Here is a 144,179-nt window from a genome sequence, read left to right as displayed (position 1 = left end):
ACCTCATAAATTATTAATCATCAGAACTTCTCCATGCTACACCCCTCATGTCCCAGATCGAAATTTCTTGGTCAACGTCTCCTCCACCACCTCTGAAAAACTCTTCGCGGAGTCTGCCACTCTACGACTAAAAACACCTTCAGGCTCCTCAGAACAAACAGAAAAAGGAGAACAACTTCAGTCGCCTTCCGAAAATACATCCAACCGGGGGGAATCAGGTGAAGACACATCTTCGTACTCCCGAACTCTTTTTTCGGTACTGCAGCCCTCTCCTGCATCCATCATCGCGGCCTCTACAAACCTACCTCCCGCCTGCCCGGGTTCCTGCTCTATCCGGCCAATATCTGGCAACTCCGCGGCACCGAGTGGAGGATCCTGGATTACCTCCAACAGTGACACTTCCTGTTGGGGCGTGGTATCCATTCCAGGATCCATAACGGCACTTTGTACCACACCCATAGCCACCTTAACAACCGCATCCTCCGACACCACAGCAACCACAGGCTGATCCTCCGGCGGCGGTTTGACAGCCGCTCCGGACGCAAGAGATATTTGCTCCACCAATCTATCCACGTGCGCCGACCGCTCCGCCTCTATCCTCCTCTCCTCCTCCTCCTGCCTTTCAGCAGCCTTCTTGCGCTGCTCTCTAAGCACGGGGCATGACCATGCCCCATGTCCCACATCTCCACAAATATCACATTTTCTAGGATTAGGACATTCAGAGGCTATATGCCCCTTCTGCTTGCAGTTGCGGCAGAACTTCTGGTCTTCGGCGCAGTGCTCCCCAGTATGCCCAAACTTAAAACATTTGCGACAAAATGTAGGACAATTGGGGTAAAAAAGGTACCCCTGATTCCCCCCGATAGAAAAATTCTGCGGAGGATGTACCATCCCTCCGTATCCCTTTTCATCGGGTTTTAAAGTTACCCAAAACCTCCTCCTACCATTATACACTCCGAAAGGGTTCTTCACATATTCAGGTTCTCCTACCTTCGACGCGTAACGGCTGAGAAAAGCCCCGATAGCATCATCCGGAACAAATGGGTTGAACATATGCACAGTTATACACACCTTCCGGACTGCCATTGAAGGACGAAATACAATACCACGTAGTAATGGGTGCTCCGCTTGGGTCAGACTCCGCTCCATCAGATGTCGCGCTCCCCAGATAGACTTGAAGGTGACGTCAAAAAAACCGCGGTATCCAAAGTCCTGAAGACAAAAGATCTCCCCACGAGGCATCTGTAGAAGACCTTCCACAATTTGCATCTGCACCTCCTCCAACGAAATCCTCCTCCGACGTTCTTCGTCCTCGATGCAGATCCGTACCGTATTAGGAAAGTTCGGTACCGCCATCTCCACGATCACAACTCGTTCCCAATGCCAGCTCTGTCGGGACCCCCAATAGCAGCACCCGGCTTAAGACCCCACTTAAGGGGCCGATGCCGGGAGGCCGAGGGCCGAACTCTGCTGACACTAGGACCTCTTGACCAGACCGCCTGTACAAAGTACACTTGGTCTTAGCCAAAAGGCCGAGAAGCGATCCGAGCCACAGCAGGAAGATCCATAGACTTCAATACAAAGGCCCTGACCGAAGGGCAGGGCAGGTTCATAAAGGCAGGGTAATCCAGATAACAAGGCCCAGCTGGATGTATGGACTAGGGCTCAACCCAGGTAACGAGGCACACCTGATCCCAGTAATTGAGTTCTGAGTGCTCCAGAGGGCGGAGGGTGGCCACTAGTGGTAGCAGAGTTCTATACAACAGGTATGAAAAAGCAATGGTTCAGGCAGTGAAAAAGTGGTTCCTGACAGAAGCATACCATCTTAGCTGCTAGAACCTCCTTGTCATTGATACAACCACCATACTACCTTATGTTTGTCGCCCCATTCTCTCAAGATTCTAAGCTTGCGAGCAGGACTCTCTCCACCTAATGTATTGGTTTGTCTTAGTCTGTCAATTCTCGTCTTGTCATACCCCTTGAATATATGTATTGTATTAAGCGCTGCGTAAATTGTTGGCGCTATATAAATAAAAGAAAATAATAATTTTAAGAATAATAAAGTAGGGTGATAGGCCTCCACTTCTTTAATTTATCACTGATCTATCACTCTGTAAACAGCACTTGCATCACCTGAAGACATACAACCCCTATATTTGCAGGTATACATGAATAATGTATGGAAATATGTCATAGCAGGTACACATCAAAAGAATAACACACAAACCCAGTTTTGCTGGTATAGATCAATTGAAAAATCACATGTTAACTCAGCAATGAAGGTATAGATCAAATAAACAGAATCAGACATACAAATCCTGAATGTGCAGGTATACAATAATAATTTATGGAAACATATCATAGCAGATACATATCAACAGAATAACACACAAACCCAACTTTGCAGGTATAAATCAATTGGAAATCACATAAAAACTCAGGATTAAAAGGTATAGATATAAAAAAAACTAAATTACAGACATAGATCACAGGTTGCACACCCCAAAAGCCAGCTCTGGCATCCACATAGAATTTGACCAGCACCCAGATTACACACACAAATTACAGCCCAACCTGAGCCAATTTTGTCCCCAAACAGCCCAGCATAAAACATCTTTGTCCACAAACAACCCACCCTTTCCCATAAACACCCTGCATGTGCCATCTTTGCCTTCCCCAAATCACTTAAACACCCATGATACACACAAACACTTATACAGTCACTCACATTTACACAATCATTCATTCTCTCATTCACACCAATCATTTAGACATATGTATTAATGCACTCACAAATCATTCAAGCAATTCATCCACACATTCTTTATTTATTTTAACCCCTTAATGACAAAGCCCATACATGTACGGGCTCAAAATGCATTGTTTTCAATGGGTTTAGGGTCCGTTCGTTGTCCTTAAGGGGTTAATATTCTTACTATCCCCTCACTATCTATTCCCCCTTTCTCACTATCTACCCCCTCTCCCCACTTCTCACTATCTACCCCCTCTCACTATGTACCCCCTCTGGGAAGATAATGGATCCCTCCGCCACTGGAGAGGGATTCACTGGACCTGAAAAAGCCTGTTCCTTCGTCTGATTGCTTGGCATTACTGATCCCACTGCAACCAGCTCAGCAGGATCATCCAGTGGTGGCATCACCATCACAGTATCTTTCGTGTCAGCTGTAGAGGACAGTTTACTTGGACTTGGATCTAATTTCCTAGGCCGTCCAGCAGCTATTTCTGCCAAGGACGGCCGGGGCTTGCTGGGACAGTCCTTATACACATGGTCTGGCTTGCCACATCCGTTGCACAACTTGGACTTATCACAGCTAAGGGTGAGGTGGCCCCATTCTCCACAGTTCCTTATAGGGGCCTAGGATCGGCTGTGCAGGTCACCTGAGTGTGCCTGTAGCCCCCGCACAGGAATGGCATCCCTGGGTAGAAACAGTATCCTCTGTTGCTACCGATGGAGAAACTCGGAGGGATGCACTATTCCACCGACCCCTTCCTTGTGCTCTTTTAACTGCACAAGGAACCTCCTCTTACCATTCCAAATCCCCATCTCATTCTGTATCTTCTGTGGGTTAGATACTTTATTACAATAGCGATATAACCAGACTATGATAGCTTCATCAGACACATATGGGTTATACAAGAACAGCCCCGGGGTGCAGTGGCGACTCTAGAAACAATATATAGGGGGGCACACAAGATACCACAGTCAAACTGGGGGGGCATTAATAATTTCCACCATTAAATCATACCACTGAAAAAAAATATATATATATATTGCCAAAAGTAATGTGCTATGGAATGATACTTTTGTTATTGGACAATACAATACTTGATCATTCAACATGGGAAGCCTGAAGTCACAATTTAGTACGACTAATCCTTGAAATCCTTTAAACAACACAATACCTTAACTTTTGCACTAAATGATTTCAGGGCCTAATATTAGATCCTGGTGCTGATATGTATATATATATATTAGCCCCTGCTGCCCATATATATTAATATTAGCCCCAGTTGCAGATATATATATATTAATATTAGTCCCTGCTGCCGATATATATATATATACATTTATATATAAATATTAGACCCTGCTGCCGATAGCAGGTATAGATCAACACATTAACACACAAACCCAGCTTTCCATGTATAGATCAATTGAAATTCACTTGTGATCTCAGCACTGAACGTATATATCAAATCAACAGAATCAGACATACAAATCCTGTATTTGCAGGTATACAATAATAATATATGAAACGTAGCATTGCAGGTATAGATCAAATAAATACAAGGAAACAGCATTGCAGGTATTAATCAACTGAACAAGACATACAAACCCTGTATTTGCAGGTATACATAAATAATGTATGGAAACATAGCATAGCAGATATGGATCTACAGAATAACACAGAAACCCAGCTTTGCAGGTGTAGATCAATTGGAATTCACATAAAAACACAGCATTAAAAGTATATTTAAAACCCCCTAAATTACAGGCATAGATCACAGGTTGCAAACCCCAAAGCCAGCCCTGGCATCCACACTGCCCACATAGAACCTGGCCAGCACCCAGATAACACACATACGATTTGCCATCTTTGTCCCATATACACCCTGCCTGTGCCATCTTGGTCCCCAAGGCTCAAACATCCTGCTAGTGCCATCTTTGCCCTTCCACAATTATACATCTATGATACACACAAACACATTAACTCATGCTCTCCCTCTGGAAACTGGAGTTTGTTGGTGAGCATCAAGCTTCAAATCAATCAGTCAGTCAATCAATCAGTAGTACCCTAATTAGTGCATTAGTTCTAAAAGTGTCTGATTGTTCTCCTTCTACATTAAATATTATGATTGATAGTGATAAATACAGAATTATAGGGTTTTACATTTAAAAAGTATGTATTATATATATGACTGAATATTTTTAAAGCTTGTGAAGTGGTCATCAAAGAAGACCTTCAAAGTCATTCTTACTCACAGTTCTGGGTTGCTGAATATCTGTGTGAAGGTAGTGGGTAATGTGTATCCTAACCCAAACCCAAACCACCAAATAAACCTACTTGTCACACCTACCGTGTCCGCTACCCTACCAGATATGGTACATCATAACTCCCATTACTATATACTGAGCCAGACATTGACGGTAAAGCAGCATAAACCCTATCACTATATAGTAAGCCAGACTTTGACGTGGCCTCTGTCCCTAAAACAGCCTCCCCATGCCACCGCTGCACCTAAAGATGGCATCAGAGCTTGGCAGATGTATGAGACAGAATCTTATGGGATGGGATGGGATTGGGAGTACATCAGTACACTAAAAAAAAGTGTCATCATACACGGGACGCCTGAAGTCACAATATACTGCCACTAATACTTATGATTGAAATAGATTAAATAACACAAAACCTTTACTTTTCCTCTCACTGATTTCTGGGCCTAGAAAGTTAAACTCTGAAGTAACTACAAATTCAGGAGGGTGTTTTACCTCTGGATAGGTGAAAAATGAAATAGTTCAATTTATTCCTACATTTATTCCTACAGTAAAGTGCCAGCAAACAGATGACCAAACACACACCAGGACAGGGTCTGCCACACCGACACCCAAACACACACCAGAACAGGCTCTGCCACACCAACACTCACACACCAGGACAGGCTCTGCCACACTGACACTCAAACACACACACCAGGGCAGGTTCTGCCACACACACCAGGACAGGCTCTGCCATACAGACACTCAAACACACACACACACCAGGACAGACTGCCACACCGACACCCACATCTGGATGTGTTAAGCTACAAAAATGTAATACATTTCCACTCTTCCAGTCTCAGAGGGTGACAGCTTGTTCTTCGTACATTTCTGTTAATGAACAGGTCACAGAAGAGCTCTTTATATTGGCCCTGCATATATGTATATAATGTTATCATATCCCCTCTAAGATGACGTTTTTGCAGTGTATATAATTTTAACTTTTTTAGTCTCTCTTCATAACTAGTATCTCCCAGTCCCCTTATTTATTTTGTAGCCCTCCTTTTTCTAGTTCCATAATGTCCTTTTTAAGGACTGGTGCCTGGAATTGTACCGCATACTCAAGGTGAGGTCTTACCATTGACCTGTAGAGAGGCAAAATGATATCCTCCTCCCGTGAATCAATACCTCTTTTTATGCATGCCAAAACCTTATTTGCCCTTGCAGGTGCTTGCTGGCATTGCGCACTGTTGTCAAGTCTATTGTCCACCATTATTCCTAAATCCTTCTCAATGGTAGCTTTCCCCAAGGATATTCCATTTATAGTATAGTTTGCATTTTTATTATTTTTACCATAATGCATAACTTTGCATTTATCTATGTTGAACCCCATCTGCCATTTGTACGCCCAGTCCCCAACACTGTCTAAATCCTCCTGCAAAGAACCATCCAGATTAGTCTGAATTACCCTGCCTAATTTTGTGTCATCAGCAAAAACTGTGACATGGCTCTCAAAGAAAAAGAAGAGGGACAGACCCCTGAGGCACTCCACTTACCTGCGTACAGTCTGAGAAACATCCATTCACAACAACTCTCTGCATTCTATCCTTTATTATTGATTTATGTAATGGCCCCAGCTGCCCACTTGTGTATTTATACCCTCAGCCAGCCCCCCTTGTTTATTATCCCTAGCCTTCCCCACATTGTGTATGTATTCCCCAGCCAGCACCCTGTTTAGTATTGATTTATGTAATGCCCCAGCCTCCCCCCAATTGTGTGTTGCTGCCCATCGCCCCATCGCCTTGTGTACTCATGCCCCTATTTTGTAGTACCATTACTTTTTAGCTGACTTTCCTGCCTGCTCTGTGCTCTCCTCCACGGGACTGACTGCCACATGAGGAACTCCGGTGACTGTGTGACCCTGCCCCCTCCAGTGTCACGTCACGTCTTCAAGGTGGCCAGTATGGAACAGCTTGGTTGTGCCACCTCTGCCCCTGAAGCACCTGCCTGTCCCATTTCTGCCCCTAAACACTTACTCAGTTCATTCACTCTCCTGCACTTCCTTACCTCTCTTGCAGATTTCACTGGTCCAGGGGCCGGCTGATCATCACTGGTGCCACACAGCTCACTGCTGTGGCGCCAGAGCACTGTATGGGGGAAACTCTTCTTGGGGGTGGAGAGAGTTTCCTCACACAGTACGCAGGGGCCACAGCAGTGAGCTTCCATCACAGCACCCCCCTGATGAGTGGCACCCGTCACATTACGCCGATTCTCTCTTTTCAATGAAGATGAGGTTTTTGCTTTTCTTCGTTCCTCTTGTCCAACCACATATCCCCTCCTATCCTATCTCATCTATCTACATTAACTCATATCTTTAAACTCTCCCTCTCTACTGGAGCTGTTGCATCTTTCTTCAAGCATAACTCCAGTCTTGGCCCTCCCTGGACGCGACTAATCCAATTAGTGGCCCATGTCTCTACTTCTTCTTGCCTCCAAGTATCTTGAACAAATTGTATACAATCAAATAACTATGTTTCTTGGCTCAAACTCTTTTCTTGACCCTCTCCAATCTGGATTCCACTATCAACATTCTACTGAGACTGCTTTTACTAAAGTTACTAATGAGCTACTCACTGCTAAATCCAAAGCCCACTACTATATTCTAATCCTGGATCTTTCTTCTGCTTTTGACATTTGGACTCTTCTTCTTTAAGCTCTTCAAGATCTTGCTCTCTGTGACCTCAGGGACTGAGTCCATACAGACGACTGTAATGACCCAGAGCGCCCAAATATTGTGTTGAGGAGTTATTGTGCAGTAGCGGAGTTGGACAGGGCCTGGTGCAGGGCAAATGCACTCACCCGGGTGGGCATCTAGGGTTGTGCAGTCACATACCAGCGCCCTGACATAGCAGTGGTTGTTGTCCAGAACAAAACAAAGTGATATCCTGCAGGCACCCTGGAGAAGGCATGAGACATAGCACTAGAATCATGTGCAGGATGCTGCAGGCTGGGAGTATGGAAGCTAAGCAGAGTAAAAGCTGAAACATAGCGAGCAAGGGGAACAGAGCAAGAAAGGGACAGGGAGACCAAGCAAGAAACATAAGCAGACAATACATACATGATAGAGAACACAACAAAGGACCGGTAGCAAGGCAAGGAATACAGGGGATGACGTGAGGAGCCGAGATCCTCAGACGCTTCACCTTTAAGCAAGGATAGGAAATCTTAACTGGGACATGGGGAGAGGAGAGAGGATCCTCAGATGATTCAGGGAATAGAGGGCAAAGGCACACAAAAGACTGACACACATAAATACAGGACTAGCCTAGAACTATGTGATAACAATTAGAGATTCCATCACATCATATGGCCATAGTATGCTTAGCCCACCACTACGCCAAAGTACTCCAATATTCGGTGGTTCCTAGCACTAAACCCTGCCTACTGAATTATTAATAAAATGAAACTAAGCATTGAATCTAAACACAAAACCAAGAAGGACATACCTTTAACCCCTTCAATCCCAGGGGTTTTTGGTACCTCAAAGCCCGGAGCAATTTTGCCATTTTTGCGCTATGTCGGTTCAGAGATGATTCTCTTTTCCTGTGAATAGTGTACCCATGTAAACTATTTTTTTTTTTCAAGGAGAGATAGAGCTTTCTTTTGATACCATAGTTGGATGATTAGCTGAAAATTTAGAATGAGAAATTTAGTAAAAACTTAAATTTTTCCTCTGAATCCTCACAAAAATTTTTTTTTGCATTTTTTATATATTTTTTTTTTCCACACAAATGGTTAGAGGTCCTCTGAACATGCCAGTGATGTCACAATGACATCAGAGCTCACATTATTTTTTTTAATTATTATTTATATTATTATTTTAATGATTTTTTTATTATTATTTTTTAAATTAATTAACAGCTTTTTTTTCCCTTCACTGTTTCAGGAAGGGAGGGGGAGTGAGAGACATGGTTTCTCACTCCCCTCCCCGCGATCCCCTTGCACCGATCACACTGTGATCTCTATGCAGGTCCTCACAGACGTGCATAGAGATTGCAGCGTCTGTGCCTCATCGGAGGACAGCATATCCCATGCAGGGGATATCCTGTCCTCCGATGACCTTCCGGGTTACGTCAGCAGTTTGAAACGTAACAGCTTTCCGGCTTTCATGCCAGGAGCTGTTACAGCAGATCGGACAGCAGAAAGCCGGCGATGCCGGCTTCTGCTGTCAGTGGGGAGTCCAGGCTGTGAAACGACAGCCTGATCTCCTGTGCAGCGGCAGGGATGTGTCCCTGCCGCTGGACGTACCGGTACGTCCATAGGGGTTTTTTACTAGGCGTTTTTTGGATGTCCCGGTACGTCCATAGGGGATTGAAGGGGTTAAACTACTGACTGAGACAAACATAACATGGGTGGGGCACGCCTTATAAAGGAAACAGGGTTGAAGCAAAGAGCAGAACTGGAATCAAGGAATCAGAAGAACAGAGCATAAGAAAATCCAGGAATGGATTACAGCAAAGGGGAAACTCTAGCGAGACGGGGGGGGGGGGGGTGTCAAGAGAGAAATGCAGCTCCGCAGCCTGACAGGTGTGCGCCATCTCCTGCAACTGGGCTCCAACTCCTGGTAAGTCCTTACACCCTATGTGCTCCTAAACCTTGCTCTGGAGACACACACTATTATGATGGGGTCAGGTGAGGAAACCAGTACGCAGGTATAGGGGTGATGTGTATAGCCTAATATAGGCAAAGTCCAACAACATGTACCAGAATGAGAGCAGCCAGGTAGCAAGCGAGGTCTGGCAACAGGTATCAAGTCCAGAGTATCCAGGTATCAGGCAGGATACGGCAACAGGTATCAAGTAAGCGTAGTCAGGTAGCAAGCAAGGTTCGGCAACAGGTATCAGGTAAGAGTAATCAGGTAACAAGCAGGGTCCGGCAACAGGTATCAGGTAAGCGTAGTCAGGTAGCAAGCAAGGTTCGGCAACAGGTATCAGGTAAGAGTAATCAGGTAACAAGCAGGGTCCGGCAACAGGTATCAGGTAAGCGTAGTCAGGTAGCAAGCAAGGTTCGGCAACAGGTATCAGGTAAGAGTAATCAGGTAACAAGCAGGGTCCGGCAACAGGTATCAGGTAAGCGTAGTAAGGTAGCAAGCAAGGTTCGGCAACAGGTATCAGGTAAGAGTAATCAGGTAACAAGCAGGGTCCGGCAACAGGTATCAGGTAAGCGTAGTCAGGTAGCAAGCAAGGTTCGGCAACAGGTATCAGGTAAGAGTAATCAGGTAACAAGCAGGGTCCGGCAACAGGTATCAGGTAGTAAGTAATCATCAAGGACAAGGTAACACAGGGAGCTCAACCGTTAAAACAACCGAGCACTGAATGAGTGTCAGTGCTCGGCTTTTAAATGTGCCGCTTCCCCAGACCCCGCCCCCTGCAGTGCCGGTGTCCAATGGACATTCCGGCGTCTCCATGGAGGAATGAGAGACGAAGAGGGGCGTGACGTGCAGCACCATGCACGAACTTCTTTCTGTGGCGGTTCGTTGTTACGAACCGCCGTGCTCGGACACCGTGAGGCATCAGTGCCGTAGTGATCCGGCTCGTCAGGGGGATCGAGGACGTAGGAGGACCGAGGAGGTAAGTGCCGGGTACCCGCTAGTCGCTGCGCACGGGGCCGTGACAGGCTCCCCCCCTGAGGAGAGGTCTCCGGCCTCTCAAGGGACCAGGCTTGCGAGGGTGGCGTGAATGGAACGAACGGATCAGGTTGTCAGCGTGTACCCCTCGGGCATCCTCCCATGAATTTTCGTCGTCATCATAACCTTTCCATTGGATGAGGTACTGGAGACGTCCTCTGTGGCGTCTGGAGTCCAGGATCTGGGCTGTTTCGTACTCTTCGGTATCGTCAATGTGAACAGGAGCAGGGGGATCGGGACGTCTCTCAGGAAAGGATTGGCGTGCCACAGCTTTAATAACGAGACGTGGAAAACCGGGTGGATCCTCATTGTCGGAGGCAGACGTAGTTCGACTGTTACAGGAGAGAGGACACGAGTCACAACAAAGGGGCCGATAAACCGAGCTCCCAGTTTCCTCGAGGGACAACATAACTTGAGATGGGCGGTGGAGAGCCATGCTTTGTCACCTGGTTTGCATATGGGAGCCTGTCCGCTTGGGACTTGGATCTCTCTTGTGCCTTGGTGAGGGTGCGGTGTAACGTTTTATGCATGTTGATCATTCGTGTGATTCGTTCTGTCACCGAAGGAACCATACCGGAGATCGGTGAACCGGGGAGCATGGACGGATGGAATCCATAATTGGAGAAGAAGGGAGACATTCGCGTTGAAGAATGAATATGGTTATTATATGCGAATTCCGCTATGGGTACCAGGTGGTACCAGGTGTCTTGCAGGTGGGTGGTGAAACAACGGAGGTACTGTTCGAGCGCCTGGTTGGTTCACTCCGTTTGCCCGTTGCTTTGGGGATGAAACGAGGTGGACAATGATCGATGGATGTGGAGTTCTTCACAAAACGCCTTCCATACCCTGGACGTAAACTGTGTTCCCCTATCTGATACGATCGTTTCCGGTAAGCCGTGTAGACGAAACACTTCCCGAAGAAAAAGAGAGGCCGTTTCGTCCGCCGTGGGTAGCCGTGTTGCAGGGATGAAGTGAGCCATTTTGGTGTACCTGTCAACCACCACCATGAAGGTGGTGTGGTGGTTTGAGGGTGGCAGGTCTGTGATGAAATCCATAGATAAGTCCGTCCATGGCTTTGTGGGTATAGGAAGTGGGTACAGGAGACCAGCAGGTCTGGTACGTGTGTTCTTTGCCTTGGCGCAAACGGAACAGGAACGGATAAATGCAAGGAAGTCGTCATGAAGGGTAGGCCACCAGAAGGTTCTCTTTATCAAGTCCGTGGTTTGGGTGGTACCCCCGTGTCCCGCTGCTGGTGTATCATGGTGATGTTTCAGGACCTGTAACCGTGTTGGAGGAGGGACGTAGATCTGGTCGTCATGGAAGTAGAACCCGTCATTCAGTCGTAGGTTCGGTGCATCAGCCGGTTTTGGATCGGAGGTATCAGGACGTAACGTGTTCCAAAAAGAAGGAGTGGTAGCCAGAAAATGTCCGGGTCTCAGCACTGTGTTGTCATCCTGCTGCTGGATTGTAGGGATGTCATGCATGCGGGAAAGCAAGTCAGCTTTGGTGTTACAAGAACCAGGCCTGTAGGTTATGTGCAGTCGAAACCGTGAGAAGAATAGAGACCATCTGGCGAGTCTAGGTTGTAACCGTTTGGCTGTTCTGTAGTATTCCATGTTTTTGTGATCCGTATATACGGTTATGGGATGGAGCGTTCCTTCTAGGAGGTGTCTCCATTCTTCCAAGGCTGACTTCATGGCAAGCATTTCTTTTTCACCCACTCCATAATTCCTTTCAGCAGGGGTTAATGTTCGGGAATAAAAGGCGACGGGATGGAGCTGATTGTCTGTATCGTCTCTTTGGGATAGGACGGCTCCAATTGCGGTGTCAGAGGCATCGACCTCAAGTGTGTATGGTTTTTGAGGGTTCGGATGGATCAATATGGGGGCCGTGGTGAATCTGTCCTTCAGGAACGTGAAGGCTCTCTGCGCAGCTTCGGACCAGCAGAACTTTCTTTTGACTGATGTCAATGCGGTGATCGGTTGTATGACCTTTGAAAAGTTCCTAATGAATCTGCGATAGAAATTCGCGAAACCGACGAATCTCTGGATGCCTTTTCTGTCTGTAGGGACAGGCCACTGTTGTATCGCGTTGACCTTTTTTGGATCCATCTCCACCTAGTTGGGGGTTAAGATGAAACCCAGAAATTCAACTGTTTGGGTTTCAAAAACACACTTTTCAGGTTTAGCATATAAATCATTGCTCCTTAAGCGTTCTAATACCTTGGACACGTGTTCCCTGTGTAAGGATAACGAAGGTGAGTAGATCAGGATGTCGTCCAGGTATACTACAACGAAATGATCCAACATATCCCGGAATACGTCATTCATAAAATTTTGGAAGGTTGCTGGGGCGTTGCACAACCCATAAGGCATGACCAGGTCTTCCATTTGTGGTCCTTCTTTATCCTCACCAGGTTGTACGCTCCTCTGAGGTCTATCTTGGTGAAGTAGGAGGCAGACCTGACACGTTCCATTAACTTAGGGATCAGAGGCAGAGGATAGCGATTCTTTATTGTCACGTTGTTCAACTCCCTGTAGTCTACGCAAGGACGTAAACCACCGTCTTTCTTGGACACGAACAATATGCCTGCTCCAGCAGGGGATGTGGACGTCTTATGAAACCTTTGGCCAGATTTTCATCGATGTAGTCCTTTAGTGTAACAAGTTCGGGATCGGACATGGGGTATAAGCGGCCAAATGGAATAGGAGCCCCTGGAAACAAGTCTATCGGGCAGTCGTATTCCCTATGACAGGGGTGTCCAAGTTTTTTCTGCAGTGGGCCACTTCATCAGAATTGTATGCGTGCGAGGGCCGCACTCATTTTTCACTGAGAGAAAATATGGCCTTTAATAAGATATGCAGATTAAAATAAAGTAAATGACACAAAACCTTTACTTTTCCTCTCACTGATTTCTTGGATTTCTGGGCCTACAAATTCAGGATTCTGGAAAAGTAAAAATAAAATAGTTCTATTTATTTTAGGGATACACTAAAATGAAAATTCGGGACCAAAAACGAAAATTCAGGGTTCACTTAGCCGAAACTGAAAGTGACCCCCCCGCGGGACGCATGTTGGACGCCCCTGCCCTATGAAGTAGCCGACTTGCTCCTTTCTTCTCGAATACGTCGGAGAAGCACTTATAATGGTCTGGTATGGTAGGTATCGGTAGAGAGCTATAATCGTGGGCAACATTAACGGACATAGGCGGCTTGCAGTGAAGAACACATTTATTAGACATGAAGTGCACAACACTCGTCTCCCAATCAATGACAGGATTATGTGTCCTCAGCCAGGGGAGTCCCAATAACACAGGAAAAACGGGAGAGGGCCCCACATCAAATATCAAGTCCTCTACATGGTTAGGGTTGATATGTACACGCAAGGGAACTGTCTCTGTAGTGATGGGACCAGATTTCAGTGGACTCCCGTCCACCAACCGCAAGGAGAGGGGTGTTGTCTTGTGTCGTACGGATATACCGTACCGTCAGCATCCAAGATGTTGCTGCTGGCTCCGGAGTCAATCATCGCTGAGAGTACAATAGACTCTCCCTTCCACTGAAACGTAATGGAAAGGGACAGGTGAGAGGCGCAATAAGTAGACGTCACATGGTTATTTGAGGCTGATAGCGAGGGTTGCTTACCCTTGGACGATCGTCTTTTGTTTCGGCACTCGTTGGCATAATGTCCCTTGGTGCCGCAGTACAGACACAACTCCATAGCCCTGCGCCGTTCTTTTTCAGCTACGGACAGCGGGCCCCTGATGAGTCCCAGTTTCATAGGCTCCTCAGGGTTGTCTTTGGGTGTGGTTCTGTTTTGGGGTCGTACGCTAGGCCAAGAGGATGAAGGTGATGATTGGCCTTCCGCCTTTCTTTTCCGTAATCTCCTGTCTATTTGAATGGACAGTCTGGTGAATTCCTCCAGAGAGGATGGTATGGCGGTGCGGGCTAATTCATCCCTTATGGGGTCCGACAGCCCCAACTGGAATTGGTCGTGCAAGGCAGATTCGTTCCATGTAGTCTCCAGGGATACACGTCGGAATTCCGCTATGTATTCCTCCACGGGTCTTCTACCCTGTCGTAACGCCCTTATTGCGCTTGTAGCGGAGGTGGTGCGAAATGGCTTGTCGTATAAGGCATCCATGGCCTGAGGAAACGAAGCCCATGTCTCAAGAACTGGGCTGTTGTTGTGGAGCAGGTGATGGGCCCAGAGCTGGGGTTCGTCCGACAGTAAAGAGATGACCGTTTGGATTTTGACATAGTCCGAAGGATAGGACCTGGGTTTCAGGTTGAATAACATCTGACATGAGGTTACGAAGGTCTTGTATTTTTTGCGGTCCCCGGAATATTTGTCAGGCATGGCTACCTGTGGTTCTGGAGCGGTTGCCCCCTGTAATACCAAGGGACTTGGTGGTATTTGTTGTTGCAAAAGGTTCTGTCCGGTTTGGACCTCTTGTAACGATTGGGTGAGCATTGCCATCTGCTGTGTGAGAGCAGCAACGGTATCCGCTAACCCCGCGGTTTCCATAAAGGCTCGGTTGTTATATTATGATGGGGTCAGGTGAGGAAACCAGTACGCAGGGATACGGGTGATGTGTATAGCCTAATATAGGCAAAGTCCAACAACATGTACCAGAACGAGAGCAGCCAGGTAGCAAGCGAGGTCTGGCAACAGGTATCAAGTCCAGAGCATCCAGGTATCAGGCAGGATACGGCAACAGGTATCAAGTAGTAAGTAATCCTCAAGGACAAGGTAACACAGGGAGCTCAACCGTTAAAACAACCGAGCACTGAATGAGTATCAGTGCTCGGCTTTTAAATGTGCCGCTTCCCCAGACCCTGCCCCCTGCAGTGCCGGTGTCCAATGGACATTCCGGCGTCTCCATGGAGGAATGAGAGAGGAAGGGGGCGTGACGTGCAGCACCATGCGCGTCCTTCTTTCTGTGGCGGTTCGTTGTTACGAACCGCCGTGCTTGGACACCGTGAGGCATCGGTGCCGTAGCGATCCAGCTCGTCAGGGGGATCGAGGATGTAGGAGGACCGAGGAGGTAAGTGCTGGGTACCCGCTAGTCGCGGGTACTCGGGAGACATGCTGCGCACGGGGCCGTGACACACACACAGTATGGAACACAGCATTCCCCTATGCTGCCAAATTCGGGTTGCAGTAAAGGATGCGGTTTGGCTCCAACCTCCATACAAGGTATAAGCGTTGCTATTGAGACACCAGAGCAATGCATCAACAAATCAATTAAAGAGATGTCCAGGTATGATGCTTATATATTGCCACACCTCCTTCCCTTCCTTGCTTAGTTATTAAGCTACCTTCTGTGTACGTGTTTCCTCAAGTGCCTGTTTGCTGCTGTTGTTATAATTGTGCTTTGACCTCCAGCCTGCTTCTTCGACCTAGAACCTTAGTCGCCTGACCTCTGCTACCGTTTGATGACACCTTCTGCCTCTTCCTTTTGTACTATGCATACTTTGGATTTATTGCCCTTGAGCACCCATTCACTACCTCCACATTTGTTTTCATCTCCTACTGCTTGGAACAGTGTTTTTGTTTGCACATGTGTGGCTACCTCTCCTGCTTCTGGACTTCATCACCTGTGGTAAGATACTCTGCCTCTTCAGAGCAGTTCCCCTAATTGCATCTCCTCACTCATCTCCAAATACACCAGGTCTCTCCACTCATCCGATGATCCCCGTCTGTCTTGTGCTCTGATTTCTAGTTCTCATGCACGCTTGCAAGATTTCTCAAAGGCTGCCCCTGTCCTCAGGAAAGCCCTCCCCGACTCATTCAGCTTTTATCCTGCTTTCAATTCTTTTAAAAAATCCCTCAGGACCCACTTCTTTAGGGACACCTTCCTCCCATCTTTCTTTAGCTCATCTTACCTAGTTCCTCACCTCCCTTCAGACAATACATATAGTGACAGTCTCATCTCTTTGTCCCCCATGTTATGCCCTGAACCTACCTGGTTGGCTGGTTACCCACGCTCTCTCTATATCTCTATCTGGACGAGAAGAGAGAGTGGTCTAGCCCTATTCCTGCTTGTGTGTATTGTACCCCATCCCTATATCTTACCTCCCCTTGTGCTTGTTGGGCTCTCTTTCCTCCCTGCCTAGCACCTGACCTAGCCACATTTCCATGGAACTGTGTGGCGGCTAGGTATCATGGCAATGATTGCCAAGATTTGGAACTGAATTGCTACGGACATCCGTTGTCCCACCGTGTCACTTTTGTACTCGTGGTGGGTCACAATTAGGGTGACCACATGTCGCGGATTGCCCAGGACAGTCCCGCAATGGGACTTTAAGTCCCGGGACCCTGGCAGCCTCAATCCGGGACAATGCGAAGAGTCTGAGTGAAGGAAATCTCAGCCAATCAGGAGAGACTCTCCTGATTGCCTGAGAGTTCAGAAGCCTCTCCTGATAGGCTAAGCCCCTCCTTCACACCAACTCAGAGTAAGCTGTAGCCAGCACCAGGTGTGTAATGTCTGGTAATAGAGGAGTTAATTCTCTGAATATACTCAAGCCTGGTATTAGAGGGGTTAACATTCTATATCTACTCATGTCTGCAATGAGTGTATGTATATTATTAAATCTGAAATCAACATGGTTTCCAAGACTTCTTAATAATTAATATATAATAGTATATGTGAATCAGTGTGTATGTGAGATATATATATATATGTATATAGATAGATAGATAAAATGTATATGTGTGTAATCTCATCTGCTTCATCTAGTGTGTCCCTGAATGGCAGAAAAAAAAAATGTGGTCACCTTAGTCACAATTGGAGGTAATTACGGAGAGGGAGCTCATTTGGTAAACCTGGTTTAGAAGTGGGGTTTACCCAGCCACAGCTCTTGAACTCTGGCCCAGCTCCCTTATTTACTATTCCTGGTGACTCAGGGTCCTGGTGACAGATCAAGTTACTTTTTGGAAGATAACATCCTTGGACCCTGAGCTCTCTTAGGATCACTCCAAAATAGTGCCCCTTGGCAGTGATGGCAAACTTTTTGAGCCCAAGTGCCCAAACTGCAAACCAAAACAACTTATTTTTTTCAAAGTGCCAACACTGCAATTAAACCTGAATAACGAGGGGGCGTGGCCAGGGGAGGGCTGACAGCCTAAGGCCTGGGGGGCAAGTCAAGTGAAGTGGCTCCGCCCCCTCACACTCACCTTTCACCCCTCACGCTGCTCCCATCACTATGCGGCCATCAGACTGCTGGAAAACTTATCTAAACGGCCGCTGGGTGCTGATGCCACCGGCCGGAGCTACTTTAATCCTTTTTTTTTAATTTATTTAATATGCCGGATCGGCTTGCCATATTAAAAATAAATAAATAAAGTATTAAAGTGGCGCCGGCCGGCAGCATCAGCACCCAGCGGCTGTTTAGATAAGTTTTCCAGCAGTCTGATGGCCGCATAGTGATGGGAGCAGCGTGAGGGGTGAAAGGTGAGTGCGAGGGGGCGGAGCTTTCACCCCTCACACTGCTCCCATCACTTGGCGGCCATCGCATACGGCCGCTGGGTGCTGATGCCGCCGGCCGGCGCTGCTTTAATACTATTTTTTTTTCATTTAATAGCCGATCCGGCTTGCCATATTACATTTTTAAAAAAAGTATTAAAGTAGCGCCGGCCGGCGGCATCAGCACCCAGCGGCCGTTTAGATTAGATTTCGGGCGGCCTGGGGGGCAATTGCCCCCCTGCCCAGCCCGCCCCTGGTCGTGGCTTCAGTGTTCTCTGGGGAGGGTTCTCCCCAGAGAACTGTGGGAGATGTAGTCCGCGGGAGCCGACGCCGTGACTACAGTGTATGACTGTAGTCAGAGCCGGCCTTAGGTGTTCTGGCGCCCTGTGCGGACTACTCCTCTGGCGCCCCCTCATCCCAAAAAAAGAAAGGAATAAAAACTTGTAACAAAACTTGTAACAAAACCCCAATCACTATATACTACGCCAAACATTGATGTGGTCTAGGCCTACCACTTCATTGTCTGGCTTAGTAGTAGGGATGCACCGAAACTAATTATGGACTGAAACCGAAAGTGCAGCATTTACCTGGCCAAAACCGAATATGAACCCCCCACACCATAAAAAAATCTAACACTTTTATTTAACCCCTTCGTGACAAAGGCTGATTTTACTTTTTGTACCCTTCGTGACAATGGCCGTTTTAACATTTCTGCGCTGCTCGTGTTTAGCTGTAATTTTCTTCTTTCCCGTTTACTGAACCCACACACATTAGATATTGTGTTTTTCAGGACAAGAAGGGCTTTCTTTAGATGACATTGTTTTGATTGTATCATATTATTTACTATTAAAAAAAGTATAAAATATGGTGAAAAATTTAGAAAAAACTTTTAGTTGAAAAATCTTTTACTCATCTATAAAAGGTAATGAAAACACCTGCTAAATAGATTCTACTATTTGTCCTGAGTTTAGAAATACCCAATGTTTTTATGTTTTTTTGCTTTTTTCTACACATTATGGGGCAAAAAGTACAGGTAGCGTTTTGCTATTTCAAAGCCATTTTTTCCAAATCTGGTAATTCTTCCCCCCATGTGCCATTTCAGGTATCTTTGAAGCCGGCCAATGCAATTTACCCCATCAAGTCATATATATATAAGTCAGGGTATTCCAAATGCTAGTATTTTAACCCTTTCCAAGCACTAATTCTACCATCAGCCTTTGTCAAACTTTATGGTAGTCATTTTTTTTGCATTTGTTTTTTCACACACATTTTACTTTAGGTATGAATAAACAGGTTCTGGTATATGTCACTATCATAAAACACCCCAATATGTGTTTAGCAACATATCCTGAGTACAGCGATACCTCACATGAATGATTTTGCCTGGCTGTTTGGGGGCAAAAGGGCAACATTTGGGGCATGCGCATTTTTAGTGTTGAACTTTGGCATTTGGGGATCCACTGCCCATGCCCTATTTGGTACATCGTTGAGCTGGGCCATTTCAGTATGCCCAATAAAGCCATATATTTTTGAAAACTAGACACCCCAGGGTATTTCAAATGCTAGTATTTTAACTCTTTCCATGCACCATATCTACCACCAGTCTTTGTCAAACTTTGTGGTAGTCATTTTTTTGCATTTGTTTTGTCACACACATTTTACTTCAGGTATGAATTAAAAAGTTCTCGTATATGTCACTATCACAAAACACCCCAATATGTGTTCAGCAACATATCCTGAGTACAGCGATACCTCACATGAATGATTTTGCCTGGCTGTTTGGGGGCAAAAGGGCCACATTTGGGGCATGCGCATTTTCAATGTTGAACTTTGGCATTTGGGGATCCACTGCCCATGCCCTATTTGGTACATCTTTGAGCCGGGCCATTTCAGTGTGCCCAACAAAACCATATATTTTTGAAAACTAGACACCCCAGGGTATTTTAAATGCTGGTATTTTATCTCTTTGCATGCACACATTTTACCACCAGCATTTTTTCAAAGTTTGCAGTAGTATTTTTGTGTGTGTATTTTTCCCACACACACCTAATTTATGTATGAATTTACTGCTCCTGGTATATCACATGACACCCCAATATGTGTTCAGCAACATCTCCTGAGTACAGTGATACCCCACATGCATGGGTTTGTCATTTTTGGGAGGAACTAAAAGGCCACATTTGGTACGTGTGCATTTTTCTAATTGGAAATTAGATCCTTCCCCCCGTGTTAATTGGGACATTGTTGAATCCGGCCAATTCAATTTACCCCATCAAATCATAAATTTTTTAAAAGTAGACACCCCATGGGCATTTAATATGCGAGAATTGTTTTAAGCTAATGTGCTAATTTTAGGACTTGCTCACAAAAATATATTTTTTATATATATATTTTAATTTTTTTTTGCCTTTTTTAAAACATTTTTAACATTTTTTTTCAACTTGAAGGTTCCCCTGATAGTGACATCAGAGGGAAATTATTTTTACATTTTACTGGTTTTTTACTATTTTTTTTCTAATTGTTATTAATTTTATTTTATTTTTAATTTATTTTTTCTAATCACACTGTGATTAGAAAGCTGGGCTCCATTGACTTGCATGGTTGAATGCAGTACCTGTAATCAACCTGCAAGTGGAGCCAGAGTTCTCTAGAGGGTCAGGAGACCGTCTAGCGAACCTTTTCATCTTTATTATTTTTTTTCCCGGGCCGCCGCCATCTTGCTGATGGCGAAGATCACCGGCAGCTGCGGCTGCGGTAAGTGTTTGGTGTCGCTGGATGCCTCCTGATCGAGGCATTCCAGCGACACCATTTAAGTTTAGGAGGTGATAGTTGATCGCCTCCTAAACGCTTTTAAAACATTGTATGGCGGATGTTGACGCCCCGGGGAGGGGCCAGACATGGCCCCTGATTCCGATCATGGCGTTGCTGAATGCCTCGAGGTCGAGGCATTACAGCAACGCCGTTTGGGTAAAAAATCGATCTCGGATCGATTTTTTTTACCCGTTTTAACAAATGACGGTCCTGGCACGTCATTTGTCGTTAACGACATGTTTTTCCGTGACGTGCCCGGACCGGCAATTGTCATCAAGGGGTTAAAGTAAGTAACACACCAAAATAGGACAAAACAATTAAACAATATTATATATATATATATGATTAACAGCAATCACATTCCTATCATGCCCAGGCATACCCAGATTCCAGGATTTACTCGCAGACTTGGCATGATAGGAGTATGATTGCCCTATCTACCCCTTCTCACTCTCTTCTTCCCTATCTACCCCTTCTCACTCCCTTCTCCCTATCTACCCCCTTTCCCCTGTCTCACTCCCTTCTCCCTATCTACCCCCTCCTAACTATCTACCCTTTCCTTTTTTGAAGTTCACTTACCTTTCAGGAGTCCTGCGGTGGGGGTGCAAGGCATCTGCCTCCCAGCTCTGTATGGAACAGTATAGAATGATGGGAGTTATGATGTACTTTTAGAGCATAATTAGATAATGAAAAAGACATTGGAAATGGTACAGCATAACACCCATCACTCTCACACACTTACCAATCCACACATATACCAATCCACACATACACCAATCCACACGTATATACCAATCCACATATATATACCAATCCACACACATACCAATCCACACACATACCAATCCACACATATATACCAATCCACACGTATACCAATCCACACATATATACCAATCCACACATATACACTAATCCACACATATATACCAATCCACACATATACACTAATCCACACATATACACTAATCCACACATATATACTAATCCACACATACACTAATCCACACATATACCAATCCACTCTCACTCTCACTGAATGCTTTCCTACCTTTCCTCTTTTCTCCTTACAGCTCCTTTTCCTTCTCTTCGCTCCTCTTCTTCAGTTCTTCTGTCTTCTTCCGGGTCAGAGGGCACGGACCGCGGTGGGCGCGGCTTCAGTGTTGTGCGCCGGGATCTGACAACAAACCCCGGCGCACAGCAGCTGTTGCCGCGCGGATCACAAGGGAGCGGTATCGGAGGTCTTTAACAGACCTCCGGCTCCCTTGAGTGATTTTAAGACGGGTTCAAGGGAGATCCTTGAACCGGATTAAAATCACTCAAGGGAGCTGGAGGTCTGTTAAAGACCTCCGATACCGCTCCCTTGCGAGCCTGCTCCTCCAGCGGCGGACATTACTGTCCGTCTCTGGAGGGGTGCCGGGTGCCCCCCTGATGAGCGGCACCCGGTGCGGACCGCCCCCCCACTAGGTACGCTGCTGGCAGCAGCGGTACGCTACGGTGGCGGCGTCGGACCCCGCAGCGGCGCCCCCTGGAGTGTGGCGCCCTGTGGCGTTCGCCATCACTGCTCTTGGGCATTCCTGGCCTTAGAACTGTATGGAGGTGCCGGGCTGTCTAGTAGTTCATGGGATTATATTCCTTATCTGATTATGTTTGTGTATAAATATCTGTGTTGTTTTCAATAAACCGAGTTCTGTTTGCACCCTACATTAAGTCTCGACCAGTGCTTGGGAGAATACAAAGGGTTAATCCCTTGAGCAATTGAGCTTTCCCCAGCAAGTATGATCTCTGTGGTGGAGCTACTCAGTCAGGCTATGGGCCGCCATCACACGTATACTAGTGTGGCTGCTCCTTTCCTACAGTGGCCCTTTTACCTCTTGTGTAATATACCCAAATTCCTTTTACATTGTAAGCTCGTTTGAGCAGGGTCAAATTGTTGTTATTTAATACTTGTTAGGGGTGTAACTAGAAACCACAGGGCCCTGGCGTGAAAATTACCCTGGGGCCCCCAACATCAACAGCTAGTCTATGCCATCATTGCCTCCAAACAACTTGTCTGTGCTTCCTTTGACCTTTGCTCCCCCTTCCAACAAACAACAAATGTAAACACACTTGCACAAATTACACACACTTACTCATACTCACTAACACACCCTCTTCACACACACACACACACACACACACACACGTACACATGCATGCTCACACACATACACACGTTGTCCTAAATCTTTAATGCGTGACAAAAGCCCTCAGCAACCGTGATCACTTCTGCAGGGGCCCTGCTGCTTACCTGTGCGTTGCTCAGCAATGTCTCTTGTTCTGCCCAGGGGAAACAGGAACCCAGCGGAGTCACATTAATTTACGTCACCTCACATGACCCTGCTCCATTCCTGCTTCCCCTGGGCAGGACAAGAGAAGTTGTTCGCACAGAGTGCGAGCAATGCAGATGGAAGCAGTGGTCCCTGCTGAAGTCTGCAAGCGGCACCGAGAGATCTGCAGTGGAAGTAAGGGGGTGGGGGAGGGTGTATGAACGAGTATGTGTGATTGTAATCTGTATGTCTAAATGAGTATTTGAATGAGTGAATTAATGTGTGTGAATGAGTAAATGAATGAATATGTGTGTGATAGAATGGATGTGTTAGTGAGGGGAGCATGGCACAGGGAGGTTGTTTGAGGCTAGGATGCCACAGGCAGGTTGTTTGGGGGCAAAGGGGCAAGTCATAGGAACATAGAAAGTGACGGCAGATGAGAACCAGTAGGCCCATCCAGTCTGCTTAACCTCTGAGTATTTACCTTTAGTACCTGCCCTTATCCTATATCTAGCTTGGCCTTATGCCTATCCCATGCTTAAATGCCTTTACTGTATTAAAATCTACCACTTCTGCTGGAAGGCTATTCCATGCGTCCACTACCCTTTCCGTAAAGTAATATTTTCTGATGTTACCATTAAACCTTTGCCCCTCTAGCTTATGACTATGTCTTCTTGTTGTGGTAGTATTTCTCCTTTTAAATAAACTATCTTCCTTTATCTTGTTGATTCCCTTTAAGTATTTAAATGTTTCTATCATATCCCCTGTGACAGGGCCAGGCTAGCTGGCTCATATGTCATATGAAGTTTAGCCGGGTCATGGAGCACTTTTGTGTCCAGTTCCGTATACCGTGACCCGGTAATATTTTATAAGACGTTTTATTGTGGAACCGGCCCGGAGACTGAATGTGGCTGCAGCTCCAGCCTTCAAAGGAACAATCCTGTAATCTGGCTGGGGCTCTTAATCAGCCAGCACAGCCCTGTCTGCCCAGACGGCACGCGCACTACAGGGGGGATAACACAGGTGTGGGAACCCATTGTATCCCTTAATCCCCTCACCTGATACATCCCCTGTATACTGATGGGATTTGTGATGGGGTGTGGCTGATGAGATTGGGGGTTGGGTTCGGTACACATTGAATTGAGATTGTATATAAATTCTGTGTGTTTGTAATAAAGAGAGTTCTTCTTGGTTTACTACGAATGGTGGTCTGGATGATCCATGGATAGCTGAGTGCTATCCGTATGAGGGACTGACTGGTGATTCCTCAGCCCTCAGCCTTGGGTACGGTGACCCTGTAACATCCCCCCTGTCACATCTTTCCTCCAGGCTATATAGGTTAAGATCATTTAACCTGTCCTGGTAAGGTTTATCCTTTAATCCATAAACCATTTTAGTAGCCCTTCACTGAACTTTCTCCAACATTTCTATATCCTTCCAGAGATACGGTCTCTAGTACTGTACACAATACTGCAAGTGAGGTCTCACCAGTGATCTGTACAACGGCATGAGCACTTCCCTCTTTCTACTGCTAATACCTCTCGCTATACAACCAAGCATTCTGCTAGCATTACCTGCTGCTCTACTAATGCGTCTGCCTACCTTTAAATCCTCAGAAATAATTACCCTTAAATCCCTTTCCTCACACTTTGAGGTTAGGACAGTATCAAATATTCTATACTCTGCCCTTGGGTTTTTATGCCCCAGGTGCATTACTTTGCATTTATCCACATTAAATGCCAGTTGCCACAGCTCTGACCATTTTTCCAGTTTACCTAAATCATTTGCCAATTGGCTTCTTCCTCCAGGAACATCAACCCTGTTTTTTTGGGTTTTTTTGTGTTGTCAGCAAATAGACATACCTTTCCATCAAGACCATCTGCAATATCACTAATAAAAATATTAAAGAGAATGGGTCAAAGTACAGATCCCTGAGATATCCCACTGGTAACAAGACCTTGCTCTGAATATACGCCATTGACTACAACCCTCTGTTGTCTGTCACTCAGCCACTCCTTAATCCATTCAACAACATTGGGATCTAAACTCAGAGATTGCAGTTTATTTATAAGTCTTCTATTGTCACGGCTAGAGGACCAGCAGTGCAGGAACCTGGTATCATCCACCGGTACGGGAGCAGAGCAGTATATTGGTTGCAGCAGGCAAAAGAGTAGTCGTTACACGGAGCCAAGGTCGGGAGTAGGCAAGGACAGGATAATCGAAAACAAGCCGGGTCAAACACAGGAGATAGACAGGAACGTCAAAAACAAGCCAGGGTCAGAAGCCAAAATCACGAAGTATTTAATAAGCACAGCCAACATGCACAAGGCAATGAGCTAGTGCAACAGCCAGGTTTAAATAGACCTACTAATTGTATTTCCAGCCCCGCATGAAACGGAGGCTTGGAACGCATAGGTGTAGTGTCTATAAGAGGCCACACGGTGGTGCGCGTGTGTACAGAGCCAGAGTTCATGCAGTCTGCGTTCAGGAAACCTGCCAACGGCTACAGGCGACGAGGGGCTTCAGTAGAACGGCGGTTCGGGGGAACGGAAGGTAAGTACCCCGTAGTTACATCTATGTGGCACAGTGTCAAAGGCCTTACTTAAATCCAGATACGCAATGTCTACTGCACCACCTTGATCAATTACTTTAGTCACCCAATCAAAAAAATCAATAAGGTTCGTTTGGAATGATCTTCCTGAGGAAAACCCATGTTGTTTTTGATCTTGAAACCCATGTTACTTCAGATGTTCTATGATGTTCAAAAGTCCTATGGAGATACGTGTTTTTAAGGTGGCAGCTGTAAGAAAACAAAGGGAAAGTATTTTAAAAAATTTTTTTTCACATTATTATATTTTGAGTACACCAGGTCTCTTCTTCACAGTCACTTTTAGATTTAAGTCCTATGCTTGGGCTGTGGATGCAACCTGGGGGCCAGGGCTGACATGATACTAAAGGGGGGGCATTAATTCACAATTTTTACGTATTGCTGACTAGCCCAGATAAAATGCTGCTCTGCAGTATTTTGTTGATGTATATAGTTGGTTCATGAAAGGGAACCAACTAGTCAGATATACATCCTCCATACCGCAGGGCAGCATTTTATCTGGGCTGGTGGCATCAATACACAAGGGGGCAGCTGGGGCCATTAAATAAATCAATACTAAAGCGAGGGGCAGGCTGGGGGCGAGACACAAGAGGGCAAAAATATAAAAGGGGGAGTAGTCAATGACCAAGCAGTGTGGAGAATACTTTTTTATTTTTGTAGCTTAGCCTGTCCTGGTGTGTATGTTTGGGTGTTATGAGTGGCAGAGCCTGTCCTGGTGTGTGTGTTTGGGTGTCGTTGTGGCAGAGCCTGTCCTGGTGTGTGTGTTTGGGTGTCGGTGTGGCAGAGCCTGTCCTGGTGTGTGAGTTTGGGTGTCGGTGTGCCAGAGCCTGTCCTGGTGTATGTGTTTGGGTGTCGGTGTGGCAGAGCCTGTCCTGGTGTGTGTATTTGGTCGTCTGTTTCCTGGCACTTTACTTAATGTGGGAATACATTATTAATTATTAAATTACATTTTTACTTATCCAGAGATAGAACGCTCTCCTGAATTTGTAATCACTTCAGAGGATAAAGGCCCAGAAATAAGTGAGAGGAAAAGTAAAGTGTTATTTATTCTATTTCAATCTGCATATTTTATTAAAAAAGGATGTGGCACTGAATTGTGGCTTCAAGCGTCCCGTGTACGGATATACCCCTAATCCCATCACATTACATCAATATGCGTTAGAAAATCGGGAACAAATGGGCATGGATGGTGGGCTGATTCAGTGGCGCAGTGGGCTACTTGACTAGACTTGCCACCCAGGCCTTAGGCTCCCCTGACACAAACACGTATATATATATATACTATAAAATAAATGATCACGGTTATTCCTCTACCTGTTTCTTCTGTGTCTTTGCTGCCAGGCTCTGTCATGAGCCCCCTGCCACAGACTTTGCCCTCTAGGCCATGATTTAGGAATAAGGTACGTAAACAGTGCCAGTTCACCTAGTAAAACATCCCCTGAGCCCAGTATGCAATTTTCTCTATAAAGACGGCAGGCTGGGCCAGCTGAAAAAGCAGGAAAATTTGGGTCAGGGGCAAAAAGGATTAGGTAAATTAGAGGGCTATTTAAGATCATGCTGGATTGGCAGTCTACCTGGAAAAGACAAAAAGAAAAAATAGGCCACCAAGGAGATACCTCCAGGATCCCCTGGCAGCAGACAAGGCGCTCCTGGTCTCATAGGCCACATTGTTATCCCTCCTAACCTTGTCTTTCCTGTTTCTTCCCTGATCCTTCCTATGCCATCCCCCTACCCCCTCTTCGCTTCCCCTGCCCCTGTTTCCCAGCTTTTTACATCTCAAACACCCTTCCACTCTACTAGCCCAGGTACCTCTGTCTGTGCCATCATGGAAATCATGCATAGCGAGACTATAGGGATATTGAGCTATTCATCATGCTGGAATGGACCGAACACCTCAAATCATTCTGCGTGTGTGGTACTGACGTATTCAAAATGCAAGTGAAGGGAGCTTTCCCATTTCTAACCAGAAACTAGCGTTCTGCATCCACAAACCAGATTAACTCCTTGCTTGCTGGCTATGGCGAGCATGCACCGTGGAATCCTAATCTAACTAATCCTCCTTTCACTCTAGCTAACCTTGAGGCCCTAATTTTTAATAAAGATCCTCCACAACCCTCCATTCCCATCCTCCCTGCCTGCCCTGGAATGTAGCAGTGTCCCTTAGGTTAGGTATCAACAAGCAGGACCCTGAGAATAGCATGATAAAACCTGCATGTTGAGGTTAAAACAAGAAAAACATGTGAGCAGTCAAGTGTCTTAGAAAGCAGGCCTGTGCGAAGGGCTTCTTTCGTGCCCAACATGTTAAAAGAGTGAACACCAGTAATAGACAGACTCAGTGAGTTGTTGGAATGGTATTCTGATAGGCCGAGAGCTGAGTTTTTGTTGCATGGTTTTAAATTTGGTTTTAAAATTCCTGTAAAGGATGTTGTGGTGCATAGACCTAGCTGGAGAAATGTTAAATCTGCTTATAAATATCTGGACATTGTCAAGGAGAAGCTAACAGTTGGGTCCTCCTATTCCAGATCTCTGTATTTCACCACACGGAGTGGTACCTAAAAGGAAGCAGGAAAGTTCAGGCTCATTCAACACCTGTCCTACCCTCAGGATAGTTCAGTCGACAATGCAGAGTGCACTACCAGTAATCTGACAATTCCCTGAATGTAGGCCTGGGTGCCTCAATGGCCAAAGTTGACATCGAACTAGCTTTCAGGTTACTGTCCAGACAGCCTTAATTACACAGGATTTTATTTTCAAGGGAAGTTTTATATTTGTCTATGGGTTGCACCATGGGTTAAATTTACAGATTCCTTTCTAAGCTTGTTTAATGCTGACCCAAAATAAGATTGTCTACGAAAGATCTAGCACTGGGTTCCCTACGAACGTGCAGTGCGGTATAGGAGAAAGGCTGCCCTCTTCCAGTCCCTATTTTCTGATTTTCATTCACCTTTTGTATTGGTTTTGCATGTTCTCTGTCATTGTAGCTTTGGAAATTTGGTGGACCAACAAATTTATTGTGTTTTGGACAGATAATCTGAGTGTCGTACATGCCATTAACAACATGTCGGCGTTTGACACAAGCTTCATTTTTAAAGCTGAGCACAAGCCAGGAGTCAACAATACTTTCGCAGATGCCTTGTCCAGGGGTAACCTAAATACATTTTTTACAGCAGAAGTATTCATTTTCCTACAAACCTTTTGCAACAAACACTTACACCAGCTCATTGAAGGAGCATCATTTAAAAATCCTGGCACAGTTACACTCGCGGAAAAAACATGCTTACAGGAGATGTATATGATACAACAGGCAATGCTAGTCCACCTTACTGTGTTTGATTATTCTGTTAAAAACATCTGTGCTAACCTTTTCTATTTAGTCTTCCCAATAAAGAAAGCCCTGATCATTGGGCACTTTTTCATCCATTGGGCTAACTTGTTTTCATCTGATAGCACTTTGGTAGTTTTCTGTTTGATTTTTTATTCTAATTTTAACATGTAATTTGTTGATATGTGATAAATCAATGTTTATATTCTTAATTGTGCATTCTGATTGATATTGGGAGTTATGCTGTATCACCATCAGTGTCTGGCCAAGTATATAGTGATGGTAGTTAGGGTGTATCACCGTCAACCATACCAACTCATCAGCATGTTCTTCCCTGGTAGTTGCAGTCTTTAGGGGTTACCTTGACTGTCAGTCATATGGACGACCAATTGGACAAGGAGGTGGTTTGTCTTTTGGCCTTTCTCTCACGTAGTCTACGATCAATTTGAATGGATAAGTTAGCAAACTCACCCAGAGAATTGGGTATGTTGGTGCGTGCCAGTTCATCCCTAATGTTCTCTGCAAATCCTAACCGAAATTGGTCATGCAGTGTAGGTTCGTTCCAAGATGTCTCCATAGAGATACAACGGAATTCAGCAATATACTCCTCCACCGGTCTTTTACCTTGTTTCAGTGCTCGTAGGGTGCTGGTAGCAGAAGTAGATCTGAAAGGATCCTCGTAGAGAGCGTCCATAGCTTGGCGGAAGGAGCCCCATGACTCCAAAATAGAGCTATTGCTACGAAGCAGGTGGTGAGCCCAGAGTTGAGGTTCTTCAGACAATAGTGCTATAACAGTATGAATCTTGATATAGTCCGATGAGTAAGTACGTGGTCTTAGATTAAACATAATTTGGCAAGACATCATGAAAGTAGTGTATTTCTTACGGTCACCGGAGAAACGTTCAGGCATAGGAATTTGAGGTTCAGGTGCGATTGCTCCTTGCAGAGCCATAGATTTAGGTGCCATAGAAGGAGCCGAAAAAGGAGTTATGCTGTACCACCCTCAGTGTCAAAATGTGAATAAATCACTGTTTTTTTTTTGTTTTACTATTATTTTTTTAACTCTGCAGTTGTAAGATCATGAATTTCCTTGTTATTTATTTATGTTCCTCAAAATAATCTCTGTATAGATATAGTGGGGAGAACAATTTTCTGTTCTTGCTTCGGGCGCAAAAAGAGCTACAGTTTTGCCCCTCTTGCTCAGCTACTACTTTAAAGTCAAATGGACGGATGTCACTGACACATTTAATGTAATGCTTTTTAAGGGCAAAGATATCACTGATGACCTGTTTGGGCCCAAAATGGCACTGACAAGCTGTTTGGTGAAACTATAATGTACAATTGGTAATAAGAAAATATACATCTAATAAATACGATGAGCTTTGTTGGCTTCTATATTTTCCATAGTTGTGGTTCATTTACTTGATAAAAAAATTATGACACACCGATGAGTTTCATATTGCCTGTCTGAAATTTCTACTTCACATTAGTATCATATTTTCCACTTTAATCTGGCAGTTGAACTTTTAATATCAGTGTGTTTTATTATTGTAAACTGCCTTTACTGAAATAGAACATATCTACATTGTAACTACACTAACTTTAATAGGGTGTAAACCCTTTTAAATGAATGATTTCAATTTGATTAGCCTTGCTCTCTATTTGAATGTCCAGGGGTCTTATTTATTATATGGCTAGTCTTCGAGCATGTTGCAGCCAGCTCTGCATAATCTCTAGGCAGGATCAGAGAGGTACTCAGAGGGTCAGCCAGCCCAGCCATAAATTGTACAAGAGAACAAGGCACCATTAAGAGACTTGAAAGATCACATTAACCATTTCGCACCAGCTTGGTTGTCTAAACAAGCTGAGCACCAGGTGATTATCTGTCTTTCTAGCAAAGGAACAGAGTGATCCTTTTCCAAGGAGTAAATTGTGGGAGGAACACTTCAGTCATTGCAAGACAAGGTGTAACTGTTATAGAATAGAACAAGAGGGTGGAGAATGTAGGGGGAGGGGTTATTCTACGTAAGCCACTGGCTGCAGTTCGAAGAGAGTGACTTTATCTATACTGTGTATACATAAACTTTGCAGTCACATGAATCCACGATCATATTCTGAGCGGCCGGAGCTGTCAGTGTATTTTCGAAACGGGAGAGACGGAAACATCTTGGTTCTGATTCCTTGAGACCTCTCATACTTAGTTTAGCAACTTGTAGCTGGCTGTTGCTGTAGCTTCTGGAAAGTAAGAAATGCATATGTTTTTCTAAAGACAACCGCAGCTTTCTTGTAAGTCCTGCTTTGGTATTTCGAATTGTATATTTTTAACTGACTGAAGAAGTGACTTTGAATGATTTAGTCATTTTGAAGGAAGTATTGGAGAAATAGCTGTCTAGTTTCTGGCTGCAGGTGACCTTCCGCAGGACTAAACCAGAAAATACCTTAATATTGGATTATACCATATGTAAATGTTCAATTTGTCAACATTAGCTGAGTGCATGTGCCATAATTTGGTGATCTTCTGGTGACTTGACAAGTGTCTTACTAGGGATGGAAGGTCAAGTTCTTACAAATCAGTGGCACTGTTAAGATCGTCTACAAAAGCAACATACATCTGTAGGTTAAAAAAGTGGGCAATGTTTTCTTTTGGAGTACCCACTTCACAGAACATGTCTCAAACAGAAGTGGATTTGGCAAGCTGTGAATTCTCCTTCGCCTCTGTTTTACCAGAAGACCCCGCGGAGCTGTCAACTTTAGCTGCTTTAAGAAGGCGCAGGCTATCGGGAAAGGAACCCCGGAGGAACTCTTATCAATTTAACAGGAGAAGTTCAGCTCAACTTGAATTATTAGGTTACGACCCTCCTGGGACCTCCTTCTCATCTTGGTGTCCTGAGGAGCCATCAGCGTTGGAAGCAACAGTTAATACTGTTCCTAAGATATCTCCTAATGCTATCAGCTGCTTGTCATCCAATATCCAAGCAGAGCTATTTCCCTTAGTAAATGCCCCTGGAGCTCCTGGGGCCTTGACCAGCATTGCAGACATCAGCTCAGAGTCTGAAGATGAAGCAAGCAGCCCAAAGGTGCCTATAATTCCAATCCCCAAACCTATTGTTTTGGAGAACAAGAAAGAACAAGAGGAGAATGAAGAAAATGAAACTAAGGCTGTGGCCACATCACCAGATGGACGATACCTGAAATTTAACATTGAGATTGGAAGGGGGTCGTTTAAAACAGTTTACAAGGGGCTAGACACAGAAACAACCGTGGAAGTGGCATGGTGTGAACTTCAGGTAAGGTCACCAAGTACAAACTGGTGTTATTTCATCTGACCTTCATAAGCAGATAGGCATTTTGCATACTGTTGCAATGTCCGATGAACCATTTTATTACCAACCAACATGATACCCATGCTGCCTTTATAACCCTGGTATTGCTGTGCTATTATTTATGTATTTATTTAGTTAGAATAAATAATTTATATACCGTATATATGCTGGCAGCATGGGTGGCACTAACATCTTGACCAATATGCCATTCTTTGGGTTTCTCCCTTTAGTTGCCCTTACTTTTGTAGTCTGTAAGTTTATTTCAGTAGCTTGAATGTTATTCCATTATTCAGAAAAAATCCCAATGTAAACGTGGCATTCCTTATCCCTCTAAGTTTTGTTATTTAATGTTCTAACACAATTGTTTGTGCATATATGAATTTTGCCATAGGTGTCCTGCAGTGTATATAGTTTTTGCTCCTGCAACTGAGAACTCTACTATACAGAAAGAACTTAGCCAGTTGACCACTTTCAGTATTAAAGCAGTCCAATAGGTTTGATCTGTCTTATCCATTTCTGTTCAAACTTGTCAGATTGCAGATAGAACACAAAAAGAGCTTCAAACAATGCCCCCAAATGTTCAAATCAGAGCAGAGTAGGGGGCAATTGCCCCCAGCCAGCCCTCCTTTGACCACCTTGAATCCTAGTACCGGTACTTTGAGTTGTCTGCACAAATACTAGTTTGGCTATTGAAACAAAAGAAAGAAAAGAGTTAAACAGAATTTAAGCAGAAAACCAAACTGGGAGAAGTGTTAGTACAAGATATTATGCTGCCAGTACACAAGATGTACATTATTGTAGAAAATTATGGGGTTGGCTCTAAAAAAACCCCAAAAAACACACGATAGCAGCACTGCTTGGGTTAATTATGACACACTAAGTCAGCTTAAAATGTTGAGCTTTTCACTTTTACTCTGCATATGATCTGCAAGGTGTACCTATATATATATATATATATATATATATATATATATATATATATATATATATTACAGCTTCATTTTTAACATCTTGTTTATTGATAAGGAAGGTGGTATTGTTGATATAATATACATACACCAATATGAGTTTGCGTATAGCATGAAGTGTGACATACAATGTAAGAGAAAGATATATATATATATATATATATATATAAGGGAGATCTTACTATAATTGCTATATGATAATCTGTTGGGTTTAATAGTTATCATGGTCCCTAACAGTTAATGGTTTATATGCACTGTTTGGGGGTTCTTTTATCTGTGTAGTTTAAGAGCATTGAGAATGTACATTTGTATAGATCAGCATAGATCTTCAAGAGAACTGATTTTTATTTTATTTTCTAGACTGCACAGCCTTTTCACAGTTACTCACATATTATAATTTTCCATATGGATAGTTTGTGATTTTAGTTACGTTGCTCTGTACTGGGGCAATTTTATTTGGCTTTGTGCAAAACTTTTGAGGTAATAATAGTGACTGCTGCCAGGAACCATTCCCAGTTGCCAGCAGGATATAAATAATTCAGTTCAGGGACTTCTATATCACTGCACATTCTGTCTTTGTCATTATGTAAAACTTTAAGCAGATCTATTTTTATACAATACATTGTTGGAAGTTATTGTAAGCATAAAGACTAATATATATTAATGCCACATGATATGTGGATGGGGGGGCATTATAGTCATTTTTTTTAAAGTTTGGGAGCTTATATACCAACTTCTTAGAATGACCATGTTATTAGACTATAATATATTAGAAAATCCTACTGGCCATGTGCTTGCCAAGTATTATCTTATACCTTATGTTCCTTGTAAATCGTCACATCCAAGTACTCGCTGTGTGTAACTGCTCCAATTCTAGGCCCTGTACCTATTTTCTTAAACTATAGCTACTTAAGTAACTTACCAATGTTCTCACATGTTTGCCCTAACTCCTTAACTTCTTGTAATGCCCACTGTTGCTGCTCTTGTACTCACTCCCTCAAAATGACTTCTTTAACTCTTCCTATGAAATTATCTACAAAATAGTCATTAATGTCCTAGCAGATTATAGACAAGCTTAAAAACAGAGATAACAAGCTTCCTGATGAGACAAGTGTCATGTGGATGAGCCCAAAGAAAGAGACCTGCCACTCCAAGGGCTGCAGGAAGGTTTAAACAGGCAATTATATCAGTGGAAATGCAGCCAGCATGCAAAGTCAAATAAGCCAGGGCTAAAACAACAACTATTATTATTTGTTTTATATAGCACCATCATATTCTGTAGTGCTGTACAATGGGTAGACAGGACATAACAAGTAGTATATAACAAACCAATTTGACTTACAGAAATAGGTGAGAAAGGCCCTGCTCAAACGAGCTTACAAAATGTTTACATGAGCAAACACAGGCATTTTATTCAATAACTCTTTTATCAATAGAATGTCAAAGCACTATTAAAATAGAGAGTGAAAATTAGCAATAAACAATGGCTATAATATTCACATATGATAAGACGCACCTGCACAGGAGGAGAACAGGTCTCTGCTTTGGTAAATGTTCAAAATATACATAGTGAGGGACTGCTTTGGAAAAGGAGAATTTGACTGTAGTAGAGAATTCAGTAAAATGGTGTTGAGAACTGATTATTTTTTCCTTCACAATCTCAAGTGGTTTATATTAAAAAGATAGTTTGCAGTTAGTTGCAATTGGTGTTTAATTCTAGAAAAAGTACGGGAGAGTGTGACAAATAGGGACCCCATGTTGTACGTAGTAGCTTGTCATCCAAAATGTAGGTCTACAAAATAGTACAAAATTATTATAAAAATGTATTGTTAATGTTGGATGTAACAATATAGGATATTTTTTTATTTTCTAGATGTTAAATTGCACCTTCGAAACAGAAGTTTAATGTGCCGCCAGTCAAGTCTTTAATGATTAAGCCTCTCGTGTGTAGAGAAATAAACAATGGCTTTATGAGTTGTGCCTTACAACAAGGCACAGATTGCCAACATTGCAGTAGAGGTATTTAATATACCTATACAATTGCCACATCTCCTTAATTATTAAGCTGTGTTGTGGAGACCCTCCTCATGCATGTATCATGTTTTGTAGCTGTGTACCTGTGTCTTGGTAAATTCTGGTGAAAGCATTCAATTAGTGCTTACTTAAGTACACCTTATGCAGCAAATATATGCACAAAAAGGGATCCAATGTTAACAAACATTATGTATGCTGAGTAAGAAAAATATTACAGATGTTATCATCAGATTAGGTCCAGTTTCAAAGAGCCCTCTTCATCAGGAAACTGCAGGTGCAAAATCACACTCTTGTAGAACAAATGAACATTCCCCCAAAGTCAGTACTGCCCTTTATGAATCGGGATAGTTGTAGGGTATGGCTTATGCCAGTGATGTAACTGCAGCACTCCCATGAGTACATTTTTATAGACCTCCTTAGAGGTATGTGTGATCTATATCTGTCCTCTCTGTTTGTCCCAGTCAAGGCTAATGCTTTTCAGAACCTGTGTATGCAATATCCGTGAAACTGGAATACGTGTATATGCTAGTACATGGACAAAGTATACTACAAAGTTGAGTCACTTCAGCATATTGAGTGGAATGCCATGCTCTTGTCATACATCACCTCCTTATGTAACACAATGTTAGCTTGGAATCACATTTGCTCAATTGCAAAAAGTTACTAAAAAAAATGGTAATTCCTTGGCTTGTAGATGTAGTATAAAGCCCCTCAAAATACCGTATTTGCTCAATCATAAGACGACCCCCCAAAATGTGAATATTAATTTAGGAAAAAAAGAAAAAGCCTGACTATAAGACTACCCTATAGGAAAAAAGTTTTACTAGTAACTATTAATTCACATGTAAACTTTTTCATATTTAATAAAAACGATTGTTTTTATTTCCTTTTATTTGCCAACCTGCCCTAAATTATGCACATCTGCCCCCCAGATATGCCTTATATGCCACTCTGCCCCCCCAAATGCCTTATACCCCCTATATGCCACTCTGCTTCCCTAATAAGCCACTCTGCCCCCAGATATGCCTTTTAACTCCCTATTTGCCCCTCTGTCTCCCAGATATGCCTTATACACCCATATATGCCACGCTGCCTCCCTGACATGCATTTTAACCCCCTATTTGCCAATCCCCCAGGTATGCCTTATACCCCCTATATGCCACTCTGCCTCTTCCATCAGAAAACCATTGAACCCCACCCCAATGCCACTCTTAACCCCCTATTGCCACGCTTAACCCCCCCGACTTACCAGTGCATGCTTTTACTTGTGACCTGTGCTTCAGACTCCCTGGTGTCTAGTGGGGCAGCCGGTGGAGGCCTGTGTAATGTAGACCTCCGCTGCTGGTGGACAGTACTTCTGCGCACAGACAACCTCCGCTGCCGCCGGAGCTTCTATGGTGGAGCACCGGAAGGTCATGTGATGCTGGCGCTCTGTCATAGAGGCCCTCAGAGGAAGTGCCGGCAGCAGCAGAGGCTGCCAGAGAGGAGGATCTATTTGAGGTCTGATTAGAAGATGACCTTGAATATAAGATGAGGGATATTTGTCAGAGCATTTGCTCTGAAAAAACCTTGTCTTATAATCAAGCAAATACGATACATGGATTTTCTGCATGTGTCAGTGGTGTTAGAGAGGAAAGACTGATTCACTCAATGGCAAGGTGCAGGAGTATGGAGAAGTGAGACCACATACACCATCAGTGAGGAAGACTGGATGTTTGGCTTTATCATCATGCTACGGACCAGCATTTGTCAATTTATTAAAATACAGCTTGTACTTTTTCATTTTCTAGTTTGTATTCTTGTTTTGAAGAATGTACTATTTACCTGAAGGTAAATGATCTATATTGAAAATCAGGTTTACCCTCTCTCCACATTATAATGCCTAATAACCAGGGACCATCACACCGTCTGTCTCCGCTTAAATTTGTTATTGTCTGCATAATTCATTGTGTGGAATCTGTTGGTGATAAAATAAATTACAAAACAAATGTCACACTTCAGGCAGTGAGGAGGTGAAATTCAGAGACGATCTCAAAATACTTCCGGACTGTTTCTCCCCCCCCCCCCCATGGATTGCCTTCATGTGACACTACAAATCTCTGCATGGCAAGAATCTCAAACTGTCCACATAACTACACAAATGCAGATATAAATAGACTTTCTTTATATACTAGCACTGTGAGTGAACTTCAAGCATGATCTGATTAAGCTTAAAATCCGAACTGTCAATGCTGAAGATTCTGTCTTAAACTGAAGTCTGCATATAATAGAAACAGTGGCGACTCTAGAAACAATATATAGGGGGGGGGGCACACAAGATACCACAGTCAAACTGGGGGGGGCATTAATAATTTCCACCATTAAATCATACCACTGAAAAAACATATATATATATATATATATATATATATATATATACACACACCGGTATATATATTTATATATTGGCAAAAGTAATGTGCTATGGAATGATACTTTTGTTATTGGACAATACAATACTTGATCATTCAACATGGGAAGCCTGAAGCCACAATTTAGTACGACTAATCCTTGAAATCCTTTAAACAACACAATACCTTAACTTTTGCACTAAATGATTTCAGGGCCCATATATATTAATATTAGTCCCTGCTGCCGATATATATATAAATATATATATATATATATATATAAATATTATATTCTGCTGCTGATAGGAGGTATAGATCAACACATTAACACACAAACCCATCTTTGCATGTATAGATCAATTGAAATTCACTTGTGATCTCAGCACTGAAGTTATATATCAAATAAACAGAATCAGACATACAAATCCTGTATTTGCAGGTATACAATAATAATATATGAAATGTAGCATTGCAGGTATAGATCAAATAAATACATGAAAACAGCATTGCAGGTATTAATCAACTGAACAAGACATACAAACCCTGTATTTGCAGGTAAACATAAATAATGTATGGAAACATAGCATAGCAGATATGGATCTACAGAATAACACAGAAACCCACCTTTGCAGGTGTAGGTCAATTGGAATTCACATAAAAACACAGTATTAAAGGTATAATTTTAACCCCCTAAATTACAGGCATAGATCACAGGTTGCACACCACAAAGTCAGCCCTGGCGTCCACACTGGCCACATAGAACCTGGCCAGCACCCAGATAACACACATAAGATTTGTGATCTTTGTCCCATATACACCCTGCCTGTGCCATCTTGGTCCCCAAGGCTCAAACATCCTGCTAGTGCCATCTTTGCCCACAATTATACATCTATGATACACACAATCATATTAACTCATGCTCTCCCTCATTCAGACAATTCATCCACATATTAACTCATGCTCTTGGAGCTTCAAATGATGGGCTACATGTATTTCTAGGACAAAAGTTGACCGCACAAATAATGATGGAATATGTCGCTTTGGCTAGAAAATATGTTTTTTCTAACCATAGCGACATGTTCATTTGTGTCTTGCGCACTCCAGGTTTGTACTAGAAACACATACAGCCCCTCATTTGATGCGCCAAGGGGTGTAGTTCTTGCAAATGTGTACTTTTTGTACCATAATTTAACTTCCTACGTGAGCAGTAATGCCACGTCAAGGCTTCAACCCTAATTACTGATCATTCACATGCCTTTCATATCTCCATTCACTCGCAGAAGCACACACCATACTTTCCATACATTCACTCACAGAAGCACACACCATTCTTTCCCCTTACAATCCCAAAGAAATGATGGTAAAGGGAGAAAAAAATCACTTTTACAGCAAAAATAAGTTTTGCAGTAAAAATGCAAGGCGCTCCAGGTATAAGATGGTTACTCACGTACCACACAGGCTAAATGGCTGATTTTATTAATATTTACAGTTCATCAGGATTTCAAAAATTGCCTCCCTCTACCGTTGGCTAAATTTAACCCCATGATCAAAGGGATCATGGGATTAAAAATTAGTATCGGCCATTTTTAAAAAGGGAATGTGACTTTTTATAGCAATATGATCACTGTGGTAACATTGGCTACCACAGTGGATCATTTAGCTCGAATATTTAAACTTTTTTTTTTTTTTAAGTTAAACTACTTTATGTTTAAATAGTTTTTTAAACTTTTATTAAATTGTTTTTTTTAACTTAATATTTTTTATTCTTTTTACAAGCTATATACCATTGGAAAGGTGAAGTAATTGCCTTTCCAATGGTATATGTTGGGGGTCTGTAGCTGCTTAGATGCCTGAGATACAGGCATCTAAGCAGCATGCCCCCATACTTTTGCGCGAGACGTCACCGGGCGGATCGGGTGGCCCAGATGATGCCCTTCAGTTTGAGGGGCGGATCGCCGGGGTAGGTGGTGATGGAGGTCCACAGACCTCCATCACGGTAGGGTAGTGCCAGTGACGGCATGGTGCCGTCGTTAGCACCTGACTGGGACTGCTAGCAGTCAAGGGGTTAAAGTCCCATTGCGGCACTGTCCTGGGTGACTCCAAATTCGACGGGGGGGGCAACAGGGGGGGCAAGGAATATCCTAGGGGGGCAATTGCCCCCCCTTGCCCCCCTGTAGCGACGCCACTGAATAGAAATAACTGCTCAGTTCATAGTACAGTTAAAGACATTCCACCATAAGAGATGGTAATAATTAAAATAAAAATTAAAAGCATTAATCTGTTTTTAATTATCAGGAAACTAAATTGGTGTTAAGTTTAAAGGGAGGGCAATGTCAAAAGAAAATTGTGACATGGCCCTTTATGGTCCATTAGAGGCACTCGAACCATCATGTGCACTTTTTATTCATATGATCATCCCACTGCAACTGCATCCCCATGCCAAACACATCTCTACGCACATCAGGGGTGGGGCAGGGGGCAATTACCTCCTTTAGACCGCCCTAAACATATCTGTGAATGAGTGAATGGATGTTTGTGAATGAGTAACTGAATGAATATGTGTGTGTGATAGCATGAATGTGTAAGCGGGGGGAAAGCATGACACAGAGAGGCTGTTTGAGGCCAGGATGCTACAGGCAGGCTGTTTGGGGGCAAAGGTGGCAAGTCCTATGATTCCAATATGGATGTTGGGCAGATCCTGTGGATGCAATCAGGATGCCAGGGCTGACATGATACTAAAGGGGGGGGGGCATTCAGTCACAAGGGGGTGCTGGCTGGGGGTATAAATACACATAATGCCGGCTGGGGGCGATACACAAGGGGGCAAAAAGCAGTGTGGGAATCCTTTTTTTTTTATTGTTGTAGCTTAGCCCATCCAGATGTGGTTGTCAGTCTGGCAGAGCCTGCCCTGGTGTGTGTGTTTGGGTGTCGGTGTGACAAAGCCTGTCCTGGTGTTTGGGTATCGGTGTGGCAGAGCCTGTCCCGATGTGTGTGTTTGGGCATCAGTGTGGCAGAGCCTGTCCTGGTGTGTGTATGTGTTTGGGCGTCGGTGTGGCAGACCCTGTCCTGGTCTGTGTGCTTGGGTGTCAATGTGGCAGATCCTGTCTGGTGTGGGTGTTTGGGTGTCGATGTGGCAGACCCTGTCCTGGTGTGTGTGCTTGGGTGTCAATGTGGCAGATCCTGTCCTGGTGTGGGTGTTTGGGTGTTGATGTGACAGAGCCTGTCCTGGTGTGTGCTTGGGTGTCGGTGTGGCAGAACCTGTATTGGTGTGTATTTGGCCGTTGGTGTGGCAGAGCCTGTCTTGGTGTGTGTGTGGGCATCGGTGTGGCAGAGCCTGTGCTGGTGTGTGTGTGCTTGGGCGTCGGTGTGGCAGAGCCGGTCCTGGTGTTTGTGTTTGGGCTTCAGTGTGCCAGAGCCTGTCCTGGTGTGTGTGTTTGGTCATCTGTTTCCTGGCACTTGACTTTAGGGCTGCAACAACTAATCGATAAATTCGATAATAATCGATAATGAAATTCGTTGCCAACGAATTTCATTATCGATTAGTTGAATCGATTATTATCGATTATAAAATGAGGGTTTTTTCAGAGCAAACGCTCTGAAAAATACCCCTCATTATATAATCCGTTTAGTCTGACTCACAGCAGCAGCAGCTCCTACTTACCAGTCCCTCCCTGTAATCACTGTGACAACTGGCCCCGCCCCCTTCCTTCTCCCAGAAGGCCAGAACCACATGGCTGTGACACTCATCTAACTGTAAGTATAAAATTAATATTTGGGCTGCTGAAAGTTAGGGGAGGTGGGGGTTAATTTAGGGGCAGTTATGGTTAATGGGGTGTTTAGGGTTAATTTAGGGGCAGTTATGGTTAATGGGGTGTTTAGGGTTAATTTAGGGTAGTTGTTTTGATGGGGTATTTAGAGTTAATTTAGGAGCAGCTATGGTTAATGGGGTGTTTAGGGTTAATTTAATGATGAGGACTGAGGGTTAATTTGATTAATAAAGTTAACTTAAGGTGCAGTTAGAGATAAAGGGGGGCCAAACTAAGGGGAATCTAAATCCTGGGGGGGGCAGTGAAGATTAACCCAGTACTTATTTAAAAAAGTATGGTGTCAGTGTGATGCGAACAGGTCTGTGACTCTATGAGATATCTGGGGGGTATAAGGCATATCAGGGGAGGACGGAGTGACATATCTGGGGGTATAAGGCATATACATTAAATAAGGCATATGTGGGGAGGGCAGTGTGGCATGTCTGGGGAGGACGGAGTGGTGTATCAGGGTGTATAAGGCATATCTGGGGCCACAGTGGCATATCTGGGGGTAGACTGGAGTGGCATATGTGGGGAGGGCAGCGTGGCATGTCTGGGAGGTAGTGTGGCATGTCTGGGGAGGATGGAGTGGTGTATCAGGGGGTATAAGGCGTATCAGGCACAGTGGCATATGTGGGGGTGGAGTGGCATATGTGGGGGTGGAGTGGCATATGTGGGAGGCAGCGTGGAGTGGCATATGTGGGAGGCAGCGTGGAGTGGCATATGTGGGAGGCAGCGTGGAGTGGCATATGTGGGAGGCAGCGTGGAGTGGTATATGTGGGAGGCAGCGTGGAATGGCATATGTGGGAGGCAGCGTGGAATGGTATATGTGGGAGGCAGCGGGGAGTGGCATATGTGGGAGGCAGCGTGGAATGGCATATGTGGGAGGCAGCGTGGAGTGGTATATGTGGGGGGCAGCGTGGAGTGGTATATGTGGGGGGCAGCGTGGAGTGGTATATGTGGGAGGCAGCGTGGAGTGGCATATGTGGGGGGCAGCTTGGAGTGGTATGTGTGGGAGGCAGCGTGGCAAGCCTTGGCTCAAATGTGCATAAATTGGGGGGGGCTGGTTGGGAAATAAAGACAAGAAATGTATTTTATCAAAGTTTTTTTTTATTCTGCTGCTTGTATTTAACATCATTTGTTTATTAAATTATTTTAAATAAATGAAAAATTTACATTTGATTAATCGATTAATCGAAAAAATAATCGGCCAACTAATCGATTATGAAAATAATCGTTAGTTGCAGCCCTACTTGACTTACTGTAGGAATAAATTGAACTATTTCATTTTTACTAATCCAGAGATAAAACACCCTCCTGAAGTTGTAGTCACTTCAGAGGACAAAACCTTCTAGGCTCAGAAATCAGTGACAGGAAAAGTAAAGGTAATTGTGTTATTTACTCTATTTCAATCTGCACATTTTATTAAAAAGGATAAGTGACACTAAATTGTGGCTTCAGTGTACTGATGTACTCCCAATCCCATCACATTACATCGAGATGCGTTATAAAATCAGGAAAAGATGGGCATGGATGGTGGGCTGATTTGTAGTGCAATGGGCCGCTTGACTAGACTTGACCCCCAGGCCTTAGGCTGCCAGCCCTCCCCTGATGCACATGATATACTTATCTTCAGCCAGCTCCAGCTCTGCAAATGCAGGTGGGATCTGTTTTATTGGAGCTTTAATATGCAAAATGCTTCAAACCACATTTAAGCCCCCACATGTATTATATTGTATAGACAGGAAGCTGTAGAGTTCAGTCAGGAACCTAGCCAATAGGAGAGAGTGCATTGGAGGTATGCATACCTGCCTTGTGCTTGCTTACACGTGTGCAGATATCCAACCAGTACTACCTGAGATTAGTTTCTTAAGTGTTTTGGTTTTTAATCCAATCTCTTTATTTTGTAAGTGAGTTTACAAAGGAGTTTACAAAGAAACATTTACCCTTCACCATAATCTCACCTCCATTTTGTGTGTACTTTGCCAATTGCTTCCTTGTTCTCTGGACTGCTATGGATTGTTTGACCTTGTTCACAGCTGGCTGACTTTTCCTAATGTATTCTGTGAATTCCTCAGGTTTTCTCTCCCTGGTATGCTACCGTATAAACCTTGTTGAAAGGGCCTGGAATCCTAATGAACCTTCAGTCAATATCTTTTTGTTTCAGAATTATATCCTGTTAATGTTTCCTTCTCCAATTATATCAGTATGTTCCCTCAGCTGTTAAAATCTACCATCACAGGTGAATTAGAGTTACCACTTAAATAATTTCACATTGGTATATACAAACCAATTTGCCCCTTTGTAAAATTTTCATTGTACATTTTTCATTCTTAGAAACAATCAGTCATGAAATTTAGTAGGCTTGCACCCGCGTTTTTATGTCTGGGAAAAAAGGTAAAATACTTGGACACTTTATAATCGATAACTGCATAAAATGATATGTCTTTGACTACTCTATTCTTTCATGACTGTGAGATTGTTATTGTGTTCTGCACAGAGCCATGTATCAACCTTATTTGACTGCTGCAAATCAATGAGTTCAGATAAAAAAAAAAAAATTCAACTAATTTTGAAAAGGTCACACTTGGCTGTTCCATAATTTGCAACACATTAAAGAAATATTCCTTACAAAAAATAGACTAGTAGTCCTATAGTTTAATACTAGAAATTGCTAAAGCTCATCAAAGTGTTTCTAAGATGTCTTGTGTTGGTAAATAAATTGTATAACTTAGTCAAAAACTGCTTGTATCATGGATACATAAAAATTAGGGCATTACCTCCTCTTTACAAAAGGGATATCCTCAGACAGCACTAGAAATAATGTGGAAACAGAGATTATTCCTGATGATAGCAATACCCAGTTAAAAAAAATAGTAGGTAGGATACCCAGAGCTCTCCTCCTTCTGAGGGAGTGACTTCATGTATGTCTCGATTTGATATATGAAGGAAAGGTGCTAGCCCAGAGAGCTTTACATTGGTTGAGAATGGGTAGGGAATTTGACAGGGAATGGCCCTGCACCTGAGGAGAGTGACACTGAGATCTGGAGGAGCAGAGATTCATCTGGAGATTTTTAACCAATCCTGGACAGTTCCTGTGTATGACCATAATACATTATATTGATCTTTTGATATGTCATAGTTTTTGTAATGTGTGATTTCCATAGGACTGGCCCTAATGTCTGATACTCTAAGTGAACGATATCCCTGTTCACTTTTTCTTACTTTACCCCCACATTTATTTAGGCTCCGCCTTCTGCTTTCCTCACCTAGGTTTCCACTCTACTAACTTCAGCAAACCTAATCTCTCTTCCTTTCAGTTAGGCTGCGATTTTATTCTGCACTAACACTACCTGACACTGTAATCATTTCTTAATTTAAGAAAATATGTCACTCAAATTCAGACGGTTGTGTTTTTTTTTTAATCACAGATAGAAATCTCTACTTTTTATTGACAAAGGAAAAGTACACAGTTTCTGTAGCCATTGTCAAAGTGCCCTTATAAGTATAATATGTTCCGAAGGTTAAAATGTTGTGTATATCTTCAAAATGAGGAACTTACAGAAGTGCAACTATGGTTTAATTAGAGGTAATTGTGGACAACAGTGAGAAAAGTGATTTTACAACTGAACAGTTAAAGCATGTGATCTACAGCAATTACTTTTTTGTTGTCTTTGTAATTGGAGCCGTTTGAGATTACATAAAATGTTAGTAATTTTCTTTGCGCCCCCCCCCCCCCATTGTACTTCAGGTATGAATTTACAGCTTCAGGTACATGTCATTGTCAAACACCACTATATGTGTTCAGCAACATTTCCTGAGTACAGTGATACAATCTATGCATATGTTTGCTTGGTTGTTTGGAGGCTAAAAGGTCACATTTTTCTTTTGAATTTAGAAATTTCCTAATTGAGACATATTTAAAACCAGTCAGTTCAATTTACCCCATCAAAGAATGTATTTTTGAACACTAGACACCCCAGGGTATTTTAAAATTTTTGGACATATTTTCTTTAAACTGGACATCACTGGGGTCTTTTTATTTTTAAATTGTATTACATTTTTATTTTTTTCACCTATTTTCACATTTTTATTTTTTTCTTACATTTTATTTTACTGATCACATAGTGTTTAGTGAGCTGTGCTCCATTGACCTGCATGGTTGGCTGCAGTACCTGTCATCTTGTTAGAGGCAGCATATCTCTAACAGGAGGGACTTTGAAACAATCCTAGGAGCAATAAAATGGGGCCCCTGACTTTTTTGTGATGCTGAATGCCTATATATCGAGGCACTTCAGCAACACTGGCTGTGCTTTTTTAGCCATCGGTCGTTGTCATAATTGAAAGGCATATAGCCTTTCAATATGGTGAATACAATTGCTCTTAGGAGTGGTCTAACGGGGTTCTTACATTTTTTTTGGTGTTGCTGAATGCCTCAATGTCAAAGGCATTGCAGCAACACCAGCTGAGCGAAGAAAGCAATTGTTGTTCTTGTAAAGTAATATTAATTTCATCTGTCACTAGGCTAACCATTCTTTTTATGTTGCATTATAGTTTTTCAGATGTTAATGTACGTAAATTGTTCTAATTGTTTTAAAACCCCAATGCTGCAACTTACCCGGCACATCCCACTGGTCTCCCTCCCTGTTCAACAATTAGTTAAACGTCCGTACGAGCGACTTTATTGGTCGCTCGTACGGACATTTAACCCGGCACAGACTAACTAATTGAACAGGGAGGGAGACCAGTGGGATGTGCCGGGTAAGTTGCAGCATTGAGGTTTTAAAACCCCAATGCTGCAACTTACCCTGCAGATGCCACTGGTCTCCCTCCCTGTTCAATTAGTTAAATGTCCGTACGAGCGACCAATAAAGTCGCTCGTACGGACATTTAACTAATTGAACAGGGAGGGAGACCAGTGGGATGAGCCTATTGGTCACCTGCAGGGTCCCTGTAGGCGAGTAATAGGCTCATTCGCACTGCCCTATAACCCGTGATGGCGAACCTGCGGATTTCCACTTCCGGAAACTGCCGCGATGCTGCGAAAAACAAGGTAAGTTAGAAGGGGGGGGAATGGTAGACGAAGACGATCACGAAGATCTTCGTGGTGTGTGTCTTCGCCTACGTTTTACCGCCGCTGTCTTCTCTTCGGCGTGTCTTCGGAACGAACACAAAAACGTACTCTTTGTGTTCGTTTTCATGTTTGCCCGAAGACGAATGCACAAGTTTAATGAAAAGGCGATGGGGCCTGATGGGATATACCCCAGGTTATTAAAATAGCTAAGTGGTGTGCTAGTAAAACTACTTAGAGATTAATTTAACCAATCATTTTAACAGGAGTACTCCCAGAAGATTGGAAATTAGCAAATGTTGTGCAGTAGGTAGAAATCAGGCAACTACAGGCCTGTAAGTCAGTAGTGGGGAAACTAATGGAAACTCATCTAAAGTCACATGGGTTACAAGATCAAAAACAACACTGGTTTTCATTAAAAAAGATCATGCCAAACTAATCTTGTTGATATTTTTGATTGGGTGACTAAAATAATTGATCAAGGTTCAATTGAGTTTAGATTGCAATATTGAATGGATTACATAGTGGCCAATTAAGGTTTGTAGTCTATGGAATTCTTTGGGAGAAATGTCTTGTTACCAGTGGGGTACCTTAGGCATCTGTACTTGTACCCATGGTGTTTGATGTTTTCATTGGCGATATCGCAGAAGGTCTTGATGGTATGGTATGTATTGCCAATCAAATAATCCTCACACAAGTGGTCCCCCACCTGTCTCATTCCCCCAGCCTCCAATTAGCTTGTATGTTCACAAGTGCAGGGCTCTCTTCCCTGTCTACCAGTATTTTTTGATGTTAATATCATTGTCCCTATTGTACATTGTCGGTTTTAAGGCTGTACTTAGTTTTCACTGTTGTTTTGTAATAGTGCTATGCATTCGTCAAAATACATCATGGTTCTTGCAGACATTTTGCACATCCTTAAGTACAAACACAATGCTGACCGCTTTATAAAATCACAACCTACTGTTTGGCACAGGGTTAAAATTTTAGTCACTATGGTTACCCTAAGATGTTAAATTGTTCATGTTTTTTTTGCACCTTCGATTGTCCATTGTCCATGGCTAGTTAATTTCAAACTACAGGGTTTATTCACAAAAATATGAGTTTAGGGGAGTGTTGCAGTGTCACCTAAAACCTGCTAGAATTGGTCCTTTGTAATGCTTAATGAAATTGGAAAAGTAAACTGGGAAAAATTTGCTAACTTCCACTCTAGCAAATAATCATTCTGTTACTATACTTGATGTTGAATAACCATAAAATCTGGCTTCATAATATTTGTACTCTTAATGAAGCATGCAACTGAAATTTTGAGTCCAAGAGTCTTGTGATTTGTGAGTAGGTACAGGCTAATCTGCTAACAACTTATAACAAAGCATTATTCATCTTGAGAGTAAATCAAGCCAACATAGATTTTAAATGCCCTATGGAAATTCAGGTTTTGGAGTTATGTGTGACTCAAAGGTTGATTAAAACTTAGAGGAAAGAAGGGATGTGGAGAAGCAACAGAAACATTTAAATAATTCAAGGGATTTAACAAAGTACAGGGAGGATGTGAAATTCAAATGAGTAGAAACTTTAGAAGAGCTTAGATGTAATATGATTAACTTTACCGATAGGGCGGTCGATAAATTGTTAAGTAGCCTCTCATAGAAGTTGTAGAGGCTAATACAGCAATGGAGTTAAACCAAACAACTTCCATTGATTTTTCACCACCCTATGAGATCAGAGGATCTACCCGGGACAGTGGACACTTCCCAAAAACCAGGACTGTCCCACAAAACCTGGCATTTTAGGGAGGTATGGGTTAATGAATTATAAGAAAAAGAACATTATTATGCCTGGAGCTTATTTAAGTAAGTGAATAATTATACTCTATGCATAAACATTTGATGCACTTCACAGCTGTGGTTACAGTCTAAATAAATTGCACAGTTTTCAAGGTGACTTTTGTTTGGTCACATCAGACTTATCCTTAAGCATGACGCCTACCTTCTGGTCTATATATTATTTACTTTGTAATACTTTATGCCATCAGCACGTCGTAATACATCTTTGTTAGAATCACAAAACATGTTTTTTTGTATGTTGTCCAGTCATAGAAGGCTTAGATTTTCTAGCCCTTAATTTGGTCAATGTTTTATGTCATCGTTCAATGATATTGCCTATTTTCTTTAGATATGAATAGCGATTTAATGCTTTGGTAGTTAGCCATATCATTAAACTCTGAATTTCTAAAATACCATCATGGTTTCAGTAAGCCCTACTGTGCAAATAAATACCCCTAAGGAAATGTCATCCATTACACACACAATAAATGTGCTTCTTTTTTGTAATTTATAAATAACTTTTTAAGTTATATATTTTTTCAGTCAACAGTGAATTGAGAAGGGCTTGTTAACCCAACTAATGAACCCAGAAGATCACACAAAACTACCGATTTAGTTGGCCGATTATTTTTTCGATTAATCGATTAATCGGATAAAAAAAACAATATGCAAATTTTTTGTTTATTTAAAATTTAATGAACTGGATGTTAAAAAACAACTTAAAATTTACATTAACATTCTTATTTTGTTATGATGTAATAAAAAAACAATATGTTCAAAGTACAAAAACCCAAACACAATATTTATGAAACAAAATAACCCCAAACATTCTGAAAAGAGGTGGACTATTACTGTTCAAGAAACTTTGCCCCAGCCCTGGCACTTTGCACCCAGCACTTTGCACCCAGCACTTTGCACCCAGCACTTTGCACCCAGCCCTGGCACTTTGCACCCAGCACTTTGCACCCGGCACTTTGCACCCAGCCCTGGCACTTTGCACCCAGCACTTTGCCCCAGCCCTGGCACTTTGCACCCAGCACTTTGCACCCAGCCCTGGCACTTTGCACCCAGCCCTGGCACTTTGCACCCAGCACTTTGCACCCGGCACTTTGCACCCAGCACTTTGCCCCAGCCCTGGCACTTTGCACCCAGAACTTTGCACCCTGGCACTTTGCACCCAGCCCTGGCACTTTGCACCCAGCACCCGGCACTTTGCACCCAGCACCCGGCACTTTGCACCCAGCACTTTGCCCCAGCCCTGGCACTTTGCACCCAGAACTTTGCACCCTGGCACTTTGCACCCAGCCCTGGCACTTTGCACCCAGCACTTTGCACTGTGCCCCTGCACCCAGTCTCCAACTCTGCCCTGCACCCAGCCCTGCCCCCACACTCACACCCTGCACCCACTCTGCCCTGCACCCACACTCACACCCTGCACCCACTCTGCCCTGCACCCAGTCTCCAACTCTGCCCTGCACCCAGTCTCCAACTCTGCCCTGCACCCAGTCTCCTGCCCTGCCCCCACACTCACACCCTGCCCTGCATCCCCACCCCCACTCTGCCCTGCACTCAGTCTCCTACCCTGGCCTGCCCCCCCACCCCTACTCTGCCCTGCATCCCCTGAAACCCCACCCCCACCCCCGCGAATCGCTCTGTGCGAATGGAGCCACTCGCACAGAGTGAACCGCTCTGTGCGAACGGAGCCACACGCAACTAAAAGAAGGCGGAGAGTGCCTACTTGATTATAAGACTACTCTGATTATAAGACAACCTCCCAAAATTGTATTATTAATTTATGAAAAAAAGAAAAAGCCTGAATATAAGGCTACCCTATAGGAAAATGTTTTACTAGTAAATATTAATTCACATGTAAACAGTTTTTTCATATTTAAGAAAAACTATGGTTAACTCTTGGTCATGTCACACCAGCACTCCATCATAGAAGCTCCGGCGGAAGTAACGCTGTATTCCCGTCTCCATGGGTAGGTCAGTCCAAGTAAAACATTTTAGACAGGCTCGGGGGGAAATTAACCTCACCCCAGGCCAGCCCACCACTGCTTTTATTTTAAGACATACAAGAGAAAGTCTGTTCAGAATATAGAAATTTGAGGGATGTTTATATTGTAAGACCACTGACATAATCTTGATTAAAGAGCACTAGCACTGTAGTATCAATAAACTAAAAGGGGGTTTATTTTTAGCAATAAGGGAAATTAAGAAACGTTTAATCCAATGATTTAATAGAGGTGAAAATACTTGGATATTGATTCAGTGGCCTTTCTATAATCAGGTCTTCAGTTATATAATCTAGACTACAACTGCCAAAAATGCTACAGTGAAAGCTAATTGAAACATTTGAATTTAAGTGATTCAGTATGGTCCATAGAAATTTATTGCATGTAAAATTGGTACAGTTTAGTCAGATTTTCTAGACAGACAATAAAGGGGTTTTAGAACATTTTAGATAGGCCTAAACTAATTTAATGCACCATTAAAAGGTAAAAAAAAAGGCGTAAGTGTCTAAAAACACTTTAAGATTAACCCTTTTGTTGCCAGATGAAATCTAACATTCCAGCGTTGTAAGCAATTGAGAATAGTGTAGTGTATTGTCATAGCGTTACCTGTCAAGATTTAGCTGATGACCCATGGTCATATTCTCTCATATTTTCTACTAGGGAGATGAGTGTTGAGTGGTCACACTTTGCCTTGTTTTTGAGGATTGAGCGAAATTTAGCTGCTCTGACCCATTGGCTTGTCTCTGTTTAAGGGCTTTTGGTTATCCCCACTACTGTGTCCTAGTGGCTGTGGAGTACCCAGGGGTTTCTAACTTTGAGGGAAAAGGTTGTTTTGTGAAGTGATAAGTTTAGCCTTCTTTCTTAGCTTCCAGTCCCAGCAGCTATGAACACAGAGTACCCATAGGCTCAACCACTGGGGAAAGGGGTTATTGCAGGTAAAGAGTTAGCTATGCAGTCCATCCTATGTTTCCAGTTCTGTGTATGTAATGCAAGGGTAGTCTGAATTTTATTTATATTAGAATGGTGTCAGCACTGCAAGGCTTATTTATAAAAACCTTTTCTTACTGTGAGATATTTTTTTTGCACAACTTGCTTACTTCAATGAAAAAATTACGTAATACTGACAGGAAGCCTGACAAGTAAACCTAAAAGCCATCTTAACATCACAGTGATAAATTACATAAAGATGCTGGCACATGTCCTAAAAATCAAATAAGGAGGAAAGTAAAACAAATCTAAAGCACTAAAAATATAGAAGCATAGAATTTGACTGCAGATAACCCTATCTAGCCCATTTCCTGATGTAAATTCAATTCTTACTCACCATATCTTAGATTCAGGATAGCTTTATGCTTATTCCATGCGTGTTTAAATTCCCTCACTGTAAAAAAACATCTGATTATATATATAGCTTAAAGAAAGTCAAGTTTATTATCTTCTATATTATTACATTTGCCTTGATCAGGGTGGCACATACTGTACCTATACACACTAGACAATTGCCCTATGCAGATAAAACAATGAATACAAAAATATAAGCCCCAGATGCAATATGGTTTTCAACAAGCAATATTGAAAAAAACAATGTGAAGGATTTAGTATTACTACCTTGTGTCTCAGAGGGCACATTTCTTTAACCATTTAAACCAGAACATAATAAATGTGAATTTGAATTTAAATGTGAATAAAATGGTTAACATGTTGGAACAGCAATAGTTTAGCTAAAAAGAACCTAATTCAGTTACCTTGATATCTTAATTAGCTGTCCAAACGTTTGCTTCAACATGCCTAGACAAGGGTAAATTGAAGGTAACTTTTCTTATTGCTAAATTCAGAGCTACATTTACTTAATGTGTATGCATGATTGACTAGTTAGCGGGTGTTCCTTTTTTTCATCAGACTGGATGTGGGATAGCTTATTGACTCAATCCTCCTATGTGACTGTATTCTTATACTACTATTTGAAAAATTCTTATATACTAGGAAATATAGACTACTACGACGTACAGATGTTGCTGTTCTTGTTCAAATTCCTAGTTTTACCCAGAGATTATAGAGTCAGTGTTTGATTTTGGGTAGATCATATGATCAAGAGCATCAATCATAAGGAGTAAATTAAGAGTTACTAAATTCAAGTTACTAAATTAATACTTATAGATACATAATCAACATTAGAAAGAGATAAAGGGTTAAACATAGCAGTACTAAAACAGAGCAAGAAAGCGAGACAGTAACTATTAGAATACATGGCAATTACACATGCTTATTCTGCCCCTGGTTCCAGTTTTTGGGCATCATCCTCATAATTAATTCGTACGAGGATATGTCCAGGCAACACAGGAATGTATATACTGTATATGTAAGCTGTATGTACACAGACTTACTGAGGTAGAATTCACTTTACATTCACAAAAGAGCTGTATACATGTTCAATTTGGCCTCTCCAAATAAAATCACTGTGCTTTATGACTCACTCAAAATCAAGTGGCTCTGAGCTACCGAGCTATTACATATGGTACATTAGAGCTTAAACAGACCCTTAATGACTCCATGTATACAGATGGTATCCCAGTCTGAGAGAAGGTATTCAGTTGCTGGCATGCTCAACCACTTCTTCACAGAGGTGTCATGAATTGTGTAACTGTCTAGTGAAAATGAGACCATTTGTTACAGTTTGAATAACATTTAACCATTTTATTTGTATTTCTATATCTTAGCACAACCTGCATTAACATATCCATGTAGCTCATCTTTTTTGTATAAGTGAGTCTGGTTGAAAAAATATGTGCCCTCTAAAACACAAGGTATTAAAATAATTAAAATAAATTCAAAAAAGATTTCTAAAATAAATATGACAAAGTTGCGTGCTGTAAACCATGTTGCGTATGGAGCATATTGTTTTATTATTTTATCTGCATATGGCAATGTTCCTAGTGTGGTTATTATACATACAGTATGTGTCATCCTGATTCCTCTATTACAGTAGTTTTTGTACTGATTTAATGTCTTTCATTGTTTGTTGGTGCCCACACACCACTATAGAAGAACGCATATTAAAATACTATATAAAGTACTTTGTGAATCATTTTTTTTAGGTTTGCCCCATTACATAGCTTTAGCAAGTGCATTGAACTGTTAAGTATACAGTTAAGTATACTTTTGGAAAAATGACATATGTACTTTAAGCTGGAAGAGCTGTCTTCTAATTCAAATGAGTGGCATCTTGCTATCTGCCGTGTCTGTAAATTGACAGTTTGCTTTGAGATGGCCTCATTCAGACCACACATATGTTTGATTTGTTGTGGCTCTCAAGGTACCTGCTCATACAGGGCATTAAGATGAGCAGAAAGTATGAGAATTGTGCTGGGGTTATGGGCTGCATCCTGTGCGACAAGAGGCATGGATGTCTTGCTCTCAAATATCACATGTTATTTTGGGATGGTAAGGGAATAGCTGCTAATCTAAGGTGGCTTGCCTGTTTTAAGGAATCTCATTTTTTCTAGGCTATATTACCAGTTTAACTAGATACTATTTATGTTTCAAATCTTCCACTCATTTCATTAATTGTGTAGCTTTCCATTGTGTTCTTTTCAAATTAGTCAAGTATTTCTTATGATCTTGTGCCCAACGTTCAATGGGTATTTGAAGTTCAGTCTAATTATTTGTGTAAAAATATTTTTTAGTTTTGGGTCACTACCTACATGCTTAGGTCTTGTTTAGTTTGCAGTTACATGATAGTTTGGGCTGTTAGAGAGTTACAAGTAGGCTTGAACTCTCAAACTGTTTTACCTGAACTATACATTCTTCAATACAATCTGACGTATTTACTTTGTATCTTCCTAGTTCAACCATATCACTGAGAATAAACATCTTCAAATGAGTTTGCAATGTTACAATGGGAAGGGCAGAGTCATATTGTATAATGTATTCTTTTTTAGATGTTTTGTTTAGCTGTAATCAGTGACGACTCTAGGAACAATATATGGGTGGAAGGCATAAGATACCAGCATACTAAGATACTGGTAGAGGTTCCACTACTAAATCATGCCACTATAAAAACGTAATAAATATATATAAATAAGATGCCAAAATGCCAGAGTATTGCAGTATGACCTGAGAAAGAGAGGAAAACTCTCGAAAGCTCTTCTTTATAGTTTACAAATAAGTGCAGAGACGGAGCAACAGGCTCTCACGCTGTCTGATTGTTGTGTGCAGAGCTGTAGTTGGCTCCTTTTGTGCCTGAGGCAAGAATGGAATATTGTGCCCCCTCAGCTATTTTTTTTTATAGAGGCTATTTTATTGGCAATACCCTTACACACTGTCTTTACACACACACACACACACACACACACACACACACTTGCCCATAAACACACATATAGACATACACTGCCCATACATGCTGCCTTTACAAATACCTGTCCATAAACACACATATAGACATACACTGCCCTTACACACGACTGCCTATACATGCCGCATTTACACACAAATACACACACACACTGATTATACACATACCTGTCCATAAACACATATACACATACACTTCCCTTACACACACCTGCCCATAAACACACATATAGACATACACTGCCCTTATACACGGCTGACCATACATGTGTAAGGACTTACCAGGAGTTGGAGCCCAGTTGCGCACACACTTGCAAAATAACACTGCTCAGAGTGACAGGATGGAGAAAATCATTTGAGCAGTGACAGTGTGCATGGGGGCAACGCAGGTACGCGGTACAGACAGAGGTTATCTAGAAGCAGAGGCAAACGTAATGCAGAGGTCATGGCCAGCAGACAGAGTTCATTAACAGTGTATCAAAGCAGAGGTCAAAGTCCAAGAAATCAGGCATACAATTATAGCACACCCAGCAGGAAAGACACACAACCAGCTCCTGGGCTAGAGGTGAGGTGAGGCTGACCTTTAAAGCCTGTTAATGAGGCCAGGTGTGCCGATAACCATGGCTTCAGGTGAGGGAGGCAGGGTTCAGTCCATAGCATAACTAGGTGACCACACAGCAGTCCAGGTAGGTCTCTTAAAGGAGCGGCCACACCTTGCTGTCTACAGGACTCTGGGTGGTGCCTGGCAACACGCTGCCTTTACACACATATACACATGCACTGGCCTTACAAAAACCTGCCCACGCACGCACACTGCCTTTACACATACCTGTCCATATACACATACACTGCTTTTATACACACCTGCCCATAAACACACATATAGACATACACTGCCCCTTTACACGAATGCCCATACATGTTGCCTTAATACATACATATCCACATACATACCTGTCCATAAACACATATATATACATAAACTGCCCACACACACACTGCCTTTACAAACACCTGCCCTTTCACACACTTGTCTATATACATGCACACCAGCTTACAAACACACAAATACCTACACTGCTCTGACACACACCTGCCCATAAACATACAATGCCCTTAGACACACCAGCTTACAAACACACACATCTCTTACCTTTCTCATCTTTCATCATCTTCCATCCTGTCGTGGGAGCGCCTGTCACCTCAGACCACTGCTTTATTGCTCCTTCATCACTATGCGTGGACTACTGATGCAGAGCCCTGGGGTATGACGTCATATTAGATGGCACTGTGCGTGTGTGTAGGGGGGCAATGAATAATCTCCCAAATAATAATGAGATACGATTTTCACAATATTGCATGTCCCTTTGAGTGGCAGGAGTAGAGACACATTTTCCCTTGTGGAAGGTCAAGCCAATTTTTGTTATATATTTTATTATCCCGATTATAGGCCGCACCTGATTATAGGCCACAACTCCATGGTTTGGTGCTAATTTTAAAGGCTAGAGCTTCCTGGCACACTTGCTCCGACGATTGTTAGAATGGGGGAGAGGCTGTCCTCATGATTCTGCTCTTTTGCGGAAGTACTCTAAGAAGCCAGAATATTGTCAAAGGGACACCCTCTTTGGCAAACTGATTTTTTATAAACTTTAAATTACACAGAAAGAGGATGCTGAATGTTCACAGACCAATCAGCAGATTTTCTTCTACCCCAGAGAGTCCCTTGCGTTCAACAATAAACATGAGGCCTTGATCATTAACACAGACCTACATTACAGAAAATAAATCAATCCATGATTGGTCACCCCTCAGACCGCAACTACATAGAAGATGGGTAGCTGACTTTCTAAGCCCACTTTGCCAGCTACATATCTCTTTCGTAGCTGGAACAATAGAGGTTTATAAAATACCTTATGTGGCCTAGAATTGGATTGATTTTGATTTATTCAGTAGTTTAAAATAATATCTCCTCCCAACTTGTTCCTAAATTTTCAAGTTGTCGGTTTGTTTTAGTCTAGTTCAAATCATCAGTGAGCTATTTGCTTTAAAGGGTAACTGTTTTCTACCAGGCACATGTCAATTAATCAAAAATTACTTTTTTTATGTTTTCAATCAGTGTAGTTGATATTTATTTTAAAGTAAGGGACTATTTTTATCAGGAAAGGTGAGATGATGTCAGAAAGTGAAAGACTATCCTATCGAATACATGTGCTTTTCTGTATTTTCATACGTTTTCTATCCCCACCCAAATTCATGACCTCACTAACTGCTTACCACCTGCCCATTCAGGTCACTTATATGCAGATGTTAGAGATTCAGTGAGTCTCCAAAATGAGGCACAGATGCGGATTGGATGTTAAATTGGTTGCAATATTTATTTACTAAGCACAATATTTTTGTTGATAACTTAAATGCGTAAACACATAAATGCATGTGAACATACATCAGAAAATGTTGATAATATTTTTTTAAAATAATGTATAACTCCAGAATTTTGGGTCTCCAACTCTACTCAACAAAGCACTACCAAAAAACACTGAAAACGCTCCACCTCGCCCCATCACCATTTTACGCATTACTCTTAACATCTAACAAGAAACTTGCCCATACTGAGAGCAACTTAGGCAAATCATTTACTTCAAAGAGCTCCCTTCTCCCTGCAACAACAAAAGCAGCTTCTGCTCCCAGCGGAAGGGAATCTCCTGCTGTCAGATGAAAAGAAACCTATACCATATGCTCTTGTTGTTTATCTGTTCGCATTGGTCTTTTTTCAACCAAAATGAAGCTTCTCCCCTTCAAACTTTTCCAATGGAGATACCGCCTGGTTGGGAGAAGTTTCATGCACTGTATGTCTCCAGAGGTTATAACATGAACCAATTAATATCAAAGAATAATGTAATACAACAGACACATGTAATGTGCAAGAATAAGCACTAACATCCTGCGAAAAAGGAAGCTAAGTCTCATGGTATACACAAACATGTTCATAAAACATTAAACATATTATTACTATACAATACAATATGTATGTTAAATAAACCCCATTATGTGTGTTAATTCAGAATATTGAACAACACAGTGTGGTATTTTGGGAAAAGATCTTCGATGCAGCCTTCCACTCAATCCAGCCCGTGCTTTGAATTGATATGACACCGTTAACCCTTTGAGTATCTAAAGGGCAGACCATTCTACTTCTATATCTAGCGCTCAATAGATTTAGAAAAATGGACAGCTACACAATGTGAATTATTAGTTACATTACAACAACTATTACAACATTTACTGCAATAGCTAAAATAATATGTAGTTATAAATAGCGTAAAATCCACGTTAATCTCTAGACTGTAAACTTGTTTGATCAGGGCCTTCTCACCCGTTGTCTTTATAAGTCTAATTGTTATGTTATATATATACTACTTGTCATGTGCTGTTCACCCATTGTACAGCATTGCAAAATATGATGGTGCTATACAAAACAATAAATAATAATAATAAATACCTCTTATGTTTCATTTGTGCCTTCAATGAATAATAAGCTTTTAAAGGTGGATTTTTTTATTTTTTGTTAGCATTGTTTGTTTGGCAAATGTGTCTCATTTAATGTTTCTGGAAAATGTCACAGACCATTTCTATGAAGAAAATAGAGATTTGTTTGACTCTGGTTTAATATAACTATAAAATGCGTCTGGAGGCCTCGCTATTTGCAACATCCCTGCTGTACCTCAATTGCTCCTCATCTCAGTCATATGAAGAAGGCTCTGTACAGGCTGGTTACAACCAGCTCTCATATAAACACTCCTCACTACCAGTTTGAACAGGCTTGACGGGAATAACATACACTATTGTACACCCTCACTCCTCCTAACCACCTCCTCTTTTTTCTTAATGTGTAAGGCATTATTTAGTTATAGGTGGGGGTGATGTTTTTTCAAATAAGGTACCTATCAAAAGCATATGCCTCTGGGGGAGCTGATGTGGAAAAAGCCAAACACTTCTCAGAATTGGACTAGAAAACCAAAACCTGTTTATTTGCTAATGCCAGGTCAGGTTGAGTAGGATCTACTGTGATATGGTGTAGATGATAAAGTTGATGGAAGGTACATTTTTAAAGGTGCAATCCAAACAAATATTTATGTTAATAAAAGAGCAAATACAGAGCAAAATAATGGATATTGAACCGTCCATTGTGTAATCTAGGTTTCTGTGATTGTCTTCAGATATCTTATAATAATTAATTATAAACACATAATGCCTCACATTGCCTAATGTCTAAGTTCTCAACAGTTGTAGATAAAATGACCACATTAACCCCTTAAGGAATTTTACACAATTTTACTTTTGAGGATGCAAGGGTTTTCATAATTTTTGCTGTGTCTTTGCTCAACTGTAATTTCCCCCTCTCTTATTTTTTGTACCCACACAAATCATATATCGTCGTATGGCTTTTTATGAAACCATTCTCATTTATATACTCTATCATTTAATATGTAAAAAAAAAAGACGAAGAAGAAGAAAAAAGTGGGTGGAAGTTCAGTAGCATTCCTTGGATAATGCCATGGCCCACATACATCAATATATGATGTCTAATATGTCAATACCGTATTGGCTCGGATATAGGCCGCCCCCGTATATAGGCCGCACCCTAAAAGTTTGGTGCTTTTTTAAGAAAAAGTTTTTTTCTTTAAAAAACGACCAAAAAAACATGCTCCCACTCTGTCCCCCTCCCCGAGATATGCTACTACTGTCCTCCCCCCCCGAGATATGCTACCACTGTCCTCCCCCCCCGAGATATGCTACCACTGTCCTCCCCCCCGAGATATGCTACCACTGTCCTCCCCCCCGAGATATGCTGCCACTGTCCTCCTCCCTCCCCGAGATATGCTGCCACTGTCCTCCTCCCTCCCCGAGAAATGCTATCACTGTCCTCTCCCCCCCCCCGAGATATGCTGCCACTGTCCTCCTCTGCCCCCCCCCCATTTACCGGAGCAGACTCCCGGGTGTCTTGCGGGGCCGGCGGGGGACATCTACGCAATACGCGTATACAACTTCCGGTGCCGGCACTGGAAGTTGTATACGCGTATTGCGTAGATGTCCCCCGCAAGACACCCGGGAGTCTGCTCCGGTAAGTCGGGGGGGGGGCAGAGGTAAAACGCATCGTGCAGACGGTCCGCACGATGCGCTTAGACAACCTCCCGTGCCGGCACCCCCCCCCCCCGTGGGAAGTGCTGGCAGGGGAGGCTGTCTGAGCGTATCGGGGAGTAGGATGCAGGTCCCCTGCACCGCTGTGGGGGATCTGTATCCTAACCCCACTGCCTGCCCGGCGCCCGGGACTGTATGTCCCGGGCGTCGGGCGCTAGACCCCGAATATAGGCCGCACCCCCACTTTAAAGACTTAAAGTGGGGGAAAAAAGTGCGGCCTATATTCGAGCCAATACGGTATATGGTTTCTAAATTGAAACATGAGCATTTCAGTTTTCAAAACCTTTACACATTGATTTATTGGATTCAAGTCTCATTTGTGGCAACATATTTGAATTTAATCCATGAAAACCATACATTTTTGAAAACTAGATGACCTAGGGCAGGGTTGTCGAAGTTTTTTCTGCAGTGGGCCACTTCATCAGAATTGTATACTGTCACGGACTGGGTCCAAACAGATGACTAAAAGACCCAGCGCGCCCAAAGATTGTGTGCAGGAGTTACGGTGCAGAGGTGGAGTTGAACAGGGCCTGGTTGCAGGGTGACCACACTCACCCAGGTGTTGAGTATCTAGGGATGTGCAGCCAAACACCAGTGCCCTGATATAGCAGCGGATGTAGTCCAGAACGAAGTCAAATCCTGCAGGCACCCTGGAACAGGCATGAGACATCACACAAGACTCATATGCAGGATGCAGTATGGAAGCTAAGCAGAGAAATATAGCAGACACATAACAAGCAAGGGACAGGGAGACCAAGCACGAAACATAACCAGACAAGATATACATGTTACTGAGCACAACAGTAAACAAGACAAGGAATAAACATAACCAGACAAGATATACATAACACAGGGAACAAGACAGGACACCCCGCTGCCGGGGATACAGGACAGGACACCCTGCTGCCGGGGATACAGGACAGACTGACACACATAAATATAGAAAATAGCCTAGGACTGTATGATAACTATTGGAGATTCCGTCACATCTTATGGCCATAGAATGCTTAGGCCACCACTACGCCAAAGTACTCCAATGACGGTGGGTCCTAACGGTAATCGCTGCTAACAGAGGTACGAAACAAACTAAACATGTAAACCAAACACATAGCACTAAGACATACCTTTAGACTGCAGACTGAGACAAACAGAACACACAGGAGGGGCACACCTTATAAAGGATACAAAGCAAAAGCAAAGAGCTGAAGCAGAAGCAAGGAATGGGAGATCAAAACAGTGCAAAAGGAAATCCAGGAATGGATTGAAACAAGAGCGAGATATGCAGCTCCGCAGCCTGGGAAGGGCGTGACATATACGTGCGAGGGCCGCACTCATTTTTCACTGTGAGAAAATATGGCCTTTAATAAAATATGCAGATTAAAATAAAGTAAATGACACAAAACCTTTACTTTTCCTCTCACTGATTTCTGGGCCTAGAAAGTTTTGTGACTACAAATTCAGTATTTGGGATAAGTAAAAATGAAATAGTTCTATTTATCCTAGGGATATACCGAAATGAAAATTCTGGACCAAAACAAAAAATTCAGGGTTCAAATAATAAAAAATCACACACTTTTAATAAAAGTAAGTTACAAACCAGAATTGTACAAAAGATTTAATAACAATGTTAATATATATATATATATATTATGATTGATTATGATATGATATGATGCTGGTTGGCTGGGCATGATAGGAGTGTGATTGCTGTCAACAATCATATATACATTAATATTGTTATTGTAATTTTTGTCCAATTTTGGTGTGTTTACCACACTTTTATTAAAAGTAAGTAACACACCAAAACAGGCAACCAGTAAATGCTGGAACCTAGGCATGATGGGACTGTGACTGCTGTTAGCAATCACACTCCTATCATGCCAAGTCACCCAGTACATGCTGGTAAAGGGTGGCTGTAAGTGATGTGTAGACCCCATACTGCTGGCAGCATCAATACACAAGGGGGGCATCTAGCCAGGTTTCAGCATGTACTGGCTGACTTGGCATGATAGGAGTGTGATTGCTAACAGAAATCACAGTCCCATCATGCCTAGGCTCCAGCACTTACACATCCATGATATCACACACACACTAATTCATTCATTCACAGATTCATTCCCTCAATCATGCATACTCATTCAAACAGCCTCCCCCACCCCCTTTACCTGCACTGCAGCTTTCTCGATGCCACTCACAGGCTTCAGCAGGACTGGAGCAGTCATGTGAACTCTGCTGAGTTCCGCTTCCACTGTGCAGTACAAAAGACCCTCCCACAGGTAAGCAGCAGGGCTCTTATGATCCCGGTTGCCCTGGCTGCCGATCTCACGCGTGTTGGAGTGCCCCTGACCTAGGGTATTGGTAACATGTTTCATGCATCGTAAGCGATAACTAAAATGCTTTTTTCATACAAATGTGAGATTTCACAGTTTATTTCTCTAGCTGGATATGTGCATTTGCTAGAACACCATTTATTTCTCTAGCTAGACATGGCATGTGCAAAAAAACTCAAATTTGCATTTGACAACATCTGAGTTTAGCAATGCCCCACAAATCTTAGGTTTGTTGTGCTTATGGGGAACTACAGGATCTAAGTTTGAGCATGCACATTTCTGTTCTTAAACTCCCAAAGTTGGTGGTAAATAATCAAAAGAAAAAAAATTCCTTTCAATTAGTGTGTTTTTGGAGTAATTCCCTGTACACAGACCAGGCCAAGACTGATAAACCCTTTCAATTTTTTCTGTCTCACAGGCAAAATAATAACTTAAATAAATGGAGATTAGTATAAAATATATCCACATAAATGATACCCTTTGTTAAGGTGATAAGATAAGATCACCAAACAATTTTCCCAGTTGTTCACATGTGGTCTGGGCAACCTGGAGGTGCAAGGCTATGGTCCTTGTCCTCATAAATTCGAAACACCTGTGTGTACTCTGTGGCACTTTTACAGAGTATATAAAGTTTAATACCACATCTAGAATGCTTGGATGGGATATATTGTTTAAACCACTAGCTACCTTTAAATTTCATCAGGGACTTTCATCATGGAGGGTATACATTTCTACAAATCTAGTTTGATTAATAAAGGGACATATTTTTTAAAATCTATCATACTGAGGGTCTTCCTTGTGCAAGCACTTGCTGTTGTCAGGAAAAGTGTATAAAGTAAAGGGACCCATATCTGGGCCTTGTCATCATTTTAGAACTGAGACCTAACTGCCTAGCCATACACCAAATAGCCTTACTAAATAAAATTCTATTAAATTAATAACATTTCTCTCTTGCTAAATAAATTTAACACAACTGCTCCCCATTCACACCTGAGACCTTGTAACACTAACGAGTCACATGACACCAGCGAGGGAAAATGGCTAATTGGGCCCAATTTGGACATTTCCACTTAGGGTTGTACTCATTTTTGTTTCCAAGGTTTAAGCATTAATGGCTGTGTGTTGAGTTTTTTTTTTGGGGGGGGGGCAGCACTGTTATACAGGCTGTAATCTCACTACTTTACCTTGTAGCAGAGTTTCATTTCTTTAGTGTTGTCACATGAAAAGATATAATAAAATATTTATTATACATGGAAACATAGCTTTGCAGGTATAGATGAGTTGGAAATCACACAAAAACTCAGCATTAAATGTATAAATAAAACCCCCTAATTTACAGGCATAGATCACAGGTGGCACACCCCAGAGCCATCCCTTGCGTCCACATTGCCAACATAAAACCTGACCAGCACCCAGATAACACACATAGTCATCTTTCTCCCCAAACAGCCCAGCATGAGCAAACGTTGTCCCCAAACAGCCTGGCCTGTGCCATCTTTGTCCCATAAACACCCTGCCTGTGCCATCTTGGTCCCCAAGCCTCAAACACCCTGCTTGTGCCATATTTGCCTTTCCACAAATCAATTATACACCTATGATACACACACATTTACAGTCACTCACTAATTCACACTTTCATTCACATAATTCATACACACAATCATTTATTCTATCAATTATTCACACAAATAATTTACACATATTCATTAATGTATTCTCACAAATGCATTAATTCTCTCACTCATTCACACAATTCATCCACACATTAATTCATACTCTCGTTCATTCACACAATTCATCCACACATTAATTAGTTATCTCTCTCATTCTCACTTTTTTCCCAATATTCTTCGTACCCCCAGATTGGAAGCATAGGACTTGCCATCTTTGCCCCCAAACAGCCTTCCGGTTACATTTTTGCCTCCAAAAAGCCTCCTGTGCCACCCATGCATCAAACAATCTCCCTGTGCCATGCTTCCTCCTCACTTACACATACATGCTATCACACATATTCATAGACTCACTGGGTTCCTGCATTCTCTTGGCACAGTGTGCAAGCAATGCACAGGTAACCAGCTAGCACCTTCGGAAGTGATCAAGGGGGGGCCCAGTGGCAATTGCGACACACGTGGTTGCTGTCGCGTTTTCTGGTTTCCCGGTAGGCCAGTCTGAAACCTATTTTCAGATAGGGACCTGGAGCTGCAACCTCTATGTTAATCTGGCTCTGGTCACAAAGGGGTTAAACATATTATTTGAACAGGTCCAACTTCATTTGAAAAAGTAATATTTTGGTTATTGCCGCAGGATTTCACTTGAAGCTATGTACTATAAGGCATCAATTTAATTAATTGGCTGGCATATAAATTGTTGATTTATATAACCATAAAATGTCACCTATTCTTTAACTACAGGTTTAGCTATTTCATACATTCAAAAATAATAACAACATACACTGGCATAACTACAGGGGTAGCAGCAGTTGCAACCCCGTCTTCCTGTGTTGGAGTCCACAACCGACACCCCGACGAATCAACTCACCGTCAGCCGTCTGTTCTGGGTGCACGCTCGCACGCCCCCACCTCCATTTAACTCTTCCTGTGCAGGAATGGCGGGGAACACGCCCCGATGACGCTGAACACGGAGGTGGGGCGTCCTCTGGCGGTGGATTTAAAAACCAGCACTGAGTTGTACTCGGTGCTCAGATATTGTGCCTACTGTGTTCTTCCAGACCCTGGACCGATGTCTCTGTCGACTTCATCACTGATCTACCTCCCTCCAATTCACAGACCACTCGGCTCGTATCGGGGTCAGGTTACATCACATGACCCCACAGTGAAACCGAGGCTGCTCGAACACTGTGTGGGAGTAGCTTGAGGGAAAGCTGCAGGAGCAGTAACGTACATATAGCAGGTGGGGGGTTATGTAAAACCTGTGTAGTGGGACAGGAAAACCAAAATAGAGGACTCAATGGCGATTTGGGTTTCCAGTCCCACTACACAGGTTTTACATACCCCCCCACCTGCTATATGTACTGCAATTTTAAGTGCACCATGTTCATCTATATTTACCTGTATATATGACAACATGTGTTAGAGCCCTGCGCGGGACTGGTTTTTGAATCCCGCTCCCGCAATGTGGGTGTTCCGCTCCCGCCCGCTCCCGCCACATTTGTGGCCAATCCCGCCCGCTCCCGCCACATTTGTGGCCAATCCCGCCCGCCTCCTTACCTGATTTCCCGCGCAGTCCCGCAAGGCTGCCCTCGAGTTGTTCCCTCACAGCGTCTCTTCTCTTGCTCCGCCCAGGAACAAGGTGGAGTCACAGGAAGTGATGTCACATCACGTGACTCCGCCTTGTTCATGGGCGGAGCAAGATAGGAGACACTGTAATGGAGCAGCGAGAAGGCATCCTTGCGGGACTGCGCGGGATTACCGGGACCCGCAGGTACAGTGCCTGACCGCCCGCTCCCGCCCGCAGCCCCAGAAAGACCGCCCGTGCCCGCAAGTTTTTTTTCCCAGTGCAGTCCTCTAACATGTGTAGACATATACATTCCCATTCCTATATTCATCACTGCATTCCTATTCCCTGTATGTGAGCACTAGCATCTTAATTTTTTTTTCTGTGTCTATTTATCCTCAGCAGTGCTAAATCCCCCCCCCTCAAAATTCCCTACTCAGAACATTTATGACCCTCTGAAGGGACACATACTTTTACAACATCTCACCCTCCCTTATCAGATCTGGGCAGTAAGCCCCCCTCTCCTCCCCTGCCACACAACATTGAATTCTGTGTGTCCTTTTGCTCAGAAATGTTTTAGACTTGAGAAAGGAAGAAGAGCTCCCAAAAGCTTGACATTACAAAATTCAATAAATAAAAAAGGTATTATCACAAGATACTTATTCCATCTGTTATTTGAGATATATATATATATATATATATATATATATATATATATGTACTTGTGTGTGTTTGAGTATGCATGCGTATGTGTGTATGACCATGCATTTGCAATTGTGTATTTGTGTGAGCATGCATGAGTAATTGTGTGTCTGTGTGTGAGCATGGATGTCTAATTGTGTGAGGTGAGATGGAATGTGTCTTAGTGAGTAAGTGTGTTTACATATGTTGGAGGGGGAGCAAGGGGCAAAGAAGGCATAGACCAGTTGTGTGGGGGCAATTATGGCACAGATCAGCTGTTGATGTTGGGGGGCCAGGGGCAATTTTTTGCACCAGGGCCCCGTGGTGTCTAGTTACGCCCCTGAGAACATAGGCACACAATTACTCAGCAATTTGCAAGAGTGTCTCAACTGAGTGTTAAGGATCTAGAATGTACTTTTCTATAGTCTATTAATAAATAACTATTCAGCAGTGCACTACAATTTAAGAAAAGGTACAGTGTAAGGTTGTTGTCATATTGCAATAATGGAAACTTCATGAGCCTGCATATGAGCTTACTATAAAGAATGTATGACATTTTCTCAAAAGGTGCCCTGCATGATCACTTAAAGCTCCTGTTTCAATAAATTCTAAAAATATAAGAAAATCCTCCAATTACACTATACACATTATAGTGTCACATTATACTATCAGTTTAACAGCCTAAAGAAAAGCAAACATTTAGGTCTATTTTCATGGCAGGGTCATTGAGCCTAAATTATGCTGGGATGATCCAGACATTCTTGTTACAGAAGTTGCTAAGGACATTACCTTGTTTGTAATATTAACATGTAATTACTCTAGAATCCGCAGTGGCAACCGTTGTTTTTTCCTAGCTCCGGGGTGTCAAACTGTAATGCTTAAATGCTGTAGACACACAGGATTTTCAGGATTATGGTCTTGAATCACATTGCTTTGTGACTTTACTATTTTTATTTATTTTTTACATGCTTAGTAGGTAAATAATTTGGCTTATGGGCTATGTGAAACAAACGTCACTGTAGTATGCACTAACGTTATCTATTGAATTATTTCAAAAATCGTATTCTGCTTGTTTTTTCCTGAGCTTATATGTATTATTTATAATATCTTTAAATTAATTTTCACTTGCTAACATCTGAAGAAAATTTCCATGGAGACTTTGCAGAACAGCTGTCAATTACTTACTTGAAAACTTACCACACCCACTACCCCAAAGCTCCATCCACTCTGCCCAACCCACATAATTAGCATAATTACCAGAGTGTTACAGGAAATCATTCTATTCCCTTTAGGCCCAACATATGTCAAAATACAATAAACTTCCCATGCACACACCATACATTGCCGATGCACATACACTAACCATAACCACACACACATATATACACCTTCCCTTACACATGCCTGCCCTTACACTACCCTTACACAAGTCTGCCTTTAAACACACCCATATACACTGCCAGTGCACACACCTGGCAGCACACACACGTATACATTGCTTTTACACATGCCTGCATATGTACACACATATACACTACCTTTACACATCTGCCTATACACTCCCCATCAGGACCGGTTTCATGTAGGAGCTGATGGAGCTGCATGAACGAGTATGCGAGATTGAGGTAATGAATGAGTATCTGTGTTACGTTTGCATAGGCGTGGAAACCAGGATGCAGGATACAAATGGATCAGTCTCTTAATGGTCAGATAATCCGGGTCAGGAGTAAAGTAGTTAACGTGGTCAGGATTCAAGCCGAGGTCGGTACCGGGTAGCAGGCAGAGAAAGGTCAAATAATCCGGGTCAGGAGCAGAGAGGTTAACGTGGTCGGGAATCAAGCCGAGGTCGGTACCGGGTAGCAGGCAGAGAGTGGTCAGACAATCCAGGTCAGGAGCAGAGAGGTTAACGTGGTCAGGAATCAAGCCGAGGTCGGTACCGGGTAGCAGGCAGAGAATGGTCAGACAATCCGGGTCAGGAGCAGAGAGGTTAACGTGGTCAGGAATCAAGCCGAGGTCGGTAACAGGAATCAACATGAATAAACAGGTACGCACCAGGTAAGTAATACAGCTAGTTGTAAAAACAACTGAGCACTGAACCGGCATCAGTGCTCTGTTTTTAAACTAGCCGCCCTTCTAGATCCCGCCCCCAACCATGACGACGTCCAATGGACGTTGCTTCACATCCACAGGGGTATGGGATCGGAAGGGGGGCGTGTCCAGTATTGCCGTGGGTGTCCATCACTGGGCGGCGGTTCGTTCTTGTGAACCGCCGCGAATGAGGACACAGTGCTACCGGATCGTCCCGGGAGGGGTAAGTATCGAGTACCCGCCACTCGGGGGTACTCTGGAGATGCACTCCGCACAGGAGCACGACGCCACGAGCACCCGGGCGACGCGTCCCGGACGGGACCGTGACGCAACGGGTACTCGGGTGACGCGCTCCGTACGGGAGCGTGGCGCTGTGAGTCCCTCCGTAATGTACTCCGACCGGGATTGTGACAATCTGTGAATGAGGGATTGAGTATCTATGAATGAATGAGTATCTGAATGAATATGAATGAATGAGTATCTGAATGCTAAATATATTCTACTATTTGTCCTGTGTTTAGAAATACCAAATATATATTTTTTTGCTTTTTTCTGCAAATTGTTTTCTGCAAATAGCGTTTTGCTATTTCAAAACCGACTGCCCCCATGTCCTACCCTTTGTCAAACTTTTTATCACAAAAATTGCACTTCAAGTATGGATTTACAGCTCCTGTTGTATGTCACTTTCAAACAATATGTGTTCAGCAACATCTCCCGAGTACAGTGATAACCCCCATGCATGGGTTGGTCGGGTTGTTTGGGAGGTAAAATGCCACATTTGGAATGTGCGCATTTTTCAACTTGAAACTTTAACATCTGGTCCCACTGCCTCATGTCCTAAGTGGGCCATCTTTGAATTCGGCTAATTCAATTTATCCCACAAAACCATATATTTTTGAAAACAAGACACCCCAGGGTATTTCAAATGGCGGTATTTTAACCCTTTCGATGCACTAATTTTATCACCAGCCTTTGTCAAAATTTATGGTAGTATTTGTATTTTTTATCACAGAAATTGTACTTCAGGTGTGAATTTACAGCTCCTGGCACATGTCACTGTCAAACAACACCCCAATATGTGTTCAGCAACATCTTTTGATTACAGTGGTACCACCCATGCATGGGTTTGTCGGGTGTTTGGGGGGTAAAAGGCCACATTTGGGAAGTGCGATATTTTTTCCATTTTGGTCAGTCTGTGTTTATGCCCTTTCTTCCATCTTCTGTCAACTACGTGTCCCCATGTGTTCAGTCTTGGCAGACTTATGCAAAAGGTTGGAGCTTCCTGGCACACCCACTCCCCTGATTTGGAGGAATGGGAAAGAGGCCCTTCTGTAAAGACCCTCTATATGCTTTTTTCATCTGTTTTACGTTTTTACAGTATTAAGGCAGTGTTGAAGCATACCAAGGACTGAGTGTTACACTTTATATGTCCAGCGGGTGACTCTGCAAAATACTTGTTGTGTCCTAAGAGTGTCTTAAGAGTTGTTTGCGCCACTATCTTTAGTACATACAATACCTGGTTAGGTATGTAGTCTTGCTTACACCACTGTTTATCTGCTTATTAATCATTTGGCTGAAAATGAAATTAGATTTGCACATGGTATTTATAACTTTCTTTTCTTTTCTCTACACAATGAAACACTCTGCTGCTGGGTCATCTTGACTTACCAATTTAGAGTGTAGTTAAAGAACACTTTAACTATACAGTGATTATGCCTTGTTCTGTTCTACATTCTGTTCAAGTAAATGGTATGTGATATGACACATTGTCAAACATGGTTACAGTTAATTTCACACCAGGTATCATTTTCTTCTTATACCCAACTATGCTAATGGGGTCCATAGAGGTATTAGGACTTTTTTATATATTGAATGCATTGAAGCATGGTTACGTTGTAAAAGATCCAACAAAGTATCCCGTTTACAGCTGTGTCCAGCTGGTATTTTTGTCTGCATGCTACCAATTATGTCAAACACATAAAGCTACTAACCTGTTGGTGCAGAAACATTTGTATACATATTAAACCTTTAACAAGTTTACTCCTAAGTGATTTCAGCATAACTACTAGACTTGTGCACATGGACCAAAAACAATTAAGACAATTTTTTTGTTTTGTTTTTGGTCCATTCATTTTTATATAACATTAAACATTTTAAATTTTGTTTCATGCCCTTTCTGTGTGGACAAAGGAGACCTTTTTTTATATTCAGAAATGAAATTTCTCCCACGCTCATTCTCACACGTGCTCTCTCTCTCTCACACACACTTTCTCATGCTCTCTGCAAATGCCTTCTCCATGTCTCCACTTCTCTTTCTCCTTGACTTTATTATTTTGTCTTTTCTGTGTCTTAATTTTTTTTCTCTATGGATCTGTTTGCATAATGCTGGCCTGGTATAGTACTTCCAAAACAGGATGGAGCCTTGACACACATTGGGACAGTGGGTGTGTGCTGAGGCTTTGCCCTGCTACTGAACTACCAAACCAGTCTGTAATAAGTGGACTACTGTAGAAGAAAGAAGACAGAGGTAATGGAGAACAAAAACTGAAGCAAAAGGAAAAATAAAAACAAATGTATTTAACCCCTTAAGGACCGGGCTCATTTTTCGTTTTGTACCCTGTGGGACCGAGGCTGTTTTGACACTTTTGTGGTGCTTGTGTTCAGCTGTAATTTTCTCCTCACCCATTTAGTGTACCCACATAAGTTATATATTGTTTTTTTCAGGACAAGATGGGCTTTCTTCAGATACCATTATTTTGATCGTATCATCTTATTTACTATAAAAAAAAATAAAAAAACATGGTGAAAAATTGAAAAAAAAACACATTTTATGACTTTTATTTGAAAAATCTTTTACTCACCTAAAAAAGCAAGTAAAAAAACTAGCTAAATAGATTCTACTACTTGTCCTGAGTTTAGAAATACCCAATGTTTTTATGTTTTTTTGCTGCTTTTTGTAAGTTATAGGGCAATAAGTACAAGCAGCGTTTTATGATTTCCAAATCTTTTTTAACAAATCTGGTCAGTCTGCCTCCATCTCCTCTTTGGAACATCTTTGAAGCCGGTTAACTCAATTTAACCCATTCAAACCATATATTTTTGAAAACAAGACACCCCAGGGTATTCCAAATGCTGTTATTTTAACCCTTTCCATGCACCAATTATACAACTACACTTTGTCAAACTTTGTAATAGTAATTTTTTTTATTTTTTTTTCCACACAAATTGTACTTTAGTTATAGATATACAGGTGCTGGTATATGTCACTGTCAAACAACACCCCAATATGTGTTCAGCAACATCTCCTGAGTACAGCGATACCCCACATGCATGGGTTTGTCAGATTGTTTGGCTGATAAAAGGCTACTTTTGGGGCATGCGTAATTCAGGTGGTCATTTGGTCATTGTGCCTCCCTCTCCTCTTTGGAATATCTTTGAAGCCGGTTAACTCAATTTAACCCATTCAAACCATATATTTTTGAAAACTAGACACCCCAGGGTATTCCAAATGCTGTTATTTTAACCCTTTCCATGCACCAATTATAGAACTACACTTTGTCAAACTTTGTAATAGTAATTTTTTTTATTTTTTTTTCACACAAATTGTACTTTAGTTATAGATATACAGGTCCTGGTATATGCCACTGTCAAACAACACGCCAATGTGTGTTCAGGAACATCTCCTGAGTGCAGTGATACCCGACATGCATGGGTTTGTCGGGTTGTTTCAGATTTAAAATGCCACATTTGGGAAGTGCGCTTTTTTTCTCCATTTTGGTCAGTCTGTACCTATGCCCTATCTTTGAGCTAGGCCACTCCAATTTACCCCATCAGCCATTTTTTTTATATATTAGACACCCCTTGGGTATTTGAAGTGCTTTTATTTTAACTCTTTGTTGAGATTTTTGAGAAATTTTAGCACTTGCTCAAAATAATAAACTTTATTTTTTAATTTTATTTTATTAATACTTTTTTTATATTTTTTTTTACACATTTTGCTGGTACTGGATGGTTCATCTAGTGACATCACTGCATAATTATTTTTAAATGTTAGCACATTTTTTTAAATTTTTTTTTTCCATTTTTTATTTATTTTTATTTTTTTTTAATATTTTACTAATCACATAGTGATTAGAAAGCTGGGCTCCATTGACTTGCATGGTTGAATGCAGTACCTGTATTCAACCAGCAAGTGGAGCCAGTTCTCTAGAGGGTCTGGAGACCCTCTAGCGAACTTTTTCGTCTTTATTGTTTTATTTCCCGGGCCGCCGCCATCTTGCTTGATGGCGAAGATCACCGGCAGCGGCGGCTGTGACCGCTCTCCGGAGCGGTCACAGCCCACCCAGAGGTAAGTGTTTGGTGTCGCTGGATGCCTCCTGATCGAGGCATTCCAGCGACACCATTTAAGTTTAGGAGGCGATCGTTGATCGCCTCCTAAACGCTTTTAAAACGGGCGTCCGCCGCCATACAATGTATGGCGGCTGTTGACGCCCCGGGAAGGGGCCAGACATGGCCCCCGATGCCGATCTCGGCCTTGCTGAATGCCTCGACATCGAGGCATTGCAGCAAGGCCGTTTAAGCGAAGAAAGTGATCCTTTATCACTTTCTAAGCTTATTTAATTTTTTGACGGTTCAGGACCGTCAAAGGTCATTTAGTGACCTTCTTGTTATGACGGTCCTGAACCGGCAAAGGTCGCGAAGGGGTTAAACTAGTGCTTATTTCTTGTTTATATTTATCAACTTAAAAGGTGAGGGGGTATAAAATGGAGAAACACACGTGACATCACAATCACTGGTCCCTGCATGTTAGCCAGGATATGACTTTTTGCCAGCATGTTATTCAGCTGAATTTAGATTAAATTAGCTGTCAGAGTACTGTCACTTTTGTTTTCCCAACACTGGTAGCAAGCTGCCATATTGGAGTCTGTACTCTTTGGACTGATTGCTCCCTAAAGTCTTTGATTGATCAGCAGCATTCTCTTGGCTGTAAGAAGAAGCCTCTGCCTTTGACTGTCAACAGGAGGCTTTTCTGTAAAACAAGGCTCACATGTACAGTTAAGCATGTAGGACTTTCATTGGGAAAGGGAAAGTAGCTGCTTGTCAGCTCAAGAGCTGATCAGCAGCATTCACTGCACTAGAGAAATGTTTCTTTCATGATGTGTAAAGGAGACCATCACGTTTCGTGACCCCACAGTCACACAGGGAAAGCACAAGGTAAGCGAAAGAGAGATGTACATGTGTCTGTGTGTGTTAGTATATGGCAGTGTGTTAGAGTATGTGCTATTTATGTGTTAGGACTAGGGCTGCAACAACTAATCGATAAAATCGATAATAATCGATAATGAAAATCGTTGCCGAATAATTTCATTATCGTTTAGTTAAATCGATTTTTATCGATTATAAAATGAGGGTTTTTTCAGAGCAAACCCCTCATTATATAATCCGTTTTAGTGACTCACAGCAGCAGTTCCTACTTACCAGTCCCTCCCTGTAATCACTGTGACAACTGGCCCCGCCCCTTCCTTCTCCCAGAACCACATGGCTGTGACACTCATCTAACTTTAAGTATGAAATTAACATCTGGGCTGCTGAAAGTTAGGGGAGGTGGGGGTTAATTTAGGGGAAGTTATGGTTAATGGGGTGTTTAGGGTTAATTTAGGGGCAATTATAGTTAATGGGGTGTTTAGGGTTAATTTAGGGGCAGCTATGGTTAATGGGGTGTTTAGGGTTAATTTAGGGGCAGCTGTGGTTAATGGGGTGTTTAGGGTTAATTTGAGGCAGTTGTGGTTAATGGTGTGTTTAGGGCTAATTTAGGGGTAGTTGTGGTTGATGGCGTCTTTAGGGTTAATTTAGGGGATGCTGTGGTTAATGGGGTGTTTAGGGTTAATTTAGGGGATGCTGTGGTTAATGGGGTGTTTAGGGTTAATATAGGGGTAGTTATGGTTAATGGGGTGTTTAGGGTTAATTTATGATGAGGACTGAGGGTTAATTTAATTAATTTAATAAAGTTAACTTAAGGTGCAGTTAGAGATAAAGGGGGGCAAACTAAGGGGAATCTAAATCCTGGGGGCAGTGAAGATTAACCCAGTACTTATTTATAAAAGTATTGTGTCAGTGTGATGCGAACGAGTCTGTGACTCTATGAGGGGACTATGAGATATCTGGGGGGTATAAGGCATATCTGGTGAGGACGGAGAGACATATCTGGGGGTATAATGCATATACGGTATATAAGGCAAATGTGGGGAGGGCAGTGTGGCATGTCTGGGGAGGACGGAGTGGTGTATCAGTGTGTATAAGGCATATCTGGGGCCACAGTGGCATATCTGGGGGTAGAGTGGAGTGGCATATGTGGGGAGGGCAGCATGGCATGTCTGGGAGGCAGTGTGGCATGTCTGGGGAGGATGGAGTGGTGTATCAGGGGGCATAAGGCATATCAGGGGCCACAGTGACAAATGTGGGGGTAGAGTGGCATGTCTGGGAGGCAGCGTGGCATGTCTGGGAGGCAACATGGCAAGCTTAAATGTGCATACATTGGGGGACTGGTTGGGAAATAAAGACAAGAAATGCATTTTATCAAAGTTTTTTTTAGTCTGCTGTTTGTTTTTAACATCATTTGTTTATTAAATTATTTTAAATAAATGAAAAATTTACATTCATTTTTTTATCCAATTAATCGATTAATCGAAAAGATAATCGGCCAAGTAATCGATTATGAAAATAATCGTTAGTTGCAGCCCTAGTTTGGACACTCTCTTGCTGTTCCAAGTAGCTGCACAGAGATACATTGCTACTGCATGCCACATGCATGTGTGTTAGTTACAGTGGAGACTTCGCGCAGACTCCTCTGTCCACACTTGGCGAGTTTTAGCAGGCTCTTTTTTCCTTGACAGCAGGTAATTTTTCACCCCATGCAGTAAAAAAAAGTGAAACGTAGCCATAACTAGGAATATACTTTCATAAGAAAGACACCAAGGGCATTTTTGGAACTTGTCCATTGTCAGTCCAGGAAGTTGGAGTTCATGAGGATGGAGCAGTAAGTGATTGTGGAGATTACACAACAAATGTGTTGATGTAGATAAATACTTGTTGAGTTCTATCAGGCTCTTTTTTAATTTTTTTCACCATGTGCAGTAAATAAGGAATTAATCTAGTACAGCATAATAAATCTTGTCCACATGGGCAGCCTAGAGCTAACATGCAACGCAAATATCCTCTTTATGAGGAGAAAACAATCCCAGATATATGTTGTAGGAGCTATTTAGAACTGTTAATTCTTAGATAAAGCAATTTCTCATTTTGAGTTAGTTATTGTCATAAAAATAGCCAGAAGAGGCTATCTCCCTGGAACTTTAGCACTTGTTGTAAAAGCTATCAGATCACCACTTAAACCCTTAATAAGAAGCATAATTAAGTTCCTTTTCTTAAAAGAATGCACCCACCTGAAAAAAACAACAGAACATAATGTTAAATAATATGGATTTTTATTACTCATAATGTTCTGTTGTTTTTTTCAGTTGGGTGCATTCTTTTAAGGAAAGGAACTTAATTATGCTTTGCTGTATCTGCTTCCATCTCCACATGGATATTTTTATAGCAGATTCCAATATTATTATTTTCAAATGTGCCCAGAATCCAGGGATTCTTTAGAAGTGACCTGAGTCTGAAGAGAGCCATGTGGACCTTGCGGAGACGTTCATCAGCTGCCAGGGGTCCTGGATCCTCATCTCGGGTGATGCGCGCTGACAACCTCTGGTTCTGACCGGCACTTCCGCTGGGGCTTCTATGACGGAGCGCCGGCGCGAAATGACCTTCCGGTGCTCAGTCATAGAAGCCCCTACGGAAGCGCCGGCTGGCAGCAGAGGTTCTCAAATTAATATTCAACTTTTGGGGGGTCATCTTATCGTGGGCATCTTATAATCGAGCAAATACGGTAAGTTAAATTCAGATAAACTAGTAGTGCAAATGTGCCCAGATCCTGTTGATACAACCAGTGATCTACACAAAACAAGTAAAACTTCTTTGTCCCCACCCCTTCACCTGTCCTTGTTTTTGAAAAATGTTCTACTCTTCTACAAAAGCTAATACAAAATGCTAAATAGGTTCTAATATTTGTCCTGAATTTAGAAATACAGGACAAACAATGTTTTACTCCATTTCTATTCATAAACAGGACTATGCATAGGACATGTGGTCACACAGTTAGACTGGAAGAAAGGAGATTTAGTCTAAGGCAGAGGAAAGGGTTTTTCACAGTAAGAACAATAAGGATGTTGAATTCTCTAACTACAGAGGTAGTTTTATCAGAGTCTGTACAGACGTTTAAACAGCAACTTAATGAATACTTGCAAAATACATAATATTAACCCCTTAACGACAATCCACGTACATGTACCCCGACAGCCTTGTGATTGCTCTGAAGAGCAACCACAAGTGCCATCCTGTAAATGACGTTGCTCAAGAGATTTTACTGAACACATATTGGGGTGTTGTTTAACACGGTCACATACCAGGAGCGATAAATTTATACCTGAAGTACAACATGTGTGAAAAAAATACAAAAAAATGTACTACCATAAAGTTTCACAAAGGCTGGTGGTAAAATTAGTGCATGGAAAGGGTTAAAATACCAGCATTTCAAATACCTTGGGGTGTCATAAAAATATATGATTTGATGGGGTAAATTGCATTGGCCGGCTTCAAAGATACCCGAAATGGCACATGGGGGAAAGAATTACCAGATTTGGAAAAAAAGGTTTTGAAATAGCAAAACGCTACCCGTACTTATTGCCCCATAACGTGCAGAAAAAAGCAAAAAAACATAAAAACATTGGGTATTTCTAAACTCAGGACAAATAGTAGAATCTATTTAGCTGTTTTTTTCATTAGTTTTTGCAGATGAGTAAAAGTTTTTTGTTTAGAAAGTTAGAAAAAGTTATTTTGTTAACAAAAAATACCCATATTTTATCATTTTTTTATAGTAAATTAGATGATATGATAAAATTAATGGTATCTAAAGAAAGCCCTGTTTGTCCTATATATATATATAATATGTGTGGGAGCATGAAATGAGAAAGAAGAAAATCACAGCTAAACAGCAACACTGAAAAATGTTAAAAGAGCCATTGTCCCCAATATACTACAAGTAATAACCCCTATTGTCCTTAAGGGGTTAAGGGATATAGTTTTTAAATTATGGGGAAATAACTTCTTGATCCAAGAAGAAATCTGACTGACATTCTGGGTTCAAGAAGGATTTTTTTCCCCAAGTTTGTAGCAAAATTGGAAAGAGCTACAAATTGGATTATTTTTTGCCTTCTTTTGGATCAAAAGCAAGGGCAATTACAGATGTGGCATGTGGGAAAGGCTGAACTTGATGGACGCATCTAATTTTTTAGCCTATGTAACCATGTATGTTTAGATAAAGGCACATAAATACCAGAAGGTCTAAACAAAAGGAGCAGGTAAGTCGTAGTCAGGAACAGTTCTGAGTAGGGCTGCAACAACGAATCGATAAAATCGATAATAATCGATTATGAAAATCGTTGTCAACGATTTTCATAATCGATTAGTTGAATCGATTTTTATCGATTTATAAAATTATGCTCTGAAAAACTCCCGTCCTTCTATAATCCGATCTCAAACAGAGATCGGATTATAACTGTAGAATCCAGACCCCCCGCAAAGCTGCAGGAGACCTGGATCCTCTCTGCCACCCGGTGAGGGTCTGTGCAAAACACACAGACATCCTCCGCTTCTCCCCTTCCGCTTCTCCCCTCCACTTCCGCCGGGGCTTCTATTACTGAACCCGGCGTCATGTGACCTTCCGGTGCGGCTTCCATCATGGAAGCCCCAACGGAAGCGGAGGGGAGAAGCGGCTGTCTGCGCACATCACACAGACCCCTATCGGCTGCCGGAGAGGATCCAGGTCCCGCTGCAGCGCCTGCAGGGGATTTGGATTTAAGTGGGCGATGTGCGCAACCTCCGGTACTTCATCTCGCTGCCACTTCCACCTGCCCCACCAGGGGTTAATATATCAACAGAAGAAAAACAGGACAAGTAAGCAGCACTGGGTAAGTATTATCTTTATTTTTATGCTCATTTGCCCTGTGTTTCTTCTGTTGATATATTAACCCCTGGTGGGGCAGGTAGAATTTTTGCGGGATCTATTAATTATGTGCATTTGTGTTTTTTTTTATGTCTATAATATTTGATTTATTGTCCATATATTTATATATATTTATATTGTATTGTGTATTTTTTTTGTCTATATTTAATAAATATAAATATAAAAAACAATTTTAGTGATGTCAGTTTTTCTTATATCGGGGGGGGCATAAGACATATCAGGGGGCACAGTGGCATAAAGGGGCTATAAGGCATATCAGGGGGGACAGTGGCATAAAGGGGCTATAAGGTGTATCAGGGGGGACAGTGGCATGAAGGCGCTATAAGGTGTATCAGGGGGACAGTGGCATGAAGGCACTATAAGGCATATCAGGGGGCACAGTGGCATCTCAGTGGCATATAGGGGTAAAAGGCATATCGGGGCATGGTGGCATATCAAGGGTAAAGGTATATAGGGGGCTATAAGGCATATCAGGAGGGCACAGTGGCATATCGGGGCACTGTGGCATATATGGGGCTATAAGGCATATCAGGGGGCACAGTGGCATATTAGGGGACAAAGTGGCATATCAGTGGCATATAGGGGGCTATAAGGCATATCAGGAGGGGTATAATGCATATCAGGGGACAGAGTGGCATATAGGAGGTATCCCCTTATACCTCCTATATGCCACTCTGTCCCCTGATATGCCTTATACCCCTCCTGATATGCATTTCTGGGACAGAGAGGCAAGCTGGGGGTGAGATGTGCATAACTGGGCAAAAATAGTTTACATGAATATTTACTAGTAAAGCTTTTTTTGGTATTTTTTGAGTTCTTGTTAAAATATAGCTTTAATTATTATGTCAGTAAAATAAGAAGGCGAATCGTGAAATGCCATTGTAAATTATACGTTTTTATTTAAAATAAACGAAAAATTTGCATATTTTTTTTTTTACCCGATTAATCGAAAAAATAATCGGCCAACTAATCGATTATGAAAATAATCGTTAGTTGCAGCCCTAGTTTTGAGGTTGAGGCAAGCAGCAGGTAACAAGGTCCAAAGGACCTCATAGAAACATAGAAACAAAGTGACGGCAGATAAGAACCAGTAGGCCCATTCAGTCTGTCCAACTTCTGAGTACTTTCCTTTAGTACCTGCCCTTATCCTATATCTAGCTTGGCCTTATGCCTATCCCATGCTTGCTTAAATGGCTTTACTGTATTAACATCTACCACTTGTGCTGGAAGGCTATTCCATGCAGAATAATAATATTTTCTGATGTTACCATTAAACCTTTGCCCCTCTAGCTTATCACTATGTCCTCTTCTTGTGGTAGTATTTCTCCTTTTAAATAAACTCTCTTCCTTTATCTTGTTGATTCCCTTTAAGTATTTAAATGTTTCTATCATATCCCCCCTGTCACTTCTTTCTTCCAGGCTATATAGGTTAAGATCCTTTAACCTGTCTTGGTAAGGTTTATCCTGTAATCCATAAATCATTTTAGTAGCCCTTCTCTGAACTTTCTCCAACATTTCTATATCCTTCTGGAGATACAGTCTCTAGTACTGTACACAATACTCCAAGTGAGGTCTCACCAGTGATCTGTACAACGGCATGAGCACTTCCCTCTTTCTACTGCTAATACCTCTCGCTATACAACCAAGCATTCTGCTATCATTACCTGCTGCTCTACTGCATTGTCTGCCTACCTTTAAATCCTCAGAAATAATTACCCCTAAATCCCTTTCCTCACAAGTTGAGGTTAGGACAGTATCAAATATTTTATATTCTACCCTTGGTTTTTATGCCCCAGGTGCATTACTTTGCATTTATCCACATTAAATGCCAGTTGCCACAGCTCTGACCATTTTTCCAGTTTAACTAAATAATTTGCCATATGGCTTCTTCCTCCAGGAACATCAACCCTGTTGGAAATTTTTGTGTTGTCAGCAAATAAACATACCTTTCCACCAAGACCATCTGCAATATCACTAATAAAAATATTAAAGAGAATGGGTCCAAGTACAGATCACTGAGGTATCCCACTGGTAACAAGACCTTGTTCTGAATATACGCCATTGACTACAACCCTCTGTTGTCTGTCACTCAGCCACTGCCTAATCCATTAAACAACCTTGGGATCTAAACTCAGAGATTGCAGTTTATTTATAAGTCTTCTATGTGGCACAGTGTCAAAGGCTTTACTGAAATCCAGATACGCAATGTCTACTGCACCACCTTGATCAATTAATTTAGTCACCCAATCAAAAATATATACGACCCTATAGGAAAAAAGTTTTACCAGTAAATGTTAATTCATGTAAACTATGTGAACAATTTTTTTTTCATAAAAGCTATGATTGAGAAAAATATTTTGTTTTTATTTCCTTTTTTTTTCAACCTGCACATCTGCCCCCAAGCTTGCCACTCTGCCCCAGAAATGCCTTATACTCCCTATATGCCACTGTGCCCCATGATATGCCTTTTAACCCTCTAAATGCCACTGTGCCCCATGATATGCCTTTGGGACCCCCTATGTGCCACTCTGCTTCCAGAATTGCCTTATACCCCTATATGCCACTCTGGCATTTAGGGGGTTACAGGGCATATTATGGGGCAGAGTGGCATATAGGGAGCTATAAGGCGTTTCAGGAGGCAGAGTGGCATATAGAGGGTTAAAAGGCATTTCTGGAGGCAGAGTGGCATTAAGGGGGTTAAAAGGCATTTCACAGAGCACTCGGCCTCCAGAAATGCCTTATGCCCCCCATTTAACACTCTCTCCCCCTCCCTCCCCCAAACTTACCCGAGCTTTTGAGTCCCCGGTGCGTAGTCCGGGCAGCGTGTAGACAACTTCCGCTGCAGCCGGGAGGAGGTGCGGTTAGCGGCGGGGGTTGTCTGCGTCCATCGCGCAGACAACCCCCGGCTGTCAGAGATCACGGGGAACTCTGATCTCTGACAGCCGGGGAAGGTCTGCTCGATGGATCGTCTGCTCGTCTTATAATCAAGCAAATACGGTATATATATATATATATATATATATATATATATACACACACAGTCTATGGATAGCTACAAATTCCTCTTTTGCAGGTCAACGTTTCAGTCTTTATTTGACTTTCATCAGGACACAAATGAGTATGTGAGCAGAACATACATATATAGTACAACCCATTAAACCAGTAAATGCAATTCAATGCAATCAATTAACTTAATCAGCAACTAAATATACAATGAACTTACCCCACCTAAGTGAATGTATGCTGGGATGCAGCCGGCGTGTTTTGTCTTTCACTACACTTGTCTATGTGTGTATTATGTGAATGCGGCTAAATGCCATGTATATAGGATTAGGTGTGGCATTTAACTGCCAATCTAGATGATAGGTTAGTGCAACAGAAAGTAGAACGTGAATATACTAATGGTGCTGTAAATGTTAAATACCTCTAAAGAAATTTGCTGTGCTTATTAAAGTGATGAACTTTGAATTAGTGATAGCATACTGATGTGACATGCTATATAGTAAATACAGTGCCAAACATAAATAAAAATACCATACATGTATACATCCGTGTATCGGATGATCAGAAACTGACCTTATGCAATATTATATAATATTAAATAACTTTATTTGCACCTAAATAATAATCACCTCAAAAAAATCTACCTAAAACTGTATGTTAAAAATAAGCATCCCTAGATCTGCTACTTGTTATATTCTTATATTAAATTGATTCATCTCAATTAATTTCAATAGGAATATATATCCATTTTTTATTAATTACCATGCTATTTCACTAGACCCATCGTGTTTATATATATACATGTTTGAATATTATTCTAAATTATTATAATAATTATCTAATAGTGTGTATATATATATCAAAGATGTTTATTTGTACATATCACAGTGTTAGTCTACAAGTATGATGAAAGCGAAAGAAATCATGCTTATGTATTGCTCTAATTCACAATTATTGAGCAGCCTATCACATATCCTATCCAAAACAAACATATGGAAGCCACAGACTTCACCGTAGTCTAAAACTATAAATACATCAACCCTTTTATGAGGGTCTATAACATACATCAAAATTGCATGTTACTATACAAACGAGGAGAATGTAAATTTTTCATTTAAGCCCCCTGGGGACATTTTCCTTTAATGGAAAATCCAAGAAGGTTCTTGTTGAAGCAACATCCTCCCTCTATCTCCCCCTCTTCTAGATTCCGATATGTGGTCAATACCTATAAACCGCAACGATGACAATGGATGTTGGTTGTCAAGGAAATGTGTTGCCACCGGCTTATCCGAATCACCATCTCTGTAAGCCACCCGTATACTTAATCGATGGCATTCTTTCGCCCAACGTACATTCGTTTTTCCCTATACATGCCAGGCCACAGGGACATTGTATCTTGTAGATGACAAATTCACTTTTGCATGTAATCCGATGTCGTATCTGAAACACTTTACCAGTGTGTGGATGGGCGAAAGATTTTCCTGGAGTCATGTGGCTACAGGTTACACAGCCAAGACATCTAACACTGCCCACATTGCCATATTGTCTGTTGGTACTTGAATAACTCTCAACTGGGTCTATTTTCACCAGGAGATCACGTAGGTTTTTATTTTGTTTAAAACACATCATCGGTCTCTGTTGAAACACTATAGGCAAGGTGCTATCCGTTGTTAGCGTATTACAATTTTTGTTTATACTATCTACCAAGGCCTTGCTATCTTGATTGTATGTAGTTGTATATATATATATATATATATATATATATATATATGTATAAAGTTAATTTTATGAGCAAGTCCTAAAATTAATGCTATATCTTCACAAACGTTCTTGCATGGAAAGAGTTTAAATACTGACAATTTAAATGCCCATGGGGTGTCTAGGTTTAAAGAATGTATGATTTCATAGTTTAAATTGAATTTTCCAGGTTCAAAGATGTCCCATATTGGACACAGGGGCAGAATTCCCATCATGTCAAAATTCCAAGTTGAAAAACTGAATTGCACATGTCCCAAATGTGGCCTATTAATCCCCAAACAACCTGACAAACCCAATGTAATCAGGAAAAGTTGTAGAACACATTGGAGTGTTGTTTGACAGTGATGCATAGTAGGAGCTGTGAAATCATACCTGAGTTAAAATGTATGTGGAAAAAAAAAATTAATAAAAATTGTTTTTAAAAGAAAATACTACCACAAAGTTTGACAAAGACTGGCAGTATAATTAGAATTACTGCATGGAAAGAGTTAAAATACTGGCATTTGAAATACCATGGGGTGTTTAGTTTGACGGAGGTAAATTTAACTGATAGGCTTCAAAGATGTCTGAGATTGGTCATAGGGGCAGCATGATCGGATTTAAAAAAAAATGGTTTTGCAATAGCAATATGCTACTTATTGGCCTATAATTTGCAAAAAACCACAAGAACATTGTATTTGCTCGATTATAAGACGAGGTTTTTTCCAGAGCAAATGCTCTGAAAGATACCCCTTGTCTTATAATTGGGGTCGTCTTATAATCAGACCTCAACTAGGTCTGACTTACCGGTACTTCTGAGTCCCCGGTGCTTAGTCCAGGCAGCATGTAGAGCTCTACGCGATTCGCGTACACAATTTCCGCTGCAGCCGGGAGGAGGTGCGCTTAGCAGCGGGGGTTGTCTGCATCCATCGCGCAGACCTTCCCCTGCTGTCAGAGATCAGAGTTCCCCATGATCTCTGACAGCCGGGAAAGGTCTGCCCAAAATGGCATATAGGGGTATAAGGCAATTCTGGAGGCAGAGTGGCACATAGGGGGTCAAAAAGCATACCATGGGGAACAGTGGCATTTAGAGGGTTAAAAGGCATATCATGGGGCACAGTGGTATATAGGGGGTATAAGGCATTTCTGGGGCAGAGTGACAAGCCTGGGGGCAGATGTGCATAACTAGGGGGGCAGGTTGAAAAAAAAAGGAAATAAAAACAATATTTTTCTCAATCATAGCTTTTATTTAAAAAGAATTGTTCACATAGTTTACATGAATTAACATTTACTGGTAACTTTTTTTCCTATAGGGTCGTCTTATATTTGGGCTTTTTCTTTTTTCATAAATTAATATTCAGATTTTGGGGGTCGTCTTATAATCGAGCAAATACGGTATATAGCAAAATTGTTTCCTACTTAGCATAATTTTAATTTCCTGGCTATGCCAGCATTACAATGGATAGCTCCTCAGGACAAAATTCAATAGGTTGGAGATAGTATAAGGTCACCTGATCGCCCCCTGCTCAGTAGCCTGCATTATAAAGTCAACCCCCCCCAAAAAAACATGAAAACAGAATACCAGGAATAGAAAATAACAGTAAGTAGAAAACAATTTTGCAATTTCCTGACCATGGGAGCATTACAATGGATAATAACCAAGCGGAATAGAAATACATGGGAGAGAAATACTGCAAAATGTATTAATTATAATTTACATACAATAGTAACAGCCAAACACACTGTTCTCAATCAGGCCCTCCTTTGCACACGACTCAGCCCACCTCAGCCCAGTAGGTGGTAAACACGGGCGATTCCGTGACTTCTGGCTGAAACCGGCTGAATATCAGATCTTGCTGCAAATACTGGCCATAGAGGTCTCTGTCCTGTAAGTCCTGACCTGATGGAAAGTAACACACCCCACATAAAGCCCCCTTCCAAAATGTAGGTACCCCAACTCTGTGTCTGAGCTCAACAGTCTTTAGATTCTCTGATAATTGGGGAAACATGGCACTCTGTACTAGTGGGAAGAAGTAGTCCAAACGGGCCACCTGGACCCACCTTCCGAAAAACAGAACTCCTTCCAAGGCCAGGGCCCACGGTCTGTAGGTAGGACGTTGGCCCTCAGGCTTTCAAACCTTCAATGAGTTGTTGATGTTTAACATCCTCAACACAGGCCCACTTTAAAACATTTGAGCTGCATTACTTTTCCAATTGGAACAATACTTCTAGAAAGCTGAGCCAGTACTTCAGATAGGAAAATAATTGCCTAATTCTTCTGAGCAATAGGAGTGGAATGAGGCTTTTTTCTAGATCTGTCTCCCATGGACAGATTAAGACGCCTCCTTTGTCACGGCTAGAAGAGCAGCAGTGCAGGAAATTGATAGTAACCACCAGAGAAATATGGCAAACAGGAGCACAAAGCTGAAAAAAGCTGGAACATGTAAACGTTCAGTTGGCGTAGTCAGTACATAGAGCCGAAGTCAGGGATAGGCGAGGACAGAATAACCACCTAACTGGCCTGGTCAACTGCAGAAGACAGACAGGAACGGCGGCTGCTGTTGAAGGAACCTTGGAGTGTTGGCGGATTGTGGAGGCAGAAGGTAAGGTAATTGGTTCTTTCATCCTTACAGTTTCATCACCACTTTTGCTGACACTATGGATTTCGGTCAGGACTGAAAAACATTGTCACTCTCCCCATTGCAGACTTCACTCTCATCTATACCCTCTTTATAAATGCTATAATCCTTGTATCTGTAATTGTATCATCGAAGTGTTTTCCTTTTAATCTGAGAGGTATAGTACATGCAGCTACCACTTGGCTAGTATATGACTGATTTTGAATCTGTATGTTGGCTAGACAGAGGGAATAATAGAACTGATGCATGCAGACGCCAAAATTTAGGTTAATGGTTAGTACTTTTAAAGTATCTGAGATGTCAGTTTTGGACAGCTAGCAGCCTTGTCTAAATTGGGTGACGCTGAGGAAAGTTTCAGATTTGATTGATTCAAAGATGAACAAGGGACCAATTTCCTAATTGGCTGACCTTCCAAATGGGACTATGGTAAATCCTTTCCCAACCTCTTTAGCTATGAGTCAGATTCGGCAGCCGCTGATAAAGGGTTATGGCACTCATAGCACGAGAATGGAAAGAGAATAATGCTAGTGTGAAACTCACCATGAAAATTACATATTGTACAAATCTAGTGTCAGGGTGAGGAAAGAGCAAATACTTTAGAGCATCAATGTTAATAGGTGCCAATTATTGGGGGCTATTTTTTAAGACAATTTTTGCACTGGGGCCCTATGATTTCTTGTTATGCCCCTGATGGGACAGTCTGACCTTGGTATGACATTACAGGTTTATGTTCTGATAACCTTGTGGTATTTTCCACTGGCTAGGCTTCTAAGAAACTGAAATTTCTTTTTGATCCACTAGCTGATATAAGGTTGAATTTGAAGGCAATGATGATACCAGATTTCCTGTAGTTATATCATTTTGTGGGAACCTCACTACACAAGTTTTATAAAGCTGCGTTATAAAGTTTATTGGGTATCATTTAGAATAAGAGTATGATTGATAACAGCAATCACAGTCCTATCATGCCCAAGTTCCTGCATTTACTTGTTGCCTGGGCATGATAGGAGTGTGATTGCCATTAACAATTCCACTCTTATCATGCCAAATGCCAGTACATGCTGGAACCTTGGTTTGCCTGGGCATGATAGGAGTGTGATTGCTGTTAACAATCATATTTTTATATATAGCGTATTTGCTTGATTATAAGACGACCCCCCAAAATCTGAATATTAATTTAGGAAAAAAAAAGAAAAAGCCTGAATATAAGACGACCCTTTAGTTTTACTAGTAAATGTTAATTCATGTAACCTATGTAAACTATTTTTTTTAATAAAAGCTATGATTGAGAAAAATATTTTTTTTGTTTTTATTTCCTTTTATTTTCCAACCTGCCCCCAAGTTATGCATGTCTGCCCAGGCTTGATGTTCCTGGAGGGATAAGCCAAATGGAAAATTATTTAGGTAAACTGGAAAAATGGTCAGAGCTGTGGCAACTGGCATTTAATGTGGATAAATGCAAACTAATGCATCTAGGGTATAACAACCCAAGGACAGAGTATAGAATATTTGATACTGTCCTAACCTTAACGTGCGAGGAAGGGATTTATGGGTAATTATTTCTGAGGATTTAAAGGTAGGTAGACAATGCAGTAGAGCAGCAGGTAATGCTAGCAGAATGCTTGGTTGTATAGCGAGAGGTATTAGCAGTAGAAAGAGGGAACTGCTTATGCCGTTGTACAGAGAACTGGTGAGACCTCACTTGGGAGTATTGTGTACAGTACTGGAGACCGTATCTCCAGAAGGATGTAGATATGTTTTATTTTTAATTCATTAGTGACAGTTTTATTTTAAAAGTAAGGTTAAAAGTATAAACCTATATTTGGTGTTTCTCACTACATTATACTGAATCATCAGCTACTTCCTCTGTTTGAAACCCACAATGCAATTTTGAGTCCATGGAGCATCTGAAGTAGGATAGCTGCTATCTAGAAACACTCCTTATATTGTATACATTATGGTAGTAGTGAGTTTTGTTTGGGACACACTCCTCTGGTTTGAATAATATGAATATTCATACAGCCCTCTGTAATTCAGTACAGGGGAGTTAATTCCTGCCCAGGGAGTGAATCTTCTTCAGGATAGCAGGATATATAAACCCCTGTGAGGGAGCATAGCCAAATCAATTTATTCCCCATATCACTGCTTCTATGCCTTTGCATTTGGTGGAATGCCACATATACTGTGGCTACAATTAAGAAAATTAGATTATAGCCTGATTTCATTTACACAACAGCCACGGAGGGAAAGAATAGGACAAAGGTGGGCCATGAATGAGGTGCAGGACAGGTACATAGAAAATGCATAAAATGAACATAACTCCCTTATACCTAATTTTCTATAAGATACACTATTATTATACTTTATAAAGCTATTTTAGAGATTTAACGTCTTTAAATGTAATGTTATTGGGAATTACAGTATGTATTACTCTGATGTAACTATAGGAGGTTATTTTAATGCTTGGGTAGATCTTGACCTTTATAGGACAAGACTAGCTTTAAGATCTGAAGACAAAATTCAGGTATGATTTTGTTGATTCACATACTGAATGTGGTAGATCCCAGGACAATCTTGAATCCAATTGGCAGGGAATATACACACATTGTGGAAACACACAATACTGTCGCACACACAAACTTCTATACTTCTAGCAGTGACTAGAGCATTTTAACACCTAAATGGTCAACGTAGCTTATCATTCACAATAAGGCAAACAAGGGCGTAATCCTTACTGACACTGGGAGGATAACCAAGGTCTGTAGGGAGTACTGTTCACTATTTGTACCCTGCCATCCCAAGCATCCAGCTGTGTATTTAGGTTTTGTGCGGCTGTAGGCTTAAACTCACACATTACATAATCTTAATTTTTCAGGTCACACCTCTTCCTGTTTAAGATCCACGCTGTAAACTCTACTTGCTCCACCCCCCTACTTGCTCCATACCATAACACAAACACTAACGCACTTACACACAAACAGTAACACAGACTTATTTTAACACAGAGACACACACTCACTGCAACACACACCCATTCAGTAACCTTCCACAAAGCCTATGCCTTTCTTTGAGGCAGTTTGCACTATGCTACTGCTAATACTAACTTAACTAACTTAATGCTTTGTTACATGACCCCACTGAGCCCCAACTCTATGAGCAGGCTGGCCTGAATTAGGCATCCGAGTGGCCTTTTTGTAGATTAGCCCAGGGGGAGGAATTGCCTTTGTCGAAGTCCATAACCTTTTAACCATGTAGACTTTCCTCTTATAAATGTGGTATGTTAACACCTAACTTACAGCACAAAAGCTATTGTTTATGGGTAGGGTGACTGGATGCAGTAATGACTACTTAAAACACTACATTCATCAGCTTTATTACCCTGAGAGCCATACACAGTAAATAAATAAAAAAACAGCAGTGGCTCAGTGATGTATTTAACAAATATAGATCCACAGGGATATTTGGCATTTCCCTCATGAAAAATATATTTTCCTTACTTTTTCTGTCTTGTTATGAGCTTTAATGCTTGGCCTCAATATAAATGGAAAAACTACAATGCACCGGTGAGCTCAGAGAAATGCACCCAGAACAGGGTTAAAGTGGCTCTTAATTTCTGGCTGTCACCTATGTTGCTTTTGACATCTATTCCAAAAGAACAGAGCATTCCAAGACATTTGGACTCTTATACAATTGGTTCATTGTGACAAAGTTGCATATAAAGTACTTGGAAACTTTAATTGGTGTTTGCTGACATACATTGCTTGTCATATTCTGCCTCTGTAATCTGTCAAATGTTTTTTGGGAAAACCTAGTATAACAAATGGTGGTTTCAGAATGGCACTTTACATATACAAGGAACATGCAATGAAGTGTTCTCAAAGGGAGAGTCTCGTTGAAAAAACATATGTTCTTTGTGAGCATAAAATGCAGTGCTGAAATATAGGTTACCATTCACATAAACCTGGTTTTATCTAATTTTTTCCCAATAAACATCCTTTATCGTGTGACTTTCCTCCACGTAAACCCCGGCACTTAGCTTATTATTTAAAACAGTGTTAACTATGTCTGTAGACTTTCATTAGTAAAAATCTGGATGTGACTGATTAAAGGGACATTCAGCGTCACTGGAGCTGATTGGTGGTAAGTATATCATGTGTCAGTAAATGTGTTTGGCCAGACCCACCTCCTTGCATGGCAAATAGTTGGAATTTGGGAAGGGGCAAATACATATTAGGGAATTCTGCAAAATCCCTCCATCCATTTGCAGCTGGAATCACAAGGGACCACTTAGCTATCATATGCATTAAAATACATAGTTAGTTACATAGTTCTGTAGGCTGGAAAAAGACATGCGTCCATCAAGTTCAGCCTTTCCTATATCTGTTAATTTGTTGCTGTTGATCCAAAAGAAGGGAAAAAATCCCAGTTTGGCTCTTTCCAATACATGTTATGACTTAGACAATTTTCTCTCCAGTGCAAATCTCTGTAATAATCAAAAAGCTCTCAATGAGAGAGACAGGGGAAACAGAGGAGTAGGTACTCACTGGATACAAGTGTATCACCATCAATAATGAATATGAAGAAGACTCAGCCAGGATAATGGTGAAGAACAGTTCTCCTCTTTATTAATGGAAACACCGACCAGTTTCGGCATGAACAAATGCTGAGTCTTCTGGTTTTTTTCATATTCATTATTGATGGTGATACACTTGTATCCAGTGAGTACCTACTCCTCTGTTTCCCTGTCTCTCTCATTGAGAGCTTTTTGAATATGTATTGTTGCTACTTACAGAGTGGAGTTCATATTTATAAGCAGCTCCGGTGATCCTTTGCTATATCATATCTCTGTAATAAGACAGACTTGGGTAACTAACTGAGTACCACAGTATGTCATCACATTGGTTTCAAACGCGAGCTCATTAATGACTTTAAAAGCTTTTTAAAGCTAAACTAATGACAAAACACCCACTTACCTTCGAAGTAGAATACACTGTCAAATATGAGTGATAACCAGTGTCAGGCTCTAGGGGTAATTTTACCACTTTTATACAGAGATTAGCCCTTTACGCTAACAAACATTTGGTTGTGAGTACATACCTTGCATTGTTATAAACGTTAGGTAATCTGAATAATACAGAACCTATGACAGGCCCATCGGAAATCCATTTATTCAAAATTATTCAATCTCTCATTCAGGGTGCTTGGTACCCTCAAGCCTGAACCTTGTATTCAAGGAAACACCGACCTTAGTAACATAGTAACATAGTTCATAAGGTTGAAAAAAGACCAAAGTCCATCAAGTTCAACCTATATACATATTGTGTCCCTACTGTGTTGATCCAGAGGAAGGCAAAAAAACCCTTATGAAGCAGATGCCAATTGCCCCATACCAGGGGGAAAATTCCTTCCCGACTCCAAATATGGCAATCAGAATAAATCCCTGGATCAACGTTCTGTCCCTATTAATCTAATATCCATAACTTGTAATATTATTGCTTTCAAGAAACACGTCCAGGCTCCTTTTGAACTCTTTTATTGAGTTTGCCATAACCACTTCCTCTGGCAGAGAGTTCCATAATCTCACCGCTCTTACTGTAAAGAACCCCCGTCTGTGCTGGTGTAGAAACCTTCTTTCCTCCAACCGTAGAGGATGTCCCCTTGTTATAGATACAGTCCTGGGTATAAATAGGTCCTGGGAGTGATCTCTGTACTGTCCCCTTATATATTTATACATAGTTATTAAATCCCCCCTAAGCCGTCTTTTTTCCAAACTAAATAACCCTAATTCTGATAATCTTTCTGGGTACTGTAGTCCTCCCATTCCCCTTATTACTCTGCTTGCCCGTCTTTGAACCCTCTCCAGCTCCACTATATCTTTCTTGTACACTGGTGCCCAGTACTGTACACAGTATTCCATGTGTGGTCTGACTAGTGACTTGTACAGTGGTAGAATTATTTCCTTGTCGTGGGCATCTATGCCCCTTTTGATGCACCCCATGATTTTATTTGCCTTAGCAGCAGCTGCCTGACACTGGTCGCTACAGGTAAATTTACTGTTAACTAAAACTCCTAAGTCCTTTTCCATGTCAGTCGTCCCCAGTGTTTTCCCATTTAATACATATTCCCAGCCTGGATTTTTCTTCCCCAATTTCTTCCTTGTATCAACGGTTCAGGCTGGTGGTAGTGTAATGGTATAGGGAACATTTTCTTGGCACACTTTGGGCCCCTTAGTACTGTGAGGCTGTTAACCCTAGAGAGATGATTAGCATGGCTTTTGGGCGCAGGTGCAATGAAGATCATACATATGGGTCCTTGGGGTGGAGCAGTTGGAGAGCAGGGTGGGCCAATGCTCCATCCCCCCGTTCAGTGGAAAATCCGTGCCAGCTTTTCCAAGAGGTTAGAGGTCTGCAGGATCTGGTCCGGGACTACTATGGGGCCTGCATCAGGCCCAGGTGCTGGGTATTAAAACCTCCTGGAGCATGAGCTGAGAGAGGACGTTTCCCTGGGGGAAGAGGACGTTTCCCTGTGCTCCCAGGGCAAGGAGAGGCCCTGAAGAGGACCATCCGTGAGCCAAGTGAGGCATTACCAACCTGGAGCTTTTGTCCCTTACAAAAAATTACTGCAGTTTTTCTGAAGTAATACTGCAGTTTTTTGGACATGAAAAAACTGCAATACTGCACTTTTACTGTAGTTTTACTGCATTTGTACTCCACTGTACTGCAGTTGTACTGCAGTATTACTGCACATTTAGTGCACTTTTTTTTTTATACTGCAAACCTACAGTGTACTTCAATGTACTGCAGCTTTATTGCATTTGTACTTCCGTACAAAAATAACTGCAGTAAAACTGCAGTACAGTGAAGTACAAATGCAGTAATACTGCAGTAAATGTGCAGTAATACTGCAGTAAAAGTGCAGTATTGCAGTTTTTTCATGTCCAAAAAACTGCAGTATTACTTCAGAAAAACTGCAGTAATTTTTTCGTAAGGTGTATACTGTCTGGGGGAGGTTTTCCAGAGCCTGGCTTAGCTGGGTCTGGCTGGGAGGTCAAGTTAGTGGGTGTTTAGGCTGGCTAGTCTGGGCCAGCATAGTTTAGTTAGAGAGGGCTCCAATTGGGAGATAGGTTTTTCTTTTTATGATTTGGTTTTGGGGTTTGAGCAGTTAAAAATAAAGCACTGTTTTTGCTACAAGCTGGTGCCCCTATCTGTGGCATTTATGGCCCTTGTGCTACAGGGTTTGTCACAGTACCAACTGAGCATCATTTAAATGTGACAGCCTACCTAAGTATTGTTGATGACCATCTCCATCTCTCTATTATTATTATTTATTGTTTTATATAGCGCCATCAAATTCCATAGCGCTGTACAATGGGTGGACAGGACACAACAAGTAGTATGTAACATAACAATTTGACTTACAGAGTCAACAGGTGAGGAGGGCCCTGCTCAAACGATCTTAGAAATGACCACAATGTGCCCATATTCTGATGGCTACTTCCAGCAGGATAATGCACCATGTCACAAAGCTCACAACAGGGAAAAAAATCCTTCTTGATTCCATCGTGGCAATCAGATTACTCCCTTGCTTAACTTGCTTAACCAGAAATGCATCCAGACCTTTCTTAAAAATATCCAGAGTTGGATAATACAACATCCTTAAGCAGAGAATTCCATATTCTTATTGTTCTTACTGTGAAGAACCCTTTCCTTTGCTGATGCTGAAATCACTTTTCCTCAAATCTCAACTGATCACCCACGTGTCTTCCGTAGAGACCTCTTGGTGAATAGATCACTAGAGAGCTGTTTATACTGACCTTGTATATATTTGTACATGTGATAAGATCCTCTCTTAGACAATAACTCCTGGTGTGCAACAGTGTCAAATGGTTTTGCAAAACCTAAATAGACAACATCTACAGCAACACCCTGATCTATACATTTACTCACAACATGGTATAACATATATCATAGGTGTACCCAATAAAGTGTATATATGAGCACTTAGAAAAAGGAGGCATTAAGGAAGGAAAGGGGAGTAAAAGGTTTTGGGTTATGGAGTTCCATGACACAAGGCATAGTGAAAATGTGTCAGTAGCAAGCAAAGTGGTTAATGGGGATTTGGTGTGTATGATGCTATGATTCTTCATTCTGTTGATTAAAATTTGATTGTTTTATTACAAGCTGTCAGTTTTATTAGTTTTATAACAAAATTAAAGCATTATAGTAACCAGTAACACACTAAAAATATGGTATCAATATCAAACTGCCTTAATAAAACATTTTCCTAAAGGGTGTGTACCTACTATTACTACATCTATAAAACTTGTAGATCTTACCTTGACACCATTATTATTTTTTTAAATTTAATGCCAGCATGTTCTGTCAGATACATAATAATATGACACAATCTAATTATTTATTCTTAATACTTTAAAGTGCTACAGTGTTCAACGGGGATAATTTATATGTTTGTGACATGTTTAAAATAATTGGTGTGTAATGGACAGTATCATTGGTATTATTTATATATTGTTATTATTTAAATATTAAGTATTTAGCAACATTTCATTGTTTGAAGTTCTCAAAGTGCAATTAACTATAATACATCACCTTGTTTTTAAGTATTTATTAAGTGATGTCATAAGAGCCAATTATAGTATATTACACAATGACAACTTGTTTTTTAATCCCTTACGTTTAATATTTTAGTAACATTACAAAAGATCTTAATGGTCTCACTACTTTACAGATACCTGGTCACAACTAACCTAAAATATTGTGTGCCGTTCTGGAGACCCTACCTCCAGAAGGATGTTGACATTCTTGAGAGAGTTCAAAGGAGGGCTACCAAAATACGGAAAGCTTTGCAGGATGAAAATGATCAGGAATGAATAAGGCATCTCAATATGTATAGCTTGGGGGAAAGAAGATAGAGGGGAGATGTGATATGGACATTTAAGCAGAGGCGTACCTAGAGTATTTGGCACCCGGGGCGGATCCTGTAAGTGGCACCCCCCCCCCACCAAATGTAAAGACATCTACAAAATTATGTTAAGAATATTTATTGCACCAATTTGTAAACTGTATGTCAACTGTAAACAACAAGAAATCTGAAAAAATAAATTAATAACTTATAAGTAAAATAAATACATTTAAATAACATTTACTGAACATATAATAGTGCTTTCTTTAATAACCCTCCAAAAAAACCAGCGTCCACATTGCCCACATAGAACCTGACCAGCACCCAAATTACACACACATAGGACGTGCCATCTTTGCCCCCAAACAGCCCAGCATGAGTCAGCATTGTTCCCAAACAGCCGAGTGTACTCCATCTTTGTCCCATGAACACGCTACCTGTGCCATCTTTGTCCCATAAACACCCTGCCTGTGCCATTTTTGTCCCATAAACACCCTGCTTATACCATCTTTGCCTTTTTGACAAATCAACTATACACCTATGATTAACACAAACACTTTTACAGTCACTAATTCACTTTCATTCACACAATCATTTATTCTTTCACACAAATTATTTACACATATTTATTGATGCATTCTCACAAATTCTTTAATTCTCTCACTCATTCACACAATTCATCCACACATTAATCCATTCATTTTCGCTCTCTCATTCTGACTCTTTATTTCAATATTCTTGCTACCCTCCTTTCTCCCTATCTACCCATTATCACCCCCTTCTGCCCTATCTACCCCTTCTCACTCCCTTCTCCCTATCTACCCCCTATCCCCCCGTCTCACTCCCTTCTCCCTATCTACCCCCTCCTAACTATCTACCCTCTGCCCCCTTTGAAGTTCACTTACCTTTCAGGAGTCCTGCGGTGGGGGTGCAAGGCCTCTGTCTCCCAGCTCTGCCACTGTATGGAACAGTATAGAGTGATGGGAGTTATGATGTACTTTAGAGCATAATTATAATGAAAAAGACATTGGAAATGGTACAGCATAACACCCATCACTCTCACACATTTACCAATCCACACTTACCAATCCACAGATTCCACACATACCAATCCAGATTCCACACATACCAATCCACACATACCAATCCACAGATTCCACACATACCAATCCACACATACCAATCCACAGATTCCAAACATGCCAATCCACACATACCAATCCACAGATTCCACACATATACCAATCCACACATATACCAATCCACAGATTCCACACATACAAATCCACAGATTCCACACATATACCAATCCACAGATTCCACACATATACCAATCCACACATATACCAATCCACAGATTCCACACATATACCAATCCACAGATTCCACACATACCAAACCACACATATACCAATCCACACATATACCAATCCACACATATCCAAATCCACAGATTCCACACATACCAATCCACAGATTCCACACATATCAATCCACAGATTCCACACATACCAATCCACAGATATACCAATCCACAGATTCCACACATACCAATCCACAGATTCCACACATACCAATCCACTCTCACTGTCACTCAGTCTTACTGAATGATTTCCTACCTTCTTTTCTACCTACTGCATTTAAGTATCTCACGTGATTTAACAAAGTACAGGAGAAAAGAATATTTAAGTGAGAAGAAATGTTAGAAGAAGTCATAATCTAAAAATAAAGTGTAAATAAGTGGAACGCCCCCCACAGCAGAAGTGGTAAAGGTTAAAACAGTGAGAACATTTTAACATGCATGGGACAAGGATAAACTTATCCTGAGTCTAAGCTGACTAATGACTAATTAGGAAATTAGCCTTGATGGGTGTAAAGTCAATTCATTATATAAAATAAAGACATAGAAACAATGTGTGTTTATGACAATTTATTTCAAAGCAAACGGTAATAAAATATATGAAGCAACTTATCTAATTTGTTAGCTAAGTGATGCAATATTGATGACTGTCTTGGGTCCCTGAAGGTACTGACATAGGTGTAGTATAACATTCTCTGCAAGGTGCACACACTGCTTGCCACGCACCATAAAACCACCCCCCTGGTCCTGCACTTAGCTACTTGTGCTAGGGCCACCCAAATCAACTGTATCTCTGATTGCTAAGATCTGCGCTCTAGCCAGCCATCAATTACCTCACCAACTAGCGCAGATCATCTTGACCAGAAACAAATGAAAAATGTGTAGATGAGGAAAACATATCCTTGTTGCAGATTTATCCAAAGTCTGAAGTTTATAAAAGGGACAGCTTTATTACCTCTCATGATTCATGTTACAAAAACCCTTCGATTTGCCTTGTCTAAATGGTTGTTTTAACATTTCTGCTGTGCTTGTGTTTAGCTGTAATTTTCTTCTTTCTCATTTACTGTACACACAAAAGTTATATATTGTTTTTTTCAGGGCAGGGAGGGCTTTCCTTAGATGCCATAATTTTGATTGTGTCATATAATTTACAATCAAAACATATAAACGTAATACATTTTACTTAAGGTATAAACAACACCGCAATATGTGTTCAGCAACATCTCCTGAGTATAATGATGCCCCTCATGCAGAGGTTTTTCGAGTTGTTAGGAGGTAGTAGGCCACATTTGAGGCATGCACAATTCAGATTTTTTTAATTTTGACATGTTGAAGATTCTGCCCCGTGTTCTATTTGGAACATCTTTGAAGCCGACCAATTCAATTTAAACCATCAAACCATATATTTTTGAAAACTAGACACCTCAGGGTATTTTTAGGAAACAACTTACAGCCCCTGGTATATGTCACAGCCAAACAGCACCACAATATGTATTCAGCTCCTGAGTACAGCGATACCACCCATGTGTAGTTTTGTTGGGTTGTTTGTGGGCTAAAATACTATATTTGGGAGGTGTGCATTTTTTAAAAATTTTTTACATCTGGTCAGTCTCTGCCCATGTCCTATGTGGGACATCTTTCAACCTGGCCAATTAGATATATCCCATCAAATATTTTTGAAAACTAGACACACCATGGATATTACAAATTATTATTCATTATTTTAATTCTTTCCATGCAAGGATTTTTGTGAAACTATAGTGCTAATTTTAGGACTTGGTGTACCCCTGATACAGAGTGTCACATTTCCAGAGACTCTAAAGACTATGGAGCTCGGACGCAGATTGGCCCACATGTGTTTTCAGAGGGGGTTTATGTGTGGTGTTTTACTATCCATCGGGTCAGGACTTACAGGACAGAGACCTCTATGGCCAGTATTGGTCATTTTAGATTGGTCATCACAGCAATCATGTCATGTTGCTCCCAAATAGGTGGATCTCTGGGATGGCCTTGGATGTGGGGCAGTCCCCGAGAGTGGAAGCAGGCCAGATGTGGTGTGCACAGGAGTGTGCCCTGCATTTTGTACAAGACGTACTGATATGTCCATAAGGCATCTTGCTTTGCCTTTTCTGGAGGTACCAGTAGGTCTATAGGGGTTAAGAGTGGTTAAATAAATAGCTTTTTGCTAGTACACCACTAAACTCTTTTAATAACTTTGGGTGTATCCCATCAGACCCCCTTTGAATTATTTCTTTTTACCTTAGACAATTAAAGTAGAACCTCTTTCTCGATAAACTCATATGTATCAATTGACTCTTTTTCTCCCTCTGCCCTCCCAGCATATGCCTTATACCACCCTGATATGCCACTGTGCCCCCTGATATGCCTTATACCCCCAGATATGTCACTCCATCCTCCCCAGATATGCCTTATACGCCCCCCCAGATATCCCATAGTGCCCTCATAGATTCACAGACTCGTTCGCAGCACACTGAAACAATACTTTTATAAAGAAGTACAGGATTAATCTTCACTGCCCCCCAGGATTTAGATTCCCCTTAGTTTGTCCCCTTTTACCTTTAACTGCACCTTAAGTTAACCTTATTAAATTAATTAACCCTCAGTCCTCAGCATTAAATTAACCCTAAATACCCCAGTAACCATAACCGCCCCTAAATTAACCCTTAACACCCCATCAACCATAACTGCCCCTAAATAACCCTAAACACCCCATTAACCATAACTGCCCCTAAATTAACCCTAAACGCCCCATTCACCATAACTTCCCCTAAATTAACCCTAAACACCCCATTAACCATAACTGCCCCTAAATTAACCCCCACCTCCCCTAACTTTCAGCAGCCTCTAACTCACAGTTAGCTGAGTTGCTGAGCCATGTGGATGCTATAGGAAATGGGCGGGGCCAATCATCAGCGTGACTGCAGAGAGGGACTGGGAGAAAGAAAGGGGTGTGGCCAATCAGAATGACTGCATGGAGGGACTGGGAAGCAGAAAGGGGGCGGGGCCAACCGTTAGAGTGACTGCAGGGAGGGACTGTAAGTAGTAACTGCTGTGAGTCACGCTGATTTTGCTCTGAAAAAACCCTCATCTTATAATCGATAAAAATGTATTAAACTTATCGATAATGAAATTTGTTGGCAACGATTTTCATTATCGATTATTATCAATGTTATCGATTAGTTGTTGCAGCCCTAGTCTCTTTAATGTTTTGCTCTGAGGAGCCTAATACAATTTTCTGCTGCGTGGTGTGAGTAAACTGATGATCACTAGATTCCAAAATGTCACCTATAGTAATATTCAACACCTAATCTCTCTTTGTGAACACTAAAATTAATATGGCCTCCTTACCAGTTGGCACCTCAACTACTTGTTTTAAAGATAATCCCAGTAGGGAATTTAGAATATCTGTACTCCTGGCACAACCAGCTACTTTGACAATTAAAGTCACTCTCTCTTCAATGTCATTTTAACTATTTCCTTAATTAATAGATTAATCCTTCTTCTTGTACAAGGGTTCTATAAATCACACCTACACATGTTACGGTACTTTTATCACATTGTTATGCAAGCAAGCTGACTTTATGTTCTCTTCACTAGATTTTCATCCTTCACATTTTGGGTCTCCTTTCTTGCCTTCCCTGTCTTTTTTATAGAAAGAGTACCCTTGTACTCGTTTTTCTCTTGTTATACCATGTCAGTACCAGCCACTAAATAAACATTTTCAGTTGCCACTACTGTCACAAGTGACCCTGATAACCATTGTTCGAGCTACGTATGTACTAAATTTATCATAATCTGTGCACTCAACGGTATTCTTCTTTTTCTCTAGACAAGAAAACTTACTAAAGTAGAGCGTCAAAGATTCAGTGAGGAAGTGGAGATGCTAAAAGGTCTACAGCACCCTAACATTGTTAGGTTTTATGATTCCTGGAAATCAACAGTGAAGGGACAGATCTGTATTGTCCTGGTCACTGAGCTAATGACATCTGGGACTTTAAAGACGTGAGTTTTATTATTAAACAATACCTGTTGTTTTCTGCGTGTAAGGAATGCACTTCTATTCTGCTTGCTTTCTTTCCCTTTCCCCCTTCTTTCTTTTCCTTCTTCCTCCCACTTTTTCTCTCTCTCCCTCTGTCCTTTCCCTTCTTCCACTCTTTCCTCTTTCTTCCCTCTCTCCCTCCCTCTCTTGACTCTTTCTCTATTGTCTCCCTTCCCTTGTTTTACTGTCTCTTTATCCCTTGTTTCTCTCTCTCTACCTTGTTTGCTTTCGCCTGGTTACCATATTCCACACTCCTCCTCTTACTATTATTGGAGATGTCATTGGCTGCTTGCATTCTTGGGGCTCTGTGTGTGGCTAGGGAAAACAGTAGTGTGTACTGTACAGGGTAGAAATATATAGGCAAAATCGAGGGATCTGGTCTGTACACTGTGCCTATGTGCTACTGATACTTAGTCTATTAGCAGGTTTCTGTCCTACAGGACCCCTCTATCTTTAAAAAATGAAAGTTCAAGAGATATTTATTTTGGGAAAAAAGCTAATCAGAGTGGAACATGTACACTCTGATTGGACCTTATGCTAAGGCCCACCCATGAGTATAAGAGATTTCACATTGTAAAAAGGCTGTTATATATTATATATCTTTAAAGAAAGTGTTTTTTATTAATTAATCTTTTTTTCTTCAGCTATTTAAAAAGATTCAAAGAGATGAAGTTAAAAGTTTTGCAGAGGTGGAGCCGTCAGATCCTTAAAGGACTTCATTTCCTCCATACGCGTAGCCCTCCAATCATCCATCGTGACCTTAAATGTGACAATATCTTCATCACAGGACCCACCGGCTTTGTGAAAATAGGAGACCTAGGTTTAGCCACCTTAAAGAGTGCCTCTTTTGCAAAGAGTGTTATAGGTACAAGCATAAATCATTTTTTGAACAATAGTATTTCCCAGAATACTTATTTGTATTTTAAGTACTGCCAGAAATGTGGTACTAAATGGGGAGTAATCACCATTATTCCTGGTTTGGTTCAAACAATCTATATGTGCATGTGTATAAATATGTATAAAATTAAATATTTATCGCCCTTTATGTAACATACATAGAGCCTAGAGAAATAATAGAAAAATAACTTAACCCCCTGATGACAGTTCGGAAATTCATCCTGGTACGTCATGGGGTTAAACGGGTTTGGTGTTGCTGTAATGCCTCGATACTGAGGCATTCAGCATCAGTGAAAAATGCAGCAGGGGCACCTTCTGACTGTTCCCCTAAGCGACAAGGTCCTCTTGCCCCTGCTTTAGAAAAAGTTAGCAGTAAGCTCGATCTGTGTTGCTGAAATGCCTCTATATCAAGGCCAGCAACACCGAAAACACACCCAGGACTCATTTTGACTGATCATAAGATCAGCTCTGTAGTGATAGATTTTGCCTCTCACAAGATGACATGCCCACTAAAAAATAAACCAGGCAAGTCAATGGAGCCCTGCTTACTAATCACAATGGGATTAGTAAAATAAATAAATTATAACATGTCACCATCAGCAAAATCCTAAAGTCCTAAATTTACTGCTGTATCTTTACAAAAATCTTGGCATGGAAAGAGTTAAAATACTAGCATTTGAAATACCCATTGAGTACCACCAAGTTTGACAAAGGCTGGTAGATTCCAAGATGTACCAAATAGGACAAGGGGGCAAGGTGACAAGATATTGCTGAACACATATTGAGGTCTTATATGTCATGACATATAACAGGAGCTGTAAATTCTTACTTAAAGAAAAAAAATACCTGTCGCATCTGCTCACACCAGAGGCACTTACAAGAGGGAAGCCCTCAGTAGGAGTAAACCATGACTTAGAGGATCCCAACAGCAAGGAGGCCTTAGTGCAAGCAGGGAAGTTCCGGTACTGAGTAGATATGGCAAGGTTCAGGTGCCAGCTCAGGACAGGATACATAACAGGAAACTCAGCAAAGCAAAGGTTAACACAAACAGAATAGTCAGGATAACTGGGTCGGTACACATAGTGGGCAGTCATACAAGCCAGGGATCTTAACACAAGTCGGGTAGTCAAACAAGCCAAACTGGTACGTGTAGAGATCAGGCAGAAGTACAGAATCACCAGGCAGAGAGTAGTCAGGCAGGCAAAAGGTCAATATTTCCCAGATCAGGAACACAGGCTTCAATGCACAGTAAAGGACCACAACAGGGTACCAGCATTTCTGGGTTTTTAAATCTGGCGTCATCTCCAGCCCAGCCCCTAATCCTTACGTCATTGCCGCACCTCCAGCCTTCAAGGACAAAGGCTGGTGGTAGAAACAGTGCATGGAAAGAGTTAAAATACCAGCATTACCAGCCTGGGTGTTGGAAAAAAATATGGTATTATGGAGTAAACTGAATTTGCCGGCTTTAAAGATGTCCCAAATAAAACATGGGCATAGGATGACCAAATGTCAAAATTCCAAATAAAAAAATGCGCGCCTCCCAAATGTGGTCTTTTAGTCCCAAAACAACGAAACCAACTAATTAGTGCATGGAAAGCGTTTAAATACTAGCATATAAAATACCCATTTTTTGTTGTTTCTGCGTAATGTAACCCTCTAATCTCAGGTTTCGTTTTTTCAGGGACACCAGAGTTTATGGCACCCGAGATGTACGAAGAAAAGTATGATGAAGCTGTAGATGTATATGCATTTGGGATGTGTATGCTTGAAATGGCTACTTCTGAATATCCCTACTCTGAATGTCAAAATGCAGCTCAAATATACAGAAAAGTGACTTCAGTGAGTAACAAAATGCATTTACTGACTGATACTATAAAGTTAATGTAAATAGAAATCATTCTTGTTCATAGTCTACAAAAAGATTTACTGGAAAGTATGCATATCATCAATGTTATGAGAAGGTAACATTTACAAGGTAATTCATATTCACGCAGCATTTATATGGGTAAGTAAATGCACATATTATTTATATTTTGTTCCCTAAAATTCTGTTATACTGTATGTATACTTGCAATCGCAAGTATTCACTATCATATTATAGTAAATTAAGTAATATGTTAGCATAAACAAACTAATGATGATAGGTGATTACTACCCTTTTACCTATAGCCACTATAGGCATTTATTTGCCAGAGATGGAAATTACCCCAAAAATGCAAAAATCTGCTGTATACACAATTTCCAAACCAGCTGACAATAAGTTTGTTTCATTAAAACGATGCATGTCTACTCACCTGCAACTTGCAATTCCAATATTTCCAGTTCTAATATGAACTTCCTAATTTGCCCATTATACTGTCAACTCCTAAAAAAGCAAACATGTCTGCTTTGGAAAACAGTAGTAATAAGAGCAGCAGGGCAACAGTTAGTATTGCAAGATTCATAAAAACATTATAAATGAGAGGACCTCTTTAAAATATGAAACCTTTAATAGTTACTAGGATTGTGTTAGAACCAAATGCTGTATTCAAACAGAGAAACTGCCAGTTCTGTATGTATGTGTATATATTGGAATTGTGCATTCGGATTTGTTCGAGACCACCCACGAATCAGACGAAAATGAAGCAAAAAGCTCAAATGGGCCAAAAACAGACCCCAAATATACCATTTTTTCTCACTTATAAGACGACCCTGATTATAAGATGACCCCCCCAAATTTTAATATTAATTTAAGAAAAAAAAGAAAAAGCCTGAATATAAGACTACCCTATAGGAAAAAGTTTTATTAGTAAATATTAATTCAAATGTAAACTATTTTTTCATATTTAATAAAAACAATGATTGATAAAAATGCATTTTTTGTTTTTATTTCCTTTTATTTGCCAACCTGCACCCCAGTTATGCAAATCTGCCCCACGGCTTGCTACTCTGCCCCCACATATGTCTTATACCCCCTAAATGCCACTCTGCCTCCCTGATATGCTACTCTGCCCCTAATATGCCTTATACACCCTATATGCCCCCCGACTAACCGATGCATGCCAAGACTTGTCCACTGTGCTCCAGACTCCCAGGTGTCAAGTGGGGCAGCCTGTGGACGTCTGCACGATGCACGCAGACAACTTCCGCTGCTACTCAGGACTTCCGTCAGGGCTTCAATGACTGAGCACCGGAAGGTCACGTCACGCTGGTCATAAAAGCCCCGGTGGAAGTGTTGGGTAGCAGCGAAGGTTGTCTGTGCGCTTCAGGGGATTCTCCTCTCTGGCAGCCGATGAACGTCTGTGTGATGTGCGTAGACAACCTCCACTGCTACTGGCCGGTACTTCCGCCGGGGCTTCTATGGTGGAGCACCGGAAGGTCATGTCACGATGGCGCTCCGTCATAGAAGCCCCTGCAGAAGTTCCGGCAGCAGCAGAGGTTGTCTGTGCGCATCGTGCAGACGTTGTCTGTGCGCATCGTGCAGACGTCCATTGGCTGCCAGAAAGGAGTATCCAGGTCCTCTGCAGCGCTGCGAGGAATCTGGATCTTAGTTTTTTAGTCAGACCTCTATTTGAGGTCTGATTATAAGATGACCTTGAGTATAAGACCAGGGGTATTTTTCAGAGCATTTCCTCAGAAAAAAACTTGTCTTATAATCGAACAAATACAGTATATGTATATATATATATATATATATATATATATATATTGCAATCATTAGTCTATCATTTTTAAGTTGTGTTAGTCTTTTTGAATAATAAGATCATATTATTCCTATAGCACTGTACCATAGGATATTGTGTTTGGGGATTTATTGTTTAAAACGGCAGAGGGTACCCCAGTGGCATTTCCCATCATTGAACCTCCAACAAAAACCCTTTGGCATGCGAATTAGGCCTCCCTGGTGCCATAAATGACAGCCACAAGGCAATATCCTTATCATCCCATCGGAGCCCCTGCCAGACAGCCATCCTCTGCCTAAACTGCTCATCATAAGGCAGCCACGAGCTCCCACCAAACGTCCTATAACCCTTACCGATATCAAGATAACAAAATTGTAACTACTGTAACTACGGAGTACTTACCTTCCGTCCGCTCGAACCGCCATCCTTCCGAAGTCCCTCGACGCCCTAGCTGCTGCCAGGATCCGCCGATGCCGACGGTTTGGTCACTGGCACTTTCAGGCGCGTGCGCCCCGTGTGGCCAGTATCAGCTGTACAGAATCGCGTTTCCTCCAGGATCTATTCAGCCTCTTAAAGGAACATGACACGTTGTGTTCCAAGCCTCCTTTTCAATCCTGGGTGGGAAATTCAATCTCAATGACTATTTAAACCTGTTTTTTATGCTAGATCAGTGCCTGTGATAGTGTCTTGTGCATTTGTCTGTGTATGAATAAACTATGATTTTTGGTTCTGACCCTGGCCTGTCTCCTGCGTTTGACTCGGCTTGCTATTCGACTATCCTGTTCTCACTTATCCCTGACCTCGGCTTTGTGTAACGACTACGTTTTCAGTATATTAATCCACCCTGTTAGCTCGGCTAGTGTCCTAATCTGCTCCAGAACCCTGGTGGATGATACCAAGTTCCTGCACTGCTGGTCTTCTAGTCGTGACAAAAATAGACCCGAACAGTGCTCAGGCACCTTTTTGCCCGATAACGCTGGCCAAGATAGCAAACGCCTGCAGCCATTTCGTAAAGGTGCGAGGAATAAGGATACCTCAGTTTTTCCTCATCCTCCTTCTTGCTGATTTCCCCTTTCGTGGGGCAAGTCAAATTAAACTTCTCTAACGGGAGCAAAAAAAAAATCTCAACATACCCCCTACACTAAATCATTTCCCTAACCTCCTGTTTCAAATGCATACCTAATGGAGCCTCAAAACACACATACAATTCACTTCTAGAGGAATCCCCTAAACGAACCAAATCCTCCGATGCCGGACTGGGACCTGGTATCTCTGCCACAGCTGCAGCTGCAACCCCTTGGGACATCCCAGCCACAGGAAGGTCATGGGCCAAAGGAACTGTCCCTGCCGACCCGCGGACCTCAACAGAACCAATACTGTGTCCCAGAACAGGAGCACCCTACGCCGAATCAGTCGGACGATACAGCCCCCATGCATCTGCTGGAGAAGATCCAGACACTTGGTGCCTGCGCCGGTCGAGCAACCCCCCATAACCCGCCAACAACTGGAACAGCAGAGGAGAAGAATCTCATGGGCCCCCAAATGTACCACTAGCAACCCCTGGAGTCCCCCCAGAGACCCCGGAAGACGTCCCAGAAACAGGAAAAGAAGAAAAAAAGAGACAGAACCATGCTCACCTGCTGCCAGAGCGCCCGCCAAGGTGGATGTAACAGGCCTGGCCTCAGAACTGGGTGCAGGAAAAGAACCACGCTGAAAAACCGCCGGTGTACCCAGGATATCCAAAGCATGAGCTTCATAAACTGCAGTTCTAGAGGGGAAGCAGCGCGGGACACGTGTTCCGGCCTGGAGCAGGCACCAGACATCCCAGCCTGCACAGGCCCCATTGCAGACAAAGGCACCCGGGCGCCAGGACCAGAGCGCACAGCACTCACCACGCCACCATCAGAAGCAGAGGGACTCCGTCCACGAACTTGCCGCTGAACAGCAGAACAAGATCAGGGCTCAAGAAAAGCAGCTGCCGCTTCCACCGCACCGCTGAGACCCTCCTCATCAGACATGGAGCTCCTGGACTGCTCCAACTGGTCCCCATGGAGAGATGTCCGCCCGCAGGCCCTGGAATGGAACCGGGCCTGTTTGCAGCTGAACGCCCGCTCCAGGCATCAAAAGGGGAGGACTAAGCCGCTCCATCGGCCGGGACAGCCGAGCCCGACACGTCCTGGACCTGCCGACAGACACCGCAGCTGGGCAACATCTCCGGATACAGGAGCCTCTGCCAGGAGCAGGGAAAGCCAATCACGGAGCCAATCTTCACTCAAGCCCTTGGACAGGACCCTCAAGTCCTGGAGAAGTGCATCAACACTGGTAACAGCCATAGTAAGTACGAATCCTGTCCACTCCAAATTATTATTCTTTGTCCTTCATAAAGGGAGGGAGGGTCACCTTTATATGACCCTACTCCATTCCCAAAAGGTTGACCCCAGGGCATCCCTAACCAATCCAGGAAGGGGGTCCCCCCAGCCAATCAGACTATGCTAAGGAACAGATAAGGAACTTAGTTTTTCACACATGGCTTCTCCATTTTGACTTTCTTGTTGTTGACTAAATCATGACACAGGGTAATATGTCATGTGGTGGTGTTAATCTGTGTCACAATTTCCCTTTCTGGGGAAGCTTCATCCGGACGCCATCCATGGCAGCCAGCGTGTGACTCACAAGAGGGGGCGTGTCCGCCCTGACAGGTGGCGTTCCTGCTTGGGCGGTCCTGAGTCCTGATGGGGGGCGTGGCTTTGTGTGGCGCCGGATTTAAAAGTCCTGCAGCCCTGCATGCTACTACCCTTGTGTGGTCTTCGTATCCAGACGTGCTGCTGTTATTTCCTTTATTTTTATACAGTGTACGAACTCCTGGCTTGTCTTACTACCCTCTCTGTGTACTGAATCCTGGCTTGGCTTACTACCCTCTCCGTCTACCGAATCCTGGCTTGGTTTACTACCCTCTCCGTGTATTGTATCCTGGCTTGTGTGACTACCTCCTCCGTGTACCGACCCAACTTGCTTTCGACGTTCCATTTAGCAGATCCTGCTCTACCTCTACTATCTACGCTACTGCCATTATTTCCTCAGAGACTGCCTATATACATTTTATATATATATATATATATATATATATATATATATATATATATATATATATTGCGTATACCCTGCCTGCTCGCTGCTAAGAGTCTCTCCTGCCCTGGGTGTCCCTTTGGGGTCCTCCCCATTCGGTATCTCTCAGGGTGAAGTTGCGACTGATCGGGTTTTTGGGTACAGGTGTGTGACAATCTGAGGTTGTCTTTAATTATTTCAGACATGCTAAGAAACAGATGATTGTTATTATATCCTGATATGTAAAACCATGGAATTCAAAGAGGGTCTACTTTCTTTTGAACTTGGCAATCATTTCTGGCATAGCAGGCATGGCACAATATATAGATTTGGATACTGATTTGGACACCAGTTTCTCCATAAAAGCTTTCAATTGCATGTCTGTATAACATTTATAATTCAGAAGATACTGGGCAAGCATTCATTTAAGCAGAATTAGCTCTTGGAATATAGTTGTTTAGTACTGTATTTGCTTGATTATAAGACGACCCCCCAAAATCTGAATATTAATTTATGAAAAAAAAGAAAAAGCCTGAATATAAGACGACCCTATAGGAAAAAAGTTTTACCAGTAAATGTTAATTCATGTAAACTATGTAAACAATTTTTTTTTTATAAAAGCTATGATTGAGAAAAATTATTATTTTTTTTATTTCCTTTTTTTTTTTCAACCTGCCCCCCCAATTATGCACATCTGCCCCCTGGCTTGCCACTCTGCCCCAGAAATGCCTTATACCCCCTATATGCCACTGTGCCCCATGATATACCTTTTAACCCTCTAAATGCCACTGTGCCCCATGATATGCCTTTTGACCCCCTATGTGCCACTCTGCCTCCAGAATTGCCTTATACCCCTATATGCCACTCTGGCGTTTAGGGGGTTAAAAGGCATATTATGGGGCAGAGTGGCATATAGGTAGGTATAAGGCATTTCAGGAGGCAGAGTGGCGTATAGAGGGTTAAAAGGCATTACTGGAGGCAGAGTGGCATTAAGGGGGTTAAAAGGCATTTTACAGAGCACTCTGCCTCCAGAAAGGCCTTATGCCCCACATTTAACACACCCTCCCTCTCCCTCTTCCAAACTTACTTACCGGTGCGTAGTCCGGGCAGCATGGAACTCTGATCTCTGACAGCCGGGGAAGGTCTGCGCGATGGACGCAGACAACCCCCGCTGCTAACCGCACCTCCTCCCGGCTGCAGCAGAAGTTGTCTACGTGAATCGCGTAGAGCTCTACATGCTGCCCGGACTAATCACCGGGGACTCAGAAGTACCGGTAAGTGGGGGGGGGGACAGTCTCATAGTCAGACCTAATTGAGGTCTCATTATAAGACCACCCCGATTATAAGACGAGGGGTATTCTTCAGAGCATTTGCTCTGGAAAAAACCTTGTCTTATAATCGAGCAAATATGGTATATACCGTATTTCCCCATGCATAAGACGCCCGGAATTTGAAAAAAAATGTATTACATAGTTATTGAGCTCAAGTTTTATTTATCATTTATTTAACTTTCAGCAGCCCAAATTATTATTTTTACTTACTATTTTTTCCATGTGGATGCTCTAAGGAAAGGAGCGGGCCAATCATCAGTGTAACTGCAGGGAGGGACTGTTACTCAGAAAGGGGCAGGGCCAATTGTCAGTGTGACTGCAGGGAGGGACTTGGAAGTAGTCAGTGCAATCTACAACCACTGTATAAAACGCACCTAGTTTTAAGACCCTAAATTTTTCGAAAAAAGGTGCGTCTTATACATGGGGAAATACGGTATATAAAGAATATCCCAAAAATGAATTTAATGATAAATAAATGTAATGAGTAGAATTAATATATATATAGATATATATAATTTATTTTGTATTTAAATAATATTAATGTATTGCATCTTTTGTGTCTACAACTATAAATGACCTGTGGGAGAGAAAAAACACCACTGAAAACTTAGCTATAGTGGATAACCAGAAGTACCGCTCATCCAAAATGTCCACTTCACGCATACCCAGAAACACAACTGTCGCTGCAAGAAACCAGCACCCTTATATGCAGGGCCGAATTAAGAGCATCAAGGGCCTGGTGCTGAGGATTTTGGTGGGCCTTTTTATGGAAATAAATAAAATAGAATAGACAAACTCATTGGCATCCATGTGTACTGGATAAATATGACATCAGTGCAAGACAGATAATATATGATAGAATCTTATTTTACCCCCTTGTGTATCGCACCCAGCCAGTACTATGTGTATTTATGCCCCGCCTTAGAATTGATTTATGTAATGGCCCCAGTTGTCCCCCATGTGTACTGATGCCGCCAGCCCAGAAACAATGCTGCCCTGCTATATAGAGGAGTCTATATATGCCCAATACTGCAAAGCTAGTCAGCAATATACGCCTTGTGAATTAATGCCCCCACACTCTTGCGTATTGCCCTCCCCTTTAGTATTATGTCAGCCCTTGAACCCAGATTGCATCCACAAGACCTGCCTAGCACCCAGATTGGAAGCATATGACTCGCCATCTTTGCCCCCAAAAAGCCTCCCTGTGGGATCCTAGCCTCAAACACCCTCCCTGTGCCATGCTTCTCCCCTACTTAAACATCCATGCTATCACACACATATTCATTCCCTCATTCACAGATACTCATTCATTCCCTCAATTACACATCCTCCCCCACTCCCTTACCTGAACTGCAGATCTCTCGGTGCCCCTCGCAGACTCCCAAAGGGACCTGCTGTTTCTCTCTGTGTTGCTCGCACTCTGTGCAAACAATTTCTCTTGCCGCACAGGGGAAGCAGGAACGCAGCAGGGTCATGTGATTGCGGTTACTGCAGGCTTTTGCCACTGGCCCCCAGACCAGCCGGACCCACTGGAAAATTTGACTGACTTATTTTGCCCTGACTGAGCCTATTTTAAGGTAGGGGCCAGGAGCTGTAGCTCTATCAGCCCCTACGTTAATCCGGCCCTGCCGAGTCCCTGATGCAGATATATGAAGCCAGCAGACACAGACGCTACCACTGAAGTAGATGTGCACAAGTTAGCAACAGACAAATAAACATAAATATGTAGCACAAGGTACATAAATGTTAAAAAAACAATGGTTTAAAATACAAACGTGAAAATAATACTTATCTTTCTGGGAGCAGCAAAGAAAGAGGATTTATGGATGTTTGGGGGGTTTATATATACCGTATTGGCTCAGATATAGGCCGCCCCCGTATATAGGCCGCACCCTAAAAGTTTGGTGCTTTTTTAAAGAAAAAGTTTTTTTCTTTAAAAAAGCACCAAAAAAACATGCTGCCACTCTGCCCCCCCCGAGATATGCTGTCACTGTCCTCCCTCCCCGAGATATGCTACCACTGTCCGTCCCCCCCCTGAGATATGCTGCCACTGTCCCCCCCCCCCCGAGATATGCTGCCACTGTCCTCCTCCCTCCCCGAGATATGCTGCCACTGTCCTCCTCTGCCCCCCGACTTACTGGAGCTGACTCCCGGGTGTCTTGCGAGGCCGGCGGGGGACATCTAAGCAATACGCGTATGCAACTTCCGGTGCCGGATGTGCCGGCACCGGAAGTTGTATACGCGTATTGCGTAGATGTCCCCCGCCGGCCCCGCAAGACACCCGGGAGTCTGCTCCGGTAAGTCAGGCGGGGGGCCAGAGGTAAAACGCATCGTGCGGTTAGACAACCGCACGATGCGCTTAGACAACCTCCCGTGCCGGCACCCCCCCCGTGGGAAGTGCTGGCAGGGGAGGCTGTCTGAGCGTATCGGGGAGTAGGATGCAGGTCCCCTGCACCGCTGCGGGGGATCTGTATCCTAATCCCGCTGCTTGCCCGGCGCCCGGGACTGCATGTCCCGGGCGTCGGGCGCTATATCCGAGCCAATACGGTATATATATATATATATATATATATTATTGGTGCATTGAAAATTATTTAACTGTCAAAATCTTTTAACTATTTAGTAGTTGTATAGTTTTTCTTTGATGCTTTTGGGAGTAGTAAAGGAAGTTATAGCATAATATGAAACCTTCTGTCTTGTGATAAAATTTGCTGGGCACACTCTTTATCTAAAACAAAATTAGCAAATTTTGTTAAATTAAAGTATGAATCCTATTACACAAGTCTCCTCCATAACACTGTGAAGAACTTGTACCCAGGAAATATTTAAAAAATATCTTAGAAAAGAAGAAAGAGGGAAGAAAGAAAGACTTGGGTCAGAAAAAAAGTACGTCTATATTTGCAGAATATTGCGGCTCCGACAGTGACAAGACCTGACAAACAGAAGTTTGTTGGTCACGTATGGCTGATAAAATCATAACTTTTAGCTGCTTCTTACCGTATTTATAAAAAGTATAAAATTTTTAACTAAAGTTGAAGGAGTTAAGAAGCAAAATTTTATCATCTTATTACATTTTTGACAAAACAGCTAGAAATCTACTAGGCATTGTCTATTTTTCTGGCAGTGAAATGGTTCAGTACATACTTGATCTTCTCCAAAGCCTTTCATAAACAAACCTGCCTTGAGACATTTCAGTAATTGCCTACTTATGCAATAGAAGCTTTTATGCTATATATTTTTGATGCAATTAACTTTACAGACTGCAGTATTAAGATGTAGATATGTATTGCTGCCCAGTGATTCAATAGGAAGCAGTAAGGACCAGTCTAGGGCTGATTTCTTCTAAATTTGGCACTTACACAGAATCATTATTGGAACTTGAGTAATTAACTAATCATTAGTTTCTTGCTCCTAGTATTTGACAGCAGCAGTCAAGTCTCACTCTGTATGTTGTTCCTGCTTAGACTAGATCTGTGAGGAAAAAATTATGTGCAGATAGTATTTATAGTACGGGGGCTTTTTCACCGAATGTAACATATGTTCTCAATTTATTCAGTTAAACCAAGCAATACATCTGGTACTGGTATGGTTTGTATACCAGGATTATTATGCCCTACATACACTTATCAGCCATAACATGACCACTGACAGGTGAAATGAATAACACCGATAAATTTGGTTATCGTGGTACATGTCAGTAGGTAGAAAAGTGAACATTTGACAAGGGCCAAAATGTGATGGCTAGATGACTGGGTCAGAGGATCTCTAAAATTGCAGTTCTTGTGGGGTGTTCCCGGTCTGCAATGGTCAGTACCAGGCCCAGACTGGGACAAAAAATAGGCCCGGGCATTTAAGACTGAGCAGCCCATTTTTATTTATTTATTTATTGTTAAAGCCCACCCTTCATGTACCATCTTTGCATTTCCCCAAATCACTTAAACATTCATGATAGACACAATCACTTACAGTTACTCACTCATTCACACAAATCATTAACACATATTCATTAATGCAGTCTCACAAATCATTCAAGCAATTCTTCCACACATGAATTCATTAATACTCATACGCATTCACACAATTCATCCACACATTTATTCATTCATTCTCGTACGCATTCACACTACCCCCTCTCCCCATCTACCCCTCCCCTTCTTATCTGCCCCTTCTAAGTATGTTCCCCCTTCTATGTACCCCCTTCCCCACTTCTCAATATGTACCCCCTCTCACTATCTATCCCCTCTCGCCCTTTCTATCTAACCCCTCTCCCCCCCTCTCACTGCACCCCCCTCCCTCACCCTACTTACCTTGTTGCCGGAGTAAGCAGCAACTGCGACCGGGCCCGCCACTCTAGGGGGCCGGGCAGCCCCCACCAGGACCGGCCTTAGGGGTGTGCGGCCGCACAGGGCTTAAATTAAAACATCGGGTTTTTTTTTAAACTTTATTTAACATCCTCCATGTTAAATAAAGTTAAACAAACTTTATTTAACATGGAGGATGTTAAATAAAGTAAACAACCCCCACCCCCGATGTTTTAATTTAAGCCCTGTGCGGCCGCACACCCCTAAGGTCGGCCCTGGTGGGGGCTGCCCGGCCCCCTAGAGTGGCGGACCCGGTCGCAGTTGCTGCGAGCTTAAGGGGCAGGTGCCCCTTATGTCCTGCGTTAATGCGGCCGTAGAGGCCGCATAGGCCCAGTCAGTCCGGTCCTGACTGGGCCTATTTTAAGGTAGGGGCCTGGGGCTGCAGCTCCATCAGCCCCTACGTCAATCCGGCCCTGGGCCGCCCGGCCCACCGGGCAAATGCCTGGTGTGCCCGATGGCCAGTCCGGGCCTGGTCAGTACCTATCAAAAGAGGTACAAGGAAGGTAAAGTGGTGAACAGGCGACAGGGTCATTGGGTGGCGAAGGCTCATTGATACATGTGAGGGGGCGAAAATCCAACAGACGAGCTCCTGTAGCTCAAATTGCAGAGAAAGATAAGCCACTAGAGTTTGATTGAATTTTACTAGGTAGATTTACAGCTGCTATCTGTATTTAAGGTTGTTAATAAATATACATACGTCAACTTTTGTACAGTGGTGTATATATATATATATATATACAGTATCTGACAAAAGTGAGTACACCCCTCACATTTTTGTAAATATTTTATTATATCTTTTCATGTGACAACACTGAAGAAATGACACTCTGCTACAATGTAAAGTAGCAAGTGTACAGCCTGTATAACAGTGTAAATTTGGTTTTCCCATCAAAATAACTCAACGCACAGCCATTAATGTCTAAACCTTGGCAACAAAAGTGAGTACACCCCTTTACTACCATAAAGTTTGACAAAGGCTGATGGTAGAACTAGTGCATGAAAATGGTTAAAATACCAGCATTTGAGATGCCTTGGGGCCTCTAGTTTTTAAAAATATATGGTTTGATTGAAGATACTCGAAATAGCACATGGGGCAGGATGACCAGCTTTGGGGAAAAATTGGTTTTGAAATAGCAAAACACTACTGGTACTTATTGCCCCATAACGTGCAGAAAAAAGCAAAAAAACATAAAATCATTGGGTATTTCTAAACTCAAGACTAAATAGTATTTAGCAGTTTTTTTCATTAGTTTTTGCAGATGAGTAAAAGTTTATAGTAAATTAGATGATATGATAAAAATAATGGTATCCCTGTTTGTCCTGAAAAAAACAATATATAATATGTGTTGGAGCACGAAATGAGAAAGAAGAAAATCACAGCTAAACAGCAGCACTGAAAATTTTTTAAAAGAGACATTGTCCCAAAATGTACTACTACTACGAGTAAGAAACAGTCTTGTCATTAAGGGGTTAAATATATATATATATATATATATATGAATTTAAATGTGCTATGAGTTAATTTTACAGTGCTATGAGTTAAATACTATATCTATTCTTCCTATTTCAGATTATTTTGTTATATATAAGATTAGGTGTGTTATTTAAATTAAAAAAAAAAACTTGGGAAAACAAAATCAGTCATAGTACATCTACTTCTGTAATATAAGGTAGACTTATTTCTCTGTAATGGTTTCCTGTATGAACAAGTAGGCAGATGTAGAACACTCCCTCTCACTCTCCAATGATGTCCTGCTCTGAAATCCATGAACTGCGCTATTAACTAGGGCAACACAAGCTGTGCATTCATCCCGAGCTCCTGGGTGCCAGAGAAAATAAACCAGGGTTAACTTAAAAATATTGTTTACAGGGCCTGTACTGACTGTGCTGTTCTCTGAATTATCCAAGGACAAGTGAGGTGCAGAAAATTTGAAGGCCACTTCTTGTCATTTGCTTAGTAGTTTGTAAGTGGGCCTGTACACAGAAAATACATTGATGCTGACATTTTGTGACCACATAAGTATATATATATATATATAGTGATATAATTTCTTATTCTCAAAATGTTGAAAGTGTGTAAAGCATATTTAGGTTTAGAATCTGAGCTATCATATACGATATAATTTAAAAACTGTAATGTGTTAAGTAATTAAATGAAACTCAGTTAAATAAGCATAAAAACGAATTAAGATCTTCTTGTTTTTTCTAAAAGGAATGTGCAGCGATTCTTAACAAATGGATCTTATTTGTTAAACCTGTAGTAACAAATTTGTTTTAAATTATACATTACAGTGTCATTATTAGGGAAGTTTAGGTAGTGTTGTGGCAACCTGTGTTTAATTAGTTTAAAGAGTTGAATATGTATTACAGTTATTGTTTTAAACATTTTATTGTGATTGAATCAATAATTTTGAATTGTGTGCTTTGCCAATTAAGACAGATACATTTCTGGCATGCAGCCCTGTTAATATACATAATTTCTGAAACCTGTTTCAAAAGGAAACCTACATGGACTTCTGCCAAGACAGATTTGTTGCAAGCATTTCAATTAAATAACCTTGATGTAATTACTTGAATGGAGTTATAATATTTCTCAGACATAATGCCCACAAATGCATCACAACTATTAGGACACCATATCAAACACCCACAAGATTATATTGCTTCAAGCAAATATGGTTTAATGTATATACTGAAGGGTGTGTAGCTCTGAGGTGATCAGCTCTTCTATTCCAGGTCTTCTGTTTTCAGCACAGTATTATAGCTCCTTTCATTGGCACGTTCCCTGCTTTTCCCACAGACAACTTCCAGTACAACTTCCAGTAAAAAGTAGACAATGGACACTTTATTGGGGAAAATATGTCAGGAGTCTGGGCACGGGCAGACATAAATGAGGTCATGCTAGCCGATGTTATACAGCAAAAGGGCAAAACACAGTACTCAAATATTAGGCAGAGTCATACCACAGTACATTCCAGGGTCAATAGACATAATTCATCTCAGGCAACCAGGAAGTTGTTGGACACCAATACTCTAGCCAGGATATTTGGGAGCAGCCCAATACAAAGGCCTTGGCTACTACCTCCTGTAGGTCTGAGGCAGAAGCCACCCTATGTAGAATCCCGTGAGGCGCTTAGATCCAGAAATAACGAGGATTGTAGATGATTCACATCCTTCACCAGTTATATAAAGTTACTATGTTGTGCGTGCATATAATTAATCAGTAAAACAACTTATTGTTTAGAGACAAGTTTTGTATTCAAGACACTACACTGTGTCTGGAGCATTCTGTCTTCACTGCTTTGTCGCTGGTTCAAATCATGCACTTTCCGACAGCAGTGGTAAAGTGCAAACGCACCTCAAGGGCAGAGATAAGGCAGCCAATGGGTGAAATGCCTACTTCATCAGTGACCAGTGGCAGAGTCTCCATTTTACTCCATAGGAAAGCATAACCAGTCAGAAAAGTGTTGTGTTGTGCTATGAGAATTTGTGGCCAAACCACCTGAAGCTGATCCTGGGACACATCTTTACTTGCTATACATACGTGCTACCACTCCCCTCATACATCCACAATGCTGCCTCTGTTTTGTGACATACTGTCTCTGAGCAGGGCTTTTGATTTAGTTTGTGTGATGGAGTAAATTAGTTTAGACTTGCAAAATGGATCCATTCTTCCTTAGGTGAAGTTGTTTTCTTATTTCATTCGATGTAGGTTTTTATTAGCTTCTCAATTCTACTACTACAAACCTGTTTTAGACATGGAGTTGAGTCTTAAAACCTGCTATTGTGGACTAAAACTCCCATCTTCCACATCACTGGTTTGGCTAAGGATGATTGATGTTTTAGTCCCCAGAGGTTCACCTTCTAATTTTTAATGTAGTGTGTTTTGTGCACTTGTTATGGCACAATATTTGATCCCTTGTTTTGTTCCAGCCTTCTGTCCATCTGAGATCAGCTACCGACATGCAGACACAGTTTTCCCCCTTTTCATGGCATGGTATAGGTTGTCATAATAGGTTGCCTACTCCATGCATCTATAACTACCAGCTGCTTCTAGTCTCTGAAAATAGTGGAGAAAAACAACCCGTTCTGTATCATTTTCTGTCATTCAGCTGGGGGTTGCATGTTTAGTGTGAGTATATGTGCCATACGTAACAAGAAGTGTTGAGTTTAAATGTAATAACATGAGCCTTCTGACTCAGTGGGGAGGGGTGTACCTAGAAACCACAGGGTCTCGTTGCAAAAAGTCAGAAGGCAAAGCTAGATATAAGATAAGGCCATGGACTAAGGAAAGTATTCTGAGGATGGACAAAGAGATGCGCCGATTAGTTCTTATCTGCCGTAACTTTCTATGTTTCTTTACACAGACCTTCATGCTCACATGCACTTATACATGACGTTTATGCTCACATACATACCCCCTTCTCCTGCAGCTTTCGGTCCGGCTACATTCACACGGTGAGAGCAGCTTTGGTTTCACAGCAGGGTCACAGGGTTCCTGTTTTCCCATGTTGGTTGAAAATTGTTCAGAAAGAGCTCTTCTGAGCCCAGTCCAGGTTGGAAGGGCCTTTTTGAATAGTTTTGAATTGGCACGGGGGGACAGGACACACATGCAATCCCTGTAGTTACGACAACAGGGCTTAGTTCCTGCAGACTGACACGGGTGGGAGGTAGCACCTTACTGTGGGAACTGATTATTTATATATATATTTATTAATTTTTAAATAATGCACCTCACTGTGCAATATTTTAAAACACTATTTTCATGACACCACAGTACCACTGACACACACTCACTCAACACCGTATACTTACATACTTACACATACTTTCCCCTGCTCTTCTTCCTCTCCCAGTAGCCACTAACCATAGGTTCACTGCTGACAGCATTCAAACTCATGATAGTGTACACTGACATCCCCACACAAACATGCTAACACCAAATACACAGGATATTTATTTTCCAGTACAGGTTTGCATTCCAATGAAAGGGTTAATTTGCCAAATCAAGGTAACCTAACATTGTTTTTCTTCATACTCCCTAGGGCATGAAGCCAGACAGTTTTTATAAAGTTAAAGTCCCAGAGCTTAAAGAGATCATCGAAGGATGTATACGCATGAACAAAAATGAAAGGTAAAACTCAAAGGGTTGGATTAAAGAAGATCAGTTATTACTTAGACTGACTTGATAGGACAATCGTTGTTAAGTTTCAAGCAAGAAGTGCAGAAGACAAATATGGGGGTTGGTCCAGAGTACAGCAGGGATAAGGAATATAATATAAAAGATGAATAGGTCTTGCTTGTTCTTAAATTATTCTTCTATGTAATTAAAGTAGTTCTTGAATTCAGATAAATATCAGAATAATATTTATCTTCATCCAATGAATCTAAATTCAAACAGGACCTAAGAGAAAGAAAAAAATAATTCATTAGTGTAGTACAGTAGAACATGCACTCAATTCTTTAAACCTTTTTTCACACACCTGTTCTGAACTTTGTATATCCTGGTTGGTCTTTCCCAATTTCTGTTTATTCTTCTTTTCAAGTGTGATTTCTCTTTACCATTTCATACTTTCATTTACCATGTCATACTTTCTTTTGAATCACTACATGCCCCTAAGTCTCTCATGCTCTTTCACAAACACTCCCTGAATGTGCATCAGGGTGTTAGTATATTTAATAGTGAATATCTCTTCATGTAAAAGCTGCCAAGATTTGGGGACAAACTCTCCATAGAAATTAAAATGAAAACATTCACTTAAAATTACAAATTTATTCCCAGCTCTGCCTTATTTTTAGAACACAGCCTCAAAAATGAAGAAAAAAATATTAAAAAGAGAAATTGCGAACTAAAACTTAACATAAAAAGTATTTATCTGTATCATATAATCTCTATTTAAATCACTGATATACCGGTACTCAAAACAGTTCCAAAGATACGTTCAAATCAGCTGGACTATCCTGTAATATTATCAGCTCTGATACTAAAAAAGTGTTTTACCGTATTTCCAATTGTTTAACAACCTGTAAAAGAAGAAAAGAACGCATGACATTTTGTTTCCAATTGTTTTAATAGTTTGTTTCCACAGATACACCATTCAAGACCTTCTCGAACACTCCTTCTTCCAAGAGGACACAGGAGTTCACGTAGAATTAGCAGAGGAAGATGATGGCATGAAACCAGCTCTGAAACTTTGGCTGAGAATGGATGACACAAAGAAGCTGCATGGCAGATACAAAGATAACAATGCCATTGAATTTTTGTTTGACCTATACAAGGATGTTGCTGAAGAAGTGGCCCAGGAAATGGTAAGTGGATAGTAAAAGTGCACAAACATATCAAATGGCTATGCCCCATTATCCTCTGCAGCAAACTTTACTTTCTCAGCACATGGGATCATGAGGGTATATGAGGGGAGGACAACATCACAGTTCACAGTTCTCAATAAAAAATATTGAGTTAGCATTGGCTGAATGTTAACCCTTAGAGTCCCAACCACATATGGGGTACATGGTTGTCCAAGTGTACCCAAGAGGCCAACTGTGTGCCGTGTATGTGGTGGCATTCTGGACCCTTCCACTTCATGATCACAAAGCAATCATAGAAAAAAACTTTCTGCAGTGTAGTAAGGGCTGCCAAGAAGCTACTGAAACAGTTGGCAGCCTTATCCCTTACCCTTGCTTAAATCTTATATGTCTTAAGTCTACATGTGAAACGTATATCTTATGTTAACACAAGGAAACTTCATGTTAATATTTAACAACTTCTTCACCCCAAATAAATTAATAAAATGTTATCCCTGAATAAATCCATTTATTGATTGTTCTTACATCTCTACAAATTATTAATAACATATAGTTGTCCATAACTTTAGTTAGAGCAGTTTGGCGTTTATGTGACTTTTATGTGCTGTGTTGGATGCTATTTCTTTTAGTAGGCCAGTTAGCAGAGGGAAGGCGACACAAAGATTGGGACTCTAGGAGGTATGTCTCTGTCCTACAGCTATTTTCCAGACATGGATATAAAAACACTCCAGCCACCCTTCAACTGTTTAAGAAAACTCTTTTATATATTAAAACATAAATGCAAAGAATACAACTACTCCATATAACAAACACCTATAATTACTTGTATACATAGAAAAACATCGTAAAACAAGGGGTATATAAGGAAAACAGAGAAAAGTAGGACATGGTTTTTCCATTGCAGTAGGAATGTGGGCAGTGAAATAGGGCCTTGGAGAGTTTGTGTTTGCGTTTGTTTTAAGCCGCTTGCAGTACAAATACAAAATGTATATATCTATGTACCAGGGGAAATGTCACATACAGTATCACTCACTCATTACCCTGAACTGACAATTTATTACTGGAGCCAATGTGTAAGATGTTCAGTAAAATAATCTTAAAACATGATGAGGACACCGTGGTTGTCCTGGTATTCCACTTTTTTGCCTTACCCTGTCTGTAATCAGCATCATTCGTGGCTGGCCTGCTTGATTAATTAATTGTCCGGGTAATCCACTTTTTTGCCTTACCCTGTCTGTAATCAATCAATCATGCATTTGTATCACTCCTTTGTTTGTCCTTTGTGTGCCACTTTTCACCCAAGTGCCAGTTTTCCTAAGTGCCACTGTTTGGGAGTTTACCCAGGCAGTTCACCAAGGAGGACAACAAGGGTGGACAAAGAGAAACCTGGAGGCTCCCTGCAATCAATACGCCACTGAATTGTCAATAAGTGATGCCTACTGCTTATTGTGTTTGCTCCACCACCACTCCATTCCCATCACCATCTGTCTCCAGTTACCATGCTCACAATCCTCTTGTTCCTCTTTTCACTGTCCTCTATTATTAGTAGAGCAGTTATCTCTCTCCAGCCACCAGCACCTCCACACTATGTCTGTATTGCAGAATTACTTTCTTCTCCTCTTCTCTCATCCCAAGCACCTCCTCCCTTTCTCCCACCTCCCCTCACTCCCAGCAATCTCTCCACTCACACAAGTCCTATTCCCACCTCCTCTCACTCTCTCTTCTGCTTCTTTTAGCAGCTGGGGATATTTCCCTAAATCCTGGCCCTCCTGTGGTGCTCTCTTCCCTATCCTCTCCCATTCAACATTCCAGAAACTTAAATAATCTTGTCCACAAACCCCGCTGCTCCTCCTACCCCCTTTTACCGTTGCACTCTGGAACGCACGTTCTGTCTGTAACAAACTAACAGCTTTACACAACCACTTTACTTCTAGTTCCCTGCACCTTCTCGCTCCAACTGAAACCTGGCTAACCCCTTGTAACACCACTTCTCCTGTTGCTCTCTCCTATGGTGGCCTCCACCTCACTCACACTCTTAGATCTGATGACAGGAAGGGTGATGGGTAGGCTTGTCTATATGTCAAACCTAGGCCTTTGTATATCACATGGGCTTGCTTGTTCCCCTAGTTAAATTTCTAGGGAATTCATCCCTTTAGTTCCTACATTATTGCTGACTTTGAGCTGGCTGCACTTGCTGTTAGTCTATCTATTTAAACTACACTAATAGTCAATTTTCCATTGTTCAAAACAATATGTATTGATTGATTCTAATACATCTACCAACTACCAGCATACTAGTACTCAAAATTATTGTGATAGATCAAAGGAATTGATCTCTTTGTTTCTGTAAATTCCTCCATTTACCTCTGTTCAGTAAAATATTATTTGATCTTTGACCTCCATATAATATTTAACTAACTTGCAGAAAATAAACAGAGACTTTACACCATCCTTTAGTGTGCTCCAATGCATTCTAGGCAGATTATTATTATGATTTATTGTGTATAGCACCATCATATTCCATAACGCTGTACAATGGGTAGACAGGATATAGCAACTAGTGTATAGCATAACAACAGCCGAGAAGGGCCCTGCTCAAATGTGCTTGCAATGTAGATCTATTGTTGTGTCTTCAATAGCAATGCTAAATTACTTTCACATTATGTTCCCTAGGTGGTGCTTAATTTTGTGTGTGAAGCCGACTACAAGCTGGTTGCAAAAGCCGTCCGTGACCGGGTTCTTGCCATAAAAAGAAAGCGAGAGAAAGTAAGACGGGCTCAGGAGGATTTGAAAAAGAAAGAGGAAGAGAAGCAGCATAACATACTTAAACTTCTTGAGCAGCTGAGATGCTCCCAAAGTTCCAACACAGCACTAAACCCTGATGTATCCATGGTGTGCACCCTCCACACTTACCCTAACTCTGTTGAGACATGTAGTGGAACTTTCCTCCCTGAACCAGAGGAACCAGAAGCAGATCAGCATCACCCCTTCAACTTTAGACACACATGCTCTTCTTCTGTAACATGTAAGCATTAAAAATTGAATTACCAAACAGTCTACAAATATCTATGCAAAGCCCTATGGCACAAAAGGAGCAAGACAAATGGAATCAGTAATTTAATTTGACACAATATTTTAACTCAAGTTGGACATTAAAGATCCCTTGTGTTTTGTTCAGAAGGCTGCAATGAAGACAGGGCTTGATGATAGTTGCATTTGACTGAATCAATATGTTTTTCTTATGCAGCAGACTGTGAGACAGAAGGGGACCTTAGTTCATCTGGTTTCATGGAGTCTTTAGATGGTCCACAGATGCCTTCAAGTGGTGCATCATTAGAGAACCTCAATAGTCCTCTAAACACCCAACCTGAGATATGCTTTCCAGGTGTAAGTAGAGAAAAATGTTAGATGTTATAAACTCTGGTGCCATTAATTATTTACCAGCTTTGGCAAAAATATACATTTGAAAAGTTAATTTCTAAACCAATATGGCAGATATTGGTAATTATCACTTTTTAACCCTGAAGCAAAATCCTACTTATCTTCTTCTGACTTTAGAGCATTGCTGTGAGTGTGAACACAGAGCACCAGCGTTCCTCTGGATATCCCAGTGACATCATCTCCCCAGTAGACAGGTTAGTCTTTAAGTTTCCTATTTTACTGGTATGAACAGTTCCTGGTTTTTCTTATTCTTTTCAAACTGCCCCATTTGTCTACTCTGAGGAATTCTGTGTATGCACCAGGAGAAAGTTAAAAGAATTAAAAGAAATTTACTCATCAAGCTCCCATCTCTCACATTTTATCATCAGAACCAACAACCATCGGGCTTGTTTACCCCTAGCCAGCAGAGAAACACAGTCTCTCCATGTCCCATTTCACAATGACTGAACAACCCAATATTGGCCAAAATTGTATAATTCTTATTATGTAATGTTTTTACAACAATATTGAATATTAAGATTATTATTTTTATACTACCAGTGTCCACTAGTTAAACTACATATCGTCTACACTGCTTACCATTTTTGTTTTTACTAATAATAGACAAGGGCATGCAATATTTTTCTATTTTTCTACTTTAAAACTTTCTATGCTGTACATGCTTTATAGGGAGCATAAAGACAGAAATATGACTGAAATTTAGATCATAATAGTTAACAATAAACAGGCTATTGCATCCAAATCAACTTGTAAATGCATTATCCCTTAAGTTGCTTACAAGGCTGTCAGGTGCCACGTGGGCCAACCTTCACCCATTTTACCAACATGTACTATATCTATTCTCTATAACCAGAGGGCCTGATGATAGTCCTCCTGTTTCCATACGTTGTGTGTGGTGGCGTAGGGGATTATAAAATAATCTCTAGGCATATAGTGCCCAATTAAACCCTTTACCACCCAACCTATGATTAGTGAGAGGAGGGGATTAAAATAGCACAAAAAACTATAGAAGGTACCTCCCCTTACACCACCCTGCTACCATCCAATAACCGAAGGGGATTAGGCATAATTAAAGTTGCATTAACACTTTGAGGAGGCATGGCCGCATGGAGTCCACTCATACCTTTCCCCATTACCCCATCACTTGTCCTGAGGGATTAAGTTATCAAACAAAATAAATTTGGGATCACTGTCCATCACTCCAAGGGTGCTACTTGGGGTGGGTATTTTCCAGTGATGATCATTGAGAGAGTAGTCATCATCTTTGTCCTAAAGAAAAGGGCCAGTTGAAAAAGTTGAAACAAAATCCGTTCTGTGCTTGACTGCAGACAGATGATATTCTAAAATGGCCAATAATTGCATCGTAGCAAGTGGTGAGTGGAAGAATACTTTGATCCAAGTCAATAGATGATGCAATGCACAATGCATATGAAATGTTTTTACAAGTGTTAGAATGCAAGTGGAATATGGTCTTTAAATCCACTTTACTGGCACAGTAAAAATCATGTTTTAATTGAAGATTGCCGCAGAGCTGAACTTTATTTTGAAAATCAATGACTGCATAATTATACAATATAATATTTATAATGGTTTTTCTTATTCTTTTACTATTCAGTTATGCTTCAGATGTGGCCTCGGGACTGAGTGATGGATGTGAAGGGCTTTCAGCTAGTGAAAAGGGAAATAAGTCTCCTGTTAAAAAGACAGCTGCAAAACTCCTTCGACGTAAAGCAAGATCAAGGCTTCGAATCATCAATGTAAGACCTTAACAAGTCATCAATTAAAGGCTGATTATAATTTGATAGTGGACACAAATATCACTATAAACGGATAGTCAGAATCAGTACAGAAGTCTTATTATTATTATTATTATTATTATTTATAGAGGTAAAAGGAAGCAGAGAGATAAGGGGGTAGTTAGCCTTGTTCCTGTTCACCAATGCTTTATTATTCTCACAATGGGTTGAAGTAATATTGCATATCCACAGTTATGGTCCCCATTGGTACTATATTATCATAGCTGGTATTTCTCCAGGTTTTTACCGGAGACTCCAGGTGAAGCTCAGTTTCTCCTGGTCACTATGGGGAAACTTTGTGGGAGAGACGTTGTAGAACGTCCCGTTCCCCGCACACATCTCGTTCAACAGTGATGTGTTTCCTGCGACGTCTGTGATACCGCCCATTGTCATGATGCAAGCAGAGTAGGATTCATCTGCTGCAAATCCCCCATGGTGACCAAAATATTAAAGGGAAAGAGGAATTTGAGCAGAGCCAGCTTTGGCTTGCATTACACTAATCATCTATACTTTATTGTAGCATACACTTTAGGACTAATAATAGTAATAATAGTAGTGGCATAGTGAATAGCCATGTAGAAATAGTCACTACATGGTTTAAAGGCAGGGAAGCCTGTACTTTTTTAATGATACTGTATATCACTGCTTTTAACAAGTACAAGCAGTAGCTGTGGTTGTCTGCGTTCATCGAGCGGGCGTTTGCCGGCTGGCAGAGAAGAGAATTCCCCGCAGAGAATTCTCTCTGCCAGCCGGGGAAGGTATGCGCGATGCACGTAGACAACCTCCGCTGCTGCCAGCACTTTCGTGGGTGCTCTGTGATAGACGCCCGGTGTAAGTGCTGGCAGCAGCTGAGGTTACCAGACAGGAGGATCCAGGTCCCCTGCAGAGCTGCGGGGTATCTGGATCTTAGTCTCATAGTCAGACCTCATTTGAGGTCTGATTAGAAGACGACCTCGATTATAAGATGAAGGGTATTTTTCAGAGCATTTGCTCTGAAAAAACCTTGTCTTATAATCGAGCAAATACGGTACTTTCTGCATCTCATAAACCGCTGCAGTTTTTATGTTTATGATTGCCACCATATCTTGTTCTCTTTGTTGGCTCAGATTTCAGATAAAAGTGACAGAGTCGTGGAATGTCAACTGCAGACATATAACAATAAGATGGTCACCTTCAAATTTGACCTTGATGGGGATAACCCAGAGGATATTGCAATGGTTATGGTGAGTGACACAGTATTGTAAATGTGCTTTCATGGGGAGAAAAATATGGTAAGGAAATATTCGGAGATGGGGAGGCAAATAACCAGACCAGTAACAAATGCAATGAGCACATCTTTCTCCATTATTCATTATATTTTGAGTATTATTTAGTGTTACCCTGAGTCTGTAGCACTCTGTAGCTACTGTTAAATGTCATCCATCATTAAACAGCTAGTAGAGTGAGAATGACTACTTCATGATGATTGGTGGAATGTACCATAAGCAGCTGAATGACTTCTGATGCACTTAGCTGTACATTGCCTCTTAGTACCCAGGGGAGAGGTGTCAAAGCGGGCCAGTGCCGCCTGGGCTTTTCTGACCTAGACATCATGAGTCACTACCAGAATCTTTTACTTGTAGTTCAAGAGTATGTAGATTAAGGATTTTATGCATTGTTTATACCTTGTCTGAATACTTGATGTGAGCTGATTACTGGACCCCTATGCAGACCCCTTTTGGTGACTGTATATGATTTTAATGATTCAACTCCTGTGCCTGGTCACAACAGGGTTAATTAGTTAAGTATAACTTGGTATTTAGGTGTTAACAGTACAGATTGCTGTGCCGACTAGATAAGGCATCGCCCAAGCATATAAGTACATAATGGCGGAGAGCCATAATGGCATAAAGTGCATGGCCAGCACTGTAAGATGGAGGACTGGCCTACGACACCTAGAGATAACACCATGACGTAAAGACACTCGTCCTTGGAAAATCCCCGGCTATAAAAAAAAGCCACGGCCGCGACCACGAACTTTGAAGCCTCATCTTCTGTGTCAGAGATTACATGCAGGGGCAGCCCAGGGATCCTTGCATCCAAGACTAGTGGCTCTTCGAAAAAGACTGTTCTGAGGGGTTCCCCAGTCCCTGCTGAGTTGCGAGTTGATCGGCTAGGAGAGTGATAAATACTTGGCTTGTGATGTGTTACTGTATTTGACATTTGACACTATAGCATTGATTGCTGTGATATTGATATTGATTGGACTCTGGTATCAGGGTAGGACACAGGCAATGGAGAGTCGGGCAGGCACAGGACTGTAAACCTGGGCGCTCAGGGGAAAGGTACAGATAGGAACACAGTATGGAACACTGTGGGGGGGCATTGTGTTCAGCTGGATGTTATATAAGGCTGCCTGGGCGTAAAGGGGGCGGTGCTGGAACTGCACCCAGCCCTGCCGCAACACTAACGCCTCTCCTATGGAGGGTTACAGTTGGAGGCGCTGACGCAAGGTAGATACCTGACAGAACCCTCCGGCCAGGTGAGTCCTCCAGGCACACACAGGACCAGGATGTTCGGGATGATGTAATCTTAGTGGGGGCATAGAGATTGCCCACAGGTTCCCCACGATCATTCAGAGACGATGTACCCTTTCCAGTGGATGAGTATTTGAGGTGTCCTTTACGGATTCTTGAATCAAAGATAGTCTGGATCTCATATTCCTTTTCACCATCAATCTCAACAGGAGCAGGTGGCAAGGCATCGCCTCGTTTGTAGGTCAAGGGAGACGTGAAAGACAGGATGGATTTGGTAGGTATCAGGGAGTTGTAGGCGAACTGCCAAGGAACTGACAAAACAGAGGATAGTAATAGTCCGTTGTACCCAGGACTGAGTTTCTTTGTTGGGGAAGTAACGCGAGCCGGGACCCTGACACATCTCGTGTCAGGGTCCCGGCTCGCGTTACTCACCGGAATGCCTGCTTATCCGAAACAGCAGGTCCACGTTGCGTCTGACGCTTCCTCCTCCACTCGCAAAACACGCTTTCTGCTAGATGCGTGCACCCTCTCCCTCAACTTTATGCATTCCCCATCAAAAACGGCGGGGAACGTGCTCGACTGACGTCACGCACAGGGGGCGTGACGTCCACTAGCGGGCAATTTAAAAACTGAGCACTGAAATTAATTCAGTGCTCCATACCTCCATACCTTCTCATTTATGTTCCGTGTTGCTCTCCCGTGTACCAGACCCGGCTATCCTTATCGTGGTGTTGCTGTCCCGTGTACCAGACCCGACTATCCTTATTGTGGTGTTGCTGTCCCGTGTACCAGACCCGGCTATCCTTATTGTGGTGTTGCCCTCCCGTGTACCAGACCCAGCTATCATTATCGTGGTGTTGCTCTCCCGTGTACCAGACCCGGCTATCCTTAGCGTGGTGTTGCTGTCCTGTGTACCAGACCCGGTTATCCTTATTGTGGTGTTGCTCTCTTGTGTACCAGACCTGGCTCCAGCACTTACTGTCTACTACCTGCATACCAGTCTCCACCAGCATTTACCTGGGGCCACCTAAGGCACTTTACAAGATGTACCGTGGAAAGCCATACCTTGTCGCTAGGTTGCGCCATTTATCGGCATAAATCTTATCTCTGAGTTGTGCCCTTTGTAGGGTCCAGCGTATAAGCTTGAAGGAGCGTAGGAGAGACTGCAAACGTGTGGTTGCTGCAGGAACAGTGTTTGGTGTGGGTGACCTAACTAGATGATATACATAACTGGCATAACAAGGGAGAAAACCCCTTTAGATTTCTGTATCTGATTATTGTATTATGTTTGGCTGTGAGTAATAGATGTATTCAGTTGTCCTGGGGATGGGTCACAAAACACCGGAGGTACTGTTCCAGTATCTGGTTTGTACATTCTCTCTGACCATTGGACTGTGGATGTAATGAGGAAGACATATTCATTTTTATACGGAGCCCATGACAAAAAGCCTGCCAAAAGCGAGAGGTGAACTATGTGCCTCGGTAGGTAGTTATAGATTGGGGAGACCATGCAAATTGAATATTTCTTTAATGAAGAGTGTGGCTGTTTCAGTAGCAGAAGGCAGTTTCTTGGCTGGGATGAAATGTGCCATTTTTGTGATATTTATCAATGATAGCCCTGGACTGGAGGTAGCTCAACAATAAAATCAATGGCTTTGTCTATCCACGGATGTTTGGGTACAAGTAAGTACTGTGATAAACCTGCTGGCTTGTGTCTTGGCCCTTTGTTGATGGCACAAACCTGACAGGAGAAAACATGCTGTTATTGCGGGCCACCAGAATAGTCGTCTGATGAGGTCCTCAATCTTTTTTACACAGCCATGGCCGGATGTTAGGGTGTCGTGATATAAGTGGAGAACCTCAGGATGTACCTGTGGGGGAACATAGCTCAGTCCTTGGGTGGTATAGGAGACCGTTTCAAGGTACTAGAGGTAACATGACATTTGAGGCCTCTGTGGCGCTGGAGGTATGGAGTGCTTCCCATAACTGATGGGTAGCTGCCAAAAAATGACTCTTATTCAGTATGGTCTCTTCACCTTCTGGTTGTGTCTCAGGTGGTTTGGATATACACGATAAAGCGTTGGCTTTTCCATTTTTGGACCCGGTCTATAGGTGATCTGCAAGTGAAAAGGAATGAAGCGGCCACAGGATGCAGTGTGTTTAGTTGTCTCCTTGTCTTTGTGATAGTACAGCCCCTACAGACATCGCAGATGCATCTACCTCAAATATGTATGGTTTTAGACGGTCAGCAAACACCAGAATTGGTGCAGAGGTGAACATGTCTTCCAATCGATCAAAGGCCTCTTGAGTTTGTGTAGGCCAAATAAATTGATGGTTTTTTTTAGTCAAAGCGGTAAGAGGTTGGACAACTTTGGAGAATCCACATATAAACTTGCGATAAAAATTTGCAAAGCCGTTGAATCCCTTTCTTATTAGTTAGAGGAGGCCATTGAATGATGGCTTTTATTTTTGTGTCGTCTATTTGAAGACCTAGCGGAGTCAGAAGAAAACCCAAGAACTCTACTGTAGTTGTCTCACTGTATGTACTTTTCTCCAGTTTAGCGTACAATCTGTGTTCTTGAAGATGGGCACCTTACACATGTGCACACGGTGTTCTTCCAGGGAAGGGGAGAAAACCAGTATGTTATCAAGATATACCACCATAAAGATGTCAAGATGTCAAGATAGTCCCAAAATATATCATTCAAATAATGAGTTGCATAGTCCGAAGGACATTACAGTGTAATGTAATGCCAATAGCGAGAATGGAAGGCGGTTTTCCACTCATCGTCCCTTCTGACCCTGACCAGATTGTAGGCCCCATTCAGATCCCGATAATCCATGCAGGGATGTCGACCACCATCTTTTTCCCGACAAAAAAAATGCCTGCTCCTGTCAATGATGTGGAGGGCCATATGAATCCTTTCTTTAGGGCCTCATCGAGGTACTCCTTTAGGGACTGCAATTCTGGTCCGGATAAGGGATAAATTTGTCAAGGGAGCTCCGGGAAGCAAATCAATGCGGCAGCCATAACTCCGACGTGGGAGTTCATCGCCCCCTTTTTTATTGAAGACATTGGAAAATGCCAGGTAAACGGGAGGAATCAGAGGAACGGTCGTAGCATCAATAGGTGAATCCAAAGAAAGGAGTTGCCCCTGTGGTTGTTACGTGTCATTCAAACAGTGTTCTTTATAGTAGGAGGAGGAGAGAGACAGGGCTCCGGTGGACCAGTTAATACACGGGTTATGGCGTCTCAGCCAGGGAAGGCCCAGTATCAGCGGAAACAGGGGTGATTGAAATAAATCAAACCAAATCCACTTCTGGTGACCTGTACCCAGATGCGCCTCCAGTTTGATGGTTTCATGAGTTACTGGTCCAGAAGCCAGGTTCAGTCAACCAAATGGATATGAATAGATGTCTTTTTAGCTTGACTTGGGATCTGTAGATCTTTTTGCTCCTTGTGACGGTTCCTAGAGTCACCCTACCCCTCAGTTAATGTTATCCAGTGACATGAAGCCTTTTTGTTAGTTATTAATAAAAATTTATTTTATTGCCTTATTTCCTAATTGTTTACACAGCACAAGGTCTGGGAGATAATCTAATCAAGACAATGTGTATTCCTTATTTTAGTGGCGTCTGTATCCTTTTGTATTGTTAATCCCTTTATACTGCGCCAGTTGTCTCTGGGATGTAGATTGAGGGGGGCGGTTTGTATCCCAATATCTTCTTTTATGTTAATGTGTGTTTTGCTGGATATATCCAGCCGTCTGTGTCTAAAATAAATCAGTTCTCCTCTTGTTGTACCTAAAGACTAGTCTTGCCTGGTTATTTGGGTACTGGATAGTGATATCCCTTTACTTTGCTTGGGGATATTGCCTACAGATTGCGGGGAATTATTGTCCTGAAGGGAGAAGTCGCTTTTGGCGGAGAGGGACAACCTGAGGTCCCTGGTCGGTCCGTCACACTCCTGAATCAATCATGGCTGTGGTGGAAATGGAGTGATCAGTCTACTGGAGTAAAAGGGAGACATATAAATGAGGAGCTGTGTAGGACGGGCTCCATATGATACCATAGGGCATTTGGACAAGATATTACCTCCTGGTGTAGATGGGTGCTACAGTACAGACACAAGTGGTATGTTTGTCTCTGGGTGTGTTCCGGAGCAGTTATGGGCTCTTGGAAAAGCCCAATCTGCATAGGTTTCCTGTCTCGAAACAGAGGAAACAGAAAGCGGCGGCATTCCCATCTGGGTTGTATGTGGTGGAGGACAGCATCCCATAGTCTCCTGTCAATTTGTATGGATAGGTCAACAAGAGCCTCCAATGTAGGGGGCACCTTCCGGGTGTCTGAAAGACCTAGCCGAAACTGCTTGAGTAACGCAGCTTTATTACAGCCTGTCTCGACAGTAGAGTGACAGAGCTCAGTTACGTATTCCTCTGCTGGTCACTTCCCTTGTCGTAAGTGGCGTAGGTTAGACTAGGCAGTAGATGTTCTATGTGGGTCGTCTTATAGAGCTTCCATGGCTTGCTGTAAGGAAGCCCAAGAATCTAGGATTGGACTATGGATACGGAAAAGATGATGAGCCCAGTATTGGGGTTCGCCGGTGAGAAGAGTAATGACCATGTGGACCTTCACATATTCAGAGGAGTATGTCTTGGGTTTGAGAGAAAACATCAGTTGACAAGCAATTATGAAGATCTGGTATTGTGACCTGCCACCAGAAAATTTGTCGGTTCACGGTATACGGGGTCCTGAAGCTACAGCCCTGTTAGGTACAGCTATCAGAGGTGAACGTGGTACCGGCTCTGGGGCAGCATGTCTGGATCGTAGTTCGTATATTTGGTGACGTAGATCAGCCTGTCCGGCTTGTAAGATCTGGACGCTTTAGCATGTCAAGTTGTTGGGTCAGTGCCGACATAGTATCGACTATTGCTGCAGACTCCATGTGTGGCTCAGGTATTATGTAATGTCCTTTTTAAGGGGAGTTGTGGATTGAGAGCCCAAATGCAGGGGAATACCCACAATGCAGGAATACAAGGTAGAGTACGGTACTCACAGATCACAAATAGTTTCAGTGGGATAAAGAGGGACAGTCCAAGGTCACATAGGCAGGATGCAAGCAGGGGTTGAACAGGTGCAATCCAAGTTCACTGAGGCAGGCAGCAAACAATAGGTTAACAGGTTAAATCCGAGGTCACAAAGGCAGGCAGCAGGGAAAGGGTTAACAGGTACGGTCTGAGGTCACAAAGGCAGGCAGCATGCAAAGGGTTAACAGGTTTAATCAGAGGTCACAAGGGAAGGCAGCAGGCAAAGGGTTAAATATAAACAAACCAGGTATCAGGATAGGACACAGCCAATGGAGAATCAGGCAGGCACAAGACTAGAAACCTGGGCGCTCAGGGGAAAGGTACTGATGAGAGCACATTAGGGAACACTCAGACATTCACATGAGGGTCAGAATACCTGAGCACTGACATTGTGTTCACATGTGTTAACACAAACACAGCAGAAATGTTAAAACAGCCTCGACCAGGAATGGTAGAAAAAAACAGCCAGGTCCTAATATAAAGCACTTGTTCGACATGACACTATATCTGATATTGGAAAACTCCCTGATTTATTGTTTTTTTTCCGCTTAAAATTATACTGTAAGTAATGAAAACATATGCTTTTCAAAGTATTTTGTTGACACGGTCCACTCTTAAAATAGTATATTTCTTCATTATTTCTTCCATTTCCGGTACAGGTAAACAATGAGTTTATAATGCAGTCAGAGAGAGAAAGTTTTACCAACAGGATTCGTGATATAATACATCGTGTTGAGACATTATTGAAAAAGGAAACCACTGGAGACCAAGATGATGATGGCAATAGATTGACTACCAGTTCATCAGTGCCTTGTATACCTCCTATCATGGTTAGTAATTCAATATTGAAGTAACTGCAGTAGTACTTGACAAGAGATTACACAGAAGGGCACACATAACACACATGCAGTAATAATAATAGAAAAAAACTCATCCCAAGCAGACATAAATATAATGCTAAAAGATTCACATACCAAAATGGTAAATGACCTGTAGTTATGCTTTAATAGAAAAGTAGGTAGCAACAGATCAGCTCCCTTGAGAAAGGTGTGATCACTGGAAATGTTGGGGTGATCTCATGCATGTCTCATTTTATACATTTGTAGTTTTACTGGCTTTATGAGTAATATATATATACTGTTGCTATCCATCGATTTGTATTGTTATTAAGGTATGTCTGCATGATTTCTTTTTACATTGATCCTCTGCAAGCCCATATATACCGATCAGCCATAACATTATGACCGCCTGCCTAATATTGTGGAGGTCCCTCTTTTACCACCAAAACAGCCCTAACCCGTTAAGGCATGGACTCCACTAGACCTGTGAAGGTGTGGTGTGGTATCTGACACCAAGTCGTTAGCAGCAGATCCTTTAAGTCCTGTAAGTTGCGAGGTGGAGCCTCCATGGATCGGACTTGTTTGTCCTGCACATCTCACAGATGCTTGATTGGACCGAGTTCTGGGGAAGTTGGTGACCAAGTAAATACCTTGAATTCGTTGTGTTTCCTCAAAGTATTCCTAAACCATTTGCTGCTGAAAGAGTCCAATGCCATCAGGGAATATTGTGTTCATGAAAGGGTGTACATGTCAAAATAACATCCACATGAATGGCTGGGCCCAAGGTTTCCTAGCAGAACATCGCTTAAAGTATCACACTGCCTCCAACGGCTTGCCTTCTTCCCATAGTGCATCCTGGTGCCATGTATTCTCCAAGTAAAGTATATATACACTTAACACTGGCATTATAATGGCTTGCTTAAAATCAGGGGTTTATTTATTAAAAAGGGGTTTGCAGGAGAGATTGATGAATGTGAGATAGTTCTTAAAATTCTCCTCACTGATATACCTGAAATTAGGGACAGGCAACCAGCATATTTAAAAAAAATCATCTATCAGATCAGTATTGATGTAAATAATTAACAGCTTGACACCCATAACAAAAACTTTAAAACACCTTAGCATTATATAATGGCTTGCACCTTTGCCTTCACCCTCATCAACTTTAATCACCTGTAAGAGACACTGGGTACATGTAACTTGCTTGGGTTGCTGACAGTTGTCCTTTTTGCGCTGCCTTAAAGACTACACTAAAGAAGATATGTTGTTATCTTAATTGTAATAATAGGTAATGCAAATCTTGTCTTTTACGTAGGCTGATCTTCAACTTCAAGAATTATCACGCTCGTTTTCTTCCTCTTCACTGAGTGGTGAGTGTACTTATCAGCTGGATTTCTCTGGCTCCAGCTGGAAAGTTCTTTGAACTCATAAGATTTAGCCATGGAAATAGTTTATAATGGCAAGAATGACCCAACACGGTAGCAACAGTAGACATGAGACAAACATAATATGTAATATATATTTTATATAATAATCCTTCAAAGATTTGTATGTTATATATTGTAGAGTACTGTACAATTGTAATATGTGTGTGAGCTGACAGTTGTGCTGAGCTAAGCCTGTAATGCATAGAGAGCCAGGTGGACAGTGAATTAGCTAAAGTGTGAACAGCACAACAGTGGTTTACAATAGCAACCATGTACACTTAAATGTTTGTACAGTAGCGAAAAAATGAATATGCAGATATGGAAGGATTTGGGTGCAGTGGTCTTTTATATGCTTATACGGTCCAACCCATTTTAGAGACTAACCAGCCTACACCGTCCAGAAACAAACTATTATACACTATGCAAACAGCATAAGCATAATGGTGGAAGTTTGGTCTGTCATCTTTGAATTTACCGCTGACCCTGATCGTTTGCAACCCATGCTTCCCAGAAGGTCTATCAAAGCATAAATTCCAGTGGTGGATAAAAGCAGGCCAGTTAATTGGGAAAATGAGTAGAGAAAGACCTTCCCAGACCTGGACATTGTACAAAATGTTTTGGTATGCTGAAGGGGACATACCAAGACATTTTGAACAATGTTATGCTTCCTGCTTTGTGGAAACAGTTTGGGGAGAAGGCCCTTTTCTGTTCCAGCATGACTGTGCCCCAGTGCACAAAGCAAGATCCATAAAGACATGATTCATGCCCCCCAACTGTCCCGATTTGGGCGGGACAGTCCCGATTTTGGGTCTCTGTCCCGCTGTCCCACCTATCCCTACCTTTGTCCCTCTTTGCAGGGGCAGAGGTAGGGTGAGGCGAGAGCTGCGGGGGGGGGAGTTGCGCACAGCCGCCCAATTAGCAGCTGCAGCCTGCACGATCTCCCTCTAATTGTCTCAACATTAGGGAGCACAAGGTCCTCACTTTACTGCTCCCTCATTACTTCACGCCAGCAAATAATGCCGAGCACGGGGATATGATGTCATCCCTGCGCTCTGCAGCAATAGCCTGTGCATAGTGATGAGGGAGCAGTAAAGCGAGGTCTGAAGTGACAGGCCTCATGCTCCCACCATAGGATGGAGGATGAAGAATGAAGGATTGTGGAAGAGATAAGAGATAGGGAGAAAGAGGTGTAATGGCAGTGTATATGAATGTATGTGTTTGTAAGCTTGTGTGTGTGTATGGACAGTTGTGTGTAAGAGCAGTATAGGTATTTGTAAGCTGTGTGTAAGGGCAGTGTATCTGTATATGTGTGTGTGTAAGCAATTGTGTGTAAGGGCACATGTACATTTGTGTGTAAAGGCAATTGTGTGTAAGGGCAGTATATGTTTATAGGTGTGTGTAAAGACAGTGTATGTGTATATGTGTGTTTATGAGCAGGTGTGTAAGGGCAGTGTGTGTGTAAGGGTACTGTACGTGTATAGGTATGTTTATGGGCAGGTGTGTGTAAAGGCAGTGTGTAAGGGTCCTGGGAGGGAAGCTAACATTAGCCTCTTTTTAGCATCATGGAAGTAGTATGTCTGGCCGAGCCACATGGGAATTTGATGTGTTCTTTATTTTTAATATGCATGACTGTGCTGACAAATAGCATGTTTTAAATAGCGATGCAAGCACAGCATTGTAAAGTATTGATGAGTTCCGCAAGAGCGATTAAAAAAAAAAGTGTCCCTCTTTCACATTTTGAAATGTTGGGAGGTATGCATGATTGGATGCGATTGGTGTGGAAGAACTTGACTGGCCCGCACAGAGCCCTGATGTAAACCCCTTCAAACACTCTTGGGATGAGCTGGAACACAGGTTGCTAGCCAAGCCTTCTCACATCAGTGCCTGACCTCGCAAATGCTCTACTGGATGAATGGGCAAATATTCACACAGAAACACTCCAAAAATCTTATGGAAAGCCTTCCCAGAAGAGTGGAAGCTGTTATAGCTGCAAAGAGGGGACCAACTCCTTATTAATGTTTAAGTATTTAGGATCCAATGTCGTAAAAATCCCCGTTGATGTAATGGTCAGGTGCCCCAATACTTTTGTATATATATAGATATCTATATATATATATATATATATACACACACATGGGCATACCTGCTAACACACATACATGCATGTAGACATTATGATATCCAAATGACACAACAGTAACTAAATAAATAGGGGGCTCCGGATCTGCATTACATACTTTATCCTCAATTACTTCAATTACTTGAAAGCTTCTAAATCCAATGTTTTATTGAGGCTATGGGGAGACTTAGTACCTAGGGTGTAGATAAAAAAAATCCTTTGTCTCACAGCAGGTGGTATTTGTTTAAGGCCCTTGAGAATAAGCAATCAGATTGATGGTGATACATAAAATAAAGGGGGACAGTACACTTATGTGACCCAGTCAAAATCCCCTTGCCGTGCTCATTAAATCTATTTCTATTTTTCTAGCGGTACAGATTATACCGTATTTGTCCGAATATAGGCCGCACTTTTCCCCCCACTTTGAGACTTTAAAGTCGGGGTGCGCCTATAATCGGGATTTAGCACAGGGATGCGCAATTCGCATCACCTGATGCCTGGGACATGCAGTTCTGGGCAGGTGTTTTTTTTCCATTTAGCCCTGCTGCAGACAAGCAGCAGGGTTAGGATCCAGATCCCCCGCAGTGCTGCAGGGGACCTGGATCCTACTCTCCGGCAGGAGGTGGTCATCTGCGCGATGTGCGTAGACAACCTCCGCTGCCAGCACTTCCGCCGGAGCTTCTATGGTGGAGCACGTTGTGACATAACCTTCCAGTGCTCCATTATAGAAGCCCCAGCAGAAGTGCCAGCAGCAGAGGTTGCCTAAGCGTAGACAACCTCCACTGCTGGCACTTCTAAAGCGCTTTCTGGAGGCAGAGTAGCATATAGGGGTTAAAAAGAATATCAGGGAGGCAGAATGGTGTATAGGGAGTTAAAATGAATATCAGGGAGGCAGAGTGCCATAAAGGGGGGTATATGGCATTTCTGGGGGGCAGAGTGGCATATAAGGGGTATAAGGCATATCTGGGGGCAGATGTGTATAACGTTGGGCAGGTTGGCAAATAAAAGGAAATAAAAACAAAAAAATGCATTTTTCTCAATAATAGTTTTTATTAAATATGAAAAAATTGTTTACATGTGGATTAATATTTACTAGTAAAATGTTTTCCTATAGGGTAGTTTATATTCAGGCTTTTTCTTTTTTTTCCTAAATTAATATTCACATTTTGGGGGGTCGTCTCATAATCAGGGTTGTCTTATAATCGAGCAAATACGGTATTTAATGTATTTCTGGATTAAGTTTATGTGAATGTGAAATCTACTGGTACATGGATAAGATATGGACATAATGGACACTTGGTTACATCCAGGCCCGGACTGGGACAAAAAGTAGGCCCGGGCATTTAAGACCGAGCAGCCCGTTTTTTTTTTGTTAAACCAAATTCTGACAAATTTAATACACCATTTCTTGTTGTCTATTAGCATATATAAATATATAATAAATGAATCATAACGTCATTCAATTTATATCGTTAATGAAAGATTCAAAACAGTAACTAATCTTTGACCATTTAGTTGGAGAAAAAAATTGTGGCAGTGTGGCACTCTTTGGGCCTTGGCTGGTCAGATCACCCTCACGACGAGTGAGTCTGTCAGTCACAGACTAATAGCATAGCACAGCAGGGAAGAAACTTAGACCTCAGACCACCCCAACTGAATTGCGGCGCTCAGCCAATCCTCTAGGCGGAGCAATGTGACTAAAAAAAAGTCATCATAAACGGGACCCCTGAAGCCACAATTTAGTGCCACTAATCCTTTTTAATAAGATACGCAGGTTGAAATAGAGTAAATAAAACAATACTTTTACTTTTGCTCTCACTGATTTCTGGGCCTAGAATGTTTTGTCCTCTGAAGTGACTACAAATTCAGGAGGGCATTTTATCTCTGGATAAGTAAAAATTAAATAGTTCAATTTATTCCTACAGAAAGTAAAGGGCCAGAAAACAGATGACTAAATACACACCAGGATGGGCTCTGCCACCCAGACACACACAACAGGACAGGCTGTGCCACACCGACACCCAAACACAGGACAGACTCTGCCACCCAGACATACACATCAGGTCAGGCTCTGCCACACCGACACCCAAACAAATACACCAGGACAGGCTCGGCCACACCGGCACCTAAACACACACACACCAGGACAGGCTCTGCCACACCGACACCCAAACACACACACCAGGACAGGCCCTGCCACCAAAACAGCCTGCCTGTGGCATCTTTGCCCCAACTTACACATCCATGCTATTACACACATATTCATTCACTCGTTCACAAATATTTATTCACTAATTCACAGGTAATCATTCACTCATTCAGATATTCATTCATTCTTTGATACTCATTAATTCCCTCATTCAGATACTCATTTACATATACTTATTCACAAACATTCATTCACTCACTCCTTCACAGATACTCATTACCGTATTTGCTCGATTATAAGACGACCCTGATTATAAGACGACCCCCCAAAATCTGAATATTAATTTATGAAAAAAAGAAAAAGCCTGAATATAAGACGACCCTATAGGAATTTTTTTTTACCAGTAAATGTTAATTCATGTAAACTATGTAAACATTTATTTTTAATAAAAGCTATGATTGAGAAAAATATTTTGTTTTTATTTCCTTTTTTTTCAACCTGCCCCCCCAGAAATGCCTTATACCCCCTATATGCCACTGTGCCCCATGATATGCCTTTTAACCCTCTAAATACCACTGTGCCCCATGATATGCCTTTTGACCCCCTATGTGCCACTCTGACTCCAGAATTGCCTTATACCCCTATATGCCACTCTGACATTTAGGGGGTTAAAAGGCATATTATGGGGCAGAGTGGCATATAGGGAGGTATAAGGCAACTCAGGAGGCAGAGTGGCGTATAGAGGGTTAAAAGGCATTTCTGGAGGCAGAGTGGCATTAAGGGGGTTTTTCCCCAAATCACTTAAACATTCATGATAAACACAAACACTTACACAGTTACTCAATCATTCACACAAATCATTTACACATATTCATCAATGCAGTCTCACAAATCATTCAAGCAATTCGTCCACACAATCATTCATTCTCGTATGCATTCACACAATTCATCCACACATTTATTAATTCATTCTCGTACGCATTCACACATTAATTAATTCATTCTCGTACGCATTCACAATTCCCCATGTACCCCTCCACTTCTTATTATCTGCCCCTTCTCACTATGTACCCCCTCTCCCCTTCTCACTGCCTTCCCCACTTCTCACTATCTATCCCCTCTCCCCCTTTCTCACTATCTATCCCCTCTCCACCTTCTCACTGCCTTCCCCCCTCTGCCCCTTCTCACTATCTACCACCTCTGCCCCTTCTCACTGCCCCCCCTCTTTCCCTTCTCACTGCACCCCCCTCTGTCCCTTCTCACTATCTACCCCATCTCCCTACTTCTCATTATCCTTACTTACTTTGTTGCCGGAGTCCTGCGGTGGGAGTGCAAGACGCCCGTCTTCCCTATCTGCCGCGGTGCGCACTTCTCAGCATGAAACGCCGGCACCGCGATGGAGTCACGGAGAGTGAGCAGTTGCTTAAAACTTCACGAGCGACCGCTCGACGCCCCTGCCCGGGACTTAAATTAAAACATTGTTTTAACTTTATTTAACATAACTTTATTTAACATGGAGGATATTAAATAAAGTAAAAAAAAAACAAAAAACGATGTTTTAATTTAAGGGGGGTTTAAGGGGAAGGTGCCCCTTTTGCCCTGCGTTAATGATTGCCGTAGAGGCCGCATAGGCCCAGTTAGTCCGGTCCTAACTGGGCCTATTTTAATGTAGGGGCCTGGAGCTGCAGCTCCATCAGCCCCTACGTCAGTATGGCCCTGGGTCGCCCGTGCCCAATGGCCAGTCTGGGTCTGGTTACATCTATTTTGATGTGATTTTTATCTTTCATGAACACTTTGGATATTGCAATATGAGAATAGGAGATTGGGATTATTTAAAGTGCAGGAGCAGAAAGACGCCTCACGCATCTGTTGAAGGATTCTATGCGAAAAGCATTATGTGTGTTGATGTCATTAAGGGAAGGAGCTAAGCCTAGAGACACAGATTGGAAACTGTAGACCTCTCCACTACTACGTATACCACTGGAGATCCTCCATTTCTCCCACTCCAGACTAACCTCCATATAAGAAAAGATATGTTTATTTTTATATTAAAGCTACAGTTTGTATTCTTATTCCTGCTTCTGCTGCATTGACTTCATCTACACCTTCAGACAACCTCTGGATATGAGCATGTGCACTCAACTTCTTTGGTCGACCATGGCGAGGCCTGTTCTGAGTGGAACCTGTCCTGTGAAACCGCTGTATGGTCTTGCCCACCGTGCTGCAGCTCAGTTTCAGGGTCTTGGCAATCTTCTTATAGCCTAGGCCATCTTTATGTAGAGCAACATTTTTTTTCCAGATCCTTTTTTGCCATGAGGTGCCATGTTGAACTTCCAGTTCCATGAGAGAGTGTGAGAGTGATAACACCATATTTTACACACCCGCTCCCCATTTACACCTGAGACCTTGTAACACTAATGAGTCACATGACACCGGGGTGGGAAAATGGCTAATTGGGCCAAATTTGGACATTTCCACTTAGGGGTGTACTCATTTTTGTTGCCAAGGTTTAGACATTAATGGCTGTGTGATGAGTTATTTTCAGGGGACAGAAAATTTACACTGTTATACAGGCTGTACACTCACTACTTTACATTGTAGCAGAGTGTCATTTCTTCAGTGTTGTCACATGAAAAGATATAATAAAATATTTACAAAAATGCGAGTGGTGTACTTACTTTTGTGAGAAACTGTATGTGTCATCTACAGACACCAGACAAGCTAGAAGGCTTGTTTTTTCCCCTCAGAAATCACATGGTGCTGCCACAACCAAAAGGGATTTTTGGTAGGCACATGCAATAATGCAATAATGATCACCTTTTGCCTCTATATCCACTTTATACATGGATTCCTTGAATATTTTTTTGTAGGAATATACATTTGAGGATCTTAAAATAAGTTATTATGATATTTTCCTACTAGATGCGTGCTATAAATATAACTATACTATATAGGACTTTTTTGTGTGTATGTTTTGAACTGTTTGGAAAGACTGATGCAGGTTACAAGACAAGCCAAGGTCAGGGTACCAGAAATCAGGGAACAACGAAGAACGAGCCAAAGTCAGGAATCCGGAGGTCAGAATTAACAAGGTCAAGCCGAGGTACAACACTGGATACCGTAATAGAACGTACCGAGGAATAGGCACTATGTAACATAGGCACGACCATCAGAGGGCAAGGTCTGATGTCTACTGAGGAATTATATTGTATAGTAAGTGACTAGGCACCAATTAGGTGTTTTGAAAAGTCTGATGTCACTTCCTGTTCAGGGATTACAGAGGGCATCTTGTTTGCGGCATGACCGTAATCTAAAGTATAGAAACCTGCATGCCCATGACTTGCTACCAGCGTGGAGTCGGATGGAGATCTCCCTCTCTTCAGTGGCGGCTGCTGGGTGATGGAGGGTGGTCTCCCTCTGCTCCGTGGCGGCTGCTGCGGCTGCTAGCTGGTGGAGGAGGTCTCCCTCTCCCTTATGACAGCTGGGAACTCTCGGGGTCAACACCAGAATCCTCCGGGTCGCAGGAGCAGGGTCATGACACGCCCCGCTCCCCGCCCATTTCCCCTTTAAATGGGGGTGTTTCCCGTGATGTCAACGGGAACAACCACTGACATCAGCGGGGACGCCCCCGACGTGAGCAGGGGCGCCCACTGACATCACCGGACCGCCTACCAAGTTAGGGTTACAGTATTTCTTGGTAGAGAGCAGTTTAGATGATCTCTTGGTAATTGAGTTTAAGCACAACTCCTTGAGTGCTTTGAAGATTGAAAGAAGATGTTCAATGGAGTTGAGGTCCAGTGATTCCATTGGTAAATGTATGCCAATTTGCACTCATTGCTTTCCCTTTGACTGTTGACTTTTGACTTTGATGTATATTTTGGATAGCTTCCATACAGCTTTAAGCCAGAAGGTTTAACATGCCTCAGGAAAATAGAGTGGTATGCCTGACACAGTTTAGATGTGTGCTTGGGATTGTTTTCCTGGTGGAAAATGATTCTTCTTCCACACAACCAGAAGGGATGGCATACCTCTGCTAATACAGTGGTACTTCTCTGTGGTCAAAGTGTAGTTGATCTTGTGCAAATCATCAATCCCAGAATAAGCAAAGCATCTCCATACCTGAATCTCTGCTGCCCCCTATTTAGTTGTAAGTTTTACACACTATTGTGTTAGCATTTCATGTAAATGTCTCATCACATGAAGTCCGTGATTGGAACCAGAAATTTTACATTTTTATTTAAAAAAACAGCATTTATTTCAGTCTTCCACTGTGAAGTTTTTGTATCCTTTGGCCCATGTTAAATGATTAGACTTGAAGTGCTTTAGAGACTGCTACTCACCCATGAAGGATGTACTTTGCCAGTCATCTTTTGACTTTGCTTTTGCTTACTGGGGTACAACATTTGAGCTTTCAGATGCTGTTCTATTCCAATAATTATGATTACTTGATATGCTGATCTTTTGCTGGTGTCTTTAGGTCTGTATTTCAATTGATGTCCTTCATACACCTGAACAGGAGCACTTTGAGTAGCATTGGTAGAAGTACTAGTAATACCTTACTAATATAATTTATGTCAGGTATTTTTCCTGAAAAGACAAATGCAACTCACGTGTGTGCTAGGATGTTACCCTTTGAGTGGAATACACTATATGGACCGAAGTATTGGGACACTTAAACATTATACCAACAGGAACTTTTATGACATAGACATTAATATGTAGCTGGTCCCCCATTTGCAGTTATAACAGCTTCCACTCTTCTGGGAAAG

General features: G+C 42.0%; 1 protein-coding gene across 1 annotated transcript; it reads left to right on the top strand.

The window, feature by feature from the left end:
* Nucleotides 1–23,407: 23,407 nt before the first annotated feature.
* On the top strand, nt 23,408–128,820 carry LOC149282008 (serine/threonine-protein kinase WNK4-like). The gene is made up of 15 exons (XM_089498680.1): nt 23,408–23,471; nt 32,183–32,493; nt 100,165–100,337; nt 101,019–101,239; nt 102,953–103,110; nt 118,776–118,864; nt 119,820–120,039; nt 122,710–122,856; nt 122,950–123,061; nt 123,284–123,423; nt 123,595–123,671; nt 125,093–125,234; nt 126,380–126,496; nt 127,999–128,026; nt 128,498–128,820. The coding sequence occupies exons 1-15, from the start codon at nt 23,408–23,410 to the stop codon at nt 128,818–128,820; spliced, it is 2,322 nt and encodes a 773-aa protein (XP_089354806.1).
* Nucleotides 128,821–144,179: the final 15,359 nt, after the last annotated feature.

The sequence above is a fragment of the Sceloporus occidentalis genome, unplaced genomic scaffold (genome assembly GCF_023333645.1).
Source record: "Sceloporus occidentalis isolate IW3139 unplaced genomic scaffold, rSceOcc1.0.p SCAF_124, whole genome shotgun sequence".
Lineage (NCBI taxonomy): Eukaryota > Metazoa > Chordata > Lepidosauria > Squamata > Phrynosomatidae > Sceloporus > Sceloporus occidentalis.
This window is presented reverse-complemented; position numbering and strand designations above follow the sequence as displayed.

What these genes read in the sequence shown, in the direction of transcription:
- LOC149282008 (XM_089498680.1), top strand. Translation starts at nt 23,408, where the DNA reads ATGCAGATGGAAGCAGTGGTCCCTGCTGAAGTCTGCAAGCGGCACCGA. An exon ending in TTTTGCAAAGAGTGTTATAG is followed by an intron (nt 101,240 to 102,952) that starts GTACAAGCATAA and finishes TCGTTTTTTCAG; the next exon opens with GGACACCAGAGTTTATGGCA. An exon ending in AGGAAGAGAAGCAGCATAAC is followed by an intron (nt 122,857 to 122,949) that starts ATACTTAAACTT and finishes CTCCACACTTAC; the next exon opens with CCTAACTCTGTTGAGACATG.